Below are 144,179 nucleotides of genomic sequence, written 5' to 3' on the forward strand. Positions count from 1 at the left end.
ATGCATGTGAGTATAATATTCACTTATAAAAAAATATATATTTCTTTTGGTCAAAAGAAATGCCACAAACAAAATTAAGAGGCAATTTAAGGTATTTTTTATTAATATTTTACTGTGTTTTCAGTTGAAGGATATTTTTTAAAATAATAAGATTACTTTAATATCCTTCTGTAAAGAACTCTTACAATTTCATTTTCTTAAAAACACAAGGTTTTCTCCAACTTAAGGCTGGCTTAATAGTTTATGATTGTATACAGTACGCTTCATTCATTACTTTGGTCTACATTACATAAATAGTTTAACTTGGAGAGCACATCAGGAAACAACTTCCTCAAAGCTAGTCATTCTATGGAAACTTTATTGAGCATGCAGGTACATGTGTTTAATGTGCTGCAGTGGACATTTGTTTACACCTTCCTTAAACATTTTATGGAATAAAATGATTGAGTCTGTGTAATATGGAGCAGAAATCTGGACCCTTAATGGCCCATCTGTCTACAATTTAAGGAAAATTCCTTTTTTTTTTTTTTTCCTAAGTACCATGTTGGCCAGGTCTTAACTAGCCCTTCATTCAGCTCATCATGGGGCGACAGTATGATGATAGTTCCATGATTACATTTTTCAATATGCAGAGAAAGTTTCTTAGACCTAGATACCCTGCTAGTTAATGCCTAAATTTGCACTTTCAATCACCTAAACAGAACAGATTTACTCCAGATATTTGCCAGGGGCATTTTACACTTTCATCTTTATTCCGAAAAGTGTAATTTTTAGTCTTACTATTAAATGCTTGGCGGCGGTCTGAACCCACTAGCTGCTCTACCAGAGAAAGACATGGCAGCCTGCTTCCATGGAGATTTACAGCCTTGGACACCCTATGAAACAGTCCTACTCAGTCCTATAGGGTCGCTATGAGTCGGAATTGAGTCAACTACAACGGGTTTTGTTTTGTTTTATTTTGTTTGACATCCACCCTATTTTATATGTTTATTACTATAGTTATAATTTATTTTTCTTTTCTTTTATATTAGATGGAATGGTCTGGTTTTCATTTCTACTGATTCAAGTCTTTCATACCCTGCTTCTACCATGCCAGTAGTTATCTTTAATTCCTTCTTCAGAGTTCTAATATTATCTGAACAGGGCCGTGTAAAAGGAGCAGGCATATTATCAGGACACAAATTCAAATTGTAATGAGCCCATCACTTCCCGCTCAAAGCATGTGTACACTTCATTTTTGGCAAGGTGCTAGCCTTGAAAATACCAATGGAGTTATATGGGGAGATCAGAAAGAAGACACCATGAGGATTGGTAAGCCTTCTCTCTCAGCATTCTGGTCATCTTTAAAATAGCAGGGGAGCTATGTAGAGATAACAGAAATAGGAACGTATACTGGTGCCAGCTTGTGTCCTTTTTCAAGGTCATGTTCCTTCATTTCTTTTCTTTTTTATGTACTCATTTTTGAATAGACAGTATATTTAGACGGTTTGAAAATCAAGAAATATTAAGGGTTTATAATGAAAAATTTTATTTTTCCCCCACAGTCCCTTATCTCCTTAGTTCTTATGACTACTACTTGCACACTACATAAACTACTTTTACAAGTTTTTTTTTATGTATTCTTACATATGACACAAGGAAATATGAATATTTCTCCTCTCTTTAACATAAAATACACCATACTATCCAGGTAGCTTCAGTGTTTTTTTTTTTAACTTAGTAATATTCCTTGAGTATCTATCTCCATGAATATGGTTTCCTCATTCTTTGTTATCATTGTACAGTGTTATATGGTTTGGGTGTCACTTCATCAATTCATCTTTACCCTATTGCTAGTGTTATTTCCAACCTTTTACTATTATAAATAATACTTCTGTGAATAGTCTGATTTAGATAACATTTTGTACCAATATGAGTACATAAAAAAAAAAAAAACATAAGTAAGATAAAATTCCCAGGTGTGAGGCCATAGGGATGTGCATTTTAAATTGGCCTTCTTTGGGACTGTAGCAATATACTCTCAACCAGCAAAGTGTCTTGTGTCTCACACCCTCCCCCAACACAGTTTGTTATCAACTTGTTTCTTGTCTTATACATACAAGCCATTAGTATTTCAATTGCTGTGAACAGTTTGTTTATTTTGTTTGCAACTTATCTATTGTTGGTTCTTATCAATTCCTCTGAATCTTTATATGTTAAGGATATTAGCCCTTTGTCTTTGATATGAGATGCAAACACTTTTCTTTTTTAGCCTATTTCTTGCTTTGCTTATAGTGTTTTTTAATAGATTTGATTTTTGTCAATCTTTTTTTTTTATGCCTTCTCTGTTTTGAACGATAGTTAAAGACACTTTCTCCACTCCAAAGTCATAAAGGAAATCATTTGTTTTTTTAATACCTTCATGATATGAAGAGTGTGGTACTTACATGCATTAATGACCTTAATTCTTCATGGATCTCTGCATCCATGCCTTTTTGCATTACCCTTTCACACTGTCTCTCTGGTTGGTCACGTGACTTGCTTTAGGAAATGGGCTAGTAACAAACTTCATAGAAACAGGGGCTTGGAAAAGTGTGTATACATTTCCACTTTTGTTGGATTTCCTCCACCAGCATAAGAACCCGCCCCAGAAATCCTGCTGGGGTAAAGGAGTTGTGAGAGATACATGCGGAAGAGCTGAGCCATCCCACCCAAATGTAACCTACACAGCCTTCCTCAAACTGATCACAGATGCATGAGCAAACAGCACACAGACTGAATAAGTATGGTAAAAGGATAAAACCCTGACGCACACCTTTCCTGATTTTAAACCACTCAGTATCCCCTTGTTCTGTTTGAACAACTGCCTCTTGGTCTATGTAAAGGTTTGCATGAGTACAATTAAGTGATCTCGAATTCCCATTCTTTTTTAATGTTATTCATAATTTTTTTCTGATCCACAGAGTTGAATGTCTTTGCATAGTCAATAAAACACAGGTAAACCTCTTTCTGGGATTCTCTGCTTTCAGCCAAGATCCATCTGACATCAGCAATGATATCCCTCCTTCCATTTCCTCTTTTGAATGGGGTTTGAATTTATGGCAGTTTCCGGTAGATGCATGGCTGCAAAAGCTTTTGAATAATCTTCAGCAAAATTTTACTTGCATGTGATATCGATGATGTTCGATAATTTCTGCATTCAGATGGATCACCTTTCTTTGGAATGGGTACAAATATGGATCTCTTTCGGTCAGTTGGCCAGGTAGCTGTCTTCCAAATTTCTTGGCACAGATGAGTGAGTGCTTCCAGCACTGCATCTGTTTGTTGAAATTTCTCAGTTAGTATTTTGTCAATTCCTGAAGCCTTGTTTTTTTGCCAATGCCTTCAGTGCCACTTGGACTTCTTCCTTCAGTACCATTGGTTTCTGAAGTGGTTGAGTATTGACCAATTCTTTTTGGTACAGTGACTCTGTATATTCCTTCCATCTTCTTTTGATGCTTTTCCTGCATCATTTAATATTTTACCTGCAAAATCTTTCAGTTTTGCAACTTGAGGCTTAAATTATTTCTTCAGTTCTTTCAGCTTGAGAAATGCCGAGGGCATTCTTCCCTTCTGGTTTTCTAACTCTAGGTCTTTGCACATTTCATTATAATACTTTGTCTTCTCGAGCTGCCCTTTGAAATCTTCTGTTCAGCTCTTTTACTTCATCAATTCTTCCTTTTACTTTAGCTACTCTACATTCAAGGGCAAGTTTCAGAATCTTTTCTGACATCCATTTTGGTCTTTTCTTTCTTTCCTGTGTTTTTAATAACCTCTTTCTTTCTTCATGTATGATGTCCTTGATGTCATTCCACAACTTGTCTAGTCTTCAGTCATTAGTGTTTAATGAATCAAATCTATTCTCCAGATGGTCTCTAAATTCAGGTGGAATATACTCAAGGTCATACTTCAAGATGCTCTATTCTGCAGCCTGGTCTTGTTCTGACTGATGATATTGAGCTTTTCCAACATATCTTTCTACAGGCATAGTTGATTTGATTCCTGTGTGTACTATCTGGTGAGGTCCAGGTGTATAATCACCATTTATGTTGTTGAAAAAAAGATATGAAAATGTTGTTGGTCTTGCAAAATTCTATCATGTGATGGCTGGTGTCTTTTCTATCACCAAGGCCATATTTTCCAACTATTGTTCCTTCTTCTTTGTTTCTAAATTTAGCATTCCAATCACCAGTAATTATCAATGCATCTTGATTGCATGTTTGATCAATTTCAGACTGCAGAAGTTGGTAAAAATCTTCAATTTCACCTTTGGCACTAAGGGTTGGTGCATAAATTTGAATAATAGTCATATTAACTTGTCTTGCTAGTAAGCATATGGATATTATCCTATTACTGACAGCATTGTATTTCGGGATAAACTTTGAAAAAAAATTTTTTTTTGACGATGAATGCAACGTCATTCCTCTTCATTTTGTCATTCTCAGCATAGTAGACCTTATGACTGTCAGATTCAAAATGGCCAAAACCAGTCCATTTCAGCTAATTCCTAGGATATCGATCTTTATGCAGACCATTTCATTTTTGACAACTTCCAGTTTTCCTAGGTTCATACTTTGTACATTCTACCTTATTATTAATGGATGTTTACAGCTGTTTCTTCTCATTTTGAGTCATGCCACATCAGCAAATGAAGGTCCCGAAAACTTGATTCTATCCACATCATGAAAGTCGACTCTACTTTGAGGGGAGCCCTGGCAGCACTGTGGTTAAGAGCTATAGCTGCTAACCAAAAGATCGGCAGTTTGAATCCACCTGCTGCTCCTTGGAAACCATATGGGGTAGTTATACTCTGTCTTACTGGGTCACTATGAGTCAGAATAGACTGCACTGCAACAGGTTTGGTTTTCTTCCTATTTTTAGGCGGCAGGTCTTCCCCAGTCATATTTTGAGTGACTTCCAACGTGTGGGGCTCACCTTCCAGTAATGTACCAGACAATGTTCCACCGCTATTCATAAGGTTTTCACTGGCTCATTTCTTCAGAAGTAGACTGCCAGGCCCTTCTTCCTAGTCTGCCTTAGTCTTAGAAAGAATATAGAGAATATATTTTTAACAGTTTTTCATTTCTAGGCTCTTAAGCCAGTAAAACACTCTTCAAGTAAGAAATAGCCTTAGAATAAAGATAAACTCTAAGGTGTGGTTTGATATCCATTGTTAAGACATCTGAAAATATCAAAGTACTATATAGTAGAAGTTATCAGCTGAATTGGGGAGCTAAGTGTCAGTGATTAAGCCTAGAGAGAGAGACCTGTCTTGGAAATAACTGGCTAATAAAGTTGAGTGGAACAATATTCGTAAAAAACTCAGGGCATTATTGAGGAAATTATATTGATAAATGTGCCACCAGCCTGGACTAAAAGGGTCTGAGGTTGTTCAAAATGCAAAGTGACCACTGAGACTCCAACTTTCTGTGGTCAGAAAGCAGTCTAAGAAAGCTTTTCAAAGGAAAATTTTCCCAATGTCCTATTCAGAAGTGGGTGAGGAGGAGGATATTAAAAGAGGAAGCTTTCAGAGAACAGTGACAACAGCTGTGGAGAAAAATGGACTGGTGAGCCACACTCAAAGAAATCCTTTACCCCTAAAATAAGAAGAAATTACAACATTTGCCCATTGGGATATCAGAATTGTTACAAATTGTCGTAGGCAGAATTAAGATGACCTCCATTGTTCTTGCCCCTGGTGTATATCCCCTTTATAATCCCTCTCCATGAATGTGGATGGGACTAGTAATTACAGTGGGTTTAGTTTGCTGATCAGTTGACTTTGAACTAATTAAAAGGAGGATTATCCTGGGTGAACCTGACCTAATCAGGTGAGTCCTTAAATTACAACTGAGCTTTTTCTGAATGGAGAGATTCAAAGTGAGAGAGATTCTCCTGCTAGCCTTGAAGAAGCAAGCCACCATTTTGTGAACTTTCTATGGGCTACATGGCAAAGGAACTAAGAGCCACCTCTAAGAGCTGAGAGTGATCTCGACCTATAGCCAGCATTCAGAAAGAGACTTCAGTTCTACAACCAAATGGAACTGAACTCTGCCAACAATCAGTGAGCTTGGAAGAGGACTCTGAGTCTCAGATGCGATCACAACTCTGACCAACACCCTGATTTCATCCTGGTGATACCCTGAGCAGAGGACTCAGCTAGCTCATACCAGGATTCATACCGCATGGAAACCATAAGAATAATTTTGTGTTGTTTTAATATGCTAAGATTGTGATCATTTTTATACAGCTATTGAAAACTAACATGCAAACCAATGACTACTAATGTTTCCTATACTTCCTCCTTTAAAAAGGAACATCTATTGTATTTATCATGTCCCTGTTTCAACATTTTATGTTGCATTGTGACAAGGGGCAGATTATTCATAGTTCTGATATGTGTATCCACATGAAGAGGAGCCACATCCAGCTGCTGAGACAAAACAACGCCTAAACAGATGGAAAGACATTCCATGTTCAAAGATTAGAAGACTTAAAATAGTCAAGATGTTAATATTACCCAAAGTGATCTACAGATACAATGCAATCCTGATCCAAATTCCAACAGCAATCTTTACAGAAATGGAAAAACTAATCCTCAATTTTATATGGAAAGACAAGAGGCCGAAACAGCCAAAGCAATTTTGAAGAAGAACAAAATAGGAGACCTCACACTCTCCAACTTCAAAATATATTACACAGCTAGAGTAATCAAAGCAGCCTGGTACTGGTTTAATTATAGTGACATAGACCAATGGAATAGAATTGAAAGTCCAGAAATAAATTCAAACATATATGGTCAATTGATTTTCAACAAGAGTGCCAATTCCATTCAATGGGGGAAGGAACAGCCTCTTCAATAAATGGTGCTGGCAAAACTGGATTTCCACATGCAGAAGAATGAAACAAGATCCATGCTTCACGCCATACACAAAAACTAATTCAAAATGGATCAAGAACCTAAGTGTTAAATCTAAAACCATAAAGTTCTTAGAAGAAAATATAAGAGCAAAACTTTGGGACCTAATTTTTTTCAGTGATAGATTATCAAACATAACAATGAATGCACAAGCAAAAGAAAAAAAAATAGATAAGTGGAACCTCATAAAACTTAAATGCTTATGTTTATCAAAAGCCTTTATCAAAAGAGTAAAGAGACAACTTACAGACTAGAAGAAAAATAACAGATATAACTAATCAGGGTCTAATATCAAAAATATATAGAAAACTTCTACAACTTAACAACAAAAAGATGAATAACCTGATCAAAAACTAGGCAAAGGACACAAATAGCCACTTAACCACAGACAATATTCAAACAGCCAACAGACACATGAAAAGATGCTCAACATCATTAGCCATCAAAGAGATGCAAATCTAAACCACAAGATATGATTTCACTCCCATCTAGGATGGCAATTTTTTTTTTTAAAGGAAAAATAAGTATTGGAGGGGATATGAAGAAATTGGAACCCTCATCCATTGCAATGGGAATGCAAAATGATACAGCCATTGTGGAAAACAGTCCGGTGGTTCCTCGAAAAACTAGAGGTAGAGCTCTCATATGACCCAGAAATTCTATTCCTAGGTATATACTCTAAGGATCTACAGAAGTGGCACAGATATATGTACACCTATGTTCATCGCAGCACTATTCACAATAGCAAAAAGATGGGAACAACCTAAGTGCCTATCAACAGATGAATGGATAAGTCAAATGTAGTGCATACATACAATGGAATACTACTCAAGGATAAAGAAAAATGAGTTCCCAAAACATCTTGGAATATGAATGAACTTGGAGGACATTACGTAGAGAAAAATAAGTCAATCACAAAGAAAAAAATTTCTATGTTCTAACTTTGAAGGAATGACATGAACAAGTAAATGTACAGAAACTAATGTTCATTAGTGGTTACCAGGGATGGGGGAGGGAGATTCACTCTCTAGATAGTAGATACTTGTTATTTTTGGTGATGGGAAAGGTATCACCAAATGAGGGTCAAGTGTACACAGCTTGATGAAGGTAAACAATGTCACTAAGAAGTACAAAAGAAAAAAGGACGTGTTGGTAATTGCTATGGCACATATAATTTTGAAACAATAGCAAAAACAACCGAAATTTGTATGTGTGGGTATATATGTATGTATGTAGGCTGCAACAACAGGCTCAAGCATAACAATTGTGAGGATGGCCCAGGACCAGGCAGTGTTTCATTCTGTTGTACACAGGGTCGCTATGAGTAGGAACCAACTCGATGTGCCTAACAACAACAACAGTGTAACCATATATGTCTAGAGGTACGTATACAGGTGTGTATATATAGGTGTATGCATATGTATATGCATCTGTGTGACTGTAGGCACATTATATGAATAATAAAGTACATATGGGGCACAGTTACGGATACTTCTTAGACATAACCAAACACCTCACAGGTTTGGATTTCTGAATTTGAAGGATGAGGACCATAGTCTCATGGGACATCTCAGTCAATTAACATAATATAGTTCATAAAGTTATGTTCGACATCCTAGTTTGGTGAGCACTGTCTGGGGTCTTAAAAGCTTGCAAGTGACCATCTATGATACAACTAATGGTCTCTACTTGTCCAGAGCAAAAGAGAAAGAAGGAATTCAAAGACTTAAAGAAGAAACTAGTCTACAGGACAAATGGTCTACACAAACCATAGCCTCATCTACCCTGAGACCAAAAGAACTAGATGGGGCCTGGCTATTATGACTGACCATTCTAATCAGGGTCATAATAGATGGATGTTGATAGAGTGGGAGAAAAATGTGGAACAGAACCTCAAATTCCTAAGGAAAAAAAAAAAAAACAGGAAAGTAGACCTACTGGACTGGTTGAGTCTGGAGGACTCCCTGAGACTATTGCCCTGAGATACTCTTCAAACTTTGAACTGAAACTAACCCCTGAGGTCGCCTTGTAACTAAATAACAAATTGGCTCACAAAATAATGAATACCACCTGTAACTACTGTGCTCCTTTTAAAAAAATCATCTGTTTATGAGACCAAATAGTCAACAATTACTTTAAAACAATGATGAAAATGTTAGGGGGCAGGGAAACTAGATTAATGGAAACAGAGCAACCAGAATGGAAATAACGAGAGTGTTCACACATTATAAAGAATGTAACCAATGTCACTGGTCCCTGAACAACAACTATTGAAATTGGTGAATTGGAACCTAAACTGCTGTGTAAACCTTCACCGAAAACCCATATTATTAAAAAAAAAAAAAAGAGGAGGCATATCCAAAAAGACACATTTGAACCTAAAGTAGATCATGAAATCCTGTACTTCAAACCTGTTGCCATCTTTGGATGAAAATTTTAAGGGTCTTAAATGGGGTTTAGTATATTTTGCATGGGGGAGGAACATAAATAATTAGGCTCAGAGTGCAGACTATGGTAGACTGGCTGCATTAATGGCCCCAGTTAACAGTTATCCCATATCACACTCTGCCTATAATGTTATATCTCTCTCTCACTCTTATTCAAGGCTCTGTGAATTTACTTGCTTTGACCACTGGGATAGAAAGAAGCAAATGTGACACAAAAAGGGCCTTGAGAGAAGATGTATATTTTTCACTTGCCCTTTGCATGTTTGAATTACTCTCTTTGTTGCCTTGCTATGTTATGACAGCATGTCCATGTCAGTCCACATAAATGAGATAAACTTGGAGGAAACCAATCCTTCCCTCAATCCCAGATGAAGCCATCCTAGATCAGCCAATAGCCACCCAACCTCAAGACATGTGAGTTGAACTGAATCTGAGACCAGAAGAAGCTTCATATCAAACCCAGTCTAGATAACTGGCCCACAGTGAGCTGAAAAATGCTTATTATTTGAAGCTGGAGTGGCTTGTTACACAGAAGTATTGTGGCAATAGTTAAATGATGCAGCAAGAAATAAGCTATAAAGCATAATCTATTGACGTAGACATTTCCTCACCCCGTTCTTTATTTTTTGGCACTTGGCATTTCTCACAGAATGCGCTTAACAGGCTTGTGAGTCACTCTGATGTGAGACAGTGGACGTGATAAAATTGAGCTCTTTTAGGGAGCACCTTACATGTCTAATCCATGATTGTCATTTATCAAGATGAGGCATCCATTTACATTGCTATGTCTCACTAGGGATTACATGGGTAGTCAATAAGGAACTCTTCTATCTCAATGACTCTGACTACTTGGCATGGCCTGGGGACTCATTCTTTCAATGTTCAAATTCCTGAACAAAGAAGCAATTTTAACTATTAATTTCAATTTTCTAATAATTTGAAGAGATGAAGGATCACCACAGCTAAATTAGGTCATAACTCCTCTGACTATTTACTTTTGAAATGTGTTTGTTCCTCTTTAGGTTTGTCTAAGATAGCCCTGTGTTACACATTCACCTGAAACAAGACCCCTGGACTTCATTATCTTTATCCATGACTGAACCTTTGAACACTTTTCACTGTTATAGACATTAGCAAGCATTGGTATACATGGCTAGTTAATGTTTTACTGTCTGTTGCATCCCCTAAAATTTGTTTCAGAAGCTTACCACAAACCTATATACACAGAAGTTTGGCAGACGGCATTAAAAACTGCTGAGTTGGCACATCCACTCTGCTTTTTGCCCCAGTAAGTGTTGGCCTTTGTAACTAGAAAAAAAAAAACGGGTCAAAGCTAAACTCTTGATTTTGTTTTCAGTATCTATATTTCTCCCAGCCTTCTTATACTCAGTAAATGGATCAAAAGTACACTCAGGAAGTAAGGCCATAATGACACCGGAAATCACCTTGATGCTTTCGTTTCTCACGTTTACCTTATCCAATCCGTCAGCAAATTCTATCAATTCTACGTACAAAATATTTCTCAAAGACAAACACTTCTATCCATTTATTGTTCTCTATTATAAGTCCTAAACAGTTAACTCTTTTTCCTGTTTAATTCAATTTTTGCCCTTCTATATCCATTTTATCCATTCTTCAGGAAACCCTGGTGGTGAAGTGGTTAAGTCCTAGGCTGCTAATCAAAACGTCAGCAGTTTGAATCCACCAGGTGCTCCTTGGAAACTCTATGGGGCAGTTCTACTCTGTCCTACAGGATCGCTATGAGTCGGAATCAACTCGACAGCAATGGCTTTTTGGTTTTTTTTTAATCCATTCTTCATATTTCAGTTAGAGTACCACTTTTAAGCTTTTTCATCTTGAGATAATTGGAGACTTACAAAAACATCTAAATATAGTACAATTCCCATATATTCAGATTTTCAAACTTGCTTTACAATTTCTTTCTATATATGCACCTATCCACCCATCTATCTATAAAGTTTATTTTTTTAAATATTTGGGAATAAGTCGAAGACATGATTCCCTTTATCTCTAAATGTTGTTGTTGTTGTTAGGTGCCTTTGAGCTAGTTCTGATTCACAGCGACCCTATGTACAAGGATTGCTACGTTTCAGCTCATTGTTGTAGCCACTATGTCAATTCATCTCTTTGAGGGTTTTCCTCTTTTTCGATAACCCTCTACTTTACCAAGCATGAAATCCTTCTCCAAGGACTGGTCTCTCCTGATAACATGTCCAAAGTACATAAGATGAAGTCTCACCATCCTCGCTTCTAAGGAGCATTCTGGCTGTACTTCTTCCAAGATAGATTTGTTTGTTCTTCTGGAAGTTCATAGTATATTTAGTGCTTTTCATCAACACCATAATTCAAAGGCATCAATTCTTCTTTAACCTTCCTTATTCATCGTCCAGCTTTTACATGCATATGAGGCAACTGAAAATACCATGGCTTGGATTAGGCCTACCTTAGTCCTCAAAGTGACATCTTTGCTTTTTAACACTTTAAGGAGGTCTTTTGCGGCAGATTTGTCCAATGCAATACCCAAGGCAGTCCCCAGATTAAGAACAGATGAATATGGTTCTTATTTAGCCTTAATTGAGGGTAAGAAAAGGCTCCAAGCCTTTTCAATGATTTAAAAGCTGCACATTCAGCAAGTGAAGATGACTGTGATGAAAAATTTGTTGCAAGTAGGGATTGGTTCAATCGTTTCAAAGTGAGGGCAACTTTACATACCAGTTATCCATAAGTTGGACATTTATAACCTGGGGGCTAACTGTATGTCATTTGATTTCTTGACTGCTCTTTCCATGGACATTGATTCTGGATCCAAGTAAAATGAAATACTTGACAATTTCAATCTGTTCTCTGTTTATCATGATGTTGCTTATTGGTCCAGTTGTGAGGATTTTTTTTTTTAAATGTTGAGATGTAATCCCCACTGAAGGCTGTAGTCTTTGATCTTCATCAGTAAGTGCTTCAAGTCCTCTTCTTTATCAGCAAGCAAGGGTATGTCACCTGCATATTGCAGGGTGTTAATGAGCCTTCCTCCAATCCTGATACTTCTTCATATAGTCCAGCTTCTCGGATTATGTGCTCAGCATACAGACTGAATAAGTTTGATGAAAGGATAAAACCCTGACACACCTTTCCTGATTTTAAATTATGTAGTATCCTCTTGTTCTGCTTGAACGACTGCCTCTTAGTCTATGTACAGGTTCTGCATGAGCATAATTAAGTGTTCTGGAATTTCCATTCTTGCAATGCTATCCATTTGTTATGCTCCACACAGCCTAATGACTTTGCATAGTCAGTAAAATATAGGTAGACCTCTTTATGGTATACTCTGCTTTCTTCCAAGACTCATCTGACATCAGCAGTGGTATCCCTAGTTCTGAACTGGCTTGAAATTTTGACAGTTTTCTGTCGATGTACTACTACAAACTTTTAAAAGTTATCTTCAGCATAATTTCACTTGTATGTGATATTAATGATATTTTTGACAATGTCTGCATTCTGTTGGATCGCCTTTGTTTGGAATGGACACGAATATGGTTTCTCCCAGTTGGTTAGCCAGGTAGTTGTCTTCCAAATTTCTTGGCATAGATGAGTGAGCACCTCCAGCACTGCATCCATTTGTTGAAACATCTCAATTTGTTGCCAATGCCTTCAGAGCAGCTTGGATCTCTTCCTTGATCATGTGCTACCTCCTGAAATGTTTGAACTTCTATCAATTCTTTTTGGTACAGTGACTCTATATATTCCTTCCATCTTCTTCTTCTTTTTGGCTTTAACAAAAATAAATTTATTTTCTAACAGTCTAGTACATTACAAGTCCAAATTCAGGGTGTTGGCTCCAGGGGAAGGCTTTCTTTCTCTTTCAGCTCTAGATGAAGGTCCGTGTCCTCAATCTTCCCCTGGTTGAGGAGCTTCTCAGGCACAAGGACCCTGTGTCCAAAGGACGGACTCTACGCCTTTTGCTGCTTTCTTGGTGGCATGAGGTTCCCAACTCTCTGCTTCTCTCTCCTTTTATCTCTTGAGAGATAAAAGGTGGTGCAGGCCCCACCCCAGGTAAACTCCCTTTACCTTGGATCAGGGAAGTGACCTGTGTAAGGGTGGTGTTACAATCCCACCCTAATCCTCTCAACATAAAATTACAATCACAAAATGGAGGACAACCATACAATACTGGGAATCATGGTCTAACCAACTGATACACACATTTTTGTGGGGGAGGACATAATTCAATCCATGACATTCCACCCTTTGGCCCCCAAAAAATCATATCCTTGCAACATGAAAACATATTCATCCCATCATATCACAGCAAAAGTCTTAACTCCAAGTCCAAAATCCAAAAATTCCTCTTCATTTGTGAAATCTAGAATACAAGTTATCTGTTTCCAAAGGTACAATGGCAGAAAGGGCACAAGCTAGACATTTCCATTACAAATGGGAGAAATTGAAGGGAAAGAAGGCAAAACGGGCACCAACAAAGTCAGCAGAACACATTACATTAGCCCTCAAAGCTTTAAAAATAATTCTCTGTTCTCTGAAACAATTTACACAATGGCCCTGCCCTCCAGACTCTATAGATATTGGCCATGCTCTCTGGATTTTGAGTGGATGCCCCTTGGCCCTGGGCTTCAACTCTGCCTTCCAGGCCCACTGGGACAGCAACTCTGCTCCCTTGGGCTTTAGGCGCACCATTCTCCTCAACCATCTGAGTGGCAATTCCACCCTTAGAAACACCAGAGGCCATGGCTCCACCCTTCAAAACCCCATAGGTCATGGCCATACATTTTGAGACTGGGGCGGCTCAGCTTCTTGTGTTCCTTGTCTCTTCAGCTTCTGCTTCACGGTTTCTTGGCCTCTCGGCTCTTCAAGCCGCATCTGCCCTGCTGGGACAAGTTTTCCAAACCTCAGTAGCTCCACCGATAAGTGCCTGGAGGCATCCTGCTCTGCCGGGAAGCCCCCTGTACACAGGAACTCAGCTCTCTGGCTCCGTGGGTTGGCAAGCCCAGCTCCACCAATAAGTGCCCGGAGGCACCCCACTCCACCAGGAAGCCTCAGACGCACAGGCACTCAGCTCTCTCGTTCCATGGGTCGGCTCCAGTGCCGTCTCACACTGGTCTCCCAGTTCTGCTCCTGCTGGTTCTCTGCTGTTGCTGCTTCTCTGCCACTGCAGGTTCTCTTGTGCGCTGGTCTTCTACCGCTGTCACAACTCTATCCGCTCTGTTTCAAAACTGCTTCCACATTTCAGGTATCTGTTAGACCAGCACCCCACTCTCTCGGTACCAAATTCTGTGTTAGTCATTTAGTGCTGCCATAACAGAAATACCACAAGCAGATAGCTTTAATAAAGAGGAATTTATTTTCTCACAGTCTAGTATGTTACAAGTCCAAATTCAGGGCATCAGCTCCAGGGGAAGGCTTTCTTTCCCTGTTGGCTCTGGAGAAAAGTCCTTGTCCTCAGCCTTCCGCTGCTCGAGGAGCTTCTCAGGTGTAGGGACCCCAGGTCCAAAGGACACGCTCTGGCCCTGATGCTGCTTTCTTGGTGGTATAAGGTCATCCCTTCCATCTTCTTTTAATATTTTTCCTGTAGAATCCTCCAATATTTCAACTCAAGGCTTGAATTTTTTCTTCAATTCTTTCAGCTTAAGAAATGCTGAGCATGTTCTTCCCTTTTGGTTTATAATATTTTTTTATAATATTTTACTCTGTCTTCTCGAGCCACTCTTTGAAATCTTCTGTTCATCTCTTTTACTTCATCATTTCTTCCATTTGCTTTAAGTATTTACCACTAAATACTTTGGCATAAATTCTTAAAAAGCAAGAACATTCTCTTACATAATTTTATTTCAAGGATCAAAACCAGGAAATTACCATTGAAATAATATTATAGTGAAACCTGTGAGAGCCACAACTCAACAGGACTGCCTTGTTTTTTGGGTCTCGCAAGTTTTCCACCTTGGATAGGGTGTTTTTCAATCACTCACTTCAGTGAAAATATTTGAGTTTTCCTTCTCTGACAGGTTTCTGCCTTACACAGCTTCCAGCTTTTGCAGATTTTACTGTATTATCAAGTCTACAGACCTTATTCAAACTTTACCAATTACCTTAATAAGGTACTTTTTCTGACCTAGAATCCAATTCAGGATCACACATTGCATTTGGTTGTCATTTCTCTTTAGTCTACTATAATCAACTATCTTTAAATATGCACAACGAGCATATTTAAAAAATAAAATAAAACCATGGACATAGTACTAAAGGAAACAAGGAAAATGAGCAAATACGAATAAAGAAATATAAATTATAAAAAAGAGCCAAATAGAAATTCCAGAGGTGAAAAGTATATTCATTAACATAGAAAATTCACTAGAGAGGTTCAGCAGTAGATTTGGGAGTGAAGACGAAAGAATTAGCAAACTTGAAAATAGATCAATTGAAATTATCTAGTCTGAGAAGCAGAAAGAAAAAAGAATTAAGAAAAATGAGCAGAGATCTATGATGATACTAACATATGCATACTGGCAGTCCCAGATGGAAAGGAAAGAGGGAAAAAGGGCAAAAAGAATAATTGAAGAAATAATGGTCAAAGCTTCCAAAATTTGTCAAAAAAATTGATCTACATATTCAAGAAGCTCAGCAAACTCCAAATAGGATAAACTCAAAGAGACTTATACCTAGATTCGCTATGACCAAACTGTTGAAAGACAGAGACAGAGAATCTTGAAAGCAATGAGAGGGAAGTGGCTCATCATGTACAAGGGATCCTCAGTAAGCTTAACAGTTAATTTCTCACCAGAAACCATGGAGGTCAGGAGGCAACAAACAGGATGGCATATTCAAAGTGCTGAAAGGAAATGAATGTCAAAATGAATTCTATATCCAGCAAAACTCTCTCTCAAAACCTGAAAAAGAAATTAAGACAATCTTAATCTTTTGTCTTCAGAATATATACATTATATATATATACACACACATAATATTTGTATATATAAATAAGTAGGCATATGTATATAATTTGTCACTCTTTTTTATCCTATATGATTTAAAAGACAGCTGCATAAAGAAGTAATTATAAATCTAGGATAATTATAATATTATAATTATAATATTATATTTACATATTATAATACCTAAAGATGCAATTTGTATAACAATAACAGTATAAAGGAGGGGGAGCAGAAATGGAGTTATATAGGAGTAAAGTTGTATACTATTGAAATTAACTAGGTATTAATTCAAACTAGGAGCCCTGGTAGCATAGTGGTTAAGTGCTCAACTGCCAACAGAAAGGTCAGCAGTTTGAACCCACCAGCTGCTCCAGGGAAGAAAGATATAGCAGTCTGCTTCCATAAAGATTACAGCCTTGGAAACCCTATGGGGCAGTTCTACTCTGTCCTTTAGGGTTTCTATGAGTCAAAATAGACTTGACAGCAATGGGTTTTGGTTTTGGTTAATTCAAACTAAATTATTATAAACTATGATGATAATTTCAATTCCCAGGATAACCACTAAGAAAATCACTAAAAAACACCAAAAGAAACAAAGAAATTAAAATGGTATACTAGAAAATATGTCTTTAACACAAAAGAGGGCAATAATGGAGGAACACAACAATAACAAAGACATTCAAAGTGTAAAAATGCCTTATCATCAATTACATTAAATATAAAAAAACTTTCTAATGAAACAACTCATAGCTATGAGTCGGAATCGACTCGACGGCACTGGTTAATGAAAAGATAGACACTGGCAGAATAGTTTTCAAAAAACATAATTCAACTATACACTCGTATATAACTTTTAAGCTGTTGGAATATTCTACTGGCTAAAAGTGTTTTTGTATGACTGAAGTCTTGGACCACACGTAACAGTTCGACCAGTTAAGTTTATCCTTGCAGTGTGGCTACTTTTGCTCGGGGTAAGCGGTTTGAAATCTGAGTAGCTGAGGTCAGTCATGCAGGTACTGTATGTCCTCATGACTAACTCTCAATAAAAATCCTGGAGACCAAGGCTTGGGTGAGCTTCCCTGGTTGGCAACACTTTGCATGTATTGTCACTCATTGTTTCTGGGAAAATTAAGTGCATCATTGTGTGATTCCACTGGGAGGGGACATTTGGATGCTTGTCCCTGGACTTTGCCCCATTCATCCTTTCCCTTTGCTGATTTTGATCTATAGATTTTTACTGCAATTAACTATGATTATAGTAGCTCCCGAGTCCTGTGAGTCCTTCTAGTAAAACACTGAGCCTGAGGGTAGTCTTCAGGACCACTGACACAGCTTTTCTAATGAATACTTTATTAATTTTTAAAATTTCAGAATACTTATTTAAGTATTCAGTATTTAAAGTATTTACTTTGGTGAATATTTTGTTTTTTTCAACTTCAAATTTTTTGCTACATTTTAGTAATTTTCATCTATTGATATTCTATATTTGATGAGATATTATTTCCATACATTCCTTTAGTTCTTTAGACATATTTAAAATAGCTAATTTAAAGTCTTTGCCTAGTAAGTCCAATAGCTGAGCTTTCTCAGAGACGGTTTCTATTGATTGCTTTATTTCCTTTGTGTGGGCCATATTTTATTTCTTTCCATGTCTCATGGATTTTTTTGTTGAAAATTGGACACTTTAAATAATATGATCTGACAACTCTGGCAACTAGATTCTCCCTTCTTCCCAGGGTTTGTTTTGCAACTTTTCTAATTCTAAAAAGTCTATATTCTTTCTCATTTGTGTTCACTGAAGTCTTTCCTCAGTAAGCTTCGTGGTCAGCTAATGATTGACACAGAAATCGCCTCAGATGCCTGGAACCCCATACATCTCCTAGTCTTTACCAAGGGGCTCTGTGTGCATGTTGGGGCATGTTTCAACTCTCGGCACGGAGGTTGACAATAATGCCTTAGCTTTACTTACTGCTTCTGCAGATCCTCAAGGTCAACCTGAAGTGAGCGCTTACAACCTTCTCAGATCTTGGAAATCAGGCTCTTCCCTTTTCCAGGGTTTGTTGTTTTTGTTGTTGGTGGCTTGTTTCATGACTTTTGTGAACTAATTCTGTAAAGTCTGTATTCTTTGTCACATGTGGCCACTGAAGTCTCCGTCCATTCAGCTGGGTAGTCAGCTGATGACTGGATAAAGATTTCCTTAAATGACTGCAACCAATAAATGTCCCTGTTTTTCCTCATGGGTGTGCATGTTGTGACACTTCTTCAACTCTCAGCTAGACAGTTGACAACTCTGTTAGCCTTCCCTTCTTGCTTGAATGAAGTCTCAAAATCTGGCTAAGCTGAGAGTTTAGGGCATGTTTCCTAAGCATGCAAATAGCCATGGGAATGGGCATGGCCTTCTAGATTCCAGGAATATTTTAGAGCTTTTCAAAGTACCTATGGACATCTGATTCCCCAAGCTTTCCCTTTCAAGCTTTTTGGTTAGCCTATTGCTTGCCCCAGTTGTTATACCCACTGCCTCAGATAGCCACAAAAATCATCAATTGCTTCTAATTGTTTTCAACAAACACCCTTGGAGGAAAAGGTTTTTAAACTGGGTGAGCTCTGAGTCAGGTCAGATAAAGACAATCTTGCAAATGGGGTCATCCAGTCAACCACCAGACAGATTAAAGATAACAATTCTCTAGGACTGAGGCTTTGGAGAAGCTCCAACCCCATTCTGCTTCCTCTGGTGGCTGCCAGACTGCTGGTTTTCACTGTGATTGCAGTCTGTTGATTTATATTTTATAGACCAAGAGAGGGAAAAAAATGGGAATAGGACAAGTTAAAATACCATGAAGCTTACTTATGAAGATTCAACTCTTTTTCTTAAACAAACTCTTCCCATTTTGATGTAAGCCTTTTGTTAATTTCCAGAGTACTGAAAAATTGATTCTAACAAGTTTTGCCAGTATGCTCGTTACTTTTAAAGAAGACAGAATTCTTCACTCTGCCTTTTTTAAAATGTAAGTTGGATCACGTTACTTTCCTACTTCCAATGCTTTGTTTCTAAAGTTTTTAGAATAAAATTCAAACTTCTTGATCAAAATCTACAAGAGTAATAGGGCCCTTTTTACATCTTCAGAACCATCTTTAATCCCACTTCCCCCTCACTCAATATGGTACAACTACACAGATCTCTGTCATGCTCTTAATGTTGAAATGCCAGAAAACCTAACCCAGTTGCCTATAGCGCAAAGAGAATTCACTCACTCATGTAAACTTGGTTTCTGACCATTCTGTGGCCTCCCCTCACTTAGTCTTCTTTTGCTCTGTTGGCCTTATTTTCACCTCAGATTCAAGTACATCAGAAAAGAGCCCACCCCTCTTCCTCAGCAGTCCCGGTAAAATCAAACTGTATCTCACAGACTCTGCTGGGTCAGAGGCCTGAACCCTGTCCAGAGGGATGCAGTGTTCTGATTAGTCATACCTGAGTTCCAGTGGAAGCACCTGAACTGAAAGTATGGAATAAAGTGTTTACCTAGAGAAAAATATGGAAGATTGCCAGCAACAAAATCCTATTGCTGTCAAGTCGATTCTGACTCATAGAGACCAGATAGGACAGAGTAGAACTGCCCCATATGGTTTCCACGGTTATAATCTTTACGGAAGCAGACTGCCACATCTTTCTCCCACAGAGTAGCCAGTGGGTTCAAACACGACCTTTAGGTTAGCAGCCGGGCCCTTAATGATGTGGCCACTGCCAGGGCTTTTTGGAAGGTTGCCAGAGAAGGGTAAATGGATGCTGGACAGAAACCACAACCACCTAGTTCCACTACACTGCCTTTGGGTTTGTTTTCATATTGTCACTCTGTCAAGATGGCTAACCATGACTGGCTCTCAATCATCCTTCAAATCTTATCTTAAATGTTTTTTCTTCAGAAAGGTCTGCTCTGATCATTTAATCTAAGTAGCTCACTCTCTCCATTCTTTATTATAACACTTTTTTTGACTTTCATAACTTTTACTTACTGACATTAGATTAATTCAGTCAACAAATATTTATTTAGCACCAACTAGTGCCAGACAGTGTACTAGACTTTGTCTTTCATGACACACTATTCTGTTTTATTCACCACTCTGCATTTCAATGCCTAGAACATAATAGGCCTTAAGTAAATATTCCTTGAATGAATAAATGCAATAGCCCTGATACTCAATCCAATAAGACATTTTGAAACGTTTCGAGAAAAAATAAAGAATGGGGGTATATTATCCTATCATACCAGTGTACCTCAAATTTTCCTCGTTGTATAACTGCTTATTTGGCCCTAGGTACAAACATGGACCCCAATTTTAGGTAATAAAATGAAGCTTAATTATATAAAAATTAAACATAATAAAGTTAGTAATATGGGTGCACAATACATTACCAAAAAACCTTAGGGCAAGACATATTTGAGTACTCATTTTTTTTTTTTTAAGATTTTAGAAAGGTAATTAATAAAAAGCATTTCCATATATTATGTAAATATCCAGTAAGGTACGTCTGTAGTGTTTTTTTGGTGTAGCAAAATATCAAGCGAAGTAAAATTAGTAGAGAGTAAACAATCTCATTTCAGTTCAAGTCAGGTTTTACTATTAAATGGGCTTGCCATGGAAAAATTGAGATCTTTGAATTTTGGAATTTCAGACATTATAGACCTATATTCATATTTTTTCTACAAAGAATGCAATGCAATCTTTTTCCAAAACGTGTTTATCTAGCTTGATCACTATATATAGGCTATTACTTTGTTTTTATTTCTACTGAATTAAAAATTCTAACTCGCTAGGTCATTGGGGATGGTAGAGCTACTTATTCACATAACTTTATCCTTCATTTTTATACACAGCTATTATCCCATCGACTCAACGGCACTGGGTTTGTTTTGTTTTTTTGGTTATTATCCCATCAGCAGTGACCACATGTTTTGTTCAGTCCACTTAGCTGTTAAAGACAATGCCATTTCCTCTTCCTGAATACACAGTTATGCTTGGGTAACATGACAGTACCACCTGGCTCTTAAAAACATCCCACGTGACCTTCTCTCTCTCATTTCCTTCTCTGTAGCAAGCCTAGAATCATGTGTTCCATATGATATAGCTTACACAATGAAGGAAGGCTGTCCTAATTGCATTAGAAGATGACATTAGTGGGCAGTAAGTTTTTATTTTGGTAAGCCACTAGGATTTTTGGAGTATATAACATCAATGTAACTCACAAAATAATTTTCCCTAAATGAATATCTACCCTCTCATGGCATGAGTTTTCAGTGATAAATATAACAACAACAAAAAACTCACCAAGCAAGTCATCTTGATATATGTATCTCATGTACATCACAAGTTGATCTATATTCTATGCATCATGATTTCATCCCACTGCAAATTGAAATGTCAACTAATAAGTATATGTGATAATAATTGGCTGTATGAGAATGATATGCAAAGTTCAGCAGTGTCCCTTGATCAAGGCATTTTGCTAATATCTTGTTTGGCTTTCTGAGTTTCCCACCTCAAGTTTCCACAGCATCTTTCAGCTTTCTCCAGAGTATCAGGACCTTGGTTCAGTCTATTCCCAGCCACAGAAGTGCAGGGAGGCAATGTTCCTTGGAACAACACCCATCTGGTAGGATTCTGAGTCAATGGATGAATATCTAAATTTTCTGTCACTTAGAGGGAAAATTCTGAGGTGTATTCTACACAGTTCATTAGAGGAGCCCTCTAGAGAAGTTCCTCAGCAGGAATGAGTTCCATTTTCCAGGGTAATAGCCAGATTGACGAGGTAACCTTTGCTGGCTTTCCTTTTGAACTTCTTAACCTCCTCACTCTCCCTGCTTCCACGCTCTGTGGATTCCTAGAACATCTCTCATACAAACTACCCCCTTTGATGGGAACCAAACTATCTGTTGTATCACTGTCTTTTTAGAATTTAGCTGTAAGAGTAATCAATTTTATACCAATATCAAACACAACTAGTTTATTAGAGAACGCTTGCACCTTATTTGAAAATGATGCAAAATAGACAACAGACTGGTCACTAGGGTGGTACCAGTGAATAGATTTATGATCCAATAAAATCCACTTTTAAGATTGGCACTTTTCTGTTTGGGCTTCTTGTATGTAAAATCCTCACATTCACAAAATCATGTTTTCTAGTACATAGAGGCTTATGATCTATATTTATAATGGCCCCCTAATCATCATTTATGTTTAAGGCATTATTTTCAGTTGTAATATGTGAACCTATTGGTATAGTGTACTTATTTTTATCACTTTCATTCTTCAGTGAGCCACTGATAACAACTGTGACTAAGAATGTAATGTGGTAATAAAATGATCAGTTGGATATTCTGTGAAGATGTTGAAACCAAATTCGGAGTGCAAGAAGTTTACTGGGGGTAGTGTCTATGGATGATAGGAGGGGGAGTAAGCAGGATTAGGCAAGGAAAGTCTTCAAACGATCTGACATCTGTGAAAGGAAAGGGATGAGGAAGAAATAGGATTGGGCTATGCGATCCTCATAAAAAAAACTGCAATGAAAATATGCAAAGTCTCAGCCAACCCAACAGGGAGTTCCTGAGTGAAGACTTCCCATTAGAGGAATCACAAATTGGGAAGAATTAGCTAGGTTCTAGTACTTCCACCATGTTTAGTCATGTCTGAAGGGTGGCTATCCAAAAAGAGTATGCCTCCTGCTTAAAGGCTGAGGTGGATTCTGAATAAAATCACAATAGGTATCACCTGAAGGTGCTAACTTCCTGAGAGGAGATCCACGTGGCACACCTCCATGGCTGCCACAAATAGTCACATGAAACAAATATAATTTTAACAAATATAAATACCAATATGAAAACTACATGACAAATAACCTAAAATGAACTGCACCATAGTAACTGAACGTAAGGTGAGCTGACATGACCACGGAAATTCTTGTAGCACATGTACAACCTTTAAAATTTTAAGATTTATAAATAAAATAACAAGATTTCTCTGAAAATCATAACTAAGTTATATTTTGATTTTTTGAAATATGAATAAAATACTATCACAGACTTTGACCATTGGATTCTAGCAAATATTCAGTTTCATCTAACGCGTACTTTTTTGCTAGGGATAACAGTAATACAAACTTTGGCTGATCAGTGAATGTCCAGGTGACATACTGAGACAATTTCCCATCAATTTCCATGACTGCGTTGACTACCTTTACCCAGGTGAATCACCAATTCATATCACCAGTCTACTCTGAGCTTCAACTTCATATATTCAACTGCCTACTTGACTTTTCTGGTTTTTCTCAAAGGCATCTCAAGTTCACCTTTCATAAAACTGAACTTGTATTGTTTGCCCCAATCATGGTTCTCTTCCAGTACTTTCTATCATAACGGACAGCACCACCATTTGAGCAAGCAAAACCCACATCTGAAAACTGGCCCCTTCTTTCAGGGCTTCGAACCGATTCATTCCAGTTTGAACCCCTGCTGAGAATTTGTATTTCCAACAAGCTCCCAGGCAATGCTAATGCTGCTGGTTAAGGACCAATTCTGCTCTATCGCTGGTAGAGCAGTCGTTCTCAAAATTTCTTATATTTAAGAATCACCTGGGGATCTTGCTAAAATGTAGATTCTGATTCAGTACATTTGGAGTGGAAATGCAAATTCTCAGCAGGGGTCTGATCTGGAATGAGCCAGTTCAAACCTCTTCTTTCTCTTCCTTATCATCATATCCAGTGTATCAACAATTGCTATCTATTTTACCTCCTAAAATAGCTCTTAAATCTGTCCCACCACTATTCTAGTCAAAACTATCATTTCTACAATTGTGTTTATAATCGTCTCCTAACTAGTCTATCCACATCAACGCTGCCCACCTAACACCATCTATTCTTCATATTATAGCTGAACAGCTAGAGAATACAGCTACTAGAATAGATCAATAAACTTCTTGACCTCTGCTCTACAGTTCCTGATTTATCTATCGGGTATTACTTTGTTTCTGCACATCTGGTCTACCAGAAACTCTTTGCTTTTCACCTAGCAAGGGCACCAGTTTATTAACTCTGCCTCTGTGTCACAGTAAAAAAAAAAAAAAAAAAAAATTTTTTTTTTTTTTTTTTTTTTTTACTGTGTCACAATCTAGTCCTCTGCAACCTTAGCAACCTTTTACTTCCTTCTTGAGTGTGACCCTAACTGAGTACCTTTACAACCTCAAGGCGATAAATCCTGGGGAACAGTAATGGCAAGACCCTAGTTGTCTTGGAAAGGAATAAGAACAAGGGATAAATATGAAAGAAATAAAAGGATCTACAGCCTCTTTTAAGTCCAAGGAGGGGGTCTAGGGGCTCCAATGTCAAGGACATGAGAGATTACTCCCCCTAAATGGAAAACAGGGTGCTGTACACAATACTAACAGGAAATCTTTTTGGAAGCATATTTAGAAAGCATTTGTATGTCCCAACCAATGAAAAAGTAAGACATAAATCTGCCCAGAACAGAATAAAAGAAGGTTTTTCAGCTGGTCCAGTCTGCAACAAAAGCTGCCTTCCCAACTGGCCTAATGGCCACCACCGATTCAACAGTGTCCAAGATGCACAAAGCTGACCAACATGGTATGCAGAAATTCTCCTAAGCCATGAAAGTAGAGTCACAGCAGGGCCCATGGGATTTTGTAGCTAATTCATGTCACCATTAGCAGGTAACTATTCTCTTTTTGAGAAACAGCTAAGACCAAATATCTGATTATGGAGTCAGGTACTTATGTAACCTGGACTCCCCTTATGAACTGGAGTCATCAAACCCACAATTCATAAAACTAGGTTTGCCTTAAAACACTCCAGAAAGTGGTATATAAAAGAACAGACTCTCCAGGCCACAAAGGTAAAAGCATTACTTAAACGGGTTGCTCACTTGGATCACAGAAGCAGACAGTGACGTGTTTATGGGAAGGGCTTAAGAAAAGCTTGTTGAATGAGGAATGAACATATGAATCTGTTCCTGGCAACTAAAAGATTCTTCCTAAATAAAAGGCAATCAACTATTTTTCAGAGCTGAATTTCACCAGACATGATGCTTCATTAATAATATTTATTTTAAAGATCACTTTTTGTTGTAACAAATATAAATTCATTGGTGTTTTACAAAATGTCAAAAATGCTTTAAGTACAAAAAAAATGTTACTAAATGAAAGTTATGTTGTATTATCTGGTACATAATACTGTCGACATGCACAGCATATGCCAGAAAAGCCCATGCATTACTGGAAGAAAAGATGTAACAGCTATTTTGCCGGATTACAAGTTTATTGCTTCAGTCAGTTTTCTTTCTTCAGGGATACCATTTACCTGCAATATGTAAGAACAGACATGGGCACAAGTTAGTTAGGGCAGGGATACTTTTAGTTTTAGAGCAAAACAAATGATGGCAAGGAGAAATTTTCTACCTGCTTAGCATAATTTAAAATAATTACTTTGCATTATTTCTCTGCATTTGGTTTAAAGAAAAAAAGAAAAATTCTAAATGAGTCCTCTCCATGGACTAAAGCCATAATGTTTTGTAAATTTCAAAAGGTACAGCCTGAAAATTCTTCCCACAATAAACAAAAAGAATAAGCTTGACTGCAGGGTGTATGACTGTACCTTTTAATCATGGCTTTTTAGAAAATAACATGTGGCTTGGAAGGGCAGAGAAAATGAGAAAACCTGAAGGGGCATCAAACCTAATGGCTTGGGCCCAGTCCAAAAGGTACGGCTATTGTCAACTTGTAACCCCAGTGAGTGCTTAAGTCCAGGATTACAGCAGCAGCAGCTAGTCCATTTCTTAAATTTTAATGAAAATTTAAAAGGAAACAAATAACTACATGAAACAGAAACTTCAAAATCTACTCCCTGATGAATTCCACAGAGTTAGCTACAAATAAAATTATTTGATATCTAAGAGATAAACCCTGAGCCTACATTAACGTCATAAAGAAAACTGTGACGCTAGCCTAGTGCTTTGAGGTACGTGGAAAAAGCAAGTAATTGTTTCATGATAATCAGGCACAAATGTAGCTGCCTCTTTGTGGGATGACAGTAACCAAGGCGGAGGAACAGAAAAACTGCTGTATTTGTGAAAATCCGTTAGCAGCACTGAATTCACACATTTACCGAAGAACGGAATAACTCAGAAATTGAGAAACAAACTTTAATTTTTTTTTTTCATTTAAATGGACAGAATGGGAATAACGGATATAATCTGCACATTTAGCTCTTCAGGTGGCATGACTCTATCGAGTTTTAAATTTATTAGAGGCAGAAACACAACAATCTATCCTAAATACACAAAAATGCTAAGCTGATCTCTCTCACTTTAGCACTTAAAATACTTGGGGAATTCACTCAAACAAATAAACAAAAAACAACACAAAATAAAAACTAAAAAAAACCACAAGGTAGATAGTAGACTTCATAATCTGCTCCAAACTGCAGAGAAATGTAAGAAAACAAGAAGGTATTAGGCTATAATGTTAACTAAAAAGGAGATAAAAGCTTTTTTGACTCAAGCAAAATGTCTGCTCCCCAAAACCTCTTTCAGGGAAATAATTTAGAAAATTAGGTTGAACAACTTAAAACCTCCCTAGGGAAGTTCTTTGGGTCTTATCATATTTGCTCAGGCATACATTTCCCTTGTATTTGGAAATTGTTCCCTATTACTAAAATGCAATAGGGATTTTATATACCCTAACAAGTCTACTTATTCAAAATCTTATACAATGATAAAACCTTCGAATATTATCTACCCAAGTTTATTTCCCTAATGATATAAAATCTGGATTTTTAAAACACTCAAAAGAAATATTTACTATTTTTCTAGAAATAACCTCTCTTCTACTCATTCCATGCCTGAAATAATTAAGAATCAGAAGAAAGAAATCTTAGGAGCGATGGAAATCTCTGAGGTTAACAAGGAAGAAGTTCTAGCATTTCCTTTGTAGAAATATGCTTTAAAAATTTTCATCTTAAAAATATGAGCAGTACTGGGATTCATTTCTTCTTTTTGCTCTGTAGTAACACATGTTGACAATCAAGTTTGTTCCTTCATCAGTCTCCTGAATGCTTACAGAGTAGCACAACTACATCGATATATTGAACAGTCTTGTTGAAATGTGTTTGTATTTAATTAAAACAAGTCATCAAAATTGGTGGAAAAAATTCTGAAAAATGTTATCTCGTAATTAAAATTTGATGAACAACTTCATTATACTTGCCTCAAATCTTTGAAAAGTTGTCAAACGAAAATCTCCTTAAATTCCCGAAAGCAGTAACAGAGAAGATAATTTTTTTAATGAAAACATCCATTAAATATCTATATGTGGCTGAAGTTTTTAAGAGACTTATTAACAGCTTCCCTACCACAATGCCACCATTCATACTCAGAATTCCTCGTCCACCTTACGTTTTCAAAACTCCTCTTGCTTTTCCAAAAGATCTACAAAGGCATTACTGGTTGCCTGGCAATTAGAACCAGGAATCAGCTGCTAATTAGAAGACAATCATGAATAAGTTATCTACTTGGTACCAAGATGAATGAAATAATTGGCTGTGGAAAATTTTTAGGGACACTTGAAAGAAATAAACTTAAAGAAAGCAAGTCTTAGGGAAACAGAATAGTCCAGGGAGAATTGTCCACCATCTTGTTGCCACTGGTCATGTTATAACAGCTTTTTAAAGGGGCTTTAGAACCAGGCCAACCATTTCTCATTTATCCCCCTGAAGCCTCAGTGATTAGTCACAATGGTGTCCTTTTGTAAGAGTCAGTTTCAAGCTGCTCACTTACTGAGACAAACCCTGGATGCATCCAAGCTAAGCATCTTTCATACCAAGGGGAAGAATAGAGAGCTTCCCCTGAGGAAGGGGATTTTATTCAGTCTTCCTTAATTAGACAGGACCTCCATGGATGTTTTTGCTCTAAGATCATTTACTCTGTGTTCATCACTCTGGTGCCAATCTATCCAGTAATCTAGGCTATTCTTCTGAGGCTCTAACTCTGATTAAGAAACGACACAACTGTTTTGCCTTAGTTGGTGAAGCTAATTCATAAATTATATATTACTATAATTATCTTTTAATCTATTAGCTTCATCCACAAACATCAACTCCTTATTTTTAGTACTCACCTGCAGTCTGCTGTTGTGGAATCTGAGTCTGATGTGGCAAGTTCCTAGAAATGATTAACATTTTTCAATAAAACCATGTTTGTTTAGACACACATGTCAATAGAGAGACATATTAGAATGAAAAATTTGGTAGCTAGAAAGGACCCTGGAAATCAGGTACTCCTGCACAACTCTCGCCCCCACCCTCCCACCCCATGAGTTTATGAATGAGAAACATGAGGTCTAAGAAGGATAAATAATAATATTTTATAACATTCACTGAGTTTTTACTACATGCTATACTCTAAACAATCTCATGACAACCCTAAGCGGTAGGTATTATTACTTTTCTCATTTTAAAGATGAAGAAATGGACTTGGAGGTTTGAGGCTACACAGCTAGGAAGTAGTGGACAAAGATGTGAACCCAGTGACCTCGGGCCTTGGACTCTTAACCTGTACACTTTCAGATGCAGGACTAAAACACACACATACACTCACACATGCTCACAGAACAACATACATAACCACCTTCATTCACTTCCCCAACTTGTGCTCCTTTATCCCCACCCCAGGGAATGAAACTACCAATCAACTAGCTGCATGAGTCAAACTGTAAAAGATTTCCTTGACCCTTCCTTCTCCTTAAGCCCCATACCCAATCCCTTGGGAACTCTTGATGATTCTCTTTAATCTCCTTTGAGTCTGTTGTTCCCTTCTCACCTGTCTCCATTGCTACTAACCAGGTTGAGGCCTTCATCATTTCTCACTTGGATCACTGCAACTGGTCTGACTTATGTCCTCATTCTCATTCTTGCTCCCTTATAATCCACTATGCACAATGCTGTCAAAAGGAATTTTCTAAGGCATAAATCTGATTATGTCATTCAAACAGTTAAGCAATTTCCAAGATTTCCTTATACCTACCCAAAAATCAAGTTTCAGGTCTTTTAGCCTAGGAGGCTATCAATAGATATAGTCCCTACATGGAGCCCTCCCTGACTGCCTGAAACAGAACAACCAACCACCATGGCCACTATCATCTTCTGTGCCCAGATAGCTCCCATTAGTCCTTTCAAATTCAACTCAAAATTTGTTACAGTTGGCATGTATTGCTCTTGTAATTAAAAAAAAATCTTACAATGAATGCTATTAAAAATTTTAACTTATTACATTTAATTAAAAAAAAACCAAATGTATCTCAAGTACCACATCTTCTGTGCCTCCTCTCTCACCTAAAAACCTCTCCACCAATTAGGTTACCATTTAATATGATTTCATACACATGGTAAGCATCAATATTTTGCCCCACATAATATGTAACTGTCTGAAAGTACTGTAACGGTAAGAACCATCCGATTTCATTTAGTATCTCTAGCAGTTGGCATGCAATTAATGTTTTTTGAATGAAAACATGCAAAAGTGAAGATATTTTCAAAGACTACATAATACACATGTGTTTATTAATACACACATGCCATTTAGCTTCAAAATTTGATATTAAAATTAGTTTATGAAAATGTACAGTTTAAGGTTTGGAGCTGGAAGAAATTATAGGAGTCAGCCCCTTATTACAGAGTAGGGCTTGATAAGAGCCAGGGATTTTTAGTTCTTTGTTTCTCTTCAGCAGTAGAACGCTAAAACTTTTAGTTTGAATCCTAAGCAGAACCCCGATACACAAGAGAGATAAATGTGAGGTCGCTTGGAATGAAAGGAGGCAGCCAAGAGTTCCATCTACTTTGTTTCCTTTGCCCACACGCTGGCCCCTGAAGCATTTCTAAGAAAACTCTAATTAACAGAGTTTGAAAACCATTGATCTTAATCATTTTTACTAGGCAAATACTATGTTTCAAATACGACAATCTAAAATGAAAAACAGTGTGCATGTTAAATACTGTTTAAACGTTTAAATTAAGCTAGGGATGTTAATGACTTCAAGTGATTAAAAAAAAAAAATTCAGTTCCATTTTAAAAACACCCACTCCTCACTTTGGTTAGGATCCAAAGATCAGGTCATTATGTGAAAATGAAGGATGACATCAGATCACAAAATGGAGGATGACTACATCAGATCACAAAAATGGAAGACAACTATATCATTACATAACTGCCAAATTACATTAACTGCCAAGCCACTGAGAATCATGGCCCAGCCAAGCTGACACCTAAATTTAACCATCATTGCGAGCATTATTCTTGCCTCACACCTGGGTATTTGTTACTGCCAGACGTCCATCATTAATATGCAAAATAGTCAGATGGTGAGACAGCTGATAAATGAGGAGTGGGTGTATACGCTTATGGAGATAACAAAATTGATTCTACCTCAATTTGACAAAGTTATTTAATAATTCATTGTAATAATTACACATTCTTTTTTGCTATTCCCTCTCAGCCCTATTTTTCCTTGTGTGAGTTAAAGAAGCATTTCTTTTGTTTGTTTTTTTCTTTCTGTATTTCACAGAAAGTATTTCTATTAGTTTTAATCATGAAAGTGAAAAATATTAATTTGTAAACTACAATGAGGAAATAAGTTTCAGATTTAAAGACAGAAAAGTGAACATATTTAGTATACAAGTCAAAATGTAATTACATGAGCACTGGAAGAAAATCAGTTTTACCTACTTGGGAACACCTGATTTGGGTATATCCTACATTAGAAACTGATACACACATGCATGTGTACAAACTCAAGTACTTCGTCATTCTCTATCATCTCTAGCTCTACCTAGACTATTAGCAGATCAAATCAACACATTTTTAAAAAATTGACACATTTTTAACAAAAAAAATAAAAACCAAGAGGACAAAGAAAGTCAGAATATAGGCATAAGCAGTGGTAAGCAGGCAAAGAAGCAGGTTTTCCAAAAGCCCTAGATCAAGGATATCCAAAATTCAAAAAAAAATATGGAAAAAAAGTAGTTAGGAGTTCCCCTTTTTTTAGCCTCACCTAACTTATTCTCCTGTGGAACACAGTTTGAAAACCACTGATCCAAGTCAACCCACTCTCCCGTCATATCTTCTCCAGCCTCTGTTTCTTCCTCTTCTGCTCCACTGCAAAATGTTCTAAATAGCAATGGGCTTGGCTGAGTTTCAAGAGAAAAGGCTGGTTGGTAAAGTGCCACACACAAACTTAGCAAGTAAAGAATATGTGTGAGAAAGCAACTGTGTGTATTACATTGATTGAGGGATTGAGAGGTATCTGCTGTGCGTGTCCCAGTTGGTTAAGTTTGAATGATGCACATATACTCTTGGTGACTTCAACTGAAACTGAGATGAGTTATATTACCAAAATGTTTAGGTATGCAAAAAGGTGCTCGACAACCAAATATGTTGAGATTCAACTTCCCCAGAGTCCCTAACGTATCCACATGCAGCTCTGTTTTTGTGGCTGCTGAAACCTGTGGCTACATGTGAGCTTGTGAGTGTTAACATATCTACCATGGGCATATTTGAAGTTGCATATTGTACTTAAGAACTGAAGGAAGGTAACTCCTAAGAGCACTGCTCTGGGGATAATGGACTAACTTTCTAGGGTTAAGAGGCAGGGAATGTAGTAAGAAAGTGGGACCATTTCCATTTTTAGTGAAAGCAGGCTACAAAAGGTAATTACACAGGAGAGTGAGGGTTGATCTCAACTAAAGGCCCTATAATCCTGCAAAAAAGGGCCTTTATAGTCATAAAACTGTAATAATAATTATTAACGGGCAAACTGAAAGGCTATTCTGTATAAATTGCATTATGTAGAAATTAGATTTAAGAAAACTGTAATTATCTAAATTATTAGCCTTAATTATTTTCTAGTTTTGCTACCATTAATTACAAGCATTTATATAGAAAATTGTAGAAAGTAGCCATTGCACAAGCTTCATTCTTTAAGAAAGCAAAGGTAATAATTTTCAAATTAATAAATGATTTGGGAGGAGTACACCATTATTTAAGAAGCCCTGGTGGCACAGTGGTTAAAGCGCTCAGCTGCTAACCAAAAGGTTGGTGGTTTGAACCCACCAGCCACTCTGCAGAAGAAAGTTGTGGCAGTCTGCTTCCATAAAGATTTATAGCCTAGGAAACCCTATGGTGCAGCTCCACTCTGTCCTATAGAGTCACTATGAGTCAGAATTGACTCGAGGACAATGTCTTTTTTTATATACCATTATTTAAGGAGTCCTGGCAGTGCAATGGTTAAGCACTTGGCTGCTAACCAAATGGTCAGCAGTTCAAACTCACCTAGAGGCTCCATGGGGGAAAAGATCTGGCAATCTGCTCCCGTAGAGATTACTGCATAAGAATCCCCATGAGGCAGTTCTACTCTGTCTTATAGGGTTGCTATGAATTGGAATTGACTCGACAGCACACAATGACAACACTACCATTATTTATTATTTGTATACTTGTTTTAAGGTAATTGGACATTCTTGGGAACCCTGTAGAGTAATTCTATGAGCAAGGTTGATGATTATCAACCAATTATATTCCGACCTGCTTGAAGGCTCAAAAGCAAAGAGAGGTTAAGTGGTTTGTATAAAGCCACAGAATTCGTGCCAGATTTGAAAGTAAATGACATTAATTTAGGTATGTGGAATATGAAACACTTTTCTTTTGAATCTGTATGGAGTCATTTAGTAAAAAATAGTAACATATTCTTGGAATTTCTCAGTTATTTCAGTAAAACTGGTAGTGCTCAAATCTCAAATTTTCTACAAAAAAATTTTTTCTGCAAAAATACAGATTCGAACCCTAAAAGTACTTTTACTAAGCAATCAGGCTGGTATTTGCAGAGCGAGCGACAGACAGAGAGAGAGATCACAAAGAAATCAGAAACATCGCCATAATTTTTAATTTCAGAAACCTTAATTTTAACTAAAATCAATTTAGCACACATATGGAAAACAGAAGAAAGGAGGCATTCATTTATTTATTTTGTGTATTCCCACTGATTGTTTAAAGCCAAAACCAGGCCAGCCATAGCTCTAAATTGAAGTAGTGTAAACCTACAGATACAAAATCCATCAAAGAGATATGCCATCTATCACTTTTGGTGTACACTTGCTGAATTAAAAAAAAAAAAAGAAAGTCAATGGCTCTAAAATATCCTTGGCTGCTTGATACTCCTGTCAACAGGAAACTATTATCTTGGCTCTCTGAAGCATTCCCTTCAACTGAAATTAACTTTTATTAAAACATAATTTTTTTATTTATGAAATTTTACCATAAAGTTAGTTGTCATTATTGCCAGAGTGAAGACAAAGAAAACGCTTTAAAGAAATGCTAAAATGATTAAAAAAAAAAATTAGCTACTAAATATCTTTAATTACAAGACTTACGTAATTCTACTTTTATACTTGTTAATTTGCAGAAGATTAAGTACGGTATTCTTTTTGTTTTGAGGAAGACCCAATTATCTAGGATTAGGTGCTATGTTTAGTATAATGAATAAGGAAATTTTTTTTTTTGTATCGTCAATTAAGATATTCCTAGAATATATGTGAGGTATTTTCCCCTATTATTCATTACACAAGAGTAGATATGAAGATGCCTCTCAGGGAAAATCAATTGGTACTAATGTTGCCATAGGAAAAGCATAATTGAGGAGGCACATCTGCCCCATATGTCTGCCTCCATTACAAATTTAAGAATCTTTTCCCTTGTAAACATTATGATGAGAGAAATAAGTTAGTCACAAAAGGACAAATATTATATGATCTCACATATATGAAATAAACAAATGTACAGAAACCAAAGATCATTAATGGTCACTAAGGGTGGGAGGTAGGGGGAAAGAGGATGTTTTTGTTTGGGGGGCACTAAGTTTATGTTAATGGTGGTGGAATGTTTTGGATGAAGGTAAGGATAATGGTGGCACAAATAAAAAATGTAATCAACATAACTGAGTTATAAATGTGCAACTTGCGTTGGCAGATGTTTTCATGTGTATGCTTTCACCACCAATGGAAAAAGAAAAAAAGAGAGAGAGAAAAAAATTATTTTCTATAAAATCAAATATTTGGGAACCTCAGTCAATACCCCTTGCCCCCAAGCATAAAGTTGTACAATGGCTACAGTCTCTGAGTGGTTTTTAGCTTTTCAAAGTTTAGCGTTTCTCTGTTCATCCCCAACAGAAACACCAGAGGTTCTGGCTTTCTCAATCCTAAAACGGAAGTGGTTTAAGTATTTAATCAGGAATTCTCAACCTTTTTTCCATGAAAACAGACTTTCATGAAACTAGAATTCCCCAGAATTAGGGCACTGAGATCTGTACTGTAAAAATTCCATATGCGATTCTCATGTTCAACTTGGTTTGGGATGGACTAGCCTAGACTGGAAACCCTGGTGGCATAGCAGTTAAGAGCTAAGGCTGCTAACCAAAAGGTCTGCAGTTTGAATCCACCAGGCACTCCTTGGAAGCTCTATGGGGCAGTTCTACTCTGTCTTATGCAATCACTACGAGTCGGAATCGACTCAGTGGCAATGGGTGTGGTGTTGTGTGAGGCTAGACTAGGAGCCCTGGTGGCGCAGTGATTAAGTGATACAGCTGCTAACCAAAAGGTCAACAGTTCAAATCCACCAGCCGCTCCTTGGCAACCCTGTGGGGCAGTTCTCCTCTGTTCTCTAGGGTTTCTTTGGGTCAGAATCGACTCAATAACAATGGGTTTGGTTTTTGGTTTTTTAGGCTAGACTCTCTCACAAAATTCCTTGTACGTGTTAAAATTCTGTGACTTGGAAAATAATTTTTTTATTTAAATAAATGCAAGGGTTTATATCTGAAGTGCATCAGTCAAATCTATGATATATTCTTGATGTTAATCCTTTGGTTTCAAACATAACTCCCAAACAGAACAACGGGTAAAATCAATTTACTTTGAGAATTACTTTATAATATGATTCCTAGAAATAAGTTACAAGGAGTGAGAAGGTCGCCTACAGAGGAAAAAACTCTTATTCTTATTAACGGCTGCTAAAAATTTACTCACTGAGCTACAAAGAGAACTGATTAAGTACAGACACAGAAAGTCTAACTATACCAGGGACTGAAGAACATTCTACAAAATATCTGGCCAGTGCTCCTCAAGACTCTCAAGGTCATGGGAAACAGGAAAGTTTAAGATATCGTCCCAGATCAAAGGAGACTAAGAGGACAGTAAATGCAATGTTGTATCTTAGGCAGAATTCTGGAACAGAAAAAGATGGGTGGAAAAACTAGTGGAATCTGAAAAAAGTCTGGAATTGCGTTAATAGTAACGCACCAACACTGATTTCTTAGCTGACAAATGTACCATGGTAATGTCAGAGGTTAGTAACGGGAGAAACAGGTGAAGGGTTTCTGGGAACTCTTTGTATTATCTGTGCATGCAACTTCTGTACCTCTAAAATCATTCCAAAATTTAAAAAGCTTATTAAAATAATAAATTAGCAAAGATCAAATTAAGTTTATCTTAAGTTTCTATACTACGCAATAATTTTAACAGCCTGTTTATATTGTCTCTGTAATCTGAAAAGTAGAAGGACCACTCTATTAAATATGAAAACCCTCCTTTCTGAGCACGTGCTACATCTGCCAACTAGTTATGCTCCGGTTTCCCTTTCTGCTATCTTTTAAATCACCTTGCCTGTTACCTGGACCAGAAATACTTCTTAGGTCAATGACTGCATTATCTATCCCTAACTAGATGTAAAAAAAAAAAAAGGATAGGTAAATAACCTCAGTCTCAGTTCTTACCTAATTGAGTTTTGTCTCTTACAGTGTCTCAATTTTATCAACTGCAAATGATTACACATTTTTTACTGGCTAATATATCTGATGCTACCTGGAGTCCTATTGAAGCATTCTACCAAAAAGAAAATGTTACTGTATGCTTGATAAACAACTGTGGCAACCCTTTTTTGCATAACAGCTGTTGTGGCGTGCCTTCCAGTCGGTTCTGACTCATATCGACTCACTATGACACACTAGAACTGCCCCATAGGGTTACTAGGCTGTAATCTATATGGGAGCAGATCAGCAGGTCTCTTCTCCCACGGAGCGCTGGTGGGTTCAAACCAATAACCTTTTAGTTGGCAGCCAAATGCTTAACCATTGCACCACCAGGGCTCCTTGTATAACTGTTAAAAGACCAAACCAGTTTTGATGCTGCTTTGAAGGAAAACTTTAAACTTGAGACTTGCTTTGACTCCGAAATAAATCTTTAGCTACATCTTCATGCCTGAATATTCATGATATCATGTCTGAAGAATGAACATGAAATCCCGTAGCTTGCCAAATTGTTTTTGAACGATAAATTCAGTAACCTTACTATAAATACGTGAAGATGAAATGTATGCCGCTTTAGAAAGGGTTAATTAAGAAATACAAAGAATCATTATTCAAGCATATACCTTGTCATCGAGTACTATCCTGCATCATCAAATATAATATCTCATTTTAATGTTGAGAATTTGGTTTGATCCAAATAATCAAAACATTTATACATACGTCTACTTGATGTGGAAGTTAAACTTTAAAAAACTGCCTATGTTTTTAAGGTAAAGAGTAAAAGCTGAATTTTCACAAAGGACAGTTGTGACAAAGTCGATACAATAAATTCCCTATTATTGGGCACGGTTGAAAAATGAGGTTCATCACATATTGTGGCTTGTAGGGAGTTACCATAGAGACCGTGAACATATTATCTATTTCCAAGAATAAAAGAAAGATAATATACACTCAACACTGAAACTACATTGAATGTAATTTAATTTTCCTCTGATGAGTCAGATACACTTGATGATCTTGCAGTGCCTCTGAATAGTCTTTGTGAATATCATCAATTATCTATGTACCCTATTTATACAGCAGTGCTAGTTAATGGGCTTTTTACATTAGCAGAAGTCTGAATAATATTGAGGCTTTCTGGACTTAAATACACGTATACGATCGAATTGTTGCAAGCTCAATAAAATAACTTATTGCATTTGCAAAGAGATCTAATCAACATAATGACAGTGTTGATGGGGTATGACAGGAGCAGGAAAATGCACTTGGTTGTTAACTAGATAGGAAATTTTATTTTGCTTGTATGTTAGTAGCAACAATGTAAAATCCTAACCAAAGAGAATCAAAGTAATTTTTGAAGAGCTAATCTTATTCTTAATATTTATGGTTAGAAAACATTTAAAAAATGACAGAAGCCTTTTTTCCTCCCTTAAACTTCACCAGCAATAGAGTTTTACTGATTTACAAACATATTCAAGTTCCCTGACTCATTCTAATGAATTCTGTCCTAAAAATTTACGGCATTGTTACTTTATCAATAGAAGCATTTCTCAAACTGTGTTCTCGCAAAAGTTACCTAATCTGACTTTCTTCCGTGGATTCACGATATATATCAATACACAAAAGGCTCTGAGAACTCCTATAGCTTAAAAAACAAACAAATCCTGTTTCTCAAATGTACTTGACCGTTACTTTTTTTGAAGAATATCTCAACATTTCAGAGAACACTAGCATTCCAGGGAAAACAATGTAAGAAACACTAGATTTAAATAATATGTACAAATTGCAACAACAAAATAAATAAAATTAAAAAAAGAATATGTACAAATTATTTTCATTTTGAAAATGAATGATAAGGATATTCATAAATTTTATCTAATAAAGACCAGAGAGATTGCTAGATTGTGAATTGTTATGACAGTCTTAAGATTTTGCTATTTTTTTTTTAATCAGTATCTAATCCTGTTAAAGTGAGCCATAAGAGATGGGCCACTGACCACCAAGAACACAGAAATCCATCCTTTCCACTCAGTTCAGACTAAATTTTGAGAGACTTTAATATTTATATCTTTGATGTAATACTGATGTTCCCAAAACTCAAAATTTTAATTGGATGCAATTATCCCTACCGTTAACAGGATCTGAATTAATTACTCACACACACACACACACACACTCACACATAAACACACACCTTGGCCCACTCAACACCATGTAAGTGATGTTACAGGAATTCAGAAAAATACTCATAATATTTTTGGATTTCCAAAGAATTTTAGACAAATTTATCTAATCTGATTGTCTATACCAAAAAAAACAAAAACCAAACCAGCTGCCATCAAGTCAATTCTGACTCATAGTGACCCTATAGGACAGAGTAGAACTGCCCTACAGGGTTTCCAAGGAGCAGCTGGTGGATCTGAACTGGTGACATTTTGGTCAGCAGCTGAGCTCTTAACCACTGCGCCACCAGGCTCCATACTGTTTATACTGCTCAAATTAATCATTGCTTAAAGGAAATCCTGGTGGCACAGTGGTTAAGAGCTATATCTGCTAACCAAAAGGTCAGCAGTTTGAATCCACCAGGTGCTCCTTGGAAACTCTATTAGGCAGTTCTATTCTGTCATACATGGTCACTATGAGATGGAATCGACTCGATGGCAGTGGGTTTGTTTGTTTGTTTGTTTGTTTTTAATCTTCAAGTTACCAAAATACGTATTCTCAATGGGAAAATGTTTGCACCCAGCACGGATCCCAGATAATTTTTTAATCAGTAAGAGTTTACTTTTTTATCATGTCTGAGAGAGTGAGCGAGAAAGGGGTTTGGGACACGGAGAGGGAAAAAAAGAGAGAAAAAGATTTTTTTCTATATGATATCCTATCTACAAAGTAAGGTGAGAAAGAGGAAGACCTCCAGGGCAAACTCTGTGACTCCTATTTCTTGGGACAATTGAATCAGTTGTTTTAACATATGGTTAAAAGAGAAAAAAAGAGCTATGTTCTTAAAAATGAATGCTTGTTTTATCTACGATCTTCTTATACCAAAACCTAGCTTCTCGGCGTATCACACAGGTCCTCCAGCACAGCTCTGCAAGTTCCTCTAGCCACCCCCCATGCCTGCTCCTTACAACACAGGCCTCTTTCAGGCTTGCTGGCCAAAGTCTTACGGCACCACCGAAAAGGTCTGTACCAATAAAATGTGTTTATAAAAAAAGTTGGAACTGCCTGCTTTGATATACAAACAGATCACAAAAGGCAACCTAAAAACTTTTTATCCAAAGGTAAAAAATTTAGATTAAAAAGGTCTGGGATAATAAAATGGAGCCCTGGTAGCACAACGTTTAAGAGCTTGGCTGCTAACCAAAGGTCAGCAGGTTGAACTCACCAGCCACTCCTTGGAAACCCTATGGTGCAGCTCTACTCTGTCTTATAGGGTTGCTATGGGTCAGAATCGACTTGATGGCAAAGGGTTTGTTTTTTTTGGTTTGGGATAATAAAATAAATTGGTTAATAAAACCAAATAATTCTAATAACATCTCTAAAAAATAATCAATTTGTCATGCCTTAGGATTTATGTCTTTTCACAATTAACTCATCCTTGAGCTAACTTTTGTTAGTTTATTATCAGTATGAATTTCTTAAATATAAAAGTGAAAGAGGCCTTCTTTGGACAACTGAAGAAAAACATTCAAATTTTTTAATTTCATGAAATCTGGGGGGAAAAAAAGCATTTCCTGAAAATAACTCTATTGTATTTGTTTCAGCACAGTGGCTTTGGGAACTACAGTATCAATGCCCTCTTGGTATTTTCTTTACCAGTTATACACAAACAAAAACAAGAATCAAAAGCCCTGGTCTTCAAAGGCATTAAGTAAAAATATACATGCAAAATAATAATTACAGTTCCAAGAAGATACTTACTGTTGTGTTTGCATCAATGGCATGTTAGTGCTATCATAGTTGTCTGTGTGCAGAGCAGGGATGATTTCCCCAGTTACAGGGTGAAACACAGGAAGCGTCGACAGTGGCCATGCTATCTCTCTATTCTTGGACATGTCACGAAGCTCTTTGGTAGATTTCTGAATAGCGCTGTGATGGACCAACTGGATACTAGGTCAAAAAGAAACAAAATAATACATATTTAAAATCAGATATTAGCCTGGATGAGTCATCAATTTGAAAAGGTTATGAAAATTATTTTTCTTGTAAAAGAAGACGACATTATTGTTCTTAGAAGCATTCTACATGTTATCTCAGAAAGAGATACATTTCACATAGTTTTAACATAGAAAAACTGAAAATTATAAACCAATTTTAAAATCAATGTGTCTTTCATTAAACTAGGCTACGAAGCATTGTGTTAATATTATAGCCCTAAGAAATAAACTAGCATTCTATTTAATTTCTACGATTAAGGTAAATCTACTGCAGCTTTTATGCTGTTGCTTCTGGTGGGGCATTTATAAATACTCACAGAAGTTTCATTTTATAGTAGGTTATTACTGTAGATTCAGGAAAACTTGTATGAAAGGTCTTTTCATCTGTTTTCTGGTTTATAGAAATGCAGATTGGGAAATCACATAATATAAATGGCAAGTTAATATTCTGACTCTGAAATAGTTTAGGTTTAATTTTTATCTATGTAATCTTAATTTTCAAATCCTTTTTATTTTTTGTTTCTACCCCTCTAAATACAACTATTTAGAAAGCAGCGTTCACATTGATGAAATAAACTATGAAACATGATAGATGGAAAAACAAAAGGCATGACACACATATATGGAACATGATATGCAACTGAGAAATAAAAAAAAAATGACAAAGAAAATAACAGGAAAGAAGACACTTACTCTGGTGTTTGCATGTTTCTCTTTTCCCTAGAAACAAAACAGAATTTATGAATTAAATAATAGCATTGATATTTGGAACATTAAGACTATATGCTCATGGGACCTTGCATGATGTGGAAATGCTGACATTGTTATTATTAAATGCAAACAGGCAGCATTTGCCACCAGATCTGTGACACTTCTTGGATGAGTACACATATAGAGATGGAATACTGATGAGAAACACACAGAAAAATGAAAAAAAAAACGGAGGTTAAGAATCAAGCTCCTGATTGAAATAAATTCTATGACATCATGAAATCAGGTTACATGTAAAAATGAAAGAATTTGTTACTTGCTGCTTTATTAATTTTTTTCCCCTTCGGTTTGACTACCCTGACTTCTGGATAATCTCGGGAGATTACTTTAATTGACACACATGTCCTGAAAGTACTAACTATTCATGAGGTGAAGACTCATGACTTTAATTATATTCTTGCTTTCATTAATTTACTTCTAAGGTTTATTTTGTAATTTTAATATTTTCGACATTTAGATTGTGTCAACCCCGTTTGACAGCAGAACAATTTCAAAAATAATTCTGACCATCACTTCTGAGCAAACGGACTAAAACAATTTATTTATTTAAAGTACAATTACCACGTCTATAGATTCCGCAGTCTCTGCTCACACAAGATGGCTTATATAACCAAAATATCTAGCCTCAGTTATCCTTGGGACTGTTTTGAGAGTATGAACGTACAGTTAGCCTTAATAATTTTTGAACAAAGTAATTACGTCTCCTAATTTGATTTTCTAGACTCAAAACCATTTTAACTCCTTTTGAAGGCATAAAGTACTGTAGTTTGACTTGAACACAGTTTCATTTATAAAATATTTTATGAACGAAATGAAACTTTGCTTTTAATGGAGTCTTATATGCTGTTACCTTTGTAGATTCTATAATTTCCTATTAGTGTTTTAAAGTACTCACACTCCTTCCCGTCGGCAGCACATAATATAAGCAAGTATTAGAAAAAGGACCAATGCTACTGCCGAGGGCACAGCCAGTGTAATTAGGAAATCCGTGTAATAGTCTCTGCTTTTCAAAGAATCGGAAGGGGGTTTGTATTCTCCACCATCGGGTAAAATCCCCTCTCCACGAATCACTTCCTGATAGGTGGACACTTGCTTTGTTTTATCAACCTGATACAAAAGAAGACAATTACACAACAAATTAATAGCTTTAAACAGTAAAAGATTTTTAGGAACTAGACATATCAAAACATATTTTGATAAATTACCTAAAAAGAAATCTTTTCCAATTACTTTATCACCTTGAATTTGCAATTAAACTTACTGGAGTTAGGGAAAGGTGACGGATGAAAGTAATATAAATTTAGAGCTTTATCCTGACCTACTATGTTCTTCCCACCACATATATACATAACAACATATATGTGTGTACATATGTACATATATATATATACACATACATATAAAGAGAGAGCACACACACGAGTGAGCGCTCATCTCCTGGTGGTGCAACGGTTAAGTGCTCAGTTGCTAACTGAAAGATGGGGGTTTGAACCCACCAGCTGCTCCGCAGGAGAAAAGAGCTGGTGATCTGCTCCCATAAAGATTATAGCCTAGGAAGCCTAAGAGTCAGTCCTACTCTATCATAGAGGGTCTCTATGAGTCAGAATTGACTCAACAGCACACAACACCACCATATATACATACAAAAAAATCAAAACCAAACCCGTTGCCATCAAGTTGATTCTGACTCACAGTGACCCTACAGGACAGAGCTAAATGGCCCCATAGGGTTTCCAACGCTGTAAATCTTTACAAAAGCAGACTCCCATATCTTTCTCCCACAGAATGGCTGATAGGTTTGAACCACTGACCTTTTGGTTAGCAGCTGAACATTTAACCACTGTGCCACCAGGGCTCCTATAGATTAGATAGATAGATTAGATAGATAGATAGACAGACAGACAGACAGATAGATAGATAGGTAGATACACACACATAAAAAAAACAAACCTCTTGTTGTCGAGTCAATTCTGACTCATAGCGACCCTACAGGACAGAGTAGTACTGCCCCACAGAGTTTCCAAGCAGCGCCTGGTAGATTTGAACTGCCAACCTTTTGGTTAGCAGCCGTAGCACTTAACCACTACGCCACCAGGGTTTCCTTGCATATATATACACAACAATAAATAACTGCTCTTTTTCAGTTTTCTTTCTTCAAATCAGAAGTCCTTCACATTACTACATAAATTTCTTGTTTCCTAATGACAAATCCCTAGGGAACCATAAACTGGCCGATAACCAGTATGGTGTCTAAGGTTAATGAAAAAGAAAAGGAAAAAATGAGGGACAATTTCCAAGTGAGCACAACCTTGATCTTTCTCCCATCCAGCTGACAGAAGTAAATTTTAGAAAAGATCATTTAAGGAACACGTAAGCTATGGAATGCTCTCATAATACTAAATTCTATCCTTGAACTGAAAACACAAAATACCATGTTAATTTACCTCCACATCAACTGAACTGCTTTCACTGAGTTGCATTTAATTACACATTTATATAGAAGATCACTAAATGAAAAGCAGCCACATGAAATTTACTACATTTGTTATTTTAAAAAATGGGGTGAACATTATTCGTGGCATTATTCAGTATCCTCTCCCAAAAAAACTCCACTTGAAGAATTTTGATAATAATGCAATGCCAGTAAGAAACTTTATTTTCTGCCAAGGAATTGACACTCTGCCTCCTTTTAAAGAATAAGAAGTAAATAACTGATTAACTTCTCCATTTTTATCCTGGACATTAAGAGGCTTGTCGTCAAATTTTATGGTATGACTTTTTTCTTTATGCCTCTGGGAGCTTTTTGTGTGGTAAGATAAGGAATACAAATACACATATAATAAAAAGTGAAAATTTATAAAGCACTTCCCCAGAAACTAAAATCTTTAAGGCATAAATATTTTAAAGATTTTAGAAAGTAGATAATATTCCTAAACATAAGTTCATTTTACAGTCCAACCATAGGTAAAATCGCGCTGTTAAGGGCTGCTGTCTACTAACTCTGGAACAAGGATTTGATTCAGGTTATGTTTGTAGCTGTTCAGTCTTTTGCACCCCAGTATAATTAACACTGTGGCAGAAACACTGAGCTCTGTAACGCCAACGTTTATCTATAGTACGAATAAACCACAACAATTTAATTATTTTATCTCATTTAAGAAAGCATTATTTTCCTAAGACACAAGGGCATGAAAAGGCATCCAGGACACAAAGCCACAGGGCGTGCTACACGCTGCAACGTGAGTAACAAGTTCTCCAATACAGGATCTTGGAAAGATCTCTGCAGTTGGCTCCCTAAGACATGAAGTGACAGTTGTGTTTATGTGTCAATAACTGTTCAAATGTCAACTTTAAACTTAGATCTAATTCACTCACCACCAATCATCAAGAGCTGACAGAAGTTAAATCTAAAGGTCACCAAAGAAGTAAAACAACTTCCCTGCCTTTTAGATAGTAGGATCAAAATACTATATATATATAATGCAATAATTACACACTATACATTTATATTTGTCATTGTTAGTTGTTGTCAAGTTGATTCTGACTCATGATGACTCCATGTGCGCAGATTAGATATTTTATCTAACAGGCTTCTAGCATGCAACTTAAAAAAGTGGTTTAGAATGGAATATTTAATTTTTATGAATTTATGCTTAAGGTTGTGAGTAAGATTCTGACTTTGCCCATTTGGAAATGTTTCTTCTCTCTTGAATTTTCCCTACAATTTGAGTTCCCAGGATACTGAATCATAGCACGATATTCCTTTTTTCAGATGTATTATTGTACTCTCATCTTTCCTTCCAAAGTGGAGTAGTGGTAGCATATTTAAGAAGAGACATTTTGCAGATGTCACACTGGCTCCATAATCTCCCTAATTTAGAAACCACCTGGACATTCAGGGGTCCATCTGGACCACCCGCTAAGCTAACCCAGCCCCAGGAACTAATTAAGGGTAAAGTGAGTACAACAGTGGAGATACTCTTTCCTAAATCAATGTTCTGTCAATGAGCTGGCCAAATCCTTAAAGTCAAGGCAAGTCAATTGCAGTTAACAAAGTAAACACAAGATTTGTCCCTAAAAGCAATCCAGGTTTCAAACTTTATCTCCAGCCACATCACTCCTGATTACATTTGCAAAAAACAAACGAAAACAAAAAACTCACCAATGAAATTTTGCACCAGTCAATGTAAAATTGAGTACGAAATTTTTTATCACATGTTATTACAGGCTCCATTTCTTGACTGCATCTCAGTTGGTTTTGTGGATTTTCGACTTCTCGTAAACAAGAAGAAAATGGGACATCGGCACCAACCATGACATAAACTCTGTAAAAATGAGAAACTCTCAGGTTATCCTTTAAGAAAATTGAAAACGCTGAAAAACAATCTACCCTGAAAGCAGAATTCATCTTTTTGAATTAAGGGATTATCTAAAATCATCCCTGAGGGAGGGACCTAGGTTTTAAAAGCAGTGATTCATGTAGGGGCTTCCTTTCGTTTGTTCCTTTATCCAACCAATATTTACTAAGTGCCTTGGTGTACCAGACACTCTCTCAATTCTAAGTTAATTTCTAAAAAGTTTACATAACCCTATTTACTTCAGCTCAAAATAATTATGTGTTGCATTTTGCTTAATTTATTTGGTAGATTTCCATCAACTCTGTATTTCAAAAACTTTTTACTTAAGGCAAATTGTTTAGAAAATAATATGATCCTTAAAATAATAAATAATTATAAGTAATAAATGTACATTTTTATTTCATTTTAGCAAGACTGTGAAGATACATCCCTGGAGGTATGAAGAGCTTTAGGCAGACTTTGCTATTCAACCCAACAGTTATGTCTGTCAGCTTCTTACTAGGCAAACCCCTATGTGTCTGGTCTCTCAATAGAATTTCTCTCAATCTTTTATCTAAGAAGTTGATTTAATTAAAGAAAAAACTACTACAGGTATGTGTTTAGTAAAGACACACCAAAAACCAAAATCAAACCTGTTGGTGTTGAATCAAATCTGACTCATAGCGAGCCTATAGGACAGAGTAGAACTGCCCCATAGAGTTTCCAAGGAGCACCAGGTGGACTCGAACTGCTGACCTTTTGGTCAGCAGCCATAGCACTTAACCACTATGCCACCAGGGTTTCCAAACACACACTAGGCAAACAAAATTTATTCTCCTTGGTGTATCTCAGCAATTGTTCTTGCTGTTGTGTACCGTTGAGCTGATTCCAATTCATAGGGACCTTATATGACAGAGGAGAAATGCTCCACAGGGTTTCCTAGGCTATAATCTTTATAAAAGGAGCCTAGTGGTACAGTGGTTAAAGCACTCAGCTACTAACCAAGAGGTCGGCAGTTCGAACCCACCAAGAGAAAGCTGTGGCAGTCTGCTTCCATACAGCCTTGGAAACCCTATGGAGCAGTTCTACTCTGCCCTATAGAGTCACTATGAGTCAGAATCAACTCAACACCAGTGGTAGTAACCTTTACAGGAGCAGATCACCAGATTTTTCTCTCGTGGAGCCACTGGTAGGCTTGAACCACTAACTTTTTGGTTAGCAGTCTAACGCTTAACCTTTGTGCCACCAGGGCTCCTTAGCAGAGGAAAAAATTAGAATAAGAATTTTACCATAAAACAGAAGGTAATGAAAATAGCATCTAAATAATTTTGGAGCAGCCTGACAAGAATTTCACGTATCTTTCAAAAGAAAAGAAAAAACCCAAGAAATTACTCTAAATATTATTTCTTTTCTTAATAACAATGCTATATTTACTTATGAAAGAAATAAACCTATTGAAATTCCAACTGTCTTGTTTGCAAAATTGGCAAGATGATCTTAAAACTAATATGGAAATCCAAGGAATTCAGAATAGCCAAAACAATCTTGAAAAGAAAAACAAAGTTGGAAGACTCACATTTGCTGATTTCAAAATTTACTACAAAGCTACAGTAATCAAGACAGTGTGGTACTGGCATAAGAACAGACATAGAGATGAATGAAACAGGATTCCAAGTCCAGAAATAAATCCTAACATTTATCATAAATTGGTTTTTGACACAGGTGTCAAGATAATTCAACAGGGGAAAGAATAAGCTTTAAAACAAACGGTGTGAGACAACCGGATACCCACCCAGATATTCATATGCAAAAGAATGAAGTTGAACCCCTACCTTACAGCATATAGAAAAATTAACAAAAAATGAATCAAAGACCTAAAACTACTAAACTCTGAGAAGAAAACATAGGTGTAAATCTGCATGACCTTCAATTAGGGAACAGTTTCTTATTTTTTTTTTCCTTAGATATAACACCGAAAGCTCAAGCAGTAACAGAAAAAGTTAATAAACTGAAGTACATCAAAATTTAAAACTTTTAAGTTTCAGAGGACATCATCAAGAAAGTAAAAAGACAACCCACCAAATGGGAGAAAATTTTTGCTAATAATACATCTGATAAGGGATTTGTATCTAGAAAAAAAATATGTGTACATATATAAAGAACTTTTACAACTCAATAACAAAAAGACAAATAATCCAATTTAAAAATGGGCAAAGAATCTGAGTAGACGTTTCTCCACAGAAGATATACAAATGGCCAATAACCAGATGAAAAGATATTCAACATCATTAGCCAACAAGGAAATACATATAAAAACCACAATGAGATACTATTTCATGTCCACTAGGACGCTATTATTAAAAAGACAGATAATAACAAGTATTGGCAAAGATGCAAAGAAACTGGAATCCACATATATTGCCTGTGGGAATGCAAAATGATGCAGTTGCTTTGGAAAATAGTTTGGCAGTTCCTCAAATGTTAAACACATCCTAGCAAATTCATTCCTAGGTATCCACCCAAGAGAAATGAAAATGTATGTCCACACAAAAACTTTCACATGAATGTTAATAGCAGCATTAGTCATAACAGCCAAAAAGTAGAAATAACCTAAATGTCATCAACTGATGAATGGAAAAATGAAAGGTGATATATCCATACAACAGAATATTACTCAGCAAAAAAAAAAAAAACGATATGAAGTACTGGTTCATGCTACAACACAGATGGCTCTCGAAAACTATATGCTAAATAAGGAAGTCAGTCACCAAAGACCACATAGTATATGGGTCCAGTCATATAAAATGTCCAGACTAGGCAAATCTATAGAGACAAAAAGTAAACTAGTGCTTGTCTAGAGCTTTCAGGGTGAGTAGAGTGACTGCTAATGAGTACAGAGAAAAGAGGGGTTTGGGATGATGAAAATGTTCTAAAATTGATTGTGGTTTTTATTACACAACTTTTAAATATATTAAAAACCACTGTATGCTTTCAATAGGTAAGTTGTACAGTATGTAAATTATATCTTAATAAAGTTGCTATTTAAAAAAAACAAACAAAATGGAAGTGCACTATAAAAACTCAATTATCTAAATCAAAGTATGAATTCACCCCCAACTTTGTCCCACAAACTCATTTGGTTGTTCCTTATACTGAATTTATATTAGGATTCAAGATTCATTTGAAAGAATATTTTAAAAACTATGTTACCTTTGGGAAATAAATAATATATAATGGACTAAAATTAAAGGTCAATTTAATAAAAAAAATTCAAAACAAAAGTAGATATAAGAAGTCACTAATAAAGTTTAGATGATCAATGAAAATAAACATATTCCATTTAAAACCAGGTATTATTTTTATGATTTACATAAAGCCAATTTCTATCCCCTTAATAACTGGGTTTTTTTAAATAACTACTTAGCCAATACCATATTTTTCTTGATAACTGTAAAATATAATTTTAATTTTCAGTTTGAAAATACAAAAATAAATGTTTCTTACAACAATTAACAACCCTTTTGCTTAAACATGACATTGATTTGCATTTGTAATTGGTAAGGTTAAGGTTGTTAAATTAATTCATTCAAAATTAATGTAAATGGACAGAAGAGGTTTAAGTGCTTTGAAATGCTCTATTTTCTTCCTTAAATTATAAAAGTAATATAAAAACACTGCAGACAACTTAGGATATAAAAACAGAATTTATTTATATTACCGAGATAACTATTTTCACTTTTCAATGTACCTTCCAGAATATTTTCAAACACATATATTTTAACCTAATTGCAATCATCTCTAAAATAAAATCTCACATCTTGCCTTTTCACTTAACACATCATAAGCATTTTCCACATTGTACACTCTTTGTAATTATAGTTGTATGGCCATGTAATTTTTTAAGTGTACATGATTTATTAAGCAATTATTTCAGAGTTGGACATGTAAATTGCTTCCAATTTTTTAATGTTATATATAATATTACAAAGACCATCTCTGCACATATTCTTTAATGTTCCTACCTAAAAAGAGATGCCTAGAAGTGGAGGCATTTTTATGACAGTTGACACATACTGCCAAATTACTTTCATCTCTACTTGGATGATCCATAAGCTTCTCAAACATAATATGCTCCCAAGTGAGCTCATCATCACCCCACCCCGCCTCCACCTGTCCCCTTCTATCTTCCTCTCTCTCCATGATTGGCATTCCCAGTTGCTCAAGCCATGAACTCGAGTACCATCATTACTGACTCCTGTCCTCCTATCCACATACTCAATCCATCATCAGTCTCTGACATTTACCCTGAAAAAGCTCTCATACACACCTGTCCACTTTGTTCCATTCTCACTGTTACAGCCCTAGATTGACCCACATCACCTTTCACAGAAAGTCAAGCAACAGCCCCCTAACTATCCACCTTCAACACAGTATTTCTTCTCACTGTGGTCAAAAAAGACAAAAAACTCAAACCTGTTGTCATCAAGGCGATTCCGACTCATGGTGACCCTATATGACAGAGTAGAACTGCCCCATAGGATTTCCAAGGAGTGGCTGGTGGATTCGAACTGCCGACCTTTTGGTTAGTGGCCAAGCTCTTAACCACTGTGCCACCAGGGCTCATTGTGGTCAGGGAGCCCATTTCCTGAATGAATTAAAGAAAAACTTTACATTGGTTTAAACCATAAACAGCAATGTAGAAGAGAACAAATAGCAAGCTCAAGAATAGTGGGCATTGGATTTGCCTTCTAGGTCCTAAGAGAAAGTGTATTTATTGTTTGTTTTGTAGAACTTGCAGGTTTGAACAGGTTGGATTTTTTTAAGAATTTTGTTTGAGGTCATGCATAACAAAAATAATAACTCTATGCCATGCATTATTAGCAGAGCTTCTAGACTGGAAAGGACATAGTAATCTACTTCTGAAAAATTTGCCAGTGAAAAGCTTATGGATAGCAGTGCAACATTGTCTGATATAGTGCTAGAAGATGAGCCCCTCAGGTTGGAAGATGCTCAAAATACAACTAGAGAAGAACTGCCTCCCAAAATACAGTCAACCTTAATGATGTGGATGGAGTAAAGCTTTCAGGACCTTCATTTGCTAATGTGGCATGACTCAAAATGAGAAGGAACAGCTGCAACCATCCATTAATAATCAGAATGTTGAATGTATGCAATAGAAATCAAGGAAAATTGGAAGTTGTCAAAAATGAAATGGAATGCTTGAAAGAAAATTGGTATCTTACGCATGAGTGAGCTGAAATGGACTGGTATTGACCATTTTGAATTGGAAAATCATACCGTCTACTATGCTGGGGATGACAAATTGAAGAGGAACAGCATCATAGTCACTGTCATTGCAAGATCTATCCTGAAATACAAAGCTGTCAGTGATAGGATAATATCCACATGCTACAATGAAGACCAGTTAATACGACTATTATTCAAATTTTCACACCAACCACTAACTCCAGATGAAGAAAGTGGAGACTTTTACCAATTTCTGCAGCTTGAAATTGACCAAATACGCAATCAAGATACATTGATAATTACTGCTGATTCGAACGTGAAAGCTGGAAACAAGGAAAGATCAGTAGTCGGAAAATACGGCATTGGTGATAGAAACGATGCAGGAGGTTGCATGACAGCATTTTGCAAGACCAACAACCCATTGATTGGAAATACCCTGTTTGACAACATAAACAGCGACCATACACATGGACCTCACTGAATGGAATACACAGGAATCAAATCGACTACAACTGTGGGAAGAGAGGATGGAGAAGCTCAATATCATCAGTCAGAATAAGGGAAGCAGGCAATCACGGAACAGACCATCAAGTGCTCATATGCAAGTTCAAGTTGAAGCTGAAGAAAATTAGAACAAGTCCACGAGAGCCAAAGTACGACCTTGAGTATATCCCACGTGAATTTAGACACCATCTCAAGAGATTTGATGCACTGAACACTAATGACTGAAGTTCAGATGAGTTGTGTGATGACATCAAGGACATCAAACATAAAGAAAGTAAAAGGTCACTAAAAAGGCAGAAAAGAAAAAAAGGCCAAAACAGGTGTCAGAAGAGATTCTGAAAGTTGCTCTTGAACACAGGGTAGCTAAAGCCAAAGGAAGAAATAATGAAGTAAAAGAGCTGAACAGAAGATGTCAAAGGGCGGCGCAAGAAGACAAAGTAAAGTATTATAATGAAATGTACAAAGACCTGGAGTTAGAAAACCAAAAGGAAATAACACACGTGGTATTTCTGAAGCTGAAAGAACTGAAGAAAAAATTCAAACCTCCAGTTGCAATACTGAAGGATTCTATGGGCAAAATATTGACTGATGCAGGAAACATCAAAAGAAGATATAAGGAATAGACAGTCCACTGCACCAAAAACAACTGGTCAACATTCAACCATTTCAGGAGGTAATATATGATCAAAACTGATGATATTCAAGGAAGAAGTCCAAGCAGCACTGAAGGCATTGGTAAAAGACAAGGTTCCAGGAATTGATGGAATACCAACTGAGATATTTCAACAAATGGATGTAACACTGAAAGTGCCCGCTCATCTGTGCCAAGAAATTTGGAAGACAGCTACCTGGCCAACCAACTGGAAGAGATCCACATTCATGTCCATTCCAAACAAAGTAGACCCAACAAAATCCAGAAATTAGCAAACAATATCATTAATATCACATGAAAGTTAAATTATGCTGAAGATAATTTAAAATTAATTGCAGCAGTACATCAACAGGCAACTGCTAAAAGTTCAAGCCAGATTCAAATGAACACACAGGACAAGGGATAACGTTGTTCATGTCAGATGGATCTTAGCTGAAAGCAGAGAATACCAGAAAGATGCATACCTGTGTTCTATTGACTATGCAAAGGCATTCAACTCTGTGGATCACAACAAACTACGGATAACATTGCCAAGAATGGAAATTCTAGAACACTTAACTGTGGTCATGCAGAACCTGTACATAGATCAAGAGGCAGTTGTTTGAACAGAACAAGAGGATACCACATGGTTTAAAATCAGGAAAGGTGTGCTTCAGAGTTGTATCCTTTCAGCAATTTTTTTTCCATCTGTATGCTGAGCAAATAATTTGAGAAGCTGGACTATATGAAGAAGAATGCAGCATCAGGATTGGAGGAAGACTCACTAACAACCTACGATATGCAGATAATACAACCTTGCTTGCTGAAAGTGAAGAGAACTTGAAGCACTTACTGAACAAAAAGACTACAGCCTTCACTGTGGGTTACACCTCAACATAAAGAAAATAAAAATCCTCACAAATAGACCAGTATGCAAAATCATGATTAACAGAGAAAAAATTGAAGTTGTCAAGGATTTCATTTTACTCAGAGCCAAAATCAACATCCATGGAAGTAGCAGTCAAAAAAATCGAACGATGTATTGCATTGGGCAAATTTGCTCCAAAAGACCTCGTTAAAGTGTTAAAAAGCAAAGATGTCACTTTGAGGACTAAAGTACACCTGAACCAAGCCATGGTATTTTCCAACCACCTTATATGCATGCAAAAGCTGAAATATGAATAAGGAACGCAGAAGAAGAATTGACAGGTTTGAATTATGGTATTGGTGAAGAATACTGAAAGTGACGTGGACTCCAGAAGAATGTACAGTCTATCTCGGAAGAATACAGCCAGAATGCTCCTTAGAAGGGAGGATGGCTCAACTTCATCTCATGTACTTTGGACATGTTATCAGGAGGGACAAGTCCCTGGAGAAGGACATCATGCTTGGTAACGTAGAGGGTCAGTGAAAAAGAGGAAGACCCTTAATGAGATGGATTAACACAGTGGCTGTAACAACGGGCTCAAACATAGCTAGGATTGTGAGGATGGCACAGGACCCAGCAATGTTTTGTTCTGTTGTATATAGGGTTGCTATGAGTCAGAACTGAGTCAGTGGTTATGCATCCTAAAATTATGTTTTTCATAATCTCGTTTTCCTTTTAGGTAGCTTTTTCATTAGCAAAATTTAAAATTTTTAATTAGTAAAATGAAGATAATCTATGGTTTTATGAAAACAGATGAGACAGGAGTATTTTATCAAGTACAACACTCTCGAGCAATGCTAACAAACCATTGTGCCTCACAATGTTAAGAACCAGTATATAACAGATAGAACTTGTGCTGATGAAGTTTTTTTTTTTTTTTTCAGATCTGAACAATTTAATTTCCCTTCTTTGAGGTAAAATTCATTTATTGAGGCCTTTAGGTGGATAATCAGTTAAAGGTAAAGAATTTAAGTCAAAACTCGGTCTTTTTCAGCAACAGTCAGATAAAGAGATGTAATGACTGTTAACTGTAAAAGTAATGACAATACTTTATTCTGTATTAGATGTACATAGAAGATAAAAAATGCCTCAGAGAAGATTATGTATACACATTACATGGTGCCTGTGAATTCCTGAGCTCTTGAAGGAAGAAGCACTATGCTTCTTGCCTTTGCCACCACCCCCCGCTCCGTAACTTCTTTCTTCTGTGCATATCTGCAATCGATCAATCAAAAAGAAAACACAAAAATAAACAGAATTTATGGGATTATATTTTTTTTTAACTAAATACACATAATGCCAACCAAACAGCTGCTGTCTAGCTGACTCTGATTCATGGTGACCCCATGTGTACCAGAGTAGGACTGTGCTCCACAGGGTTTTCAACAGCTGATTTTTCAGAAGTAGATTGCCAAACCTTTCTTCCAAGGTGTCTCTGGGTAGACTCAAACCTCCAACCTTTTGGTTAGCAGCCTAACACCTAGGCATTTTCACTACCCAGGAATATATACATAATAAAATAGGGTAAATAAAGGGAAAAGCAACCAAGAATTAGGGAAAAAAATTGGAAAACTGATGGAGTTAATAATTGTTGTAATCCAGGGCATTGAATTCGGCACTAAACTTCCTCTTATCCAAATTAAAATAGAAAAAAAAACAGTAAATATCAAAAGTTCTCATTATTAGAGAGGAGGAGGTATGATGATGGTTCCTTAGAGATCGAAAAGAATTTTCTCATCAGTGACCTTATATGAGAGAAAATGACTGGCATAATGAGCAATGCCCTTTGTAGGTTGATAACAAAGGGAGAAACAGTTTTCATATAGCTTTTTCCCGTAATGGCCTTTACTAAGGCCAAGGGCATGATAGCAGAGCTCACTGTGGGCAGCCCTTGCTGCAAAGAGACAGAGGAACTGGCCCAATTGTGTCAGCCATGCAATGACACCCTCTACAAGCCCCTCCCATCATCATCTTCCTTTTTCAGCCAAACTTCTTTAAAAATACATCCATGTTCAGCAATTCTATTTTCCACCTCCTTGTTCACTCCTTAATCCTCTGAAGTCTGGCTTCCACCTCACCCATCCGCTGGAATTGCTCTTGCCAAGGTCACCAAGGACTTCTTGGTTATCTAATCCAAAGCTCACTTAAAATACATTTAATTTGTGCTCATGACAAAACATTTCTATTTTCAATGCAAATTAAAGTCTAATCAAATTTTTCTTTTACTTCAATATTACACTACCTCAGATATGTACTAAAACAAAGAATAATGTAGCAAAAAAAATGGAGTTGAAGCCAACTACCTGCCTCCCTGATCCCATTTTACCTCCCTTCCTTTCAGGGATAGCCACTTTTCTGAATTTAGGGCTTTTTATTTCCATGTATTTCTTAACTAATGTTATGGTACTGAGCCATAAACAATATATGTGCATGTCTTTTCATATTTGAAGCTTTATATAGTGTCATACTCAATTTTCCTTCTGCAACTTTTTTCAGTGTTATAGTTTTGAGATTATGTCTGTAAATTCCTACCATTCTATTCATTTTCACTTTGTACATATTATACATATACCTTGGAATGGAATTGTTGGGTCATAGGGCACGTGCAACTTCAGCTTTCCTAAAGACTGCTAATTTTTTTTTTCAATTTCTCTTCTAATTTTTCCCCCAATTTACGCTCAATATTTTCCCCACATATTTCTTATTTTCAGACTTAATAATTTTGGCCAAATTAATGGACAACAAATGGTATATCCTTATTTAACTTGCATTTCTCTGATTACTAGGCAGGTAGAACACCTTTTCCTATGGTCATTAGCCATTAGGGTTTCCTCTTTTGTGAATTGTCTATTAATATATTTTGTCCATTTTCCTACTAGATTGTCTTTTTATTACTGATTAGCAGTTCTTTCTTTTGATACTAATCCATCGTTGATTGATTATATGTATGGCAAAAATCTATTTCCCTGTAACTTATTTTTTGTTGGTATGATATCTTTTCATAAAAGTTTAGATTTGAAGATAGTCAAACTTACCTATCTTTTACTCCATGGTTTGTACTTTTGAGGATTAAGGGGTCCTTTTCTATTCCTAAAGTTCTAAAGATATTCCGTATTTTTCCTAAAGTTTTGCAGTTTCCTCCCTGGTCACGCAGTGGTTAAACATTTCGGCCTCTAACAAATAGTCAGCAGTTCGAATGCACTAGCCGCTCCTCAAAAACTCTATGGGGCAGTTCTACTCTGTCCTATCGGGTCGCTAGGAGTCGGAAACGAATAAATGGCAATGGGTTTTTTGTTTTTTGAACATTTAGGTCTTTGATCTGCCTGCCACTGATATTTGTGGAGTGAATAAAATTGGAATAATTTCTCCTCAGATAAAAACTGTTGCATAGACCATCTTTCCCTATTGATAAGCAATGTCACTTCAGTAGCTTGTATCAATTTTTCACACACAGATGGATGTTTCTAAGCTTCTTATGGGAACCCTGGTGGTGTAGTGGTTAAGAGCTACGGCTGCTAACCAAAAGGTAGGCAGTTCGAACCCACCACGGGCTCCTTGGTGGGCAGTTGACTCTGTCCTGTTGGGTCACTATGTGTTGGAATCAACTCAACAGCAGTGGGTTATGCGTTATGGGCTAAGCTCCCTATGCTATTCTATTATTGTTGACTGACTTACTACAGTTGTACAATTAATTAGTCTTAAATCTGACAGGGAAGGCCCTCTCCACGTTGTTCATTTTTTTTTCCCCCCAAATTTTCTTGGACGTTATCAGCCCTTTGGACCTTTTCATATAAAATTTAGAGTTTGTCAAGTCCCACAAAAAAAGGGATTTTGATTGGAACTCAGTGAACATATATATTAGTCTTCATCCAATTGAATCTTCCCATCAATGAACATGGTATATCTCATATTTAATAGGTCTTCTTTAATGTTTTGAAATATTATTTTTATTTGTAAAAATCAAGCACATTTGTATTAGATTTATTTATAGGTTCCTTTTATTTGTCCTTTCTATAATAGTATATTTTTTCTACTAAGTTTTCTAACTATCGGTATCTGGCGCATAGAAATATAGTTGATTTTCAGATATTAATCTTACATCCATCCAGCAAAACTATTCCCATAATTATAATAATTTATCTGTAGATTCTCTTCTTATTTCTATGTACACAATTATATAATGTCTGAATATTGACAGCTTTATTTTTCCTTTCTAATTCTTTTATCTTTTAATTATTGTTACTATTTATTGGGCTGACTGGTGTTTCAGTTCCATGTTGAACAGAAATGTTGATAGTGGCCACCTTTATGTTTTTCCTGAATTCAGGAAATAATTCTAATATTTCATGATCAAGTTACATGTTTATTAAATAGGTTTTATGGTAGCAATCTTTAATAATTTCATGAGGTTCCCTTTTATTTATAAAGGTAATTTTTATCATGGATGTGTGTTGTATTTTATTAACTGCTTGGTCTGCATCTACTGACGTGATTATATAGCATTTCTCATGTCCTCCTTTGTTAATATGGTAAGTTGCAGATTTTCTAACGTAAAATCAACTCTGCATTCCTGGGATAGACAAACTTGGTCATTATCTAGTTTCTGGATATATTGCTGAATACACCTGGTTTCAACATCTATTCTTACCTAAATTACCAAAATAATAATAATAATAATAAAACTTTAAAAAGTAACATTCCTATTATTGGGGGCAACATTTATTCACCATGTCTCATATTTCCAGGAGTAGAGAATACTGTGAATTTGGAAAATGACTTAGTGCAGAAATGGGAGAGAGGGATCCAGAAGTGATAGTTACCAAGGAGGAAGCCAGATCATGTGAGACTTTGCATACTACAAAAAATAGTTTCGGTTTTATCCTGAAGCATTAGAGACCTTTATAGAAAATGAATTATATTTAAATTTTTATTTTAGAGAGATCACACTTGTTGGAGAATAAGGGAAGAACTGAATGGGGAGAGGGCTGAGTGGAGGGAGGCACTGGAATTTTAGAGTAACGGTAGCAGCCATATTCCCTGCCAGAAGAACATGAACCAATCCAGAGATAAGTTGGCTAGAATAACACTTCTAGATTCACGTTCTACCTCTTTCTCCTCCCCATTGGAGAAGGAATTAATTATCTTATCAGAAGGAACCCGCACACGGACTCACACCCTTCTCATGTTTCTGGTGGGGGCGGCGAGGTGGGGGTTGCCTACTTGCAGAAAAGAGACATTTGGGTTTGGTCCACTCTTTCAATCATGTAGTGAGCTTCACAGGGAAGACTCTGTCTAACCTCCTCCCATGTCTCCCAACAGGGGAGGCCTGACGTTTTAGGGGTAAGTTCAATGCAGGGCTAAGACATATTCTTCAATTAGCTTTATCATTAATAAAGCTGACATTTGATATCCACCTCTCTGATACTTATCTCTGGATTGGTTCATGTTCTTGCTACTACTGGGCCCTCTAAAATCCCAATGCCTCCCTCTACTCAGCTCTCTTTCCATTCAGTTCTTCCCTCATTCTCCAACAAGTGTGATCTCTCTAAAATAAAAATTTAAATATAAATCATTTTCTGCAAAGGTCTTTAATGCTTTAGGATAAAAGCCAAACTATTTTTCATGGTATACAAAGCCTCGAATGATCTGGTTTTTGCCTCCCTAGTAACTATCATTTCTGGATCCCTCTCTCCCATTTCTACACTAAGTTGTATTTCAAATCCACAGTGCTCTCTCCTCCGTAAAGGCTTTTGCCCAAGCTGTTCCCTCTGCCTGGAATTCATTTCCTTTCTCCTGTTTTTAGCAGGATAATTTGTACCCATATTCTAAGACTGAGATCAGGTTTCACCCCCTCTATGAACCTGTCTCAGGCTTGGACCTGAGGCGGGTAAGGAACCTCCTCTTTGAATACCTCAATTGTGATACTTACAATGTTTTCTTAAATTATCTGACTAGTTGCTGGATCCATTCCAGATTATGAGCACAGGTTGCGTTTTTAAAATCACTGTGTCCCAGGGACGAATACAATACTACCCCATAATAAATACTTAAAATAAGAAGGAAAAAAATTTTGCATAAAAATGAGAGCAGATATTAGACATATGGCCGCATTTGTTTATTTATTAATATACTTATAAAGGAGGCCTGGTGGCGCAACATTTAAAAGTTTCGCTGCTAATCAAAAGATCAGTTGTTTGAATCCACCGGATGCTCCTTGGAAACCCTATGGGGCAGTTCTACTGTGCCCTATAGGGTCACTATGAGTAAGAACCAACTTGACGGCAGTGAGTTTGGTTTTAGTTTTTTGGTATACTTATAAAAACGGACTAACTTGGGTTTCCAATTTCTTATTTTATTAAAGGCAGTTTTAAAAATTTCTATCTCCATAACTGCATAAAACAAAGGGTATTTGCCCAAAAAGAAAAACACAGACACAATTTAAGAATAAAGGGTAGTCCCATAAATCACCAGGGATGGTGACAGTTCAGCAGAGCACTAGATTCCCTGGGATCACAAACTTACATCAAACCAATATTTGGCAGCCAGTTTTTAACCTACATTCTATTCCTCAAATATAACCTCTCGATATGGGCCAAAAAGGAGACAACTAATTAGAGGTGGTACTTTACGAGATGGCCTAGAGCATAAACTAGGATTCCCTGTCTCTGAGTGAGGGTAGATCCACATGCTTTGGTAACGAGAGGAAATAGTGGTAGGTTTAACAATCTCTTATGAAAAGTGAGTATATTCTTTAATCCTCACACCCCATCATTCCCTTCATAGCCACCATTTACACCACATCACTCAGCCATGGTTGGCAGCTATGACATGCCTAGAATGAAATATGAACCTGCTCCTCTTTCCACCAGCTTTATCCCAGGCTAAATACATACACGAGTCCTTAGCTTCTGGCTCTCTGTCAGGAGCAAAAACAGCATCAAGACCACGCTCAGAGAGGGCACAGTTGCCCTGGGGTTATGGGTCTGGCAAGTGAAAACAGGTCTTTTCGGGAGGCTCAGCCTTCCTTTACAGGAGCTTACTCACTTTGAAGTAAATCTTTATAATTGTTTTCTGTTTGATTTAGGAGAAGTTTGAAAGCTGTCAGCAAGTTCCACAGAGATGAAGAAATGCTCATCAAGAAGGATAAGGAGCTAGGATATTGTAGAGTGGGTTCCTGATGGGGCATTTAATGGTGCTTTGGGCTGTGGCAGGGTGGTAGGCTTATTCCAAGGGTCTACTTCTGAGAGCTACTCTGAGTCGTCTGCTGTCTCTTTGACTACAGATATCAAATATGGAACAATCTGCAGTTATTAGTTGTTGTGATGAGTAACAGGAAATAATTTCATAGGGTTTAAAACAATACTTAGTATTAATTATAACATACATATTGGGCACTTAATACTTCTGCAGTATATGAAAACTATATAAATACATATACATATATATATTCGTGGTAAAAATATGTCTAACAAAATATTTACCCATTCAACAATTTTTACATGTATAATTCAGCAGCACTGATTACATTCACTATGTTGTGTAACCATTACTAGTATCCTTTCCAAATGATTATGAATATATTTTTAAAATAAAATTTTAGAAAAGCAATGTCTGCAATTTCTTTGCCATCTCTGACCATACCTCTTTCTATCTTTAATATTTCATTTTTCAAAGGATTTGCAGCCTGTGATATTTTCAAAAGAAAGTACTGAGGCAAGGAGATTTCAAAAACTGTGATACACACCATCAAAAAGGAAGGAAGGCACCAGAGATGAGTGAAGCAAGGGATTAGTTTCTAAATTTAAGGCAACAGGGTTAAAAAATTGTTTTGTTACCATGACATTATAAACCAACTAAAAAGGTATGCAAAATCATTCCCAAGGACGAGCTTTTCTACTCAAGCAGAATCTTACTTCATTAGTGCTTGTAGAGGGATGTTGAAGTAACAGAGTTGGCAATGGGTACAATTTATAGAAATGCTATTTTAAAAGACTTCTCATATGAATACTTCACAAAGGTTAAGGCTTAACATTAAATTAAAACTCGTGGAAAGCATTTCAAGTTGGGAAAGGGTCTGAAACAACATGAGCCAAAGAAATGCCACTGGACTGACTCCCTCAAATATCTGACAGCATGTGCCGCCTTTAGCAGGTGCTGGGGGTCAGTCAGTTAATGACTGAATTCTCTAACAAGTACTTGTAGAACAAAAATTCTGTTCTTAATTTAGAGTCACTTGCTCAGACTCAGCCCTAGGGTTAAAGAATCAGAGTCTCTAGGGGAGTCAGGGGCCAGAAACCTATATATATTTTTAATAAAGCTCTACTGACAATTTTTAGCTAGATAGGGTTGGGAAGTGCTGCTTTAGGTCAGAGTTTGGTTTACAGTCCAGTGGCTTAGTGGTTAAAAGCTATGGCTGCTAACTAAAAGGTCGACAGTTTGAATCTACTAGGTGCTCCTTGGAAACGATATGGGGCAGTTCTACTCTCTCCTATGGGATTGCTATGAGTATGAATCAACTTGATGGCAATGGGTTTGGTTTATTTAGTTCAATTTAGTTTTAGTCCAGGTTCTCAATGTATCTTTGTACATGGGGCCTGCATTTCTGACTGGAGAACAGGTGAGCCCAGAAGACAGGAGAGCCATAGAAAACCCTATCCATTTCTGGTCTTCATGCTGCGTCCTCCAACATCTTCTGGTCATTGTTTTAACAATCACCGTGGAACACGTTACCTCAGGAAAACTGTTGAAAAGGCTCCATATTTGGAGAATGTTTTCAGGAGAGATATCTTTATTCACGAGGTTGCCATGGGTCTGCTTTAATTACTCAGGGGGAAAGAAAAATATGTAATAATTTTGAAGTGAAAACATAAGCTGAGTCCCTGGATAATGCAAATGGTTAACATGCTCAGCTGCTAACCAAAAGGTTGGAGATTCAAGTCCACCCAGAGATGACTCGGAAGAAAGGCCCGGTGATCTACTTCAAAAAAATCGGCCCTTGAAAACCCTATGGAGCACAGTTCTACTTTGATACTCGTGGGGTTTCCCTGAGTTAGAATCAGCTCAACAGCAGTGGGTTTTGGTTGGTTAGAATTACGTGTTCATATAGAAAGCTGATGAGTTGACAGACAAGAGGTAAAGCAACTATTTTCCCCAAAGCATTTCTGTGTGTGCTTGACTGACTCCAAAATCCACTGCTATATAATGTAGAAGATATAATTTAATTCTGAAATTTTTAATTTGGACTTTACAAGTCACTGCTTTTTCGATACTCCCCCCCCCCCCCCAATCTGCCTATTCTCTCAGATTTCATCTATACCTATCTGGAATCTTTTCCTTTATTTCCAACCTCGTTCCCATTTAAAGCTACTCTTAAGTTGAATTCTTATCAGATATCACCTGCATAAAAGTATACCAGGAATATGGATGAAGGAGGAAATGGAAAGGGGCTAAGCCGCACACGATGTGATTTATTCCACAGCCTGTACTTTTATAAGATCGGTTAAAAAAAAAAAGTACATCTGCCTCAACCTACAGATTAGAAATCAAAGTTTGACTTGACATTGACTCTTCCACCCTCTCAATCTACCCAGGTAGGAGTGTTTCTAGACCTCTGTTGTTGTTAGCTGCAAACGAGTTGGCCCCTGACTTATGGTAACCCCGTACACAATGGGATTGGACCATTGTGATCCATAGGGTCTTCACTGGCTGATTTTTCAGAAGTAGATCATCAGACCTTTCTTCCTAGTCTTAGTCCAGAAGGTCTGCTGAAGCCTGTTCAGCATTCTAGCAGCACGCAAGGAAACTGGCGGATGGTAGCGCACTTGAGGTGCCCCGGCCAGGAAACAAGCCCCACTCTCCCCCATGGAAGGCGAGAATTCCACCACGGAACCACCACTGCCCTCTCTGAGCCTCTACTGGGTACAAGTCATGCTCTGTACTTACATAGCTTTAGAACTGACAAATTTCTTTCAAATACATTGTCTTGATAATTATGACAACCCTGTGAGAATATAATCTCCACTGAAGCACGTGGAGAAGTCGAGGTACAGAGGGGGGAAGTGATCTGCCCGATGTCACCCAGCCTGTGAGTGACAGGGCCAGGCTTTAGGCTCTCGTCTCACAGGAGTGGGCTTCAAATCCACCCCAGCCCTCAGTCCTGACACATGCTGGAAAGAATGTTAAAGGCAAAGAAATAGTTTCCTAGAATAAAGTTACAGCAGTTCGCATGTCATTCTGTGGCTGATAACTCAGGGATCAATTTCCTTTGAAAGTCAGGGCCCTATGTAATCAGTTTCTCTAGAGAAGGTAAAAAGACTTAGTGTAATTTATGATGCTGGTCCTGATCTACAATTAAATACCCAGAACCTGGAGAATGAGATATAAAGAACCGTTAGCTTAACCTTGTTGTCAATATAGAAAATTGCCAGTATACTCATATCCTTAAATCTTATTAAAAAGAAAAATGCAATAGGCCATCTTCCATCTATAAGTTTGATAAGATCACCATATTTTAAAATCCATATTTAAGGCATGAAGATAAAGGTCTGCTTACCCCTCCTTCATGTCATTAATGGGAAGCGGAACCCTGCCGCCCCTGTCTAGAGCCGACGTGATGTTTATGGCATTGAGACGCTCCGGCTGCCACACATTTTTCACTGCTCCAAGAAAGTCTCCAAGTACCTCGCTGGCCAACATTTCTTCTACATTCATATTTTTAATGAAGAATTCTGCTTGATACGGTAACGGGAAATCTAATTTTGATGAAAAAGGATATGTGTATCTTGAACAAAGTAGTTTTTTAAGCGAGAAGCAGAAAGACAATTTGAGATTTGTTGTGTTCTGTCATAAACCTGGCTTTGAGGAACACCATTAATGCTGACTTTAAAGGGTTTCTCTACAATGGAGAGACCTATGTAAAAACATTACATACATTAAACACAGAGCTTTCTCTACGATATAATCAAATTTAAAGTACAAGCAGTTCAAGTTACAATTACAGGATTTGGCCCAAAAAAGAAAAAAGCCAAATCTACCTCAAACAGTTTTGGATTAACTTGCCAGTTTCCCACCTACCTCCTCACCCTTTCAATTTACGCAGCTGGAAGGAGGATTTCAAGAACTCTGCATGGTAGAAATAATAATCTGCAGTGCTTTAGAATGGCCAAATCTTTTTCAAGTATATTATCTCATTTAATTATTGCAACTACTCTAGTAGTCTTGTCTCCATGTGAAGAGGAGAGGAAGTTGAAGCATGGAAATATCCTTTCCAAAGGGAGAAGACATTACAAAATATCTGTACTTACATTTGGGTTGTTTACGTATGATTTGAAATATCCTATTTTTAATTTGAATATTACTGATCTTTCTGGAGCATACTAAAACATTACTTTTTCTAAAATAAATATTGACTACATTTTCAAAAACAATTCTAAAACCATGGCAATTCCACTCTTTGGATGACCATAATAATTAAATATTTTAGAAATATATATTTTTAAAATTTTTATGAAGTTAAATATCTCATATTGCTAAAATTTTACTTGGCTTTTTTCTCTCCCCAATGTCTCATCAAAATTTCCCTCTAAGCATTTCAAAATTAATGTTTTAAACCAACGCATACTCAAATTCAGAGTCTCATCATAAGAAACACTAAATAAATATAAAAATATTTCAGTTTCTCAAATGTTATTCTTGAATTGGGGATCCTCATTTCTTATGTTCTAATTGTTCTATTAAGATAAAGATAGCTTTCTTTTTATAGTACTGTAATATTTTAAAATCCTTAACATTCAAAAATATTTATTTATTTATTTATTAATCCTCTGCTAGTTTTTTTTTTTTTTTTTGTATATTTACTATGAGGCTTGCTAACGCATTTAGGTGAATTATCCCATATAATCTTCACAAGCAGAGGGTGAGTAGATACTAGTATTTTCTTCCATACATCCAGATGGGGAAGCTAAGCTTTAGTGAGGTCCAGAAACTTATCATAATTCGAACTTACTTCATATGATTTTTACCTAAGCTAAATTCTGATGACCTCATTTCTCATGAAGCTTCTTTAATATTCAAGGACAGTCAAAGCCAAAGGTAAAGTTAGGGAAGAAACTTTGGCTTCAGAGTTTTCAACCAAGAGTGCAGTCTTTTCTTTCTATAGATTTTGTTTTTTCAGGCCCTAATCACAGAAGAGTCTTTACTCTCTCCTATACCGTCATTTATCCTGCTCATGATTTTGTCAGATTTGCATGATATATAGCCTGTCTGCAATCTTCTAAAATATGACATATTTATTGTTTTATGCAGATAAATTTCCTGTTTCTTACAGATAAATACATTTCCTGTTTTAGTAAATAGTAACTTAATCACACTACATTTTTTTCCCACACTTGGAAATAGTAATGCAGAAATGTGTTACGAAGAACTGCTTCCTGACAATAAATAAGATCATCTTTATAAATAATACCAAATATAGTTTTTGAGTATACCAGAAGTCTATCATCTATTCAGTACGTTCACAACCAGTTTTCTAAAAAAGCTTGCAAAACTTTTTCTTGTTATCAGTGCTCCTTTTTGGAGGACGGTTATTTGCCTTTTTCTGATCCAATGTGACCCCGCTCCATGGCTCCCTTACGACCTGCTGCAAACCCTCTCCTGAGCCAGGGCCCTCAGAGGCTCTGGGCCACGCAGCTGCCTGCTCTCGACTCAGCCAAGTGCTGCTGCCAGACTGCCCGGAGATGAGTCACAACAGCTTTCTAACTTTGGGGAAATCCCATGCCTGCTATATTTGGACATCACAGAGGCCAAGAGAACAGTAAGCCAACAGATCGGTGGCAGGCCTCTGAGGCACTGAAACCCAATTTAGAGAATCACCTTATATACTCTCCTCAGCTCCACGGTGTGATTCTACATGATTAATGTCCTCTTAGGTTTCTTGGAGCACGAGACAGCTGGGCAGGGAGTGTGTCTGAGCATGGTTGTGCTGATATTCACCTTTTGTTGTTTCTTTTCCTAAATCTTACCTGACAGGAAATGAGTGTAGGTCTATCTCAAAGAGATAAGTCCCACTGTTCATTTTCCCACATACGTTGTGTCTAAACCACAAGGACAAAGGTATGTCATTTAGTTCAATGGTTTTTAAATAGTTTCAGGCCACTGAACCCTATGTTAAATGCAGTAGAACAACTCTGAGTGAAGTAAAGGTAGAGGCCCCAGACCTACCTTCTTCTCCTCCCTCACCATCACAGCATCAAAAATCCCTGGTTTGGATTCAAACCACCAACCTTTCAGTTAGCAGCCAAGTGCTTAACCTCTGTGCCACCAAGAGCCTTTGATTTAGATCAGCAGCCCCTAAAGCTAACTTTCAACCTAAAGTTGACTAGCTGTCTCCCATTAATACCTGCCTGATCATGGGACTCCATATTTGAACAATGGCACCTAGATCCAGGACTAAGACTAGATTTGAAAAGAAGTTCTTGCTGTAGACCAGGCTGCCTTCCAGTCAGTAGGAACTCCAATACCTGTCAGAAGATTTTGAGTCCCTCTAAGGGTGTAATGGCGAGGTTAGGTAGCCCAAGCCCAATGTAATATAACTATAAAACTATATTGATGAATTCCCAAGGAGGAAGAGAACTCTGAAATTGTTCTGTTCATGAAGGATATTCCAATTCTACAGAGGCAGTTTAGACTGGATGCAAGCATTCAATTATATCTGAGGTCAAGAACAAAGTCTCCCTGATCCAAACATAAATTCCTACCAAAAGCCCTTGTGGGGGCTGGAGGGTGGACAGAGAGTCCTCTGTCCATGCCCGCAGAGCTGGCATTTGGGCTTGCTTTTCATATATGAAGGTCATTTAAAATTTTAAATCAGCACATCTGTTGTCTGTAGTTGGTACTGCTAAAACACCTGGGGAAAAAAATCACACTTAAGGAAGTTCAAAGTTTTCAAGCAATCTCTCCAAGTATGTACAGTATGATCAGTTTTACAAAAAAATGCTTTGTTTCATAAAGTATATAGCAGTTTTTAACCCAACCTTGACTGAATTACCATGAATTCCAAATTAGTAGCTTCTGATAAAATATTTTGTGTTTGTTCAATTGTTTTTAATTGTACCAATAAATATAACCAGAAGTCCCTTACCATCAGGGACAGAAGAATTCTGTATCAGCTCCTCTCCTGTCACCTTTATATATGATACCTGGTATTTATAGAGAGAACTATCCTTTGATTTATAAATGTTAACTACCATGTTTGTAGTGGTATGCATTTTTCCCAGCCAAATACCAAAATAAGGGAAAAATGTTTGGCAATGTAATACCTGGGAGGTTTTGTCTTTAACCTTCAAATTCCTGAGAGAAGAGCTGACAATTTGAGCTTACAATATGTAAATCTAAACTGCTGATGGACTCTAACAAGTACGGATGCATGATTAGCTACTTAGGAAACTGTGGCCCAAATTATAGTTGATTTCTATATACCCGTAACTCTGGATCTTTGGCATACAGTTCAACTACTACCTATAGAAGTTTTTAAAACAAAATAATAAAAATTGGTAATAGTTATTGAATGTGTACTGGCTCTGTGTTAAGCACATTTCAGGCCTTAACTCATATAATCTTTACCAGAGATTTATGAGAAATGCTGTTCTTCGCAGCATTTTACATGAGGAAACCAAGGCTTAAGGAAATATTAAGTGGCCTGTTTGGTTCCCTCTCCTGAGCTCTTATCCACCGTAACATATCATGATATTTTCTAAGGAATGCAATCGTTTTAGGTATGTGGTTCTTTAAAATCCTTAACTCTTTTTACAATTATAAAAGATCGTGAAATAGGTTTTCTGTAGATAAAGAAACAATCATCAATATGCTTTTCCATACCTACCTTCTGCAGACATTGTATTAATGATCAAATTATGCCTTGCAGTCTCGAAGGTGCGCCTATTGTAGGCAGTTATCTATTAGAAAAAGGAAATCATATTCAAGAAGTACAACGTTATTTGAAAACTGAAATTCATTAAAGACAAAATAAAAAGGAATCATTGTTTATTCCATTTGCTTTATTTATTTCCTTACAAAATATTCCTTCTCTGGGCAATGAAAACTCAGAGCTTTTAGCAATATTACAGGAAAATAAACAATTAGTCAGGTGTATTTAACATGCAAAAACAAAAAAATTAAAATCGGAAAGGCCCTTTCGGAATGGCCCTAAGTGTTGGTAGCAGTCCGGAGGCCTCATTAGTAAGTGGGTTAACCATTCTGAATTACTTAGCAGTGGCATTCTAAGATTTCAAAAATAAAACACACAAATCAAACCCAACCAGCTAAGAATGCAGTTTTGCACTTTTAAAAGGATTTCAAGGATTATACTGGAAAATACGCCTTAAACACAAGCACATCTCTATGTTATTTGCATTTAGTAGTGAACTATACACCAACCAGTCCAGTTCATGAGTAGCGTATCAGGTCTCATTTATGAAGGAAGGTAAGCAGTAACTATCATCGTCTATGAAGCCCTTGGCACACACTCAGTAACACAAATCAATCCCTTCGTAGAGTCAAACATTAGTAAACATTTGGAGAGCCAATGAACTTTCTTCAATGTCAACTCAGAAACAGCCACTGCAGATAACAAACAAAGTCAAGGCCAACAGGATATGGCTTCAAAAATCACAGATTAACAGACAGTAAATCATTCCGACACATCTGCAGTACCTCAAAAAGGCAAATGATTGTGTAAAAATCTTAGAATCCCAGTACTAGCCTTCAAGCTGTGAGAGCAGCTCTGGGTGACACTAGGACCAGAAAGTAGGATAAAACTGACTCACACTAAAAAGGAATCTCTTGAGCATTTAAAACTGAGGTCAAGGTTTTTACGGCATCATAAATGTGCTTCAAATGAAATATATTAGACACATAGGAAATAACCGTAGTTAGAACAGTAAAAAAATCAGTTATTTTGGAATAAGCAATTCTTAACCTTTAACCATATTTAAAAGGTACACTTTTTGAAAGGTGTATTATTCCAGAATTTTTTTTTTAATTTCTCTCTACAATCTTTCAGATTTCCGTTGGACTTAATCACTTCCTTGCTGCTATCTGTTGGGAGACGTGATTAATTAGGTTCATACTGAACACAAAAATTAAGACTAGCCAATAAGATAAACTAAGAAGTATTGTCCTCGAAAAAGCAAGTGAAAAACATGTTTAAAAAAAAAAAAAATTAGGGGTGATCCTCATGATTTAAAAAGTTCCCCTGCGAAAAATTTTGTCATAGTTTCAATGGGAAAAAAAAGTATCAATTCTCTATTATTTGTTATAATATCTTGAAGCCTCAGCTCAGAAAGGAAGATCACATATTTTCCAAACTAACTGCAATGTTTTTATGGCTAGCCTGGCCAGATAGACCACAAAGTTCATCATTGTAAATTTCACAAATCCTAGTAAGATTTCTTCTTTTAAAATCACAGGCTACTGAAGGGAGTGAAGAACATATTATATCAGCAGGAGGAAATGTATTATCTGAATTTATATTTAATGTTTAATTTTAACAGATATGGTAGAACGCAGTCCTATCAGTTCTAGTGAGATACTGAAATACTGGAATATTCTCAGTCAAATTTCACTTTTTATCATTATGTGAAGACCTTGAGAGCAGATACATGTGTACATTGTGCTATTTTTGATCCCCTTCCCAGAACTTGGTTGATCTATTTTATTTTTGGGGGGAAAAATACAGCATAATTTCACATTTATTTTTATTTTTTTTAAACTGTATTTTAGATGAGGGTTGACAGAGCAAATCAGCTTCTCATTAAACAATACACATATTGTTTTGTGACATTGGCTGCCAGCCCCACAAACATGTCATTCTTGACTTTGGTTCCCCATTACTAGCTTTCCTGTCCCTTCCTGCCTTCTCGTCCTTGCCCCTGGCTGGTGTGCCCATTTAGTCTTGTTTTGTTTTATGGGCCTGTCTCATCTTTGGCTGAAGGGTGAACCTTGGGAGTGCCTTCAGTATTGAGCTAAAAGAGAGTCCAGGGTGCATACTCTCGGGGTTCCTACAGCCTCTGTCAGACCAGTAAGTTTGTTTTTCTTTGTGTGTGTGTGTGTGTGTGTGTGTATGTGTGAGTTAGAATTTTGTTCTACATTTTTCTCCAGCTCTGTCTGGGGCCCTCTATTGTGACCTTTGTCAGAGCAGTCAGTGCTGATCTATTTTTGATGCTCAATAAATATTTATTGAATGAATGAATGAATCAGTGGATTTATATGATCAAATATTAGTTTAAGATATGCAAAACTCTTTTGACAACATTAATGATATTTCAAAATACAGTACGTCACTGTCATTGTTAGGTGTTGAGTCAATTCTGACTCATGGTGACCCCATGAAACAGAGTAGAATTGCCCTGTAAGGTCTTCTTGGCTGTAATCTTTATGGGAGTTAGTTGCCAGGTCTTTTCTCCTGAGGAGCTGTGGGGTGCATTCGAACTGTCCACCTTTTGGTTAGCAGCTGAGTGCTTAAATGTTGTGCCACCAGGGTTCCTTAAATATGTTACTATGTATGAATACAAAAAATGACTTATTTACAGATAAGTCACTACTTGCTTATATGAAAGATCTGCTAAACTCATCATTATCTTCTAATTTTCCTCATTATCGCCTCACTATATTATTTGTTAGTATTAAGGTATAAGAATATAATGAACCTAAAGTCAACATGCACGTATTTCTCTCCTATTCTAGTCCCCTGTCTCTCCCCAACAAGAAGTAACCATGTTTTATCATAAATGCATGTATGATATAAAACAGATTGCTTAGTTTTCTTATTTCTGTTCTTTATAAAAATGGTATCATACTACATGTAGTCTTCTGGGACTTGTTTTTTAATCCAACATTACATTTACATTTATCCATGTTGCTGGGTAAGCTTAAGTTCATTGCTGCTCTATATCTCAATTTACATATTCTCTCTGAGCCACCATTGTTTTATGGGTTTCCAGTGTTTTGCTATAACCACCTCCAAGTGGGCATTTGCGAGTGTTTCTTTGAGGTATAGAGGTAGAAGTAGGACTGCTGGATCATGGGGTATGGTGATACTCAACTGTCTGAGATATTTCAGTACTGTTTTCCAAAGTGGTTGTGCCAATTTCCACACTCACCAGCAATTAATTTTACTAAGGGTAAAATTCTCATCGTGCTCTTGATTTGAATTTTTTTCATTACTGACACGATTCAGCTTTTTACTTAGGTTTATCAGCATTTGTATCCCCCCCTTTAGTAAAATGTCTGTTCATGTCTTTTTCTTTTTGAATTGTAGGATTTCTTTTCATATTTTAGATACTAACAGTCAGCTATATGTATTGAAAGTATCCCTGTTTGTAGCACGTCTTCTTTTTTTTTTTAATGGTGTCTTTTGATGAACAGAAGTTCTCAATTTAAAATAGTAAAATTTACCAATCTTTTCTCAAATTAAAAAATTGAGGTCTTATTTAAGAAATCCTTTACCCCAAGATCAGAAGAAATTCTACATTTTCATATAATAGTTTTAAAATTTTGCTTTTCATACTGAAGTCCTTAATCAGTCCAGAATTGACTATTGTGTTTGATGTAAGAATCTAGTCTTACCATAAGCTTTTCCATATGAATAAACAATTGTCTGAGCACCATTCAATAGACATTCTTTTCCCTAATGATCTGTGGCACCATCTATACATACATATATCATAGTTCCTTATGTAGATGGATTTGTTTCTGTGCTCTCTATTCCATTCATTGATCAATTTGTCTATTTCTGCATCCATACAACTGTATGGTAGTTACTTTAGGTTTATAATAAATCTTGACATCCAGAGGGCGAGAAACCCTTCCCCTTTTATTTTTCTTCTTTAGAACTGTACCCTTCCCCCCTCTTTTTTCCCTTCTTTAGCACTGTCTTGATTATTCTTGGCCCTTTATTCTTCCTTATAAATTTTAGAATCAGCTTGCCAAGTTCCATGAAAAATCATATTGATATTTTGATTAGAACTGTATTAAATATGTTGATCAATTAGGGTGAAAGTGATACATGTCTTCATGACATTGAGTCTTCTTACCCCAGAATAGAATATCTTTTCATTTATATAGGTATTTTTAATATCAATGAAAGTTTTTCCTCATACAGACCTTATATACCTTCTGGTAGATTTATTCCTAGGTACCTTATAATTTTTGTTGCTATTAGAAATGGTATCTTTTCAAAACAAGTATTTTAGCAATACTTGTTATTCATATATAGAAATGTAACTGAATTTTCTATATTGACACTATAGCTAGCCTTCTTAGGATTTTAAGTTAGTCTATAGACGCTTTCTATCACTGATTCTTCAATTTCTTCCTTTTAAATCCTTATACATTTAATTTCTTTCTTTCTTTCTTTCTACACCTGCTAGGACTTCCAATATATTCTGTAACAGATGTGGGGGAGGGAGTCATCCTTGTTTTCTTCCTCAATTTGAATGGAATTCCTCCAATGTTCTCCTACTAGGCATGATGTTTGCTCTCATTTTCGGTAAATAACTTCTATTAGGATAAGGAAGTTCACTTCTATTACTAGTTTGCTGAGGGTTTTTTATTGTTATTATTAAGAATAGGTGTTGAATTTTGCTAAACGCTCTCTCCACCTCTATCAAGATGGTTATGCTGCTTTTCTCCTTTAATCTGCTAATTAAATTTGATGAATTATATTTATGTCTTTCTTTTAAAACTTTGCTGAGTATTTTAAAAGTTTATTTTGGCAGTAACTCAAAACCATTTTCTTTCTTAAGCTACACATCTACATTGCCTTTCGAAAGCAGATTTATTTCTAGAAATCATTGCAAAACCAAGTTAATACAAACTTCAATTCAAATGGAGAAAAGACTTCTCTTAGCCAAAATGGGAGCTCATATGCATAGTCCATCACGGATTAAAACTTTGGAGAAAAACTCAAGGCATGAATCCTCTACTGGTTTGTATCAGGTAGAAAGCACGCCACCCAACACCTATACAAGCCCCTGGCAATCCGACTGTCACTTTCCACACTGCCACCTAGTTGCTACCAGTAAATGCCTGCGGAACTGAATAGTTAAATTAGAATCCAAAATCCTTGAGGCATCAGGGCCTAAAACATGTGTATTTAGGACTCCTGTGCTGTAATTGCCATTATAATTCTGACTTTGTTGGGAATAATAAACAGTGAAACACTTTCAGTTATATATCCACTCATTCTTTTAAAGTATTAATTCCTAGGGATCACTATTTTTTTTTTTTTTTTTAAGTTTCTAATATCACCCGAACATGTTAGGTACTGGAAAAAACTGATGAATTATAACACCACCATCACTGCTAGAATAAAAGCTACACACACATTAGCATGGCTTACAGAGGCCTCAAAGATGTGCCCCTACTAGCATCCACACGTCAGTTCCTAACCTTTGGCCACTGGGGCACATCCTGCCCTCTACTGATACCTGTAGTTCGCTAAGCACCATGTGGTTTTCTAATACCTCTGCTGTTTCCTCTGCCCAAGAGAGCCTTCCTTCTACTTTGTGAAGTACTTATCTTCTCACAACTCTGCATCAAGCAGCACCTTTTTTATTACAGCAGTTGTTATTACAGTGTTGGCTAAATACAGGTTTCCATCCCAGTACTCCAACATCTGGACTGTAAACACATAAGGTTCATCTTTCTATCAGCTGCACCTAGTGCAACGCTTGGCACATGGTAGGACCCTATAAGATGTCTGAAGAATAATTATATTTCAATTGAATGTGAAATTTCAAATTAAAATATGGAGCCAATACGTGTTTTGTTTGTATTATTTTCTTAAATATAATTCATATTACAGTAATTCTTCTATTTCTTTAAAATGTCTTTGAATGTTTTTTCACTAATTGAGAATGCCTTTTTACATAAAAGCTAAAACAAAACTTTGTAGATGGATAGATAGGAACGGTACATTTCCAAATATTATCTAGTGTGTTTCACACATAATATACTAAAAACCATTATTGTGTAAATTTAATTATAACACTTGAAACTTAAATTACAAAAAAAAACAAAAATATAAATTTGGCTCTTTCAATGTATTTACCTCAATGACTGTTGGTTTCCCCACACTTTCAGCTGTTGGAGACCCATATAGCACTCCATCACTATAAGGAGTCCTTTGGATATATCGAAGCCATCCAGGTCGGTCTGGGTAACCCATTAAATTTGTGTTAAATGTTATGGGGTCATTACTAATCTCACCTAGATAAGAAACACAATTAAGAAGACATAAGACAGTTATTTTCACAATTTTTTCTTTGATAGTTTCAATTAAAATGTTTGTCTCTAAAATTTTATGTACCTGTTTCTTACATTTGTAGCAAAAAAAAAAAAAAATCCATTTGGGAATTTAGATTACAGTCTCATATAAAGAAAAAAATCCATTTGGTTGTTTAATTTGTCTAGAAATCTGATGCAACAAAGAAAGCAGATGCACACAATTTACCAGGAATTTTTTTCTTGATTAATTTGTCATGGAGGAGTTCTGCCAGAGAGAAAACTATCTTTCAGGAAAATCACCTCACCATATTGATGTATTCACATCCTTAAGGAGCCTAAATACTATCACATTAACCTTAAAGGGTATCATAAAATTATAAAACTAGCATCGAAACAAAAATAATGTGATTTTAAAACACTGGAGGATGGGATGAAAAAGATGTTACAAATCTAAAACAACTGTATTAATGACAGCATATTAATAGACAATAGTAATATCATATATTAGCATATACACGGCCCTGTGCTAAGTGTTTTACAGGCACTATTTCACCTGATTTTCGCAATGTGCCTATGAAGATGGCTATACTATTAGCCCTGATTTTATTGATGGAATATGTAACTTGGAGAAATTAAGTAACTTTTCCACAGTCATATTAAATGGTGAAACTAGAAGTTAACCCAGAGCTTACTCCTGAAACTAGGCTCTTAACTATATTATTCCTTCTCAGATGTTAGTGTTGCTGCTCAAGAAGTTTAACCAAAGTACTACTGCAAACCTGGAATGCCTCATAAGAAAACGTTTTTTAATAACTGATGAAAAGACTACCTTTTTCTTGACTGCTATTGAGAACATAGTTAACTGTATTTTATAAGTGTTTTCAGGTATGCAATTCATCATATAATCCACAAAAAGAATATTTATATCCTGAGGTTCACTCTTCACTCAAAGATTAGACATGGGCACACCAGCCCAGGAGCAAGGACGAGAAGGCAGGAGGGGACAGGAAAAGTGGTAATGGGGAATCCAAGGTCGAGAAGGGGAGAGCGTTGACATGTTGTGGGGCTGGCAACCAATGTCACAAAACAATATGTGTGTTAACTGTTTAATGAGAAACTAATTTGCTCTTTAAACCTTCAGTAAAAAAAATTGGTAAAAACAAACAATAATACATGTAGCTTAACCATGTATATCAGGCTAAATGGGCACACAAGTCCAGGAGCAAGGAAAAGAAAGCAGAAGGGGACAGTAAAGCTGGACAAAAAAAATGGGGAGCCCAAAGTCGAGAAGGGGAGAGTGTCGGCATGTCGCAGGGTTGGTAATCAATGTCACAAAGCTGTACGTGCATTAATTGTTTAATGAGAAACTAATTTGCTCTGTAAACCTTCATCTAAAGCACAATTAAAAAAATACATATTAAGAAACAAAATTTCTTTCTGGAAGAATTTATCAGCTGTATTAGAATGCATGTAATCTCATGAAAAGTTATTTCAAAACATTTAAAACTTCATCAGCTATGTTAAATTGGATAGTTTTTACTCAAATTTTTGTGTATGTATATATAAATTCTTTTCATAAAAAACTATATTTTAATTCTTTTTTTAATTGCTAAAAATGTGCTTGTACAAGATATAATTTTGATAAAATTTATTTTTATTTGTTACTTATGTAAGAGTTATAACTTAATATGTTTTCTCTTGCTATTCTTTATCTTCATTAATTCGATCATATGTGTTTACAGGAGCCCTGGTGGCACCGTGGTTAAGTGCTCGGCTGCTGGCCAGGTCAGTGGTTCAAAGCCACCAGCCACTCCATAGTGGAAAGATGTGGCAGTCTGCTTGCATAAAGATTTACAGCCTTGGAAGAACTCGGGGCTTCTGTCCTACGGGGTCACCATGAGTCGGAATCGACTCAATGGCAGCAGGGTTTTTTTGGTGACAGTTCAGCATAAGGTATTTAAATCAATGGTGAACTAAATAAGACTTCATAATTGGCATTACTTTCCAAGAAAAAGTTTATCTCCATTATACTATTAGGAAGTTATATTATCTCATATTTTAAAAGCCTTTTTGAGAACTCTTTCTGAATACATTTAATTCTCTTCTATAACATATGTATACTTTTCCAAAAATCAATGTACTCTGTAAGAATCTGAGTCTTGCTATGGAAAATCATAATTGCACAGCTCTAATTATTACTATGTGAATACAGGTAGATCATTTGCCAGATGCATAAAACTCAAGACTGAGAATCCAGAAATATGCTTTCTTTAAAATTCAAAAGTGAATTACATCCTTCTGTAATTAAATTCCTAATCTTAAAATATCCTGCAACAACCAATTTATCACTTATCTCGACCATTTCTAATAATGTTAAACATATTTGATCACATACCATCTAGATTACTTACACTGAACAAAAAGAAAAATGAAGTAAATTAACCACTCTCCCCCTGCAAAAAAAAAAAAAAAACATACCAGGTTTCGGGTAAGGTGGAAATTCCCCCTTAAAATATTCTCTTTCCAAAACGTGAACAAAGAGGACTCCAGCAGATGGATATACATTCCGATCAGAGTGCACCTTGGAGAAAATAGTGTACACTGAAAACAAAGAGGAAAGATAAGAGAGAGAAAGACAACTATAATGAGATCAAAAAAAAAAAAAATGAGATACGCTCATGAGAATGCAGCTTACACTGTAATACACCGTTCACGCCGCAGAAATTTCTGGGAAAACAGAAGCAACAAGCGAGGTAACTGTTAATAACAGTTTATTTTAAAGAGAAGTGATTTTAGGACAAAACATGGAACAACTCTCTCAACCTGGTGTGCTCTGAGCCTAATGTCATGCAGACAAAATTAGGTACGTTTAATATTTTAAGTTGTTATTAAATAATGAAGACATACGTAATATCTTTTTGGTAATTTCTTTCTACTTGAAATTATTGCCCAAAACATACATCATGATAATTGACCAACTATATAATTGCTGTAGTTGCTTTTCTTTTACCTTTTTTTTTTTTAAAGGACACAGCGTAATTTTTTAAATGGTAAGAATCTACTTTGTATTACTTGTTATCTAGATAAAGCACATCAGACTGTATAATACCATAAAAATATGTAAGGTGACTTTCACATATACTTGTAAAAATGCATTGGACACTTTCACTACGAATATTCATCCTTCATGTCTCACCAAGAAAAGATTTATTCCATTTTCCCTGATCTTGACATTTAACAATTCAAACAAAATAATCTATTATATTATGCTACATCCTAAATAAGCAATAACAATTACATAATAAATTTTAGTGCAAATAACTTCTGTAAGTGAAATGGAGGCAGATTTCACAATTTACTGATTACCTAAGACACATGATGTAGGCATATTAAAATGGGCCAAATTGGTTTGATTAGTTTCCACCTATTGTTTTTCGTCTGATATTATCATCTCCACCAACACATCACTGCCGTTACTCTTGTCACTTTTACAATCTCCTTTGGGTTTCTATCTTCCTGACTGGCGAACGGCTGCAATTTTTAGACATATAAACCCTATCAAGCCAGTTCTTCCTCTTAGTCACTGACGGATTTGTAAATACAGTAATTAACCTTAGAATCCCAAGGCTGCTCACTCCAGGCTCACAAATTACTAAAAGCCCCAGATAGCAAGATCACTTGACAGTAAATTTTTCAGCATAAAAATAGGAAGTCCCACAAAATCTTTCTTTATCTGTGAAAACTTGTCCTTGCAGTTCTGTGGAAGACAGCCAAAAAAAGGGGAATTGAACTAAAATATTTGGCTTGTAGCTTCACGTATCCAAAGCTTTACTACTAAAAACATCACTTCAAAGGCTATGTAACAGAGGGATGGAAGCTGGAAGTTAGGTTTAAACTAGGTATTTAGGGAGCCTCCCATTCTTTTCTAACTGGTTTTATACTAGTATTCACAAGTGGTCTTCCCATGGCATTGAAAGGACCCAACTTCTACCCAAGAACAATTCACTCACCTGTAGAAAGTCTCCCACTATTTTCCAAAGATGGGAATGAGTCAATCATAAAAAAACGGTGAAGATAATGATTTGACATTGTTCACCAGTATGATTCTAAAACGCGCCCTGAATGTCAGGTACCGTGGGGAATATGAAGATAAAGGAGACCCAGTGTCTGCCTTCCATAAAATGACCATCTGGTTAGGGAGACCAATGTCCACCTAACCAGGTCTTATCCCAGAAGTATGAACTGCTCTGCAAAACCTGGAAAAATGGTGAGGAGCAATCGAGGCTGGAAAGAACTAGAAAAGGTTTATGGAAGAAGTAGAATTCTGTATGGCTCTGAAAAGCACTAGCAGGATTCTGAAACGCAGAGATGGAGGACTCAGCATTTCAGTGGTGGAAACGCAGGTACAAGTTACCGTAGTGGGACACTGTGGAGTACTGTCAAGAAAGGGAATTATGTCAATGATGCCAGATCCTGGGGTATGTTTAAGGTATGGGGACAAACCCTGGGAAGACAAGAAGAGTCAAATTATAGGGAGCTTTGAACTCCTGCTGAGAAATAATTTCAATCTCTAGGAAAAGATGTTTAAATTCTAGACCACAACCCTGCAGCCTAAGCATAAGAAGATTTTGAAAAACACAAATGAATCTCTTCAGAATTTATCATGTTTATTCTGTCTAGAGATGAAAAACCTATTTTCTCAGCACCTAGAAGACAGTGGCATATTTAAATAACGTTATCAATGTCTAATGAATGGAAGAATACATTCTAATGAGAATCACCGTATAGGCAAATAATCCTCTCGTGTTTGCTGACTAAACATGTACAATATTTAATTTAGATTTTATTTTTGCGATTCGAGTTAATTATCAATTGTGTGTAGCACTTCATGAGTTACTATTAGCCATCTATGCTGTAAACTACTGTAAGTCTCCCTTCGTTTTTGCCACTAGAAGGCAGGTAAAACCCAGTTTGTAAAACAAAAAGAAAGGCTGTTCATCTTAAATAGTATTCAAATAATCTTATTTTATAGATAGGCCTGGGCAGGGTGTGAAGTAGAACCATAAAAGGGTACCTGCCATTCCATATCAGTGCACCTCAAGGGCCAGTACAGAACATCTCAGTTTCTGCTTTCATAAAAAAATATTTCTGCAATCTACAGAGTCAAACCACAATATACCACAGCCCGCTTGGGTTTTCAGATGGCATGCATGTTTCTTTATTCATGTGTACTCAACTGCCTTTCTGCAATCCACTGAACTGCATACTTGCTGGTCAGTTACCTTGGCAACTCCACAGTAAAGCCTGCTTCCCTTTAAGTATAGTATGTTATTCACTTTGAGAAAAACATGATACAGATGTATGACACATTCACCATCTAGAAATGGAAAATGACTAAGCCACTATGTTTTGTTCGTGAAAATAATACTTCCTTTCTGTAACATCAGTTTAAATTATGGACACCCACACAACATTTTCGAGAGGTGCCCTTTACCTTTGCCATTTGTTACTTGCAAAACAAACAGCTCCTCAACAGAGGATATTTGGGCAGTATTTATACCTCTGCTTCCTTTCAAAAACAACAAATGACACAGAGAATTAGAAGCTATAGACTCTTGTTCTAAACATGGGCTATACAAATAATTCCGAAAGGTTCTGTGCCAACATCCACAAAGGCTGTTACTAATAGTTAACACATATTGCACTCGTACGTGCCTAGGTAGGACTCACAAACTGTAAGCTTGAAACATTGTTTTCCTCAGAGTAAGCCTTGAAAATCAAATTTAAACACCCTAAGAATTCACGATACTAGATCTAATAATCTCTGAAATATACATGTGTAGGGTGCCATGCTAATCAAGCCAAGGTCACAGGGTCTGGCCTCTCTGCGTATCACATGGCTCTGCAATCTTTTACGGCCGCAAATCCATTGCTTCTGCAAACACATGCCGCTGGGTACAAACGAGACTACAAACCTGTGTGTGGCTAAGTCCGTGGAAATCCATCACCATTAATGGGGAAAACAACTAAACCAAAAGCCCAATCCACAGGGGATCAAAAACATCATCTTCAAATAGCCAGGATAGCTACATTTGCAGAAACTAAAAATTCCTTAAGACAGGAATTTTAATGTTATGTAAAAAACATTTTTTAAGGAAAATTACACATTGGACCTGAAACTCAGAGATGGAGGACTCAGCATTTCAGTGGTGGAGACACAGGTACAAGTTACAGTAGTGGGACACTGTGGAGTACTGTCAAGAAAGAGAATTATGTCAATGATGCCAGATCCTGGGATACACTTAAGGTACAGGGACAAGCCCTGGGAAGACAAGAAGAGTCAAATTATGGGGAACTCTGAACTCCTGCTGAGAAATATTTCAATCTCTAGGAAAAGAGAAGACCCAAACGGGTATGTGGTTAAGTGGCTAGGATATTTATCATTCCTAATTGTTATGTCCAATGTTTCTCATCACCATGCTACCAAAATCTTGTTTATGAAACTGTTCTCTGTACATTTCGGTCATAAGACACAGAAACCACAGATCATTTCAACATCTGGATATTACGTGACAGCAGAGAGCCAAGAACCAAATAACAGAACGTGACAGCAGTAGTAAAAAAGTGGGACCACACGCTAGCTAAATAGCACCATCTTCCTTTATTAATAGTCCATTTGAAATTTTCTCTGAGAGAAATATTGTGATGCAAATATAAGGGTGTGAGTTGATGTGTTTATTTACAATTACCTGAAAACTAAAGCAAATTTGGATGTATTTAGTAAACATTAAATTTGGAAAGGATTATGGTGGTGCATTATAATGAATCCATGGCAGAAAACTCACGATTATTACAATAATGATTCTTAATGCCATATGCATGTGCACAGGCACACACGTAGTCCCTTCTCCACAAAGAAGTCCAGAGATCACTTAACAGCCCCTCTGTACCACTGAGACAAAGTACATGGCTGTAAAAATAAAATAGCCGCTATATGTGAGGCCCTGCAAGCTCCAGCCAGATTTAAATTGTAAAGGTGTCTTCCTTCTGAAACCTTTGAGAAGTCATCAAGTGTTGTCGATACTCACGTTCAGGTCACCTTTATGAGGCACCTATGTGTATGTCTCTCTTAGATGCTTTATCAACAAATTAATTTTTAAGGGTCCATTTATATCATCATTTTCTAATTTTTAAGGTTTAAGAGAGTATAGAAAAATCTCAGTTTACCAGGAACCCCAAGGGTTGAAGCACTCCAGAGAGCTAAGTTTTCTAAGCGCTCAGTGGTCGATCCTTTTTCATGATGGTTTAAGGTCATCATTTTGCACATCAATTACTGCACTCTGGTCTATTACACAGAGGCGCCCTTATGGACTGTTTGGGTGCCTTGTCATTTACCGATCATGCTAGCTGGTTGCAGTAGTCTGCTATGCTTTTTAAGGTTGTGTGTTTTATAGATTTTCTGTGTTTGCCTCTGTAGACAAGTTGTCAGCTGTCATTTCTCATTGCAATCAGTAGGTTTTCCATAGCAGCTTCTCTAGCCCTTCTAATTTGCTGCTATTAATCAGCTACAGGTTTAGAAACCAGATTACCAAATGAAGTGGGAGTGCACGTAAAGAAACAAATAACCTGCTGACTTAATGCACACGGGGCCCGGGTAGCCGTAAAACACAGGCGCCTTGCGTTTGCAGCATCTATTTTGGCCGCCCAAAAACCCTTTAGTGGGGTATTTCCTGGTTCCTAGTTGACACGGTACACTTCTGAATAGATGATCTTACTATAATTGGAATGCAGCCATTCCTTGAGGTGATGGGAGCATAAACTCCATATTAAATACATCCAGAAATAAATAAGTACACAATTCAAAGTCTTAAATCCAACACATGTATTATGTAAACATGAACCCTCAAAATAAATGGATTTAATGTTCTGTCTTTTTTTTTTTAATAAAATGATTTCTTACATATTTGATATGTGGGAAATAGATTGCATGATTTAAACGAAGCAATCTATTGATTAAATGATATACAGCAAGACCCCAGGTTACAAAGGTCCCGACTTATGGACAACTCCTATTCGCCCTTTAGTGTTATGTAAATCTGCCCTCACTTTGAAATGACAGAACCAACCCCTCCTCACAACAAATTCTTCATCGCTTGCTGTACACGCAGCTTTTAAATCATCGAAAAGTCTTCAGACCTTTTCTTGCACTAAAGTAAGGCTAAGTAAGAACTGTAGGTGCCTTATTCAACTTACATACTAGTGTTGAAAGACACAGTTAGGAATGGATTTTGCTCCTAACCCGGGGACTGCCTGTATTACCCTTGTTGTTTTTGTTGTTGTTGTGTGCCACCGAGTCAATTGTGATCCTACAAGTACCTTTAAAAAAACAAGTACCTTTAGCAATCACTAAATCAGGATAAGAATACCATAGCAAACCAACGTTAATAAGTAACTTATTAATAAGAAATTAAAGTCTATTTCTAAAAGTGCTTCAATTTTGTTAATTTGCCTGTCATGTCCAAAAAGTTTTAAATATATAACTATTGTATCACAAGGGTGCTTTAACTGAGTCCAAATTACTTACAAATATTTAGGGTAAGAATGATAAAGGAGGTTTTTAAATGTTTAGGCTATAAAGAGAATATTAAATAGCTACTTACTTGGTACAACTTTTAAAAAATATATTTTTTGCCTAAATAGCTAGGTATGATTATCCCTGATAATTAAAAATTTTAAGTACTGGCAGGAAATATAAGGGCTTCTTGTCTTACGTTTTACAGTGTTAACAATTAAAAGCTATTTCTGAGGCTCAGAGCCCCTGAATACAGAGCACTCCGAGAAGCTGCTACCAATTAATCGCAATTGATTACAAGAGATGAAACCATTTGCGCTCTCTGCAACGAGGGAACTCATTTCAGGGTTTTTAGAGACTAATGTATTTATGGTTTCCTCCCTAATTCATTTTTTAACATGTTATTTCTGTAGTCAAATTAAAATTTAATTATTAAACCAGATAATTACTGTAGAAAAATATTTTAACAGGCATCAATATCTAGGTACACAACCTGATTTACCTTGTGCTTGATCAATCCAGCTTTATTTCAAATCTTGGCTTTGAATCAAAGGCTTTCTCAGCCATTTGCCCTTCACCTTTGAGTTTACTCAGCATCAAAGTACTGCAGGCCATTCACTTTTCAGTGGTCAGCTATCCTTTTTGCTTCAGTCTCAGGTAGTTCATTCACCTTGCCTAAGCTGTAGAATTCATCACAGGGAAGGCACTAGATTGCCGTTTTACAGGTCAATCCTTTAAGATAATGACCACTTTTCTTTACATGAGCTACAAAAGAAACCACTACTTGGGTCTTTTTCTACAAAAAAGCAGAAGTGGTTCTTTGTGACAACCCTCCTCCAACTAAAGCCACTTATTTTAATTTTCCTAAACTAGTCTTGATCTTCCACATACTAATTGCAGGGTTTTGTTATTTATTTTCTTTCTTAAATGTCAGTTGGAAAGAGGTTGCAAACCACTGTTAATTGGTGATCAATATACTTAGTCTCGCAGAATGCTACAGTTGAAAAGGGCTTTAGATGTCATCCTGTCTGAGCATGCCAAATATCTTTCCCTATTAAAAAAGCACAGCACCACTTCCTGCTGAGATGGGATATGGCCTCAGCATCCTACTTACTGCAGAATTCCTAACAGTTACTACCAATTAGAGTTGGCATGTAAAGTAAATCCACTGACATTTGCTCTTCCGGAGAGTTCAGTCCTTTATTTTACAGATGACAAAGCTGAACGCAAAGAGACTAAATGACCGGTTCAAGCCTGCAGGAACAGCGAAAGGAAGAAACAGGACTTGAACCCTCATCTTAATGTATTTTATTGATTTGAAAACATAAGTTCATACATTTGGTGGCTGTACATGCTATTATTTCTATTATTATATCCCACTATGGTATGCTTGTTATATTGCACAAAATCTTAATTTTCTTAACTACCTCTCCTTGTTCTACGATGAACCAGAATTTGACAGTCTAACTTCATTCTATGAAGTTCTCTTAATCATACAGCACAACTGGAAGATGTGAGTTGACAATCACAATTTCAACAATCTAGTTTAAATAAAGAAACAAACCTGGAATATAGGAAAGCAGACATGGCAGCAGCCCTCATAACCAGACCCCGGAAGGAGAAGCTCACATCTCTTAGATAGCTCTTTGCATTCCTGGAACTTTTTGATTCTTCCCCTGACTTTTCCACCTTTCAGAGGCAAAGAAGGTTTATTTTCAGCCCTAGGGGTACTTCCTGCTGCTATCCAACCAATAAGGAAGCGAGGTCATCAGAGAGATAGTCTATCTTTACTTCTTGCTGTCATAAGCCAAGGAGAAATGTACTTCAAGATGGTAGGAGGGAATTCTAACAAGTTGTTCAAAGTACATATTACCTCACTCTTGCAAGTGTCCAATTAAAGTTTAAAATTAAAAAAAAATAATAATAATTAGGAAATAAAGATAGAATGATTTTGTCTTTCTCTTAGTTCCTCAGAAAAGAAGCAATGACAAAAGTCTAACAATAAGCCTAAGACTAACCCATTTTAGAACCTGAGTTGTCCTGAGTAGGACAGGAAAATGTGAAGCTGTTTGTGTAAGTGAAGTATGTATTCGAGCAATGTGAAGGCTTATACCCTTTTCATTTAAATTATTCCAGGGGTAAATTTCAGTTGTTCCCCCCATCCCACCTCAGGAAAAAGAGAAGGTAATCCATATTTGGAGTGTTATGATTTTCATAACTACTTAAAGTATGTAGACATAGAATGACACCAAATGCATTGGTCTGAGGTATTCAAATTCCTCAGAATCTTATTTCCAGAAGTGGTACCATCATACAACCAAAGTCAAGAATGGAAATATTACTAAATGGAAATTTATAGAAAAAATATAATTGCTAAAGTTATTTTACTGTATAAATGTTCTTATAATCTATTGTGCTCTCTTGGAAAAACTGTCAAAAAGACCTGTGATTCACGGTCAAAAACATCTCAAAGATTCCACCTTTTGATATGTGAGCTAGCATTTCAAAGGGCTTTGCTATACATGTTACTGATAATTTGTTACTATCACTATAAAAGTAATGAATCAATTTTCTTCATACCACTGATGAAACTTATTACTCTCTGTATATTTTGATAATACAGGAACTACAATGGTAGGATGTGAATAGGCTGAGGAGACTACGCAGGGAGAAGAATCTAAAGATAAGTCCAAGAGAAACTAAGGAAATAAGAGACCATGGTAACCCGAACTGGTTACCTCAGCAGACTCAAGATGCAACCATTTCTATTTTGAGAACTACAGGTATCTGTCAAGTCCCAAGAAAATCAGTTTGAGGTTCAAAGGGACCATGCTGTTTGAAATAGGAAGAGACAGGTAACTCTTGATTTTAGAGTATGCTATGTAAGAGTCCTGGAATAACACATTTCACTAAGACTAGCACTTGTTATGAACTGAATCACGTCCCTCAAAAATGTATGACAACTTAGCTAGGCCACATGATTCCCAGTATTGTGTGGTTGTCCTCCATTTTGTGATCTGATGTATTTATTTCATGTGTTGTAAATCCTAACTTCTATGATGTTAATGAGGCAGGATTAAAGGCAGTTATGTTAATGAGGTAGGATGCATTCTACAGAACTAGGTTGTATCTTGAGTCAATCTCTTTTGAGATACAAAAGAGAGAAGTGAGAAGAGAGGAAAGGAACCTCATTACCACTGAATAAAAAGAGCCAAGAGCATGTGTGTCCTTTGGACCTGGGCTCCCTGCACTGAGAAGCTCCTAGACCTGGGGAAGATTGATGACAAGGACCTTCCTCCAAAGCTGACAGAGAGAGAAAGCCTTCCCCTGGAGCTGCACCCTGAATTTGGACTTCCAGCCTCCTAAACTTTGAGAGAATAAATTTCTGTTTGTTAAAGCCACCCACTTGTGGAATTTGTGTTACAGCAGCACGAGATAACTAAGACAGCACCTTAAGAGATGACTAAGCTGGATTTGACAGCTAGTTAGATAGTACTCTTTTGGCAAATCAAACAGAAACAGGAGGGGCATACCCAATGAGAGGATAGAAGTTCTAGAGATTGAAGTTAAAGAGAAGAAACTGACAAGAAAGGATGACTACAATTTAGTACAAAATGATGTGAAGTCCAGAGGAAGACTTCTGGGGGTATCAAGTGGGGAACCAAGATTCAGAGCAGGTCCAAAGTCTTTCAGGGATAACAGAGCAGAAGTACAATGCAGGGTCCAAGAGTAAAGGCCATCCAGGGCCTATAGCTAGAGAAAAGATTAGGAAAAAAAAAAAAAAGGAAGAGTAGATATGTCAAGTCTGACCTGCAGCCAATCACGGGGATGGTGCAGGACTGGGCGGCGTTTCGTTCTGCTGTGCACTAGGATCACTAGGCGTCGGGGACTGACTCAATGGCTGCTACCAACAGTAACAGCTGTGCCAAAAAGCTGAAACCCCTCAGCCTGATTGCACAACCAGCCAGGTAAAGATTGTCAAGGGTGATTCTCAGGAAGGAAACTGCTAGAGTTCCCTGGGAATATCTAAGGAGGGTACGGGCAATGAGCTGAGAACCTGAAATAAGTGCATCTAGTGCTTTTTAAAACAAATTTTTGTGATCGTTTCATGAGAAGTAATAGTTACTAAAACTGTTTTCTTATAGATATTAGCAACAAAGATGAAAGGTATTTGTTTCAAAGACAACAGGGTGGAATATATATTGAGAATCTTTGTCCCACAGTGAAACAAATCTAGGGTGAGAAGATTCCAGCTGAAGAACAATTTGGTGCCAACTGGAAAAAAAATGTTGGTGATCCAAACTTCAGGGACCTATGAAAAAAAAGAGGTGAACTGGTACCTAGGATATTTTATCTGGCAGAATGCCATTTTATCACAGATAACTATTATTCTTTTTTAACTATAAAAGTTATTATGGTTTTTATAGACCCTTTGGCAGCTCCAAAGTTATGGAAACCAGGCTACTATTCTGTTACTGTTTGTAAGCACATATAGCCAATATTTGGGGGTGAAAGGAAGAATCAATAATCAAGAAAGATTAAGTAAAAATTCACTTAACTGACATTTTGAAAACAGCTAATATTTTGACTGTAAAGTAAGTCTTTTTCTCCCCTAATGAAATGCATTTTTTCAAAGGTCCTGGCACACTTGTTGCTGCATTTATAGATTAAAAAACCAGTTGCCGCTGAGTCGATTGCAACTCATAGTGACCCTTTCAGACAGAGTAGAACTGGCCAACAGGGTTTCCAAGGAGCAGCTGGTGGATTTAAACTGCCATCCTTTTGGTTAGCGGCCACAGCTCTTAACTACTGTATCACCAAGGCTCGCGTTTAAAGATGGAAAAAAAATTTAGAAGGAACAATCAATCATTAAGAGTCATGTCGTCTTTCCAATAGAAAACGAGTGCCCAGGAATTATTTAATGGCAAAACATATCAATTTCGTTTGGTAACAAAAACTAACTAACATTAGCCATCGTATTTCATGACAATTTTTCTAAGGTTATAAAATGCTTTTTACGATTGATGTATGTTAAATGTACTTCTTAACGTCCTACAATGTTTTAAACGAATTCTTATACTAGCCACACTGGGACATTTTTATAAGGGGCAAGATAAAGTGAATGAACAAGTGGCAATAATAGGTTAAAAACAGAAATTATTTTCAGTTAAAAAAAAAAGGCAAAGCTAAGGCAAAGGAAAAAAACTTAGAAAGTAACGGATTAAGACATAGAGGATCAGAAGTTTTAGAAGATTAGAAAAACAAAATTTAATTTTTTCAGATTAACTTGTCAAAAAACAAATCCCCTCCCCCCCCCAAAAGTGACTGAAAACGCAAAAGAATACTGGAAGCAGACATTTAGTTGAATTCTCAAAAGGAATTTAGATTTACCACCTAAACTCACCATCTTTCTTCCCAGCAGCCACTTTTCTGCTGATAATAAAACCGTTGGCCTGTTTGGTCTTCCAGTCAACTGTTCCATTTATGCCATCAGTACAGCTTAATAAAAAAGCTTTTCAGAATAAAACAAATGCACAAAAAGTGAAATTAATGTTAAATTAAAGATGACTATCACAGATCACCTACTGTTAACTGGGATCAGATTCCATCCAGCCCAGCATGTCAACACAAGGAATGTGGAAAGATACAAGGTAAATAAGACACACTTGCTGCCCTGTAAGTTTACAATCTCTAAGGCTTGATAATTCATGTATAGAAATATACACACACATATAATGCCAAAACGCAGAGGGAAAAGCAAACCGTCTCTGGCTAGGAGTTAATTATAAGAGAAAAATGAAGAATGTATTTGGAATATGTTAAATTTTATGTGCCAGTTGGTATCCAGGTGAAACTATCTAGGAAGAGGACGGACAAAAAGCTCTGATATGGGCCTTCAGATGCCGATGTGAATTTCAACCCTAGGAGAAATGACTGTTGAAGCTAACACCCAGTGCGATTCCTTAAAGATACCATGCCCCTAGGTAACACACATTTGGTCCCATGAAGAATAATATGAACCAGAAACACATTCTTATTCTTGACCCATTCATCAGATATGGCTCTACCCTGTTTCCCACCATCCAAACCACCAATCTTACTGCTCACTCTTCCATTTTTTATCCTTTCCTTTCGGACTTGATATTTGGGCACTATTTTTCTGACTGTAACATTGGCTCTCCACCCTAGTCTTATTCTCTGGCCATCTCAGGTCAGTTCCCTCTCAGTTCAGTGAAGCCCAATAGTTCCCTGGAGTAGGCCCTACTAGTGTGCCCCCAATAAATTTGCTCTACATTCTGAAGCTGATATGTCAAAAGAAGGAATGCATGAAAAGTAGGAGGGACCGCAAAAGCAAGAAGTATTAAGCACATTTAAAGACAGCAAAAGCAGAGGAGGATTCAGCAAAGAAAGAAGAGACAAGGCAGACAGGTTGGACAACTACGACTGAAGTGCCACATAAGCTAATAAAATTTATTGCTGTCGCGTCAATTTCAACTCATAGCAGAACTGTCCCATAGGGTTTCCAAGGAGGGCCTGGTGGATTCAAACTGCCAACCTTTTGGTTAGCCGTAGCTCTTAACCACTATACCATCAGGGTTTCCAACATAAACCAACAGAAGAGAGCTTTCAAACATATTGAAAAAGGCCCTCGCATATTGCAAAAAGGCCAAAGAAGATGAGAGCTTGGAAAAGACTGCTAGATTTGAAAAGTGAGAAGTCACTGGCAACTCCTTGAAAGTGGAGTTCCAAAAAAGTGGTGAGAGTAGAATCTAGACTGTAAAATGTAGATACAACAAATATAGATTACCCTGTCAAGGGATGTTGGCAGTATAGGGAAGCAAAGAGATCAAGGGATAGGCTGAGGAGTGAGGAGTAGCAGAGAGAAGGGTTATTTTAGCAAGGGGAGATTTAAATTTTGTTCATAAGCTGAGGAAGAGAAGCCAGGAGAAAGGAAGAGACTGAAGAGAAAGAAAAGCAGCATAAACAATGAGGTGCAATCAAAGAAAAACTAGAATGGGTAGGACCAAGCATGCACAAGCAAAGGAAAATATATCATAAACCAGAAAATAAGGATAAGAGAGAAACATCTGCTGCAGAACAGGACACTTAATGTTGAGCTCCACTTTCTTAATAAATCGGAGATGAAATGGATATTTCCTTTTCAAACTGAATTTTCAATAAAATTTTGAATTTAAACTAAATTATGAGAAATACTAAGTTCCCTTCTAAAATATGAAAAAAGAATGGAACACAAAACCCAGCTTAGTAAAGACAAACCAACCAATACCTCAGGCTATTATTTCAGTGAGACCTAACAGTAGAAATCAAAGGCCCTACCACCCAAGCAAATAAACTACTTAATTCGTATTCAATTTTTTAAATATGTTAACTTAAGTATACCTACTAAACTACCAGTCTTATATGCCTAAGTAAATGGTTGAGTCACTTAATAATGGAAATGATATACTTTAAAATCTAGGTGAAACATAAATACCATAGACATTTCCTGAGTGACTTAAACTAAAATAGGATCAGAAATGTTAATAGCCACTTGTTACAAAATACCCTACCCCCGCAAAGTTCTCCTGCTCACTGGGTTCCAAAGGCAACATGACGGCTGTTTAAGAATCACCTCGGGAGCGCTCTAAAAATATATATTCATGCACAATAAATAAATAATAAAAATTAAATATACACTCACAACTCTAAGAGAGTCATTAGCTGGATTATACAATTTGATCAGGTAATTCTCATACACAATTATGAATACCAGTTGACTCAGAGCAAAGCTACAGAATCTAAGAGAATCTAGGGTATTCAGCTGATTCTCTTAACCACTATGCCCCCGGGGCCCCAAATGACCCACAGATGCAGTCAATTTGCAAGACTACACAAGTCACTGCTGGGCAGTGGGAAATCCCAACCTAAAAAGACAGGAAGAAGGTGGCCAAATTCTCTACAACTTTGCAAAGAACAATGTGGATCTTATGAGCAACATTTTAGACTTACATAAATGCATCACACTACAGGTCACACGCAAGGTGCTTTCACGTATACTGTCTAGTTCAATCTTTACAAAACCAAAACAATCTATCAACGTGTCTGAAGATTATAGAGGCTTAATCTTAAAGCAGAATGGAGTAAACCCTGCAGAAAAGCAAGTACTCTTTTAGAATTCTCCACTTCTCCATGGATTGGGTAGTTACCACAAAGAAAGAATGGTTTGAGTGCCCAGGCAGCACCTCTTTTGTTCCTTCCTTTATACTAGCTCAGTGGTTCTCTATGTTGTGTATAAAAATTATCGTTCAGAGTTATACACATAAAATTACACAAACTGTATTTTATAGGCGATTGAAAGGATTTACTATGATAAATTGAAGTCTATGGGATTTTTATCTTACACTCTGGCTTTTAGAACCTAACTCCAGCGTAAGATTAAACGCCACTGTATGTCGTTGGCTGGTGAATCAACAAAACATTGCTCATGCTTTCCTGGTCCAATATAACGGCAGCCTAGTTGGCTTTAACAGGATTCAAAAAACAAATCTGATTGGTGCCTCAATAGTTAAAAAACAGAGGCAACATAAAGGAGTTTCAAACACATTCCATAGATACTGCTCTATTTTAAAGCCACTATTATTTATTTTTTTTTGAGCATATTCATTTTTTAAAAGTTCATATTTATACACCTAAAGTTCTATTTTGCCCATATGCTTGTAAAAAAGACTACTGAGGTCCAATAAAACTAAATAAAAAGACATCTTTTTGACGCTCTATTCACCAGACAATGTCACTAAAGACAAGTAACAATGCCACAGTTGGTGTGGCTACTTAAACATTTGAGTCCTTACGCTTTCAGGAAGAAATCTCAATAACATAGAAATAGCTATTTGCTTTTAATTGTATGTCCAAGATTATGGATCCACTCAACTAACTTCTGGTATAGAAAATTATTTTGTAATCTGTATAAAGTACAGAATGCTCACTGAGAAAAAGCTAGAGTTTGATTTTCATTAGAAAAGGACCAGAGCACTTTTTTCTATGAGAACAAACTTCTACGTTAAGGTGGGAAAACATGAGTTAATATTAAACACATTTGTTCTATAAACAACTTTTCACAATTAAATCTAATGTATAAGGAAAAGTCAATGTGTATGGACCAGTTCTTGGACTTCTTCCAAAGATAATGGACCATCCTCAGAAATATTGAAGAGACCTCAATTGTGTTCCCTGGGTTCCTGATAATCTGTGCTTCAATTATACCTGGATGTGAGTTTTGCTCTAACTCATAAACACAAAGGGAAAGAATAACATGCATACTGGATTTACACAGCCCAAACCAAGAAGACATTCGCACAATTAGCTGGCATATTACTGCACCCAATTTAGCCAACTTCTCAATGCCCCCTCCAAAATTAAAAAAGCCTGTATCCAATCCAAAGGTGGTTGGCATGCCCTCAAATTCCCTAGAAACCATACAATATTTAAAATTTGTCTTAAGATTCCATGATTTATTTTTGAGTCTTGTAGCAGCATGACTAGATTTTATCTGGCCTAGGGCAAACACACTCTGAAGAGACATTACTCTTTCCCAAACCTGAGTAATTTGTTGACTGGGAGAGGAGGGGTTTGCTGTTTAGTAAAAGCAGTTGAAGAGCTGTGAATAGTGACTGATTGCTGATGAGCTAATCAGAATGTCAAAGAATAGAAATAATAAATAATAACATCACTGTCCAAGTAAACAGCAGGATATGCCAGATGAAATTTAATCTGATTAACACACTCACCTTAGAACCAAACTGCCAAGTCTTCCTCTGTTAACTGTCTTATTTCATATTTTACTCAAAGGGGACACAGACGTTGTTTTTAGAAGTTGGATATATAGCTCCCGTCTCTCCCGTATCTCTTTTCCTCTCCTGCCCCGCCCCATGTTCCTCCCTGACCGTCTGTATTTTTTTCTTCCCTTTCTTATCTTTGCACAACTCTCCTTGGTACTTTTAAGATCACTTCCTATACTTAAAAAAAAGTTTTCATATGTTTCTCTTTAAAAAATGTTAGTTGACTTACTTCTTACCATTAGCCACCATGTTTTGAGTGCTAAGTACTAGGTATTAGGCTAAGGGTTTTACACATATTAGCTAATTTCATCCTTACATCAACTATGTAATACAGGTGTGATTAGTTTCATTTTATAATGAGAATATGAAGCCTTAAGAACTTAAGTAATTTACCCAGGTCATATGTTTAGTAAGTGGCAGAGTTGGATTCTGGACCCATTTCTTGGCTGGCTGCAAAGTCTGTCATTTACTTGTCAATGTTGCCGCTGTTGTTAGGTGCCTTCAAGTCCGTTCCAACTCATAGCGACCCTATGCACAACAGAATGAGATACTGCCTAGTCCTGCGCCATCCTTACAATTGTTGTTATGCTTGTGCTCATTGTTACAGCCACTGTGTCAATCCACCTCGTTGAGGGTCTTCCTCTTTTCCTCTGACCCTGTACTTTGCCAAGCATGATGTCCTTCTCCAGGGACTGATCTCTCCTGATAACATGTCCAAAGTACGTAAGACACAGTCTCACCATCCTTGCTTCTAAGAAGCATTCTGGTTGTACTTCTTCCAAGACAGATTTGTTCATTCTTCTGGCAGTCCATGATATGTTCAATATTCTTTCCGAACACCACAACTCAAAGGCATCGATTCTTCTTCAGTCTTCCTTATTCATTGTCCAGCTTTCACACGCATATGATCCGATTGACAATACCATGTGTTGGGTCAGGTGCACCTTAGTCTTCAAGGTAACATCATTGTTTTTCAACACTTTAAACAAGTCCTTTGCAACAGATTTACCCAATGCAATGCGTCTTTTGATTTCTTGGCTGCTGCTTCCATGGCTGTTGATTGTGGATCCAAGTAAAATGAAATCCTTGACACCTTCAATTTTATCTCCGTTTATCATGATGTTGCTCATTGGCCCAGTTGTGAGGATTTTTGTTTTCTTTATGTTGAGGTGCAAGCCATACTGAAGGTTGTGGTCTTTGATCTTCACCGTGATTCAAGTTCTCTTCCTTTCACCAAGCAATGTTGTGTAATCTGCATAACGCAGGTTGTTAATGAATCTTCCTCCAAACCCGATGCCCCATTCTTCATATAGTCCAGCTTCTCAGACTATTTGCTCAGCATACAAATTGAATAGGTATGGTCAAAGGATACAACCCTGATGCACACCTTTCCTGACTTTAAACCGCTTAGTATTCCCTTGTTCTGCCCAAACAACTGCCTCTTGATCTACATAAAGTTTCCTCATGAGCACAATCAAGTGTTCTGGAGTTTCCATTCTTCCATAATTTCTTATGATCCACACAGTCGAATGCCTTTGCATAGTCAATAAAACACAGGTAAACATCCTTCTGGTATTCTCTGCTTTCAGCCAGGATCCATCTGACATCAGCAATGGTATCCCTGGATCCACATCCTCTTCTGAAACCAGCCTGAATTTCTGGCAGTTCCCTGTCAATATACTGCTGCAACCGTTTTTGAATGATCTTCAGCCAAATTTTGCTTGCGTGTGGTATTTTTGTGGTATTAACAATATTGTTTTATAATTTCTGTATTTGGCTGGATCACCTTTCTTGGCAATAGGCATAAATATGGATCTCTTCCAGTCAGTTGGCCAGGAAGCTGTCTTCCATATTTCTTGGCATAGATGAGTGAGCACCTCCAGCCCTGCATCTGTTTGCTGAAACATCTCAATTGATATTCCGTCAACCCCTCGAGCCTTGTTCTTCGCCATTGCCTTCAGAACAGCTTGGACTTCTTCAGTACCATCTGTTCCTGATCATATGCTACTTGTCAATAGAGTTTCCAAATAGTAAAATGGGAAAGTAATTTAAGATATTATTATCATTACTAGTTAAGTTATCTTCAACTTAGAAGTCCCTGTGTGGGCAAATGGTTAAGCACTTGGCTACTAACTGAAACGTTGGCAGTTTGAATCCACCCAGAGATGGCTCAGAAGGAAGGCCGAGCAATCTATTTCCAAAAGATGACAGACATTTAAAACCCTATGGAGTGCAGTTCTACTCTGAAACACATGGGGCTGCCGTAAGTCGGAATCAACTCGATGGCAACTGGTTTTTTTGGGGGGGGGCGTTATCTTCAATTTATTTTTCTTTCTAGAAAAAAATAAGGTTCCCCTGACTCCCGGATTAGAAATTGCTAGCAATCAGGTAATACCCATAGAAATTAATCCTATGTATTATGTACATGGAAACCCTGGTGGCATAGTGGTTAAGTGCTACAGCTGCTAACCAAAGGGTCGGCAGTTCAAATCTGCCAGGCATTCCTTGGAAACTCTATGGGGCAGTTCTACTCTGTCCTATAGGGTCACTATGAGTCGGAATTCACTCAACGGCACTGGGTTTAGTTTTTTGGTTTATTACGTACATAAGAAAAATGATTCTTTGAAAGAGAAAAGCTAAAGAATTAGAATCTATGGGGGAAAAAAACTTTGCTGAGGACTGCCCACCCCAACTTCTGAAGGCTGTCAAAAAAGAAATTCCTAAGACAGTATAGCAGCAAGACTTTAAATCATAGACTCTGGAATAGAAGCCTCCAAGCCATGTTAAAACAGAAGGGTCCTCTGGCACAGCAGTGCGTAAATAATTATTTAACACAAATAAAAATAATTAGAATTTTATAATTTTAGCACAAGCTAGGTGAGATTTAGGTTTCAAAGAGAAATAAAGTTAGAGTGCAGAAAGGCAGTGTTAAAGATTCTATAGAGACAGAATATCTAGGTTCAAATCCTGGTTTTGTCCCTTGGGCAAGTTATTCGACGTCTCTGCCTCAGTTTCCTGATAAGGATAGAGACATTGTGAGTATTAAATGAGATAATACATTTAAAACCCTTAGAGTGCTTAGTACATAACGAAATTCTCAAAAACTGTAAGCTATTATTACATTAATATTTAACTAATTTGAAGAAAATCTGGATTTCTTTAAATGTGGTTTTTCTTCTATAAATAAATAAATGTTGTCACTACCGCTAGACTATATGACAGTCTCATTTTTTTCCCACGGTGATGGCACGTATGAAAAAATGATATTTCTCTGGCAGAGTAGAGTAAATATTAAAGGTTGCTCAGGACCAGGGGCAACAGCCCAAAGGCTCCAACCATCCCAAACTCTTATCTACATGGCCTCCCAGAGAGCTAATAAGATGGTGCATTTACAAATTCATAACCCATGCCCAGCACTGTGCCAAGGCACACCTGTACCCTTATGAGGAAATTCAGATGTATTGTATTGAGAGACGAGTTATATTGATATTATACTCTCTGTCTGACTCATAAACTCTTAGGTGTTTATTCTGAGGAAACAATGCAACAAAAGCAATAAATATCACAGGCACAAAATTCAACTTTGAGCTATATATAATATCAAAAGCTAGGATTAAAATTCCACTAAAAGAAGGTTTCTTTTGTAGAATAGTTAATGAAGAAGGGAAGACTGCTCACTTTTCTTGGTAACTTTTGCTTAAGTAACGCAAATAAGGCATAAACTGAGAAGGTAAGTTTTCACTGCCGTAGAAACAATACTGTTTGTGTTCTATCTCAGAAATAGCGGGTGAAGAAGGAGCACCAGTGGAGCCTGTAACAAAAGGGATAGATAATGTACGTAATAGTTATACGCACCATTATTTTAGTGTCCTCATCTCCAAAACAACTCATTGTTTTGGAATTAATAAAATTAGTAAAAAATAGAAAACAAAATAGTACACGGACTGCGTAAAATCTAGTATAATAGTGCAATCTAGTGGAAAAGAATTAAAAGGCAAAGTGTAAAAGCTGCTGGGCTAGAGAAGTAAAGCTAGGAAAAATGTCATTTCAAAATAAAAAATATATAATAATGCTTACATGATCTTTCCAATTAAGAAATCTTTGAAAGAGAAATACTCTCATATTGGGTGTTTACTTCTGTCATGAATTTTCGCTATAAAAGCCATACATTCTCATTGTAATACATTCAGATAGTATAACCAGGAAGGTATAAAATATAAAAGTTCCCTCTCACATACCTATGGCAACCCTTCCGATGCCACTGGCTACAGTAAAAAAAAAAAAAAAAAAAAATCCATTGCCGTTAAGTCAATTCAGACTAATAGTGACCTTACAGAACAAAGCAGAACTACCCCATAGGGTTTCTGAGGCTGTAAATCTTCATGCAAGCAGGCTGGCTCATTTTTTTCCTGAAGAGAGGCTGATAGGTTTGAACCACTAACCTTTAGGTTAGCAGCCGAGGGCTTAACCACTGCCTTACCAGGATTCCTTCTTGCTTACGGTACTCACTCTTAATAACGTCTATCTTTCTATATTTTATGCACATGTAAACACACACACATGCATATATACACCGAGACATAAATACACACATACCACACTCTTTTTTACATGACAGAATCACACTTGTTTGCATTTAACATACAGTTTGAACATTTCTTACATGACAACACATTTTAAGGTTGCATAGCTTTCTGTTTGTTGTGTGGCTCAGTCACAATTAATTTATTGTCACTTCAAACTCAGCCTGTCCAAAGTAGGATGCCTGATCTTTCCAATTAAAATCTAGACCTCTACCAGCATTCATCAATTCCATAAACAGCAACAACCGTCAGTCCTCACACATTTGCAAGAAATCATCTGGAAATTGCCCTTGACGTCTCCTCCTCCCAAACTTCACGTCAAATTCAATCCAATCTCAACTCCTGTTGACTTTTACCCCTCAAAATATGCCTCCTAGCTTCATCTCCCTACTACCACCCTAGCCCAAGGTGTCATCGTCTCCATTGTGAATTACTAAAATAACCTTCTAACTGGCCAGCTGCAATCTAGTCGGTAATCTACTCAGACCCCTGCAGTCTTTCTTCACAAAGCGGCTAATGTATTCTTTTTGAAATGCAAATCTTATCATGTCCAGCCTAAACCCTTTCAAGGACTTTTCCGTTGGTCTTAAAGATTAAACTCTTGAAGGTGGTCTACCAGGCCCTCCAAAACTTGCCCCTTGACTTCCTCTCTAGCCTTACTTCTTACCTCTCTCCCCTTCTCTCTGCCCCCATCTCTCTGGGCTTCTTTCTGTGCTTCCCATTTGTGGTGCTCCATCCTGCCCCAGGGTCTCCACACAAGCTCCTGCTTTTACCTCTATTCACCTTTCTTCTTCACCTAGTTAACACTTGCTCATCCCGCGTATCTAAGCACTTCCTCTGGGAAGCTAACCTCACTGTACGCCAAAATCGCCTTACCTAGAAGCACTCATTCAGTGTTTGTAGCACCTGTCATAATTCTAAAGGTATGTGATTACTTGATTAAACTTGTCAACCTGAGGAACCCTGGTGGCGCAGTGGTTAAGCGCTCAGCTGCTAACTAGAATGTTGGCGATTCGAACTCAACCAGCCGTTCAGTGGGAGAAAAATATGGCAGTCTGCTTCCCTTGGAAACTCTATGGGGTAGTTCTACCCTGTCCTATAGGGTGGCTAAGAGTTCAAAACAACTCCACAGCAAGAGTTTGGATTTTCTTGTTTTGTTTTGTCAACCCCACTGCTGTAAAAGTGCCACAATCGCTGTGACTGTGCATCCTCCAGCATCTAACACAGGAACACAAAGCCAATCGGCAACCAGTAAATAAATGAGTAAAAGATTTATTAATCAGTGAAGATGGCCACTATTTTTCATTGTTACTATCAATACTACAATAAACATTCTTACACCTGTGTCTTTTGAGCACTTTCGTGAGTATATCTGGAAGTTAAACTTCTAGAAGTAAAATGGCTAGACAAAAAGTAATGTAAATTTCAGATTTTGGTAGACACGTATAGCAATCTGTTCCATTTCCATGTCTGCAGTCTTGGTCTGCGATTAGAATCACCTGCGTGACTACTGAAAATGAAAGACATTAAAGGGGCGATATTGATTAACAATTTCATAGCAGAGAAAACTCAATGTCATTTTCCTGCACAGTGAGAAGCACTAATTTGCTAAGAAGGAAAAACCACAGGCTGCAGGGCTAACTTTTTCTTTTCTTTTGCATTTCAAGAAAAAAGATCAACTTCACTTCTATGCCTAAAGCTTAAGAAATAGGGAACTAAAATACTTCACTTTAACTGCTATAGAAAAATTCACTGTGATCTCTTCTTTCAGATTCTCGGTGAACCCCACATCTCCATAATAATAAAAGTGGTGACCAGATGAATGACTGAAAAGCTAAAGAATAGGAAAGAATTTACACCAGCGCTGCCTCACTCTTAAACATTTTTTTAAATGAGTGGCTTCATTTGTCTGTTAGAAAAGAAAGAATCCGCGCCTATGTCACAACAGATGGCCGTGGCGATTCCCGTAATACGGTAACGCCGAGTATCTCTTATAAAATTCCGACTAGTCCAAGGCAATTAGGTAGAAAGTAAGATGTGTTAAAAATGAGTGATTTGTGGGTAATAAAGTGCATTTAAACTGCTATTGCATCATAATTACTTCTTAGATGAACATACAAAAAAGAAATTAGAATGATTAAAATTCTACAAGGGATGCAAGAAGAAAACAACCACCCAGCTTTTCCTACTATCTTAATGTTTTCAGGGCTATAACATTAATAACCATGCCAGTAACTAATGTTTTGAGGCTACCTCTTTATTTCCCAAAGTAACTCCTTTAAGTTTTAAATTTGAAACATTGTGGATTATTTCCCAAGCACAAGACCAAGAGCAAGCAATTCCAAGCAGCCACCTGCAGATCAGGGGTGCATTGATGGGCCAAAAACTCATCTTTGAATATTTCTCTCTTGGAAATATGAGCCAGGCAGGAACACCCGTGGCATCTTCAACACCTGGGATGGGAGCCACCACCAGTTGCCAGGGACATTATGATGCCACAAAAGTACATGTACTTTTATAAAAGATAGAGAAAATGAGGAGAAACTTGTTCAACATTGAAAATATACTTCACATGATCAGAATTAACGTGACCTTATTCCTGACCTAACAATTTAAGTGAAAGAGAAAGTTCTGTGTGGGGGAGAAGAGGCAGAAGCGGGAGAAGCAGGAAAAACTTGGTTAGAAAAGATGACAGAAGAATTTCTTCTCCTTTCTTCACATCTCTCGCCTCTCAATTTTTCAAGGCACCCGGGCATGAAAACAGCTTCTGTCAGTCAGAAGCGTTACAAGTTTTCACTCCTCAGAAAAAGGGCTTTGGAAGGAAGTCATGCATAATCCATAAATTAATTTTGAGCAATTACATTTTCAAAGTTAGATAAGATCATCAAAATAAACAATCAGCAGGCAGACAAATGAGGAAAGAAAAATCTGGCCCAAGACATGTTTGAGACATTAATAATGTGCCCCAGAGGCTGTCAGAAACCCACTAACCAGAAACGGAGAGAAGTTAAAAGACAGCAAGGGGCAGAGGCTACTTTTGATTGAAAGATTTTATTTTGCTATTGAAAAGCTAAAAACCGTAATAGTAAATTGCAAGGAAATCTGTTACGGATCGGGGGTGGGGGTGGGAGACGGCAGACAAGAGATCTGCCCCACATTTTCCCCTGCGTAAGAGGCAAGGAGGCTGTTCTGCACCAGTGGCCAGCCTGCTACCCCTTAACCTTGTGCCCCCCACCCCAGCATCCATGGCCACCCTGCCAGAGAAGCCTGTTCTGCATGAGCAAGAAACCCCAGGAAAAAAGTAACTCTGGGAAGCAAGTTAAGGTCAGAATACTTTGCAGGAAAAAAAAAAAAAAGTTTGATTTCCTTCTCAAATGTGTATGTTTGGAACGGAATCAGAAGAGGAAGAGATTTGTGTTAAATTGTCCCTTTGCAGCTATTTTCAAGTTGTAGGAGATCAACTTGCAACATGTAGGATTATTCTTTTCAGGCAGTTTATCAGAAAAAATAAAATGTTTCAGTCATAAGTATCTTTGCTGTCTACGCTAAAATGTTATCACGGCCTTCAATTTACATGTTTGTTGCAATAAAGGAGACTATTTCTGATATTTTAAAAGATATTGAGCAAGTAAAGATGTTAAATCCATTCCCTTGCTGGGCTGCACGAAGTATTAGAAAGGTCTCCAGTTGAAATCCATCTCCAACTTTCACCCACTGATACCAGTTTTGCTTTCAGAAGCAAACAAAAAAGAGTTTATGTATACTTTTTAGTCGTCTCAAGCTAAACACTTGCAGACCCTTTGAGGATACCTCCTGTGACAGGATTTCCAGACCCCTTACCATCCCTGTGGACTGTTCTGCGAGTTGTCTAATTAGTCAGTGTCTCTCTTTAAATGTGACAGCCAAAAATGGACACGATACTACAGATGTGGTTGATTAGTGCAGGGTACTATTAATTTTTGTGACATATGGACACTATACTATTACCAGAGCCTAAATCCAATTTTTTTTTCTTGCAGCGACATCATGTCGCTGGTTCACATTAACCTCTTTTTTCCACAAAAATTGCCACCATACAAAGTCACCTCCTTCCTTCCACACTAATGAATTATGATGCATTTACTGCTATAAAATATCTTTTTGGTTTCAGTGTAACATTGCAGCCTATTTAAACTGTGTTAACTCTAAATTCTGTCATCTAGGAGCTATCCTTTCCAAGTCATCGATGGATTTTAAAACCAGTCTCCTAGATCTCCATCAGAGTCATTCATAAAAAATGATGAATAAGAAAAGGAGAAGAGCCAAGGGTTGTGACCCTCCACCAGGGACCGCTTCCTGACCCATACTCAGTGGCCCACACATCTTGGCAGGTGCTGGTTCGGCTAGCCTCACACTCACACAGCAGTCCTGCTAAATAGTTAACACAAAGTATTCAGCAGCCTTGACAACCGTTCCTCTAAAAGCAAGAATCGTTTTATTTTTCAAACGAAGTGTAAAAAAAATTAAACATATTAAAATTACAGCTATGTAAATATATGTAAGCACATGAAACAGACTAAAACAGAAGAGCAGCAATGGGAATGTTTGCGGTTGTGTCAGACGCAGAGATTCCTTTTTCTTTATGAATAATGTCTTTAATATAGTTACATTGTTAAACTTTTTTAAAACACTAGGAATTTTGCTTAGAGAGATTTTTGCTTGGAGGCAGTTAAGTAACTAGAAGAACACCAAGACTATCTAAAACGCCAACCTGAAAATCCCAACCAAAATTTTTCATCTGGAAAGACTTGTTGATTGAAGCCCTGTTGACCCTTAGTGCCCACCAGTTTGTTTTTTATCGTTTTTGAAAATTTCATTGCTTTTTTTTTAAGGTTGATATTTTTGCAAATCGGGGAGATAGCAGACTGGAGAACTAGATCCTAAAGTTTAGAAAAAGCCTGGATGTGCGGGGCTGGGCGGGGGGGTGTCCGTCCATGTCTGTCCGTCTGCTGTCTGTTCATCTGCTTGTCTCCATTAAAAAGGATGGGAAAGGATGGAAAGAAAAATGTCACCATCTCAATACTTCTGTGAAACTACGGATTGAAACGGAGCAAAGAGTAAAGGGGCTCTCTTCCTCCGGCCCAAGAATTTCTAACGGACACATAAACTCAGAGCATCTGCCCAGCTAGAATTGCTTTTACCCTAAGAGTGGGTGGGAAGATCAGTGATAGAGTTTGCATTTCGGTGTTTGGAACAGGCAATATGTAATAAGTTTTAAGAAATGGGGTAAGGTAGAGGAAGTAGAGACAGTTAGTAAAAAAGAAAAAAAAAAAAAATCCCAAAGTGGCTGGTTATTTTGGAGAAAATACTATCGGTAAACAGTGCACTTAATGGTATCAAAGAACCTGAATATTTGACTTGAGAATGTCTAACAAGTCAGGGTTTCTTCAGTACTTCAGCATTCCGCTTACTGCATTTTCTTCAAAAGTAAAACTAGTGTTAGGAACTAGATGCATGTTATCTTTACCTTTCCCGGTCTACCTACCATCAGTTTTCTCTAGTGCTGTCTTGCTATTTTCAATGTCTGTGAGACAAGTGAAAATCTCACTTTGCTTAAAAATACAATTGTCCATCTCACTAGAAGTTAAGCTAAATACGTGAGGTAAATCAACAGCTTTTTAGATTTATGATAAACTGCTATAAAAATGGATAAAAAGACCATATAAAGTCCAGTTACTATCTGACAACTGAAAATTTTACTTTGCTTAGAAATAAATATATTGTCTCTGTCTTAACAGAAGTTAAGCCAAATACATATGGTCTATCAGCAATTTCATAGATCCATAGCAAATTGTCATTAAAAATGGATAAAATGTTCAAACAGAAAGTCCAATTATTATTTGACAAGTAAAAATTCCACTTTGTTTGGAAAAACAATTTTCCTACCATCCTAGAAGTTAAGCTAAATATGAGGTAAATCAACAGTTTCAGAGAGATGCCTGGCATATTGCCATAAAGCAGGTAAAATGTCCAAATAGAATGTCTAGTTATTATTTGACAAGTGCGAATTCCACTTTGCTTAGAAATACAACTGATTTTCCCTCCACATTAAAAGTTAAACCAAATATATGAGGTAAATCAACAGTTTCACAGATCCATAGCAAACTCTTATAAAAAGTGGATAAAATATCCAAATACAAATTCCAGTTATTTGATAAAATAATGTATATCAGCACCTCTTATGTTTGCCTATAAGCATGTGCAAAATGAGTAATGTCCCTTATCAAGCACATATGAGAAAATCTAAAATTCAATAATGATATTAAGTGTCAAAAAAGTATTTACTAAAGTTCTTGTGTATTAATGGGTTTTTTGTTTTTGGTTTTGATTTTTAATGTTGTTTTGCTGTTTTAAATAACACAAAAACGTTATCTGAAGTATTTGTCTTAATGTGAATTTTGTTTTTAATATTGTTTTGATGTTTTAGGTAAGCAAAAAAAGTTTTACCTAAAATACTTATCTATTGATGTTTCTTTTTCTTAGAAAATTATATTTCTAAGCAAAGTGGAAATTTTTTCACAGCAGAGGAATAAAAAGCACAAGGAAGTACACCAAAATGATAACTATGTGAATGTTAGAATAGTGAGATCAGTGGTAATTCTTCTTAATTTTGTTTTTAAAATATTCATGTATTAGGGCTGTTCACTTAAAATTTAAAATAGGAAAATTACTGAATAGTATTAGCTTTTTTTAAAAAAAACTGTAAATTTAATGTTTTTTTTTTATATTTAAGACTCCTTGAAAAGAAAATAATGGAGAATTTAACTCCATTTTTATTTTTAGAAATTATACATGTGATACTAACTATAAAAAATACATATTATTTAATTACACTTACATGCATAGAGAAAAAGTCTGAAAAAGTAGACTCCAAATGTTTATTGAGGTTATATCAGGGTGATGAAGTTACGGGTGTTCAAGATTTTCTTCTTTACAGCTTTCTGGGGTTTTTTTTTTTTTTTTTTCCTCTGAATTTCATACAACCAATAAGTATTAGTTTTACAGTGACAAAAATAATTAGTTTTTTTTTTAAAAGCCTGGTTAGCATTTTGAAATTAAAAAATCAAATTTGTTCAAACTTGTTTAAAAGTCTTGGGATAGATTTTTATATTTGAATTTTCCCTACTTTTCATCTACACTGGTTTTTAATCTTACTTTTTAGAAAAAAAGGCTATCAGTTAACTAGGTGAAGTAACTTTTCTGGATAAAAAAAATTGCTGAGGATTTGACAGTCCTGTCACCAGAACTGTACTCTATCATACATAAAAAATCCTGGAATTATTCCATCTTTCAGAAGAGGGTGACCATCCTAAAGATTAAAAGGCACTTGTAAAAATTGTAATTGTGTTCACCCAACTTCACAGGAAAAATGTCTTTCATTGCTGGAAATATGCACTTCATTCATTCATATTTTTGATTTTTATTTCTAATAAAAAGTAAACTCTCAACTAAAAATGTGCTATAGTTTTGTTTATTCCTTAAAAGGCACGCTTTAAGTGCGATCCCCGCCACTCTGTCATTACCTACAATGAGTCAAATTCTTCTTTATCCTCTATGTATAAAATAATATGTAGTAAGTCCCTAAAATATGCTCAGTTTCAGCCTTCAAACACGAAAGTGTTTCATCCGTGTTCCAGGACCCTCACTCAACTATAGACAATTTGGTTTTCCATTTTAACTTAAACTTCTTTACCAAGATTATCAACAGATTGTCAGTTTTCTCAGCGCCTAACACTTTGAGGCGCATAAATGGAAATGCCTGTTAAGTGCTTTTAGCATCTTCCTCATCAGTATTTGAGTCTTACAACCCATGGCAATTTTCCCTCACATAAAATATATATGTTTATATCTATAAATACACGCAGATACATGTAGCCGAATCTCAGCAAAGCTCTTGAAAGGATTAGACGGGCGGTTACCGTGACTAAATGCATTCTTTCACCCTACAATTTTAGAAAAATGTAACGTTGCAGGGAGAGCGAGGTCTCTGCGTAAATCTCGTAATCACGACCAAAAGCTTGGAGCTGGGAGCCTCCGAAGCCCGCCAACCACTTTGGAGACAGCCACAGCTGTTTCTAATTGTTTTTGCTTTCTCTAAATAGTGTACTTGGTGGGGAAAACGATGCTGTCTGCAGCGTCTCTGACCCCCAGCCGAGGTTAACCCTGACCTGAACGTCGTTTACCTCCCAGCATTTCTGGATTCCGGTTCCCTGCTCCGTAAAACCTAAGAAAAACGGCGGATTTCCGCCTCCGAGAAATGCGCTTAGGAAGAGAAAGGAATGAGGGGTTTCATTTGTCACATTTTAGTGTTCTCTCCGGATCGGATTCAACAAAAGGAAAAACACGTTTGGGTAAAGGGGGACGCAGCTTGACACCCATTTCCCACAGCTCGCCTCGGAGCCACAAAGCCCCGATCGCAGAGTAACTGCCCCGCAAGAAATTGGAAAAAATTGGAAAATGACCCCCCAATTTTCTGCTGCAGGCCTCGGGAGTGGTCTCCAGCGGGGCAACGAGGAATGGTGTTGGGGATAGAAATTAAAGGTGGAATTTTTGTGTTCGCTGGGTGGGGAGGGGCGCGGGGGGGGGTCAAAGAGAAAAAGAAAAGACTAGGGGTCAACCCTGAGGGTCCAGGAAGCAGGGTCTTGGTAAACGGGTGCAGTGGGGTCGGGGTAGCAAGAGGGGCTGGCACCCAGAAGGCGCGCCCAAGTACCCAGAACCAGGGCGGGGGAGGGGAGGCAGCGGCCTATTGCCCTCAGAACCTTCCGTCGCGCGCGGGCCACTAACCTGTCAGCAAGAAGGTGCCAGTGGTCGTGGGGCTCATCCTCCGTGTCCCCCGACCCTGTCCCGTCCAAGCACAAGGGTCTCCCAGCTCCCACCACCGGGGCAATTGCATTCTTGGCCTGGCTAGGCCGTCCGTCCTCGATTCTTCCCTCCCCTCCCTTTCTTCTTTCCTTCCAGCTTGGCCAGTTCAGCATCAGCATTCTGCACCCCCTCCCTGATCCCTTACTCCCTCTAGCGGTGGGCCACTGTAGCGTGACCATCACCCCCTCCCCCACTCCCCCGCCTCCACCCCCCTTCGCCCCCCTATCCGCTAAGGACGCTGGGATTTGGCGCCCCCCACCTCAGTTCAGCCTATATAAGGCACCTAGCCGGCGCTTCAACTTCGGTTGGTGTGTGTCGAAGAAACCTGACTGCTCTCCGGGAAGAACTGCGGAAAAGGTCCACCGAGCCTCGCGAAAGGTCCGCTGAGCGGGCTCGCGTCCGGAGCCACTCCGGGCTGCAGAGCACCCAGCGGAGCCCACGCCTGGCACTGGTGTGGGATCCGTCCTTCCCGTCTTCGCAGAGGGTTCCTCGCGTGGTGAGTATGCGGTGAGGATGTTTTTATTTTTAAGATCACATTCATTCCCCCGTTCTTATCGGGAGCTGCGGGAGATGGAGTAGCGCCCCTGAATGTCTCCACGCAAACCTTGTCACGCCTTCACGGCAGTACCACAAAGTAAAATGGGGAAACCAAGCCTTCAAGACTTTGGTTTCCGTGACCCAAGTCTAGATACCGGCTGTAGACAGATATGAGCTGCAAACAGACATGAGCTGCAGACAAACATGAGCTACAGACCGAATTGCTCTACAAATGCGCTACAAACTAATAGGCGCTTCAATGCGCTACAAACTGATGGGCGCCTCCAGTGCGCTAAAGATTGATGGGCGCCTCCAGTGCGCTATAGATTGATGGGCGCCTCCAGTGCGCTACTACAGACTGTTGGCGCTTCCAATGCGCTACAGACTGATGGGCGCTTCCAATGCGCTACAGACTCATGGGCGCTTCAATGCGCTACAAACTATTAAAAGCTGCAAAAGAATATAACTGATTTGCTACAAAAGCGCTTCAGTTGCGCTACAAACCAGTATGAACTGCAGAGATACTTGAGCTGCAGACTTAAGACTGATTTGCGCTTTAAATGCGCTACAAACCCTGAGTTGCAAAAATTTTGCACTACGAAAGCGCTACAAAAATAGAAGAGTGAGCGCTTCATTGCGCTACAAATCGTATGAACTGCAGCGGTACATAAGCTGCTGAACGATCACCTAAAATGCTACAGAATGATAGCTGCAGAGGCACACAAACTGCAGGCTGATATGCGCTACCAATAAACTAGCCGTAGAGGGACGCTGAGCAGCAGGATGAGATTGTCTTAGAGAGGGACCCCACCCTTTGTTTCTAACACACCTTTTTGGAATGGCTCCCACTATATAATTTTGCGGGATGATTCTCTGCATGCTGGTGCTATTAGATAAAATGGAGCCCCGGGCAAAAAATACTGCTTAACATTCTGTCCACAGCATTCCTGCTATAGCAGTGGAATGAAGGGGCTCTGACTTGAGTGTAAAAGGGAATCTTTTGGCAGTGGCAGAGCGGGCTGCCTGCCTCGTCGAGCTTGATTGAAGTGGCGGTTATACTTGTGCTAGCTGTTAGTGCGGATTGGCGTTCAGCAACAGTTTGTGAAAACTGTTGGTTTGCCGAGTATTGAAGGATGGAAATAGATGTGGGGGTGATTGCTCTTGCAGCAAGAAATGAATCTGACCGTCCGAGCCTGGTGGGAGGGTTTTTGGGAGGGGGGGCCCTGGGAGTGGCCAGCAGATACTCTGCAGCCCTCAGCAGCCAGTCTCAGACCCGCCCCACCCACCCTAGCGCACCTTCTCTGCAGCTTCTGCTCAGAGCGCACTTAGCGCCTCGCTCTCGGAGCGCCTACTCCAAGCGCGCCTCCTCTGCAGCGCGCCTTCCCAGAGCGCGCTTCCCCAGGCCCCGCCTCCCGGACCCCCGCCCACTTTGGCTCCTTGGAGCCCGCCTCCCAGGCCCCCCGCCCACTTTGGCTCCTTGGAGCCCGCCTACCTAGCCCCCGCCTCAAAGCCCGCCTCCTCTGAACTGGCCAGCCCAGGCCCCGCCTCTCCGGGGCCTGGCCCCTCCCTGAGCCTGCCTCCTCTGAGCGGGCCTGCAGCCCCGCCTCCCCAGAACCCGCCTACGCAGAGTGAGCCCCTGGCCCCTCCCCCCGGGTCCTACCTCCCTCTTGTGCTCATGCGCACCTTCTGCTGCCTGAGACTGGCTGCGCAGCCCCGCCCTCCTGCTGTTTCTCTGCGGCGCTGTTTTTGCTTTTTATCCACTAGTGTCTAATAAGTATATGAATAATAATTAACAACGATAATAATTATCTGACACTTATAAATTTCTTTTTATAAATGCTTTGCATATATTAAATAGCATAATCTCACAATTTAAACTAATGATAGTTGGTTATGAAGGGCACTTCTAAGCTTGCATGCCCTTCGAGGCTGTGCAGTCCAATGTTTTTCACTACTCCCAAGTGAGAAACAATTTTTAAAATAATTTACTTTTAAGGTGTTTTTTATTTGAGACACTAGTGGATCTTCGTGGTGAGACCTAATGGAATTTTATGCTTCGGTGGATACAAAATAAGGAACAACGTGAACTATGTGTTAAAGGCGTTTTATAAAGTAGTGCCTTGGTGTTGCTGGCTTGGCTTCTGAGCGAGTGTGAAAATGAGGCGTTGCCTAAGAAGTTGTTTTTTTTTTTTTCTTTAAACTTGTAAGGAATTAGCCCTGGCTAACTTGCCTGCAGACAGTAAAATGTCCTTGGCACATGGTAGGCATTCACTAAAAACGTGTTAAGTGACCAGAGGAAACTTTTATTTGGTGTCTTGCTTGGTATCTGCTGGTGTTTTATAGTTTCTTGCTCATGTGTGTTTTGTGAGGTGTTTTGCTGTCCTGGGTTGCCTTGCTCGCCTTATCTCACATTTACCAGGATCTTTAAAAAAAATTATGCATTTTTAAACTCCAATAATGTAAACTTTAATTATATAAAAAATTAATTGTAATTATGTAATTAATTATGATATATTATAATTATAGTTAAATATAAAACAATTACAAGTGAAGTTATTCAAGATAGCTTGCTTTTCTAATAGAAAGGAAAAGCTAATTTAAATTTTGGGCAAGTGGCTTATGTAAATTTTGTGTAATGTAAAGTGGTTACATTACAAAATATAGAGTGGGTGTTTTCACTGGCATTATTAAAGCCTGCCCCATCTGTATAAACAAAATTCATAACTTACTGCCAGTCAGATGCACCACTTAAAAATTCTTTTTCCAACTGAATGAAGAAACTTCAAAATCTGGCTTCATAAATTAAATACCATGAGCCAGAACCTTTGTAAGGGGGGAACTGGAGACCTTAGCTCCCCAAAATCTCTGTCATTCCCCCAGCCACCCCCAAGAATTATATAATCTACAGAAATCATGTGTTTACCATAACAACAGCTTTAAGCAAGCCTCCAGCCCCTCTTTAAGGGCCCTGAGCCCCTCCTCTGTGGAAATTATTTATCTGTATTTTAAAGAGGCCCAAAACAATGGCAAAACATGCAGATATTAATAGAATTTGCATTTCACAACAGTATACATAATACTCAAAGAAATGTGGACAGTGTGTGAAAATGGAAAACTAATACCTGCTTAATGAAATGTTATTTTCTTAATAAAATGTTATTTCCTAATGGGACATTATGCACATGCATGGGAATTTTTGGCTGCTGCTGTTTTTTGATATGTGTGGGGAATAGAAGTTTGTAGAAGTCATTGTCTGGAGAATTTTTTGTGAAGAAGGAAAGATTATTCAAATGTTTAATTACCATAAAACTAAAATTGAAATCTTTATCATATGAAACATGGCATCTGTCCCAGGTAGCTTAGCTTTATGTTGTGTGTCCTTTAAATTTTCAGGAATGGGGCTTCTTGACCCCATCTCCCCAATCCAGCCACTACTAAAAAAAAGGAGTTTAAGGAGCCATAGTTCTGTAACTCCAATCAAAATGCTCCTAGTCCCCCCCCCCCCACCCCGCCACCAACCCTTGCCGAGTGCTGTTTAAATGTTTTTAAACTTTATTTACAGTTGTAATGCCTTGTTACCTATTACTTCTAATAGTTAAATTGCTCTGGGCAGTTATATCTTTTAGGACTTAGAAGTGTCCCACCTCAAAATTACAAAACCCCAGGGGGGGCTGTGCTGCCCAATAATTGGTAAATACCAGGGGTTTCAAACTGGTGACCTTGAAGGCCCTGAATTTGTTTGACCAGCACTATATTTAAATAAATAAAAAAAAAAAGAATGTCTTTGGTGGGGGCACGTATCCCTGAATTACATAGTTGAAGCCCCTCTGTATTATCTTAACCTAAGTTTCTTCTCAGTGTTAAATTACTTTCTGATACATCAAAGGCATTTGAATTTTTAACACTTATTGATCTTTTGTTTCCCCAAACAATATAGAAATTATTTGCTGATTTCCTAGTGTATTATTATCTCTGATGCATCATTGTTTTTTGCACATGGTCAAACCATCAGGCCTGGACCGGAATAAAGCCCTACCCCCATCTGGTGGCTGTGATTGACATGTATGTTGACCTTCCTGACCTGGGACAGGCTGCTCCTGGACATGTTGTGATTGCCCTTTCAGAAGTTTGACACTGTGTTTTGAATGTATTAAAATGTCTACATGACAGAAGTGACACATTAGTGACTTGGACTGTGCTTATTCGTTGTTTTTAATGGGACATTAGGATTCTTAATTTAAGAAATAAAAATTGTATTGTTTTATGACCTTCCTTTGCAAGTGTTACCAATACAGTGGTTTTTAAAGAGTTGGAAATGAGACTAAATGTCACAGGTTATGATGTGTTAATTGTGTGTTCTAATTTTCCTAGACTTGATTATTTTATCTTGAATGTCAATCATTCATTGTGTTTGTAGCCTAAGTTATTAAAGTAATTAAGTGGAAGGGGTGTTGGGAAAGGGGAGGAGGGGCTCTTCTCTCTAGGGCTGATGATTATAGGCATTGTGTTTTATTACCCCCTCCCCCCCTTTTTTTTTGGTTCCCTGTTGGTTGTGATAACAGGTATTTTTCACCCAACTTTTCTTAATAACAATGTTTGAGTTTTTTTGCTTTATCTTATATAATTTGTTTGGTGTTAATCTTTGTCTGAATGGACTACTAAGGGCTAGGGAACCAGGCTAGCCCACCTACCCTGCTTTTTATATTTTATGTTCTTAAACTTTGTTTGAATTTTTGAGCACACTCCTAGAGTTTCCCAAATATGAGAATTTGAGGCTCATTAAGAGATCATTGGAAATTTAAAACAATCATCCTAAGTGCAGTTTTTGTAATTGGTGGTGGTTGTTTCGTTTTGATAACTCTGTAGAGGTGGACCAGAGTTGTGGCAGATGCCCCCTGCCCCCCCCACCCCCTTGCCCCTTCTGCCCCCCTCCAAGGCTGATGACTACTAGTATTGTGATTTTAATACTCTCCCAGCTCTTTTTTTGGTGTTGCCTATTGGTTGGAATATTAGCAATTTTTCACCTAACTTCTCTAAATAACAAAGTTATCATTTTGGTTCTATTCTGTGTGATTTATTCATACTTGCCTTGAAAGTTCCTTGCTTTTCTTGCTCTATGCAAAAGTTTGGTGTGTATCTCAGCATTCTTTTTATAGCTCATGAAGGTAAGGGTGCTGTTAATATAGTTATGTCTTGTTGAACCATATGAACAGGTGACTTTTGAGGAGGAAAAGGGGTACTTGGATATCAAAAAAGTAAAGTGCTTTTTGTTACCTGTTGTCCTAATTGATTAACTTCTTTTTCTCTTTTTTTTTTAATTAATGTAAGCAAGTAGAGCAAAGAGATATTTTAAATAATAAATCTTTTATAGTTTGCTGCTTTGAATGGACATGTCAAGTTTATGCTTTTATTTTCATTTATAGGAGTAAACGGCTTTTGAAAACAAAAAGAAGGAAGGGTGGAAGAAGTGGCCAGGAGCCAGGCCTCCAATTCCACAGGAGTGAACCTATACCTGGGAGGTCTCCTCCCACCCCAACTTTCAACCTGGGGCCCGACTGCCCACCTCCTCCTCCTCCGCCTCCCCCCCACCATCCCTCCTCCTCCTCCTCCAAACACAGCAGCCGAAGGGGCCAGTACAACCCCAACCTGGGAGATCGAAAGAGAGACGATCTCTCTGAGGAGATCAGTTCCCTAAGAGAGAAGGTCATGAAGCAGTCTGAGGAGAACAGCAACCTGCAGAACCAGGTGCAGAAGCTCACAGAGGAGAATACTTCTCTGCGCGAGCAGGTGGAGCCCACCCCTCAGGCTGAAGAGGATGACCTCGAGCTCTGTGGGGCTGCAGCAGCTGCTGCCCCACCTCCTCCCTGTGAGGAAGAGTGCCCCGATGACCTACCCGAGAAATTTGACGGCAACCCTGACACATTGGCTCCTTTCATGGCCCAGTGCCAGCACTTTATGGAAAAGAGCACCAGAGATTTCTCAGTGGATCGCGTCCGCGTCTGCTTCGTGACCAGCATGATGACAGGCCGTGCTGCCCGCTGGGCCTCTGCAAAGCTGGAGCGATCCAATTACCTGATGCACAACTACCCAGCCTTTATGATAGAAATGAAGCACATCTTTGAAGACCCTCAGAGGCGAGAGGCTGCCAAGCGCAAGATCCGACGTCTGCGCCAAGGCATGGGGTCTGTCATCGACTATTCCAACGCTTTCCAGATGATTGCCCAGGACCTGGATTGGAACGAGCCTGCACTGATTGACCAGTACCACGAGGGCCTCAGTGACCACATTCAGGAGGAGCTCTCCCGCCTGGAAGTTGCCAAGTCACTGTCTGCACTGATCAGCCAGTGCATCCACATTGAGAGAAGACTGGCCAGAGCGGCTGCGGCTTGGAAGCCACGCTCCCCGCCCCGTGCGCTGATGATGCCTCACACTTCAGGCCACCACCAGGTAGATCCAACCGAGCCTGTGGGAGGTGCCCGTATGCGCCTGACCCAGGAAGAAAAAGAAAGGCGCAGAAAGCTGAACCTCTGTCTCTACTGTGGAACAGGAGGTCACTATGCCGACAGCTGTCCTGCCAAGGCCTCAAAGGCTTCACCGGCGGGAAACGCCCCGGCCCCGCTGTAGAGGGACCATCAGCGACCGGGCCAGAAAGAATAAGGTCCCCACGAAATGAAATTTCAACTCCACACTTGCAAGTGATGCTCCAGATTCATATTCCGGGCAGACACACCCTGTTTGTCCGAGCCATGATTGATTCTGGTGCTTCTGGCAACTTCATTGATCACGAATATGTTGCCCAAAATGGAATTCCTCTGCGAGTAAAGGATTGGCCGATACTTGTAGAAGCAATTGATGGCCGCCCCATAGCATCGGGCCCAGTGGTTCACGAAACACATGACCTGATAGTTGACCTGGGAGATCACCGCGAAGTGCTGTCATTCGATGTGACGCAGTCTCCATTCTTCCCCATCGTCCTAGGGGTCCGCTGGCTGGGCACACACGATCCCAACATTACATGGAGCACCCAATCAATCGTCTTTGATTCTGAATATTGCCGATACCACTGCCGGATGTATTGTCCACTGCCACCATCGCCCCCCCCACCACCACAGCCATCAGTTTACTATCCGGTAGATGGATACAGAGTTTACCAACCAGTGAGGTATTATTATGTCCAGAATGTGTACACTCCAGTAGATCAAAACGTTTACCCAGACAACCACATGGCTGACTGCAGTGTAGACATGATACCAGGAGCACACAGCATTCCAAGTGGACATATTTACTCACTGTCCGAACCTGAAATGGCTGCTCTTCGAGATTTTGTGGCAAGAAATGTGAAAGATGGGCTAATTATTCCAACCATTGCACCAAATGGAGCCCAAGTTCTCCAAGTGAAAAGGGGATGGAAGCTGCAAGTTTCTTACGATTGTCGAGCTCCCAACAATTTCACCATCCAGAATCAGTATCCTCGACTATCCATTCCAAATTTAGATGACCAAGCTCACCTGGCATCATATGTTGAATATGTACCACAGGTACCTGCATACCAAGCTTACCCCACCTATGCGACGTACCCGACCTACCCAGTAGGATTCGCCTGGTACCCAGTGGGAAGAGATGGGCATGGGCGGTCTTTATATGTACCTGTTATGATCACTTGGAATCCACACTGGTATCGCCAGCCTCCGGTACCTCAGTACCCGCCACCGCCACCACCACCGCCGCCACCGCCACCACCACATTACAGTACCATGTAAATACTAGTCGTGTCCTTCAGAATCTCTACCCTCAAGATTTATTCCTGTTAAGCTTCTCAACCACTGACTGTGTGCTGAATTGGACTATAGTACCTTCAGGCCAAACCTGAGGCACGTTTTCTCTGAAACAGCTACAGAAGGTCAAGGCTATCTGGACTGGCACACACCCTGAAACACCAAATACTTGCTGGGAGCAACGTTTACCAACAAAGTATCTCTCAGTTTTCCACCTTGACTGCCAAGCTCACTGAAATACTTTAAAAAGTTTACTTTCCAGTGAATCCTGGAAGCCAGCCTGGGCTTTACTTGCTGAAACCCCTTTGTCACCATCCGAATTGCAGGCTACCAGATTCCCTGTTAAACATTTACAGAGAAGCTGATGCAAACAGAGGAAATGCCATCTTGTTTCTTTTTTGTGGAGGGGGAGGAAAGAGGAGGAGGACATGACATTTCTCGTAGTCTCGGTACTCTCCACACATTTCTGGAGTACCGACACCTTATCAAGGAAGCCACAATCATTGGTGCAGTATGAAACGGCTTCCGTGACCCTCTTGCTGCACCCTTAGAAACTTCACCAACTTCAAACTCCACTTTCATGGTTCCATTAATTCTCAAGGAGCAGCAACTCGACTGGTTCTCCCAGGAGCAGGCAAAACCCTGCCACATGTAACACCTCAGGCCTGTAGAAGGAAGTGCCCTCTCAGATGAATTATTGTGTGGTAAGAGTGTGCCTTCACATCTGGTGCAAATCATGTATACCCAAGAACTCTGGCTTTCTCACCACACCTTGCCATCATCATGCCAGTAATGGCTCTCACAAAACATTAAACCTGGTAACCAGAGACTATTGGTGACTCCAGGTGTGTTAGATGTTTGTGAAATGTGTGCCCACCTCTTCATCATATACCAGGGCTAAGAGTAGCAAGTCAAAAGGACTCCCAAATCCCAAACCCAACTCTTAAAAAGTACTCTGAGTTAATGTTACCAACTTGTCTTGATGGTTCAGAAAGATTGTTCCTGAGCATTGTTAATTAGCTGAAAAAGCTACCACCTGACGGTCTTGGAAGCATCTGTCCATGTCTCTGCTCTCATATTCATCTGGGCTTTTCATCATCAGTCCCCTCACTAGACTGTAGCGTCTAAGCATTTGGATGCTTAGAGAGGGGAAATGACTTTAGCACCTAGACCCACACTCCTATGCCTGGGAGGGATCTCTGAAGAAAAGTAAGTTAGGACACTTGACACTGTCTTAAGAATATGGACTTCCTTGGTGAATTTCGAATCCACTGGATGGCCTGACCTTCCTGGATAACCACTGCAAAGGAATCAGAGTCTACTTAATGGAAAAGGGCCCCCCCCCCCCCCCCCCCGCCCAGGGGATGGAGCCAAAATCAAGCTGCCAATGGATGAAAGGCCTCTGAAAACAACTCAAAGCAACAGACAACACAATGTTGTCCTCAATCCAGTGATAACCGCTGGTATCACTTTGGATGCTTTGTGCTAACCTGGGACTGCCTGACTTCTTTTAGCCTGGTCCCTTGCTACTACCTTGAACTGTTTGTCTAATTTCTCTTTCTGTTTAATTCTTTACTACTGCCATTAACCCTGCTGCAGGATTTGTGTCATCCTTCCTGCCTTGGTTGCTGAGACTCCATTTTGCGGCCACGCACGGAGAAGAAAAAGGCAGGCTTCAAGGAGCATGTGTTTCAACACACACATCTCCAATTGCCAAAACACAGTTTGAGCAGCAGAAAACAACATGGTGTATATTTCAAATTGCCTAACATGAAGTGGAGTCTTAACGGTGAAGTTTCATTTTCCATCAGCATTGTCCTTCACGTTTTTCATTACCACCCACCCTTATTCTTGCATGTTAAAATACTTAAAATCTTTAGCTGTAGGTTAGTAGTGTCCTTTCACAGTGTTTAAAAATGACTATGCTTTCAAAATTTATTTCCACTGAATAGCAAAGTACTGTTTGATTTTCATGACAATGGTAAGTAACGTAGTGTAATATGTTTCTTTACTGTGAACTCTTAAAACACTGTGAAGGAGAGGCTCCTGTAAACTGGAGTATATTCATCCTGTTCATTTTCATCCTTTAGTTTTAACATCATTTCAGTTTTATTGATTGGACTTCTAAAAATCACACAAAAGGACTATAGTTTCAAGGAAGATACCTAATTGGCTACTTATTTGATCCAAAATAGCATTTTCTTTGAAAGCTTGTCAGTCACGCATGTTTTAATGTAATTACTTTGAAGATGGTGCATTTGTGCTTCTGGACTTTTTTGAAGCGACACTTCGTTTTACCTCAGATACCAGTCCATCCTCCATACATTTGAAATCAAGTTCTGTGTCAAATTTACAGTTACCAATTGCTCTTCAAGCTGCAGAGGGCCTAGAAATGGGCCATTATCTGCAGCCCTGGCATGTGCACACGGACATTTGCCACCACTGCAAGCAAAAGTCTGGAGACGTTGACCAATGACAAAGATGGTCAGGGAGAGCATGCTGGTGTGGGTTTACAACTCGCTGACAAAGTCCCTGACGCAAGTTTGGCTGTTTACTAAAGCTTGTGACTTACTTCTTGGCAGTGTGTACTATGCTCTATTCCGATATATACTCTCTTTATTAACATAGATGTTAAGGATAAGTAATCTCAAATTTATTGTAGTTTAGTATCTGAATTTGAATAAGTTTCCTTTCATTCAGTTGATTTATTGATCAAATTAAGTTACTTATCAATTTAAGTTAATTGGATTCTTTAAAAAATTTTCTGGCATTTCCCAACAAAATGCCTTTTTTCATAAGAAAGAAAAAAGCAAGGGAATTAAATCTCTATCTAAAGAAGTTTAAAAAGGGAGCAAAGTAAAAGCACAAGAGATAAATCAAAACATCAGAATTACTAAGTGAAGCCCAGTAGTCGATTCTTGGAAACAAACTGGCAAAACTGATTGACTTTTGGCCTAAATTTTCAGTGTTAATTAATGAAACCAAGAAGGATAAAGAAGATACAACAGCTCCCATTGTTAGGTAAGTCTGGAGAGAGCTAGCTAAGATCATCGTGCTAGGATATTGAAACAAAGTTTTACATACCTTTATGAAGGGTCAGTTTAGTTTGAGCAATGAGGTATTAGATGCTGGAAACCTGTGAATATAGTTTGATTAAATCATGAGAGGCTCACAAAATAAGGGCACATCTATGTGGTGCAGTCTGGATTTCTCTTTTAAGTTTGCAGGTACCTCGGGCTCCTGAACTGACCGGGTTGTCATCCACCACGGACATCTCACATCAGATACCGTTCCAAGATTGGCAACAGAGAACACTTTACTGGAAAGACCTGGCCAGAGACGGACCACCTGCAGAAAGGAAGAACCCTGAGAGGGAACCATGTTACATTTTCATCTAAAGAGAGGACACATCTGGTGGGATAGAAAGTTCTTTGTTGTTTGAGATTGTAGAACGCTATCAAAATGGTCTGTGGAAACTTGCATTGTTTATTATTTCTTTATGTAATCAGTTCAGTTTAAGTAGTAGGGGATATATAATCATAAGTACTTTAGTGGTGGGAGGGACTATTAAGTAATCTTAAGTGGGTGGGATTAATTAGAAAGTTAGAATAATATTATATTATCTATTAGGTATCTCTGTAATTAGACTTGTGTATCTATTTGTGACCCTTTACCCTGTAATTGTTACCCTTAAAGATTTCAAGTGAATGCAGAAGGAACGGTGGGGAGATCAACCTACTTAGGACTAATTGGATGTGGAAAAAAAACCCAGTGAAAGAAAGTTAGAAGGTGATTGGATAAAGAAATTAATAGAGACCTCTTTCCCCTGGGTATTGACTCCAGTGATTGAGGGTCATGAGCAAAAATTTTGGAAAGAAAATCACAGCATAGATTGGTGCCCTTTGAGAAATTGTTGCTAGAATGACATTGATAATGATGGTTGGTAATTACTCATGGAAGTGATGAATAAGCATCCTTGTTTTTGGTCCTATCAGTAGCCCCCCTCCTCAGCCCTGGCTCTTCTCCCTACCTCTTCACTTCTTCCCTACCCCTTTACCTCCTACCTTACCCCATTACCCTCTTCCTGTCCCCACACCCTTCAAATTGTACTCTTTTAATTGCCGTATTCTCTTTACTCAGTATTTCTCTCTACTTACTAATATTTCTCTCTACTTACTAATAATTGTATTGTGTTATGATGTAATACAAATTCAATTAATAAAGATTTAGTGGTTAAGTGCAAACTGTGTCCTGATCATTTGCGTCCACCGGCATCAAGGGAACTGGGTGGAGGGGTGGGTAGGATGGGAGGTGGGGGGATAAAGGGAACATGAGGTGGGGGATGAGGGGGGTGAAGAGGGCAGGAGAATGGAGGATGAAAGGGTGGGAGATGGGGGAGGAGAGGAGAGAGTGGGAACTGGTGGGTGGGGGATGAAGAGAGTGGGAGCTGAGAGGTGTTGGGGAGGATGTAGGGGGAGAAAGATGGGAGCTAAGGGTGAAGGGTTGAGGAGAGTGGGGGCTAGAAGATGTGAGGGGAGGACTGGGGGAAGATAGAGGATGGGGGATGCTTTAAAAGATACATCAATCAAGCCACCCAGTATCAATTACATACCCAGACACACCAGATACCCCAGAGATGGAGTAATGCCATTGTATACTTAGAATATTCCAGGAAATCAGCTGAATTACCCCAGCTGCAAAACTTTGACATACAATATAAAGGCACACAATAATGACTGCTAACATAAGGCAATAACAAACTTTGTTATATACGATTTTACTTTGAGTTCATTAATAGAAAATTAGAGAACATTAGGAGAAAAAATACAGAGAAGAGCTGTCGGGGAAAACCAAATGACATAAAAGATCTGTGAGAAATCAACCTGCAGGTTTTTTATAACAATACTAAAACAATATCAGCGTGACAGTGAAATTCATCTGGAAGAAAAAAATAGCAAATGGTGTTCATGACGCACACATCCTACCAGATTTTAAAACATAATGGCATTGATCAGAGTTGTGGAATAATTGTTGCATATAGAAAATCTAAAAACGGAACTCAATAGCATGCCATTGTCAAAGGGTTCATGTGACAGGGGAGGAGGTCACAAAAATGTGGCTTATTGGGAAGGGTATATGGAAGAAGGTGACGATGGAAAGACCTGTGGCTAGCAGTGAAAACATACAACTAAACCCAATCTCTTTGGGAGCAGATTACCCTGAAAAATTGTCCATCCAGCCTAGAGTTCACCGTGTGCAGGGTGGTGGATGGGGTTGAAGAAATTGTGGCAGGGGGCGGGCAGGGGCACGCTGCCAAGAACCCAATTAACTATCAAATGCCTGCTGGTACAGGGGTGCATATAACAACATGGTGCAGAAGCAATTAACCAAATCACTTCAAAAAAAAAAGGACTATTCATCCTTCTTTTGTTACACCTGGACTCCCTATTCTGACCCCACCTCTATTCACAATCCACACGATTAGACAAATCTTAAAGGAAATAAAAAGTGCTGAGTCTCAAGATTATTTAATTAGGTTTTATAGTGGGATCACAAGGCTAGTCCACTCCAGAAACAGTAGTGTATCCAGCACTGACAACATTTGTTTAAACACTTAACAGTTTTATGAAGAAAGTGGCTTCCCAGAGAGACATAAGCAACAAGGTCTACTTTGTAGCTGCTTTAAGAAATTACATGAAGAATCCCTCTCATCCAGTGCAGTTGAGGTCAGAAATTAATTAAAAGAGTTTTTATAATGGGGACCACACCTCTGCCTTTTAACTTAAAACACATAAATGTACGTTCATTGGTCAATCTTGATAAAGCCCTATGGTGTGCCAATTGGTGTTTCTGAATCGCCTTTCTTGCATAAACTTTATCAATAACAGAAAATAAGTATCATCAATGGGAAACTATGTAAATTTTTAAAACAGAGAAAAGTAATTAGTGAATTTTAATAAGTTTATAATTGATTATAATTAAATATTAATGAATTGCAGATAAATCAAGGGCTACAAAAAAAGAATTTATTCATGTGGGGAGGGTAAAGATATTCATTGAAAATAATAATAAAAAATAAACTGAATGTTTCTGAATTCATAAAAGTAATGAACATACACAATAGGAAAATTTTGCTGCATACCTACAAAAATATTTGATAACTTATTATCCCAGAAAAAATTAAGTAAATGCCCTGCCCCCATCCCTATTCTTTTTCTGGCTTCTTTAAATATTTGTGGAGAAGAATCTAGATATCCATGTGTGTGCGACTCACATTCAATTGTAATTTATTGATTTCTTTCAATGTTTCAGACACCAGGCTAGGCTTGGGGGACACAATGGTGGGCACCAACTCTGACCTGAAATACTTCCAGTCAGGGTACCCCTAACTCCTCTTAGGCACCAGAGATGGCAAGCAATTTGTGAGCAAAAGCATCATTTAATTATCATTTAGTGAAGACAAAGGATCTTGCTTAATTTTGGGCATTTGGGATTTTTTCCTAGAATATACTAAATTTCTTAAATGTTTATTTTCTTTTTACTAAAATAATACTTATTTTTCTTTTTTTTAAAATTGAGGATTAGAAAAGATCAACAAGAGAAAGGAAAGTGAGATGGTTCGTTCTTCTCAAATTAACGGCCTTAGACCCCTTTTTAGGGTCTCTGTTGAGTTCAAATCGATTTGAAGACAATGGATTTGGTTTTTTTTTTTCTTTTTCAGACTCCGTTTTAACACACAATAAAGCTCCCTAGTTTTTCTAGATAACCCCTAGAGATGGTTGAATTCTGTACACCTACAGTCCTGCAACCTAGTAACTCAGGGTAATTTACACATCTTGCCCCAAGGCAATAACTTAGAGAGAACAAGGGAATCTCTGGAAGATGGTTAATGACTTAATGACAGGGACAGATTACCCAATAAGCAAGGTACGCACAGGCTTACTTGTATTTTCTTAGTAATGTATGGTGCACAACTTCACCTGTTTTTTTTTAACCTTGGACTTGGTGAAACCCATGTGAAATTGTTCACTACAGATTAGTAAGTAAACACGATTAAGCCCATATATAACTTGCTTACTCTAAGCCAGTAGTACAATTAAAAAACAAACAAAAAAAAACAATACTTACTGGTTAATCCATTCCTGCTTAATGATCATTAATCATTGTAGTTCTTACATAAGAAAATTCCTGAAATATAATTAACTATAATTTACATAACTTTGTGTCATGGACTAGTTCTTCACAAGCTGTCCATGTATTGAACTAAGAAAGAAGTAGAGGAAGTTACCCAGGGATAGCTGCTAATGGAAATTCTTTATAGATAAAAATCTTCAAAAAACAATTTTATTTCTAAGAAGATTCTACATTATATAAATGATGTTATAATAAATCTAATAAAATAGCACATCTTCCTATCTTCTAGGCCTAAATCAATTTCAAGACTATGCATTGCTCATTTCTATAACTTCAAGTCACCTGACTACCATCCCAAATTTTATCACTACCTGAAGCTTTTAAAAGTAATCTCAGTAATGTGAATGGCATTACGAATTATCCTGTCAGTCTAGCCATGAAATAATGCCCAGTTCTGAGAACTGGGTTCAAACCTTGTTACAAGGTGCTAAACTTCACCTAAACCTAATGTTGAAGTTGGTAGAGTGTTAATTATGTCTCTCCTCTCTTGATACAGTTTGAGAACGTACACAGCTAGTTAGACATGGGTTCAAATGCTTCTTTGCTGTGGTAAAGCTAGATTGTAGAATGCAATTTAGACTTTAGGTCAAAGTTAGCCTTCCTACTCCTTCTCCCCACCTCAATTCTGGACCTAGGGATAAGACTGTGCTCAGAGTAGATACCTATGGAGGCACATGACATGTCTCATACACATCAAGACCTTAAAAGCAAGATAAGAGAAAGGCAGATGTACCTAGAAGCCTGCTGTATAAGACAAGGCCTGTGCACACAGTGTAAGGGTATATTTCCAGAGTATAGAACTTAATTAGGTGTTGTTGACTATCAATGGCTGTCTGAGTGTCTTCATTACATTTTCAATACCAATATGTATGAGTTGTTTCCATTCCAGTGATAGTTTTTATCAGGACTGACATATTAGGGTGAATTTTTTTTTTTTTGCTTATATGTAAAATTTACAACCAGAGGACTAAGGGTAGCAAAGTCATATGTGCACTACCGTGTCTTGAACCAACATATTTTTATTTTTGTTAGATGCTTTCAGTCGATTCCAACTCATGGTGATTCCATGTGTGCCGAGTAGGACTGCCCCATAGGGTTTTTAAGGCTGAGACCTTCAGAAGTAGATCACTAGACCTGTCTTCCGAGGCACCGCTGTGTGGGTTTGAACTGCCAACATTTTGGCTGGCATTCAAGCACTTAACCACTTGCACTGCCCAGGGACTCCTGACCAACATATAAAGCTTTGTGGTTTGCGAAATATAAAAATCCCAATCGTTCAAAGCTTAATGGCACTTAATTCTGCCACAGGGTACCTGCTGTCCCTTTGTTCTCCTAACACTAGAAGAACACGTATCTGGCCAGAAGCTCTGGACTTCACTGTGACAAGAGCCCTCACAGTGATTCTAATCCACAATGAGGGCCTAGAGTGCCACTTTGAAGAGAAAGCACCCATATCCACAAGATGCTTGGTGGCTATCACAGCACACAGCCAGAGGTGAAGGGATGGTTTTCTACGCCTTCTTCAAAGAAGTCCGTGTATGCGTTTAGAAGAAAAATGTACTTCAGGTTGATCGGATAGTTTTATATTGGATTTTTTAAATGTTCGTTAATCCAAATTTGCATTAATCCATCTCATTTCTTATTTGGATTACTTGCATCTTCTCCTTTTCTTTTGTCAGTTTGACTAGTGGTTTATCGATTTTATTAATCTTTTTTAAGAACCAATTTCTAATCTTGATTCTTCTGATTATTTTTCTGTTTTCTGCTCCTTTTATTTCTGCACGAATCTTTATTATTTCCTTTCTTCTGGAGACTGTGGGATTCCTTAGCTGTTCTTTTTCAATTTTTTTGAATTGTAGGGTTAAGGTATTGATTTTGGCCCTGTCTTCTTTTTTGATATGTGTGTTTATTGCTATAAATTGACCTCTGAGCACTACTTTTGTTGTGTCTCAACAGTTTTGGTATGTTGTGTTTTCATTTCCACTTGATTCTAAGAATTTTTTTATTCATTTTTAATTTCTTCTATTACCAGTTGTTTTTAAGCAAGGTGTTATTCAGTTTCCATGTGTTTGATTTTTTTTTTCCTGTTACCGATTTCTAATTTTACAGCATTGTGATCTGAGAAGATATGTTGTATTATTTTGATATTTTCTAGTTTATTGAACTTGCTTTGCGGCCTAGAATATGGCTTATTGTGGAGAATGATCCATGTGTGTTGGAGAAGAATGTCTACTGTGCTGTCGGCAGGTGGAATGTTCTGTATATGTCTATGAGATAAAGTTGCTTGATTGTGATGTTTACATCTTCTGTATCTTGAGTTTCTTTCTAGTCGTTCTGTCCTTCCTTGAAAGTGATATGTTAAAATCTCCTACTATATTGTGAAATTGTCTATTTCTCTTTTCAATTTTTTAAGAGTTTGTTTTATGTATTTTGGAGCTCTGTTGGTGGGTGCATAAATATTTATTATGGTTATATCCTCTTGGTAGATTGACCTTTTAATCATTATATACTGCTCTTCCTTGTCTCTTATGTTGGGTTTTGCTTTAAAGTCTATTTTGTCATAAATTAATATTGCCACTCCTGCTTTTTTGGTTACTGCTTGCTTGATATATTTTTTCCATTCTTTAATTTTTAGCTTTTTTTTTTCTTTGAGTCTCAGACGTGACTCCTGGAGGCAACATATTGATGAATCGTGTTTTTTAATCCATCCTGTTACTCTCTGTCTCTTGACTGGTGCATTTAATCTGACTGTTTTCAGCGTGACTATCAATAGGTATGAATTTACCATGGTCTTTTTGTTGTGCTTTCTTTTGTGGTGTTGACTGTTTGTTTGTTCTGCTTACTTACTTTTTGTTTATGGATTTTCATTTCCTTCTTTTTTGTGATTTTGTATTTACTGAGTATAGTTTTCTTTTTAATCTTGGTGAGTAGGTTTATTAATTTTCGTTGTTCTTACCTTGAACTTTACATTTATTTTTCTAAATTAAAAAAAAAATCTGTTATATCTTCATATTGCCTTGACTTTCTCTCCGTATGTAAGTTCTATAGCTACCACTCTTTGGGTGAGTAGGGGTGGTGGTGGGTGAGGCTGGTTGGGTGAGGAGGGAGTGGGCTTGTATTATGATCCCTGGTCAGGTGGAGTGGGTGGGATATGGGACTCTCCACTGCTTCCGATCAGGAGGGTGGGGGCAGGGGAAGTGTGCCCCTTGCCTGTCAGATGTTGGTGCCTGGGCACTACCTGCCGGCTGCAGCCAGCAGTCAGGACCTGCCCCCAACTAAGTGTGAGGAGGGGGGCTTCCAGGGCTTTGATCAGGTGGGGGACCTACCAATGATACCCTGCTGTCCCACCGCCTCTTGCATGTCACTCACCCTGAAGGTCAGGGACCACCACTCTTGAGCATACTTGACTCTGAATCCTGGCTCCTTCCCTGCTCAGTGGATAGAAGAATCCCCGGAATTCTCACCCTCCTGTCTGTGTTTCCCTTCCTTAGATTTGGATCATGACCCACTCAGTTTGCTTTTCTCCAGTATGTTTATATAGTTCAGTTGTCTCTTATGGGCATTACGTAAAGTTGCCTTCCTGTGCTCCTTACCTGGGGCTGCTACTGGCTTTGTCTCAAGATGGTCATGTTGAGCCAGGATGGCTGGAAGAGCCCCTCCACTCCATTTCACTCCTCTTTTGCCGCGTTCATCCAATTGTTTTTTTTTTTTTACAGTTGGTGTTCAGTTAATTCTTTATCTTTCCTTTTTGATGTTCAGAGTTCAGGATTGTTATCTACATCTGTTTCACTTGGTTTCTCAGGTCTTTGCTCTAGAGAGATCATATGGTGCATCTGACTAGTCAACCATCTTGATTCCTCCCCTCTTTGCTATTTTTTAGGAGTTCCTGGGTGGCATAAATGGTTAAGCACTTGACTACTAGCTGAAAGTTTCATGGTTTGAACCCACCCAGAGGTGCCTCAGAAGACAGCTGGGCAATTTGCTTCCAAAAGGTCACGGCCTTGAAAACCCTATGGAGTAGTTCTACTCTGCACACATGGGGTTGCCATGAGCCAGAATCAACTCAATGGCAACTGACAACAACAGCAGCTCTTTTAATCTTGCCTTTTCCAGGTCTCTGCCCAATCAACTAAGCCAATCAACAACAGCCAGGATTTCGTGTATATACTTAACACAGGTCATTTCTCCCACCAATATAAGTGAACAACTAAGTATATTGCTTGCAGCCCTGCACACTGAGAGGATTTTCTACCACTGCTGTCCTCTAGGGTCTCCCCTGAATGAAACTGTAGTTCAGCAACAGTCCACTTTTAGTTCATGCCAAAATATTATCCTGACCCATCTATGATCCAGGCAGAGCTGGTCATAGGGACCCCACAATACCATAAGTTGAGGGAACAAGTCCACTAAAATACGGATGTCTGGGCCATCTATTCATATCATTTATTGATGTCTTCTGGACCTGCTTAGGCCTGGTTGCAAATGAACAGTTTCCATTTATGATGGACTGCTGTTGCACTGACCCACCTAATGACTTGTTGAGTCTGACAATTGATGAAAAGTTTAATTTCCAGTCAATTGATATCTCATGATTAGATGCTGTTTACTTATTTGGGACCAATAAATACCAGGATCTGCTTTTTCGAGTAGCTATTAGTTCTCTACCAAAGAAGACATAGCCTTATTCCAGTATCCCTTGCACCTGTGATGTGATTCTGCTTTTGGGGCTGCGAAAGAGCACACCGTATTCTTATCCAGTAAAGATATCTCTAGCGCCCTTGGATCTCCTGGCAATATAGCCTGTGTAGCAGGGTAGCTTGCATCACAGCCCGGACCTATTGCAGAGTCCTGTCTTTCTCTAAACCCCACTCAAAACTTCAAGCCTATTCAATAATTCAAGAAATGCATTTGAGTAATATCTATGAGTGTGATATATGCCTCACCAAGCACTGTGCCTCTGTCTTAGTGGTGGGGAATACAAGGTGTAACAGGATGTCATTTACTTTAGAGGGGATATTCTTTTTTTTTTTTTTATTGTACTTTAGATGAAGGTTTACAGAGCAAACTAACCTCTCATTAAACAATTAATATACATACTGTTTTGTGACATTGGTTGCCAACCTCATAACACGTCAACACTCTCCCCGTCTCCACCTTACGTTCCCCATTACCAGCTTTCCTGTCCCCTCCTGCCTTCTCATCCTTGCTCCTGGGCTGGTGTGTCCATTTAGTCTTGTTTTGTTTTTATGGGCCTGTCTAATCCTTGGCTGAAGGGTGAACCTCAGGAGTGACTCCATTACTGAGCTAAAAGGGTGTCTGGGGGCCATACTCCTGGGGTTTCTCCAGTCTCTGTCAGACCAGTGAGTCTGGTCTTTGTGTGTGTGTGTGTGTGAGAGAGAGAGAGAGTTAGAATTTTGTTCCATGTTTTTCTCCAGCCTTACTTGGACTCTCTATTGAGATTCCTGTCAGAGCAGTTGGTGGTAGTAGCTGGGCACCATCTAGCTGTGCTGGACCCAGTCAGGTGGAGGTTGTGGTACTTATCGTCCATTATTCCTTTGGACTAACCTTTCCCTTGTGACTTTGGTTTTCTTTATTCTCACTTGCTCCAAATGGGGTGACACCAGTGGAGTATCTTAGATGGCTGCTCACAAGCTTTTAAGACCCCAGATGATACTTACCAATGTAGAATGCAGAACATTTTCTTTATAAACTATGTTATGCCAGTTGAGCTAGATGCTCCCCCAGACCATGGTTCCCATAGCCCTCAGCCCAGTTATTTGGTCCTTCAGGGAGTTTGGATGTGTCTACGGAGCTTTCATGACCTTGCTTTGGAGATTTTGTGTTGGCTTCCCCAGTATTGTGTACTGCCCAACTCTTCTCCAAAGTTACCACTTGTCTATTGTCTGTTTAGTGTTTTACCCTCCCCACCCTTCCCCTCCCCTCCCTCATAACCATCAAAGATTATTTATTTTTTGTATGTAAATCTTTAAATGAGTTTTTATAATAGCAGTCTCATACAATACTTGTCCTTTTGTGATTGACTTATTTCACTCCACGTAACACCCTCCAGATTCAACCATGTTGTGAGATCATTCACAGAGACTCATCATTGTTCTTTATTGTTGTATAATGTTCCGCTGTGTGTACATACCATAGTTTCTTTATCCATTCATCTGTTGAGGGACAAGTAGGTTGTTTCCATCTTTTTGCTGTTGTGGGCAATGCTGCAATGAACATGGGTGTGCATATGTCTATTTGTATGATGGCTTTTATTTCTCTAGGATATATTCCTGGGAGTGGGATTGCTGGATCATATGTTATTTCTATTTCTAGCTTTTTAAGGAAGCACCATATCATTTTCCAAAATGGTTGTACCATTTTGTAGAGGGGATATTCTGGCGTTGCCCATTGAATTCCTAAAGATTTCACCAATGTGTCAGGCCGCTGAATCTTCTTCGGGCCTATTTTCACCTTCTGCCCTGAAAAGAATACTATCCACTTCTTGTTCTTCAAGTCAAATAAGTATGGTAACATAAACATAACATACTATTATATTTTACAGAATGTCAAGGTTATCAAGCTCCCTGCAGACAGTATTCTGACAGAGAGTAGATTTAGCAGTGTCTGGAGATCACTATGAATGTGCATTACTGTCCTTCCCAAGTAAAAGCAAACAGTGTTTGATTCTCTTTACTCATCATATTAAAAAAAAATAATTCACTCACCAAGATAAATAACCACATACCAAGTACCACATACCATAGTCTGTCTTGATCTAGTTCAATAAAGATATCACGAATGTCACACCAGCTGCAATTGAAATTATCACTTCGTTATGTTTATAGTGGAAACCCTGGTGGCATAGTGGTTAAGAGCTACAGCTGCTAACCAAAAAGTCAGCAGTTTGAATCCACCAGGAGCTCCTTGGAAACTCAATGGGGGCAGTTCTACTCTGTCCTATAGGGTCGCTATGAATCAGCTTCGACTCAACGGCAGTGGGTTTTGGTTTTATATTTATACTAGTCCATTGCCATTTGCCATCACCCAGCTGGCTTTAGCAAGCTTTAGCAATTAAATAATAATGCCACCATACCAGAGTGCTGATCTCTTTAGATTGTTATTTTAGCCTTGCTTGCGATTTACATTCTTGGCCAGAGGTAATTCTTGGGCAGGTATAATTTCAAAGTTTTCTACTTAGTCCTTCCTACTATAGTGGTTTTTACTTCACATGTCAGGGAATTAAAGAGTTTTGCCAGCTGATAATTATACTCATCACAACTATGCGCTCATGAACTGGGGAAATAACCTCCAGATGGGTCAAAGGAGTCAATGCCCCACCGTGAAGTGATTTAGATCAGGACTCTATCACCATTTATCCATAAGTTCCCATTCTAAGAGAATGGCATGACTCAGACCCCATAAAAAACTGCAATTCAAAAAATCTGGGTATTCCCCCTTTTCCTAGTGCACAAGTACTTTTATAAATGGCCACAGGAATCTTTGAAGAAGGATTGAGGGAATATCTGAAAACTGACCTATATCTAGAGAATGGGTGAAGGATCAAGATTTCCCACTGCAGTAGCTGACAAAACCCATTGCTGTTGGGTTGATTCTGACTCATAGCAACTCTAGAGGGCAGAGAAGAATTGTTCCATAGGGTTTCCAAGTCTGTAATCTTTACAGAAGCAGACTGCCACATCTGTCTCCTGTGAAGCAGCTGGTGGGCTCAAACCATCGGTGTTTTGGTTAGCAGCCAAGCACTTTAACCACAGTGCCACCAGGGCTCCTTGGTAGCCGACACCAGCTTTCTAATAACCATCTGTCTTTTCATTTGTTTGTTTTTGGTTATAAAATTTAACATCCCAGTCAGCTGTGCACATATTTGCCTTGTAGGATCACTATGATCTTTAGTCATTACTACAAGCTTCTGCAAATTAAAGCACCCTACTAAAAAAAAATTTTTTTTTTTTTTTAGTTGCTATCCCAGGTTTGCTGCCCATTAAGGTAATTGTATCTATCTTGCATCTGTTGGTTAAATGTTGCCACCTGGGAAATATTTATCATCACAGGATCATTCCTCAAGAGGATCTAGCTTCCTCCCTCAATCTTTCATTTATAGAAGCAGAATATATTTAAACTACCTGAGGAGAAAAAAATCTAATAAAAATGTTCAAGAACTGGAAGAAATAAATTAGAGAACTTTATTGAGAAATATTCAAGAACAGATAAATAAATTGGGTAGAGTACATAGGACTAGCTTCTGTAACAAAAAGCTCCCTACCCCCAATCTCTGCGATTTAACGCAATAAAAATTCTCAGTCACTTTATAGCTCAGTGACTACAGTTTGTAGGGAGTTTCTCAAATTCATTATATTATTCTGGTACCTACATAACTCTACCTGCCTCTTGGTTCTTGTAGTTTTCTCCATTGAGTGGTTGGATGGGGAAAGAAAGTATCACATACGGGAGATTTTTACAGGCTAGGCCAGGAAATGGGCATATTTCACTTCTTTTCATGTTCTATAGACCAGGCTCAGTCACATGGCCCACGCCTAAATCTGCAGAGGTTGAAAAATGTAGTTAGGTGTATGCCCAGGAAGAAAAGGAGGATAATGCAGATATTGGCAAGTTCCAACAGTACCTTCCTACAGTTAATGGATAGGGAGAGTCAATACTATAAAGATATTAATTCTACTCAAATTTACTCAAAATGTCAATGTAATTCCAATAAAATTTCAACTGAGATTTTTATGAAAATCCACACGTTGTTACTGAAATTCATACAGAAGAGCAATGGGCCAAGAATAGCCAAGGCATTCCTGAAGAGGAAAAATATAATAGGGGGAATTAACACATATCAAGAATCAACACAAATTGTAGTTAAGATAGTATGTTATTGCAGCCAGACAGACAGGGAGTCTGCCAGCAGAGATAAAAGAGACAATTGGATTTTCCCAAAATATCCTATTCTCATTCCTCAAAACTTTTTTTATTCAATCCTTTAAGTCCTGTTTGGAAAGATTTCCTGCTAATTATTTTATTACCTGTTTTGTAGTTGAGAAAAACTGAGGCTTACAATTATTAATAGTAAAGCATGGATTTGAATCCCAGGGTATTTGAACATTCTCCCTTCATCCTCCCCCTTCTTCCTTCCTTCATTCCTTCTTTTCTTTATTTTAAATCTTCAGTGAATTTTTTTTCTAAGTATGAAAGTAATACAGTCTTCCTTTCACTCTTGCTCGAGGCTTGCTTCCAGAAGTAACAATGGTTTCTTTCAGAATTTTCTAAGTACACCCATACACACAAACACATGTCACATATTTTTTTAATTTAGTAGGATCATATAATATAAACTGTTCTGTAACTTGTCTTTTTCATTCAACAATAGGTCAGAACCACTTTCCATTAGAATATATAGAGATACATCTGATTAAGAGCTGATTAATATTGACCATTATGGTCGTGGAAATTATACAACAATGTCATTAATATCACACACAAGCAAAATTTTGCTGAAGATCATTCAAAAACGGATGCAGCAGTATATTGACAGGGAACTGCCAGAAATTCAGGCTGGTTTCAGAAAAGGACATGGAACCAGGGATATCATTGCTGATGTCAGATGGATCCTGGCTGAAAGCAGAGCCTACCAGAAGGATGTTTACCTGTGTTTTATTGACTATGCAAAGGCATTCGACTGTGTGGATCATAACAAACTATGGGCAACATTGGGAAGAATGGGAATTCCAGAACACTTAATTGTGCTCACGAGGAACCTTTACATAGGTAGAGAGGTGGTTGTTTGGACAGAATTACAAGGGGATACTGTTTGGTTTAAAGTCAGGAAAGGTGTGCATCAGGGTTGTATTCTTTCACCATACCTATTCAATCTGTATGCTGAGCAAATAATCCAAGAAGCTGGACTATATGAAGAAGAACAGGGCATCAGGATTGGAGGAAGACTCATTAACAACCTGTGTTATGCAGATGACACAACCTTGCTTGCTGAAAGTGAAAAGGACTTGAAGCATTTACTAATGAAGATCAAAGACCACAGCCTTCAGTATGGATTGCACCTCAACATAAAGAAAACAAAAATCCTCACAACTGGACCAATGAGCAGCATCATGATAAATGGAGAAAAGATTGAAGTTGCCAAGGATTTCATTTTACCTGTGTCCACAATCAACAGCCACGGAAGCAGCAGTCAAGAAATCAAAAGATGCATTGCATTGAGTAAATCTGCTGCAAAGGACCTCTTTAAAGTGGTGAAGAGCAAAGATGTCACCTTGAAGACTAAGGTGTGCCTGACCCAAGCCATGATATTTTCAATTGCATCCTACGCGTGTGAAAGCTGGACAATGAATAAGGAAGACCGAAGAATTGATGCCTTTGAATTGTGGCGTTAGCGAAGAATATTGAATATACCATGGACTGCCAAAAGAATGAACAAATCTGTCTTAGAGGAAGTACAGCCAGAATGCTCCTTAGAGGCAAGGATGGCGAAACTGCATCTTACATACTTTGGACATGTTGTTGGAGGGATCAGTCCCTGGAGAAGGACATCATGCTTGGCAGAGGACAAGGTCAGCGCAAAAGAGGAAGACCCTCAACGAGGTGGATTGACACAGTGGCTGCAACAATGAGCTCAAGCATAACACTGATTGTAAGGATGCCTCAGGACCGAGCAGTGTTTCGTTCTATTGTGCATAGGGTCGCTATGAGTTGGAACCGGCTCGACGGCACCTAACAACAACAACAACATGGTTGTGCTATAATTTACTATTGTTGCTTAAATTGGTGTCCATTTTATTATTACAAAGAATACCGTATAAAACTACTATTTCTATATGATTGAATCTTAAAGTGACCAAGAATGGGTGTTGGCAATGGAGCAGTAAGCCCTGGCTGGAAGTAGACCAAATTTTGGTTGATTTTACTATTATTTTAAAATTCTCAACAGACTCCCTGACTGCTCGCATCCTGTGAAGCATTCCCACTGCTACACCCTTGGTATGCCATTGGTTTTGTAAAATTGGAATTGCTGGGTTCGAAGAGCACACACATTTGAAATTGATAAATATTACTTTTGACCTCACTCCTCTCACTCTCAAAAGGTTATACAAGTTTACAACCCCAACAATTATATGAAAAAATGGCAGATTTCCTATACTTTCAAAAATGCTGGACATTATCAATCTTACTCATTTTTACCAATTCAGTGGACAAAAAAATGTAATTGCTGTTTTAATTTTCTTTTTTTTTAATTATTGAAGAGTTTGAGCTTCTCCTTTTATTGGCTTTTTGTACTTTTTCTTTGAATAGCCTGTTTTACAGCCCTTTTTTTCTTTTTCTTTTTCAAGGCCTGTGGGACTTACAGTATCCCACCCATTTTTTATGCCTCTGGAGTTCTTTGGAAAGGGGGTAGCCAGATTTTAACATATTTAGACTCAAGGTGGGAGCCTTTTGAAATGCACGAAACTAAAAAATCCTGAGTGGGGTCCTCATTTTTCTGTAGATTGAGCATTGTCTTAGGTGATAACTCCTGGGTATGTGAATTTTCTAACCTTTTGATGGGTTTGCCTTTATTTCTGTGAGATAGCCCTCTTCTCTATGTTTCCCAGGTACTATGTTCTTGGGAGAATGTACTTATCGTGAGAGTAAGCTATTGCCAGTCTTCATTCAGTCCTAGTGGCCATTTTCTCCTTTATGCCATTCATTGTTTTCAGGTGTTACTGGCCCCCTGCTTTTCTAGCTTCTAAACAGTAAACAATGCCTTTCCAATAAGGAATAATGCATTGCGGTGGTACTTTTCAAGAGATTGGAACACCTATAAGTTATTCTTACCCTACATTCAATCTTAAGGCCCGGTCATTGCTTCCACGTGTAGCAGGTAAAATGCACCACTGTGAGCAGTTCTGCAGTAGTCTAAGGCAATCGTTTCTGCTTCTTAGCTGTTAGTACTGCTTTTGCAGTAATGAAGAATGGATTATAGTAGTAATTTTCTGAGATGAAAAATCCTTTGGCTTTATTTATTTGGTTTGTAAGTACTGCTTTTACAGTAAGGAAGAATGCATTGTACCATGTTTTAAAGAGTTTCACAGAAAGTAATAAAAAGGCCAGGAAAAAGAAGACTAGAATAAAATGTATGTACAGTCATTGCCAGGTGCCTCCATGTTTGCAAATTTTCAAGAAATAAAATTAAATTAAAAAAAATTTTATCATTGGCTCATATCAGCAGGATTTACGTTGTCCAGGGTCCACTGGGACACATTTGGTTCCAGATAGTGGATATCACAATCCACAACTCATAACAAAAATTCCAAATTGGTCCTTTAATCAGCATGCCTTTGTAGGGTAATACTATTCAGCTACGTACATCCCCTCCTAATGGAGTCAGTTTTGCTCTTCCCCAAAGCATGCTGGGGATGAAATTGGGATGGACTCAGGCTAAGGTAAAGGTCAGGAGTGGCATGACTGGGCCAGTGGCCAAGGCAAAGGAATGCCTTAACAACAAGAAGAAAAACACCTGGGCCCGGACTTGAAGCCCCTGGGAATGCTGACTGTCCAAGGCCTTGGGAAGAAAAACAATGACCCTTGGTCCCAGATGAAATGGTATATAAGTTGGTGTCCCTAGCTAGGTGATTGCAGGGTGTTAAATTGGTCCCTGGACCAAGGGTCCTGTAAATAAGCTCCTAAATAAACCATATGTCATGATCACTGGTTCCAGAGTCTTTTTACGGTCTCTTGGAGATGTTTTTTTTTTGGAGATGCAGCCCACCTTGGGTTCAGGTGCCCTGGGTTGTTACACAACAGCCTTCATTATTGAAAACACATAGTATCAGCAAAAAATACAAAGAAGAAAATAATTGAATCTTGAAACTCATTGCCGTCATGTTGATTCCAACTCATAGTGACCCTATAGGACAGAGTAGGACCATCCCATAGGGTTTCCAAGGAGCACCTGGTGGATTCATACTGCTGACCTTCTGATTAGCAGCCAAGCTCTTAACCACTGTGCCACCAGGGCCCCTGAGTCTTGAAAAGGGCAGCCCAATCTTTCTATGAATTCCTTAAATGGCCTCTGTGCTACATACCAAGCTTAGAAAAGCTCTACTTATTCCACAATAAAAACAGTGTACTTCAATTTATTATTCCAGTTATTTTAAAATGTTAAAAATATTTATAACTTTACATGCTATATATATATATTTTTACAACAATAAAAATGATATTGATGTCTTTGTTTTTCTTTAGAATTTATTTATATATGATGTTAATTAAGAGTCATTTGAGGAATCCTGGTGGCACAACGGTGAAGCACTTGGATGGTAACCAAAAAGTCAGTGGTTCGAACTCACCAGCTGCTCTGTGGGAGAAAAGACATGGTGATTTGCTCCTGTAAATATTACAACCTAGGAAACTGTGGAGCACTTCTACTCTGTCCTGTAGGGTTGCTGTGAGTCAGAAATGAGTCAACAGCACACAACAACAATAAGGATCATTTGTTTTAGATTGTTATTCCCTTTTTTAAAATCATAATTTATTAAACAGACCAAGAATTCTTAACATGGTATCCATAGTTCCCTTAAGAGAGTGACAGGGAAGTGTCAGGTGAAGCCTATGAACCTGAACGGGAAATAGAATGACCTTCTGTTTTCATCAACATCTGCCTGGTATTTAGCATTTCCTTCAAGAATGAGTATCGGCAACAAGTTAGAGGCACATGCGCGTTATCCCTAACTTTTTCACGGATAAATATTAGATATATTTTCATATCAAATTAGAGTGTGTACAGATAACTCAAAGATAGCAGGTTTGCTTATTATTACTTTGAAGTTACTACAATTATAAACCCTTTCCTCAACTTTTTGGCCGGATAATTTTACCGAAAAGAAAATCTTCATACTCCACAGACGGAGTCCCTGTGATATTTAATAATGCCTCTGGTTTTTCTACTTTTAAGAAAAGGGAAACTTCTTACATTGTCAATTAACAGTCATACACTCAGAGCAAAGACTACCCCTATAGTTTTTAAATGAATTTAGTCAACAGCCATAAACCCCATCCACCTTATCAGAAGATCTCTGAATCTTTATATTTAAAAATTATTGTCAAAAAACTTTCTCTACCACAGACAAGTTTGCTAGCTTTTAAGAGGATAAGTCTTGATTTGCTTGTTGAGGCAGAATTTTCACTTTTTCTAAACAACAAAAACAAAACTACTCTTTCAATGCTGTGAAAAAAAATTACCTAAGTGTGAATTCTATTTATGGATATTTTGAATTATATGAGTTAATTAAATCTCTCAATGAAAGGTCAATTAACATGATTGCCACTGAAAATTTACAACTTTCTTGGATAAACTGCTCATTTAGGAGAAGAAATTTGAGGGACATCCTGGCAAAATTCCAAATGCTGGAAGATGTACCTTATCAAGAAGCAAAATTATTTGTAAAATTTTCTCAAAAGAAAAACCTGCAGACACCTGGAGACACTAGAAATCTTTTAAAAGTTCGTCTAGATGGCATTAAGGCTGAACTACATATCCTCAATACTTTTTTCCCAATAAAAACTTTCAGAGATGTTGACTTAGCTAAATATGAACTGACCGGCCATAAGACAAAAAACCTAATTACAATTGAAGTTTTATTTAAAAGTCCTCAGAGTTCTTGAGAAGAGCAAATACTCTAGTTCTGTAGGAGATTTTTGCAGCTTTGCTGTTGTTATTGTTGTTAGGTGCCCTCGAGTTGGTCCTGACTCATAGCGACCCTGTGTATAACACAGCAAAACACTACCTGGTCCTATGACATCCTCATAATTGTCACTATGTTTCAGGCCATTGTTGCAGCTACGGTGTTAATCCATCTTGTCCAGGGTCTTCCTCTTTTTTGCTGACCCTCTACCTTACTGAGCATGATGACCTCCAGGGACTGGTCCCTCCTGATAACATGTCCAAAGTACGTGAGACAAAGTCTCACCATCCTGGCTTCCAAGGAGTGCTCTGGTTTTAATGTCCTGTAAGTTGTCAATTCAGATTTCAGCATCTGTGACTATCAAAACAAAAATTCAAGATTTAATATACTTCTACAATGATATGTGCATTACCTTTGCAAAGATAGTTCCAAATTTTAATGCTCTGAGTAAGCTAAAGCAGCAATAATCTTAAAAATTAAAATAAATAACCCAAACCCATTGCCATCGAGTTGATTCTGACTCATAGCAAGCTGATAGGACAGAGTAGAACTGCCCTGTAGACCGTTCAAAGCTGAAATCTTCACAGAAGCAGACTGCCACGTCTTTCTCCTTCGGCATGGCTGGTGAGTTCCAACTGCCAACCGTTTGGTTAGCAGCCCAGAGCTTTAACCACTGCACCACCAGGGCTCCTTCAAAAATAAATTAAAAATACTTTAATTTGCCTAGACTTTAAATGTATTATTTTTTATCTTAACGCATTCAAAAGGAAGCATATGTGTCACCATCGCACAAATTAGGCTTTGTAAAAGAAATTTGATAATCATATTTCAATATAATTTGTTTCCTTTGTAATCCTATGTATTTTATTTCATGCAATTAAAAGCATTATTCAGTGAAAAGGTCCTTAGCCTTTTCCAAAGGCATCCATGACACAAGGAAGGCTCAGAATCTCTGGACAGATTATTCCTTTCCCACTAATTTGACATGTCAGTCTTTTAATGTACTAAATTCTCAAACATACATGCTATGAATATCTCCTCTCACCCTTAAAAAATTTTTATTTTGAAATAATTATAGACTCACAGGAAATTGCAAAAATCATACATAGAGTTCTTCACCCAGCCTTCCCCAGTAGTGACATTTATATAACTCCAGTACAAAACCACTCAGGCATACCAATGATTGTGAAGATGGGCAATGTTTCCATCTGTTGCACATGAGATTGTCATCAGCCTGAGCCGCCTCGATTGTAGCCAACAACAGCAAGTGCAATATCAAAACCAGGAAATTTTCTCTCACGTTTCGCTCTTTTAGTAAAGTGTTTGTACTCCTAACTTCAAAATAGTTCAACTTACCACTCTTTTCATCTTTAATTAGGGTTATTTTTGCCTACCCAGAAGACATGAAGATATTCTCCTAGGTTATGTTCTAGAAGCTTTATTGTTTTACCTCTCACATTTAGATTTATGATCCAACTGGAATAGAATTTGTTTGTGTGCGGCATGAGGAAAAGGTCAAGATTAACTTTGTTCCAAATGGATATTCAGTTGACTCAGCACCATATACTGGAAAGACTCTTCTTTCTCTATTGCTCAATAGTAACTTTAGCCATAAGTCATACAACTTCATATGATTGTGTCTGTTCCTGGGCCCTCTATTCAGTTCTATGATTTTATCTGTCTAGTGTTCACTAATTACTGATTTACTGCAGCTTTGTAATAAGCCATGGTATCTAATCCAGTAGTGTGAGCCTCCAATTTTCTTCTTTTTCAAAATTATCTTGGTTATATTTTGGCCATTTTCATTTCCATATAAATTTTAGAATCAGCTGGTCAATTTCCAAAAAAAAAAAAATTTAAATTGCAACGAATATGTAGATCCATGTGAGGGGAAATTACTTAATCACGTTGCTTCTTTCAATTTATGACTATAGCCTATTTTTTCCATTTTTTTAAGTCCTTTACTATTTCTGGAACCCCTGGTGGTGTAGCGGTTAAGTGCTACAGCTGCTAACCAAAAGGTCAGCAGTTCGAATCCACCAGGCACTCCTTGGAAACTCTATGGGGCAGTTCTACTCTCTCTTATAGGGTCGCTATGAGTCGGAATCGACTCAACGGCAGAGGGTTCGGTTTGGTTTGGATTTTTAATATTTCTGTCAATAAAACTTTATAGTAGTCTTTATGGAAGTCTTACACATATTTTGTAATTTTTTTCCTAAATATTTAGGATTCTTTTTAAGTACTAAAGTAATTAGAATCTTTTATGTAATTTTTCCTTTGATTTTTTTTGTATACATAAATAGAAGAACACAATTGATTTTTACATATTAGCTTTTATCAGGTGACAGATAAACTCATTCACAAATAATAGTTAAGCTAACTCAAAAGATTAGGTAGGAACCTTAGGCGGCAGTGAATTTATGTTAATGGGGAGAAAAAACTCAGAAAAGGTAGGAACGGTTGCACAGCTCGAAGAACGTATTCAATGTCAGTAAGTGGTACGTGTAGAAATTGTCAAATTGGTGTATGTTTTCTATGCATCTTCTCAAAAACAACAAAATAAATAAAATTTAAAAGCATAAAGTATAGGTTTTTCTGTATTTCTACATAAGCAATTATATCACATGTGAAGAACGACATATATTTCAATCCTTATAACTCTCATTTCTTTTATTTGCTATGTTGTGACAGCTAGGACATCCAGTACAGGGTTGAATAGAAGTGGTAATTGTGACAATCCCTTTGTTATTCCTAAACTCAGGGGAATAATTTCAATATTTCACCCTTAAGTGATGATATCTGTGGTAGGTTTTTATTTGATTTGATTTTAGTTGTTTTTCTTTATCATATTAATGAAGTTTTCTTCTATTTCTGTTTTTTTTTTATGTATAGATGTTGAATTTTATCAAATGATTTGTCTGTATCTATTGAAATTGTCATAGATTTCTACTTCAGTCTGCTAGTGTGGTGAATTACACGGAATGATTTTTGAATGTAAAACTAAATTTTCTTTCCTGGATTGGATCCAATTTAGCTGGGATGTATTATCTTTATAATACTGGATTTGGTTTGCTAGCATTTTGTTTACGATTGTATATCAATCTTTATGAGAGAGATTGATTTGCACATTTCCTGCTTATAATAGCCTTGTTTGATTTTTGTATCAGGGTAGCTCTGGTTTTATAAAATGAGTTGGGAGTTGATCCTTTATATATATATATATATTTTTTTTTTTTTCTATAAGACTTTATGGGATAATGGAGTTATTTCTTCTTTACCTAAATGTTAGAATTTATTGGTGAAGCCATCTGGACTTGTAGGTGGGATTTTAATTATGGATTCAGTGTCTTAAATAGATGTGGGATGCAGTGAAATGAATTCCTTTATGTGGATTTTTGTCTGGATTTTTTAGAAAAACAACTTGAGAGATTTTTCCTCCCTAAGCCCTGAAGAGTTACCTTTGCCCTAGTTTTCTACCCCAGAGAGTTTGTTACTTTTATTCAGATTGATTGACATTTCCTGGGTAAGCTGTACACAACTTGAATGTTTGATGCTTATTGTCTAAGCCTGGGCTGCAGTCTACCCTGTGATTGGTGTGTTTTATGTACCTGACAGGCATTGGTTGAAAGCTATCTTACACCAGAGAATGGAGGGTTGTGCTCTCCACCTCAGGGGAGCCCTCCAAACCTCACCTAGGTGCTTCCTGATCCTGATCCTCAGTGGTTCCTCTTACTTAAAAGTTGACCCTGATCTCGAGTTTTAGACTTACTTCCCTAATAAACCACATAAATATGGTCTATGAGTTGTGTGGCCATTGCAATGAATTATCGAACCCAGCAGAGAAGTAGAGTGCCGTGTGGGGAACGGCTGTTAGAAATTGTGAAGTTGGATAGTTGAGGTATGTCTGACTTCCACCTCATAGGAACCAACTTTGTGCTGATCCTTATTCTTATCCCTCAGAATTTAGGTGATTCCTTGCACTAGAATACAGAGGATTATTCAGATTTTCTATTTTTTTAGTCATTTTTGATAAATTGTATTTTTCTAGGAATTGTTCGTTTTATCTAAATTTTCAAATTTAGATAAATTTGATATTGTACTCACCAGCTTTTTAATGTCTATAAGGTGTATAATGAAGTTTCCTTTTTCATTCTGGATATTGCTAATATTTTGCTTTCCTTATTAGTTCTTCCTATCAAGCATTTATTGGTTTTCTTAACTTTATCAAATGCAGATTTTGGCCGTGTTGATTCTATTTAAATACTTTTTTTTAGCTTATAAGTTTTTATACTTATCTTAATTGTTTCTTTCTACTTTCTTTCTTGTTCCACTGTTTTGAATGTGGAGACAAAACTAATTGCTATTCAGTCAATTTTGTATTCTATAGGTGTATATCAGTTTAATATATTTTTCTATGAGCATAAAATTCGATATCACTTTTATAACATTTTCTAATCTCTACTGTTACTTTGTCACATTGAGTGTCTTAGGCTGTGTTCTCAAGAGAAGCAAAACCAGTAAAGCATATGAATAGAGAGAGAGAGAGAGAGGGGTTTATACCATGGAAATGGCTCACATGGTTTTTAAAGGCTGTAATGACCCAAGTCCATGGGGCAGGAAAGAGGCTTCTCCTGATTCACGTAGCCAAAGGCGCTGGTGAACCCAAGATGGGCAGGCTGGAAAGCAGGGCTGTTGCAGGCTTCTCCTGACTCATGTAGCCACAGGGACTAGTGAACTCAAGGTTGGTAGGCTGGAGAGCAGTGCTGTTGCTTACAGGCTGTGAAGGTCGATGAATCTCAAGGTGAGTAGGCAAGACCAAAGGTAAGCTTCTAGCTCAAGTCCCAGGAACCAGAGATCAGACAAACAGGAGCCAGCTGCAGGATCCAGAACAAGCAAAAGCCCTGACAAGGAGAGCAGGAAGGACTAGGTGGTGGAGCGAGGAGAATGAAGGCTGAGGGGGCAGTGAGCCACCACAGGCCCTGCCTCCACCAAAACCATTCACAGCAGATCCCATCAAGGAGTGATCACATATCAAATCTCAACAGGGAAGTGATCACACTGCCAAAACACTGAGAATCACGGCCCAGCCAAGTTGAGACACAATCTTAACCATCACATTGAGTTATTTAGAAATGTATTATTTAATTTTCAAATACTTGAACTGATCCTCTTTATTTTTAGTAATGCTCCTTAAAATCTACTTTGTATGACATTAATATGGTTATATCAGCTTTTTAAAATTAGCATTTGTATGCTATATCTTTCTGCATTTTGTTTCTTTTATATTTTTAATGTCATTATATTTAAGGTGACTGTTTTTTTCTTGATTTATTTATCAATTTACTTGTCAGTGGTCTTGCTTTTTTTTTTAACATGTACAATTCAGTGATATTAATTACATTTATCATGTTGCTCTGACTGGGACACAAAATGCAAAGGATCCAGTCTCCTTAAAGACTCCTTGTAGCCTTCCTTCTCAGGTCTTACTCTTCCTTCGCCAAAGTGCTATCAGGAAGTGGGGCGAGGGCCCCTGTTAAAAATCCGATTACTCCTATTTATAATCTATCATAATCTCTTGAAGGATAAGTTCTATCAATATAAATATATATCAACATACCACACATGTGTGTGTATATTCATTGTAAAAATTTTCTCCCAGTCTTTAGCTTTTGATTTTATTTTCTTAATAGTGTCTTTAGAAAACTATAAATTCATAATTTATGTATATAGTCATATGTATATAAAACAGGTAAAGATAAAAGACTATTATCTAGAATCTATAAAAAACTCCTATAAAAGTCTTATGAAGATACAAAAATCCCAATTAAAAATCAATGAAAGATTTGTTATACACACTTCACAAAGATAATGAGTTGCTATGAGTTGGAATCAACTCGACAGCAGTGGGTGGTGGGTATAAGCATATGAAAGAATGCTCTATATCAAATTATACCACATGGAGATTTCACTAAATACGCATTCAAAAAAAACAAACCCATTGCCATCAAGTCAATTCCGACTCATAGAGAACTTATAGGACAGAGTAGAACTGCCCCATAGAGTTTCCAAGGAGCAGCTGATGGGTTCGAACTGTCGACATTTTGATTAGCAGGTAAACACTTAACCATTGCACCACCAGGGCTCCTCATATGCATTAGAATTGCTAAAATTAAGACTTATTTTACCAATTATTTGCTAGAAATGGATCAACTGGAAATTTTATATATAGCTGGTAGAAATATAAAATGGCTTAACAATTTGGGACAATTTTTTTTATGCAGTTAATCATACACTTACTATATTAACAGTAATTCTACTCCAAATTATTTACCCAAGAGAAGTGAAAATATATGTTCACATAAAGACTTGTACACCAATTATTCATACAGGTTACAAGTAAAAAAACAAAAGAAAACAAAACAGGAAAAAGCACATATGTTCATGAACACTTTAACGGAAAAACATCTTGCCATATCCATACAACAAAATATAATATAGCAATAAAATTTGACAAACTATTCAGGCAACAGTATGATGAATCTCAGAAATATCACACTGAGTGAAAAAAGCCATACATAAGAAGTAACTATTGTACTATTCCATTTGTAGGAAATTGTAGAATAGTGAAAACTAAAATTTCGGAAACCAGATCAGCAGTTGCCTGGCAACAAGGAGAATTTTTGAGAGTGAGAAAAATATTCTATATCTTGATTATGGTAATGGTTACATGGTTTATACATTTATAAAAATTGATAAAACTGATTTAAGATGGAAAGTCCTTGCCCATTTCTACTTATTTCCCTATGAAATATAGGCATGATGGATGTCACTGCATTGGAAATGTGACTCTAAAGGCATAGAGCAGTTCTTAGTATTGCTTTATTATCTGTTTAATTTTTGTGTGATGGGTAGTGATGGCCCATCTTTCATTTCTAATAATGACAATTTGTGTCTTCTCTCTTTTATTCTAGATTAGTCTGGCTAGAGGTTTTTTGTTTGTTTTATCTTTTAAAAAAACTAGTCTTTATTGTTACTGATTTTCTCTACTATTTTCCTATTTTCAATTGCATCGTTTTCTGCTCTAATTTTTTGTTTTCTTTTGGTTTAAATTGCTCTTTTTGCTGCAGTTTCCCGAAATAGAAGCTTAGATCATTAATTTTAGATTTTTCTTCATTTCTAATTTATGCATTTAGTGCTATAAATTTCCCTGTAAGCACTGCTTTCACTGCATCCTACAAATTTTGATAAGCTGTATTTTCATTTTCATTTAATTCAAACTATTTTAAAATTTCCTTTGAGACCTCTTCTTCGACCTATGTGTTACTTAGAAATGCGTTCTTTAATCTCCAAGTATTTGGGGGATTTTCCAGCTATCACTCTGTTATTGATTTCTAGTTTGTTTCCACTGTGGTCTGAGAACATAGTATGATTTCTATGCTTTTATTGTTTGTTAAGCAGTGTTTTCTGGCTCAGATTGTGGCCCACGTTGGATAATGTTTCATGTGAGCTTGAAGATAATGTATATTCTGTTGTTGCTGGATGCAGTATTCTATAAATGTCAATTCGATCCAGTTGATTGATAGTGCTGTTCAGACCAAGTATGTGTTTACTGATTTTTTGCCTGCTTGATTTCTCAGTCACTGAGAGAGGACTGTTGAAGTCTACAACTAAAATAGTGGATTTGTCGATTTCTCCTTGCAGTTCTATCTTTTTTTTTTTTTTTTTAAATTTTTATTCTGACATTCTGTTATGTCTTCTTGGAGATTGACCCTTTATCATTATGTAATGTCCTTCTTTATCTCTGATATTTTCCTTGCCCTTAAGTCTGTTTTTTCTGAACCGAGGTAAATAGATCTTTAATGTAAGAATTTATGTTCATCTGGCTAGGACTTGGGCTGTATTTAATTTTACTATAGCTCTAGATGCCAGAGGTTTTAATTTCTCCTAGTGCCCTTGTTTTTGTCTCCTCTCTTGATT

The 144,179-nt window shown here is 37.6% G+C and overlaps 2 protein-coding genes across 3 annotated transcripts; one reads left to right on the forward strand and one right to left on the reverse strand.

The window, feature by feature from the left end:
* Positions 1–25,442: 25,442 nt before the first annotated feature.
* Positions 25,443–106,116, reverse strand: SGCE (sarcoglycan epsilon). 2 transcript variants are annotated; one of them, XM_049893573.1, is made up of 12 exons: positions 105,923–106,116; positions 88,082–88,189; positions 76,584–76,706; positions 73,930–74,087; positions 67,702–67,774; positions 63,376–63,574; positions 45,339–45,501; positions 42,072–42,283; positions 41,099–41,125; positions 40,170–40,358; positions 28,521–28,564; positions 25,443–25,707 (listed from the first exon to the last, which is right to left on the reverse strand). In XM_049893573.1, exons 1-12 carry the CDS (start codon positions 106,029–106,031, stop codon positions 25,691–25,693), a joined length of 1,422 nt encoding a protein of 473 aa, XP_049749530.1. In that variant the 5' UTR covers positions 106,032–106,116; the 3' UTR covers positions 25,443–25,690. The 2 variants fall into 2 exon arrangements, with proteins under 2 accessions (XP_049749530.1, XP_049749529.1); XM_049893572.1 differs by lacking the exon at positions 88,082–88,189 and having other exon boundaries at positions 25,445–25,707.
* Positions 106,117–106,299: 183 nt separating this feature from the next.
* Positions 106,300–117,860, forward strand: PEG10 (paternally expressed 10). Its single transcript, XM_049894235.1, is given in 3 exon segments — positions 106,300–106,507; positions 111,961–113,141; positions 113,144–117,860. Coding segments are annotated over 3 exon segments (2,340 nt in total). The 5' UTR covers positions 106,300–106,502; the 3' UTR covers positions 114,298–117,860.
* Positions 117,861–144,179: the final 26,319 nt, after the last annotated feature.

Source organism: Elephas maximus, chromosome 8, assembly GCF_024166365.1.
Source record: "Elephas maximus indicus isolate mEleMax1 chromosome 8, mEleMax1 primary haplotype, whole genome shotgun sequence".
NCBI classification, from domain to species: Eukaryota; Metazoa; Chordata; class Mammalia; order Proboscidea; family Elephantidae; genus Elephas; species Elephas maximus.

What these genes read in the sequence shown, in the direction of transcription:
- SGCE (XM_049893573.1), bottom strand. Translation starts at nt 106,031, where the DNA reads ATGCAATTGCCCCGGTGGTGGGAGCTGGGAGACCCTTGTGCTTGGACG. An exon ending in TCCACCTTACCCGAAACCTG is followed by an intron (nt 74,088 to 76,583) that starts GTATGTTTTTTT and finishes TTTCTTATCTAG; the next exon opens with GTGAGATTAGTAATGACCCC. An exon ending in TAATACAATGTCTGCAGAAG is followed by an intron (nt 63,575 to 67,701) that starts GTAGGTATGGAA and finishes CATCAAAATTAG; the next exon opens with ATTTCCCGTTACCGTATCAA.